Source organism: Aulonocara sp. 'chitande type north' Nkhata Bay, linkage group LG14 (assembly GCF_057382095.1).
Source record: "Aulonocara sp. 'chitande type north' Nkhata Bay isolate Kocher_YH1m ecotype deep benthic linkage group LG14, A_spYH_male_GT1.1, whole genome shotgun sequence".
Classification (NCBI taxonomy): Eukaryota; Metazoa; Chordata; class Actinopteri; order Cichliformes; family Cichlidae; genus Aulonocara; species Aulonocara sp. 'chitande type north' Nkhata Bay.
The window spans coordinates 14575090-14686491 of record NC_141357.1 but is presented as its reverse complement, the minus strand read 5'-3'; the positions used below and the strand labels follow the sequence as shown (position 1 = coordinate 14686491).

The window sequence follows — 111402 nt, the reverse complement described above, 5'->3', positions numbered from 1 at the left end:
GGCAAGTCAAATGACAAAGGACGCCACATTTTAAAAGGATGAGAACGCCCCCCCTCAAAAACCAAAAAACTTGAAAAGTGTGAAACTGTAGGAAAAGTGTCCAGTATGACTCTACAGGGGGAATCAATACTTGCCGTGTGAAGCTGCGTGTTTGTGAGAAAGTGTGTGTGTGTGTGTGTACAGTACTGAGCTCATCAGAAAAGTTTGTGTGGTTGATTTGGCGGAAGAGCCAATTGGCAAGTCTTAACTGGGCTACCATCCAGCTACTGGGCATGAGGTGAGGAGAGGGAATGGCTTCACTCCATCACCAGCTGAGTGTGTGCGTGTGTGCGCGTGACTAAATAGCCTCAGTCCATCAGAGAACCCATTCAGCAGTGAGCGAGCGTGTCAGGTCTGTTCCGCTCACTCCATCACCGCGTGCATGTGTGTGTTTGTGAGCAATACAGGAGTCATGGATATTGATGGAGTTGGGCGCTCAGTCTAATCTTTGCAGCAACACAAAGTACTCGGGTATCCACAGGAGAAATAAAACACGGTGCCCCCACCGACACACACTCAAGGAGGAAAGTGCAGGATTTATTCTTTGACTTTTACGTAGCCATAAAGATCACTTGAAATTATAACAAACCGGATTAAAAGAGTCAATATTCGGAGCCAGTCTAATAGCCAAACCAGGCTGTGAAATTTCAGTGTCGTTAAATTTAGTACCAACTTCGCAAACGTCCACGCGCGGGCAAACATGTGCACACGCGCCGTACACACACAATGCGAAGGTGGAAAAGCAATTACAAGCAGGAAGGTTGATTTTGATTTTAATTGGGAGCCCTCGCTGTGAGTTCCACCTGTTATTGTCGGTAGCCAGCAACCATAAATGTGGCGCTGTCAGTCCTGCATAACTCGTTCACTGAGTTTAATCGAAATTACTGTGGCCTAATCACCAGTTCCACCTCCAACTTTTTTTTTAATGAATTAGTTGACCAGTTTTAGTGTGAGATTAATGGTAGTATCACGAGTTTTAGTATGAGCATGGCTGAATATCGATACTTCACCGTTAAGCTAATATACAGCTAATATACAACAAAAATAGTTTAAGTGTTTCCACAGATAAACTGGAGGCTGCCAGCTTCATTTCATGTCCACTGTCCATATTTACATTAGCATCATCTTCCTCATCCTTGTCATTACCCTCCCCCCAAACTCACCACCTCTCTAACTGATGATTGATTCTAATAAAGGAGCGCGAGGTCATTATTATTCCTGCTAGCTCTACAGAACACACATACACACACGCGTTCACGCATTTTGGATAGTCGGAAATAGAAACAAAATGCACCCGAATGCAGTCACGCACTTAAAGACGGCGTGCTACATTACAGCCACCCCCCTTCGTCTTCATCTGCAATTCAAAGTAGGTCCAGCGTGCAAATGATGTGTGCTCAAAAAAATTCCCAATTAATTTTACTCAGTGTGTGTAAAATATGGGGCCACTGCACAAGTGTTCTGCGTTGAAAGAGTGGAGTTAAATTACTAGAAAGTGGGCTGATGATGCTGGCCTGCCACTGCATACCCCTGAGCGTATGGCAGTGTTAGCATTTCAAATTGAGTTACACGCTAAACAAGCAAAGCAGTGTGCGAGTGCTAACTCATCTGTTTATAGCAGGGCCTGCCTTGTTTGTTCTCTTTATGTCTGTGTGTGTTTGGGTACAGATGAGTGTGTATGTGTGTATCTGCTTCTGATTCTTTGTCTTAGTAATATGAAATCAAATTACATTCTTCTATATACGTGTGTGTGTGTATTAGAGAAAGTGTGTGGAGGTTTCTGTGTGTCCTTTTCTCTGTTCCCCTTTTTCAGGAGTTTGTCTATGGGGCTAAACACTCATCATGTAAATCAGTGAGCTATTAGGGGAGCTGGCTCCTCTTTCCTCTGCTTTCTTATGAAGATGAATAAGAACCAAGCCAGTGATAAAGGAGAGGAGAGGAAATGAAATGAACTCTGTGATTAAAGTGCTCTGCTATTTGGGCCTCTTGGTGCAGTATTCTTATCTTACGTGTGTGTGTATGTGTGTGTGTGCGTATTCACATAATTTGCATGCCTTTCAGCTCCAGCTTATTTTAATTTAGTAGTTTCAGTCATTTGGTTGTTTTTTCCCCCTTTTTTAAAGCTGACGTTTAAGTTGTGAAGACATCAGGCGTGAATCTTCATACATTGTGCCGTCATGCAAAAGTTCCTGCAAGTTGTGAAACCATTAAACTGCTATTCTGCAAGATCCATCATATATTGGCTTCAGAGAATGAACTTCACTTATATGAGGTTATACGTGACTTATGGTTATTGCAAATGTACAGTTTATCATATGCACGAGTGCACGTGCACATGCATGTATATGACTTTAATTGGCCTGAAGCACCCAGGCTTGTAATATTGCCCTATCTGTTTCATGCTGTCTAAATCTCTGTTCATATACTTTTATTTTTTTAAAGATAACTTCATTTGTATGTATGAGTTTAGTGGCAGGTGAATTAGTTTGGTGCTGCTTGCACATTGCAGCTCAGGTTGCCTGATTGCAGCATAATTACCATAAATCAAATTTACATTTGTCATGTAATTAAGTTCTCATTTTGGTATTGCCTAGTTAATTTTAGCGTCCACCATGAATAAAATTTATTGTCATACAGATTAATAATTGGAACGCACACTCGCGTGTTGGTCCCCTGAATGTGTCAGGGGAGTTATCATAATAATTGTGAGTGTAACTATTTAACAATTAAGATGCAGTATACAGTATCACTCCTCATTTTTCTTTATACAGCTCCACACTCCTTCATCAGTTTGTGTCGCACTTTCCACAGTTTCGCAACTTGCAGTCATTTGCTGCCGTTTGCAGCCAAGTGTGTGTAAGTTTTCCATACAAACTATGAGCAAGCAAGCAAAACAGTCATGTGGAGGTTATCAGTGCAGCACCGAATAACTCATTTCACATTAGCGACAGCCAGCAATCTCCTGAAACCACTCCTCACCAACTGGTCGGGGAATACACACTTTCCTGTAGCGACCAGCCGTTGCCTCTGCCTGGTCTCTAGGCCTGCGTGAGTGTGTCTTCAGCGTGTTAGGGAATGCACATTTTCCCAGTGGTTGCCAGATGGTCGCTAACTGGTCTCGAGGCCCGTGTGACTGAGGCCTTACTAAAAGTTAACATGAGCGTGTTGGTCGTGTCTCATTTGTATTGTTTTTGTTTTGTTTAATTGGCTTCAAAATTTGAGGAAAGAACAACAAACAAAGCACCTGTTATTGAAGCAGGCAATAAGATGATTAGATTGCCGTAACTGGCTATGGATGCATTCTGAGCTGTGAAATTATGAAGTCAGACAACCCGCAGCTCATTTGAATGTGACCTTTTGGGAAAGTGGGAGGAACATGGGGAGAACATGCAAACTCCACTCAGGGCAGATGGTGGATTCAAACCCTGCACATTCTCGCTGTGAGGGAGCAGTGCTAACCAGCTTGCCACTGCGCTGCCCTGATTCAAGCTCATTATTGTCATTTTTAATAATTATTGCTGCTATTTTTTATTTGTTTATTTATTTATTTTTTACATCAGCCGACCTTTGATAAAACCAGCTGTGGGGTCCTGAGGTGCACAGCACAATATTAGCAAAATATATTTGTGACTGTGACACCTCAAGATGCCACTAATAACCCACTCGCCTCCCTTGTCGGGTTCCTCGTAACATTTATTGAGGATGTTGCCTGAGTGCGTTTTTAATTGCATTTTAAGCACCGCTGCACTTGTAAAGATGCAAATGGCTGGATATCGTTTTTTTATGAGAGCGAACCGAGTGAAGGAAATGGCAAAAAAACAGAGAGTGAAGTTTTACCGCGCTACAGGCTATTCAGCCCGTTCTAGCATGTTGTGTGCAAGAACGACAGCATCATGAATTATTCAAAATGCCGTTGTGTGCTGCCTTACTGTCCTCTTGAGAGGAGAAAGGCATGGGGCTGTGGTCAGTGTGTCTATACATGCTTCATGTTTAGTGCTGCAAATGAAAGCTGAGCCATTCTTCGAAGACAGGAAGCCAAAACGCAAGATTTAGATGAAAACCATCTATCACTGTGCTTTAGAAAACTCAGCCCAAAGGAGCCGGATTTAAGTGTTTTCTGTGCATACTTGTGCATCTGTGCATCTTGACTAAATCAGTGCAGGAACATTTGACTTGGAGCAGGATGATGCATGCTATCAGAATGCTAAGCAGCACTTTTAAACAGTCTTAATGTTGCGAAGTTGTACAGCAATAAATTCAGTTTGACACTGTGCACTGCTTCCCTGGGCTAAGGCTGCCACTGATGATCAGGTATACGCAGACTTTGGGTGTAAATACTGATGCCCTCGCTTGCAAATGCAGGTTTCTTCTCCACTTTATCTCCCCTGCTCTGTCCATCTGTAGCAGAGGGAAGGGATATGGAGAGAGGACGATGAAAGAAAGTAACGAGAGAATTTGTGTAGAATGGGGGGGGGGGGAGGACAAAGGAAATTTAAAAAAAAGAAATCGAAGGAAACAAGTAAAGGAGAGGCCAACGCGAAGGGAAGCAAGGGGCGAAAGAACTGACAAGAGGATGAAAAGAAGAGTAGACAGAATCAGTAGATGAAGAGAGGAAGCGGGCAAGAGTTCAGTGGTGATAGAAATGGATAAAATATAGAGGTAAAGGAGATGTGAAAGTGCAGGGTTTGGACAGAAGTGTAAAAGAGAAATTGAAGATAAACAGCAGGAAAGATATGGAACAGGTGAGGGAAGTGTGAGGCGGTGAGATGACTAGACAACGGAGTATAAGAACAGTAAAGGTGAAGAGGAGAAATCTGTCACATCCACTTGAAGTTCATATCATGCTCCCGGTTTCTGGGTTAACCTAATCCACATCAGCTCGAAAACCTCCACAGCAACCTTCACATGTCTGTTGTCTTCAACTCATTTTTCCTTCTTTTTTTCCCTCTTTATTTTTGTCTCTCCACAAGACACGGCTTTGAGCTTCTTATCTAGCATGCTGAAACACTTTCAAACATCTTTCCAGTTGGTGCGAATGCTAAATTGGTCCCAATGGTTGCAGATGATCAAAAATATAAAAGATTCAAAGTTCTTAAAAAACTGCGGTTACATAGCCTGGAAGCTGCTGCGTTTGATGCTGATGTCTGTGCTCACATCACCGAGCAGTCTATATAATATTAATCCTGATAAGCTGCACAATGTAAAGGTAAGGAGCTGCGTGCACGTAGTGTAACTGTAGTGCCTGAATTCTTTGCACACACCTGCATGCAAACAGCCAGCAGTAAAGGTGTCACACAGTTTAGGCAGTTCAGAGGGGAGAATATGACATTAATATTCATATATAACTATTCTAGTACCACAGCAATACGGCACAGTTCTCCTTAAGGTCACAGCAAGCTCTTCAAAGCAAATGGATTTGTAAGTACTTTAACATATTTCATAAAGCTCTTTAAAAAGCCTGTTTGTGTGTGTGTGTGTGTGTGCGTGTGTGTGCACTCACGCAGTCCATATTGTCCTTTCTGAATAATAAAACCCTTTAACCGAGCCCCTCCCGTGTGGATATCTATAGAATACCTCATCTGAAACTGGAGAAACAGACATGCTCTACGCACATTTAAACTGCTGTGGGCTGCTGGCTTAACTCCCTTCCTTTGCTAGAGGCTCTTCCAGCACGGTCGCTCCCTTGTGTGTTAGCCCAGAACCTGGTGTGACAGTTTGGCCCCATGGTTACGTCCCCATAGCTGATATCCCCTAATAATCTTCCATTCAGCCATTAACTGGAAGCACGTGGCTGTCATGAATGTGTGCGCTTGTGGATCTGTGTGTGTGTGTGTGTGTAGCGATACAGATAAGAGGAATGACGTGTTGTGTGACGGCACGTAAGACTAATCACAAATATGCAGTATTCACAGATTTTAACTGGGATTTAAATTTTTTATATGACTGAAATATTGAAGCACCTCCACCTGCCTGCAGCATATATATTCTCCAACCTCTCCTCACCTCCTGTTCAAGGGTTTTTTTTGTTTTTTAAAAATTCTGGACAGGTCTTCAGATTTCTCTTTATATATCTCTTTAACCCCCCACCCCCACCCCATCTCCTTCCTCCTGTGCCTTCACTCTTCCCTGTCCTCTTTCTTCCCTCCATATCCCGTCTATCATTGCTGCCTTCCGTGACTTAAGTAATCTCTCTCTTTACTGTGTCCACCCATTCTCTCTCATCTTCTATCCATCATTTCAATCTATTCTCCTGCTGCAGCTTGTTTCATTCTCTCTGTTCCTATCAGCCCCCCTACCCGGCACCTTTTTTCTCCTCCTCTCTCCCTTGTCCATACATCTGTTGCCCTCTCTCTCTCTCTCTCTCACAAACACACACACCTTCTTTTTGTCTCTCTCCATCGCGCCCTCTCTCGCTGTCTGTTCTTCCATGAAATTAAAGCGCTCTAAGCTGCTGTTTAATCAGAGCCTGTTTGGGAAAGTGCTGCGATGACAGAAACCGTCCATCCCCAAGTGCTGTGTCTATGTATGCATGTGTGTGCTATATACTGTATGTGTGTGTGTGTGTGCGCGCACGCGTCTTCGTGAACATAATTCCAGATAATAAATAAAGATGAAAAGCAGAAGGATGCGTGTGTCTGAATTCCAGCCGGGTTTGTTTGGGTGAACGTGTATGTGTGGCGAAAGATATGTGCTAGATGGCCGTTAATCCATAAATAATCAGCATTAGCAGGTGGTGTAGCCTGATAAAGGGATGATTAACTAAAAATCAGGTAGTATGTTTACTGTGTGGGTTGAATAAATGATCAACAAAGCCAATTAAATACAGTTCCACAGTGCAAAACAGCAGTTAACAGTAGTTGACTGATTTACATGGATGATATGAGGAGGGGAAAAAAAAGAGGGGGGTCTGATACCACTGTTGACTGTTAATTGTAACCAGGAGGTAACCGGCACAGCTTAGCATGGCGATTGGTAGGCGGCAGCAGCTATCCACAAACAAAATCCTTACCACTTCTTCAAAGTGCAAAAAGGTTTGCAGGTTTTTTGGAACTTGCAGTTGTGCATTTTGCAACTTTTACTGCAATTAATTATAAGCAGTCAACGCATAAATAATGAACCTTGTCAGCCAAGAAATACTTCCACTATGCAGTTCTATCCTAAATTCAAAAAATGTTGTTTTTACAGTTTTGTTTCCTTATATCTTAAACTTACAGGGTAAAATGTGTAAAACAGTGGGGCCAAAGGCACTAGTAGGTGGATTTGGAGACTCTGAAGAGTGCCAGGATAGCTATTTCCCCCTGCTTTCAGTCTTTGCATTAATCTTAGCTAAAGCCTTCTGTGCTGTTGGCTCAGATAAACTGCAGGGATGGGTTAGGTGTGTATTCACATTGTGTTCATGCAAGTCTTTGCATTTCAAAAAAATATCTTTAAATGCATCTACAGTGGAGCGAATGTTCAAGAGCATTACAAAATGTGCAAAACCGGTAAAAAAATGGATGGGAACAAACAGCTGCATCAAACAGATAGACAATACATTAGTTACATGCTGTTGCTATGTGGACACAGCATATGGTCTGACCATAGTTATGCAAAGGGGCATACCTAGCCACCGAGGCGTGGAAGCAGGCGTACATGATCAACGTTTCTTGCTGGTCACCCACATCATCTGAGATTTATTTCTTTCCAAAACAGAGTTCTGCACCTTTCCTCTCAACGAAGCACTTTGCAAGACGGGACGAAATGAAACATTATCAACGTGATTACGACAAACACATTTTGGCAAACAAATGTCATGTCGTTTGTAATATATACGCAGCCCCCTTTCCCAGAACAATCTGTGTGTGCTTCCTGAGAGTGGTGAACACTCCCCTCCCCGGCCCGCAGTCAACACGCTCAGTGCATAAAATCACAATGATAGCTGTGATAGAGCCAACAGCCATTCTTCATCACTATGTTCCAATCAATCCGGGATGTGTTCCACACACGACCTGGAGATGGCAGTGGAGTTACAGCTCAGTGATGGACTGCTAGTACTGTGTGCGCGTGCTTATGCTCAGGTGTGTATTTGTGGCTGCAAAAAAATACGCTGGTGTGTGTGATAAAGAGAGAGAGAAGGTGCACAGGAGCGATCAAGAAGGAAAAAAAAAAAACACCAGTGAAAGGAATTTTACCTGTGCTCCCACGCACATTGTTTTACAGACATTGGAGGGGAAAAATTGTCTATTCTAAATCTTGTTCATGCCACCATTTGTCTCTATAATTCATGGCAGAACAATAGGCTGATGTGATCAAACAGTATCAGCTTGTTCCCTGGTTATTAAACGTCATGTCTGACCCAGATTTCCACACAGCAGTTACTGTCACACTCACTCTTTCCTCGAGTTGGATAGCTATAATAAAATTGAGTAACATAAAAAAGGAATGACACGCAATTTTATTTCGCTGTGGCTTTAACAAGGCAGCCAGTGTTACTGTCAAACCTTCTACTCAAACCAAAATGAGCAATTTATCATTGTCCAATAGGGGATTGTGGTTCACTCCATTCGTTCTACTGGCTTTCTAAGCACATTCTACCTGGTTGTCTTTGTTTTTTGCCTGCCTGCCTCCTGTTATCACCAGTTGCTTTTGATCTTTTTCAGCAGATGTGACTCTTGCTTTTTCCTGACATATCTCTTCTTTTACAGCCTTGCTTTCACTCATGCGGCTCACTTTGACTGCACAGTATCCATACTTTCTGTGCAGAAAACGTGCGAACGTGACCGTCTGAATATGTGACACACAGCCATCGGCTTTAAGCGGCTTCACGTGATAAAGAGCCACTCACGTGCGTTCCTTGGTGCTCTTCTCTTTTCTGTGCCTTCAGGTCCCGCACCTCATCCATCTCCCCCCCTCTCTTCCTCCTTTCCACACTCAACCTCTCAATTTCTCAGTTGGCCTTTGCGTCCAGCCCTCTGGCCTCTCTCCCCTCTGCCACGGCTCTCATTACCTCTCTGTGTCTTCCTCAATGACATCTAGTGACTAGCTATCAGATCTTGACACTTTGATACCCTCCTACTGCTCTGTTGTGCTCTTCTTGCTTTCACTCTTTGTCACTCACTCTGTCTCCTCCCCTTTTGTTCTTCCTTTCTAATTTCCTATCGATCTTTCAATCCATACATCCCATCACTGTATGTTGGTAAAGCTATGCAAGACAAATAGTCTTATCACCTGTTATGGTCACTGAATTTTCATGATTCTTAGATAGATACAGCACACTGGTCTAGAGCACGCATGCCACATACTTTACCATATTCATATTTCTGAGAGAGAGAGACAGTCATTTTCCCATGCACATGCACACACACACACTGCATGGACACTAATCACTCACCCACTGGGACCTTCAGCCGCAAGTCACAAGAGGATGAAGACCTCATTATATTCAATATACTGGACTCTCTTTATGATGTCAAGGATCTGCACATGTACTGTATTCCTGTCCATGCTTCTCATATCACTGTGGCCTATAGTGATGGTGCTAATCCTCTTCTGCTGCTCTTGCCTATCTGCCTCCTCCTCATCTAGCCCACGTCTCTTAGATTGGCATGTCCACCGAGTAAGTCTCTTTACAGCCGTGGCCTAAAAGGGGTTTTTTTCTCCCAGTGATGAGAACCTCAGAAAGAAGGAATATCATTATTTTCAGAAGGACCTGCTTTTGGATGTTCCACACAACTGTGAGAATAAATGATTGTTTCAGCCCTTGAAATAGCTCTTACCAGATGTTAACAATATCTTGGGTTTTAATGATGGAGCTGTGAGATGATGTGAGTTTTATCATAAAATGCAGGATCCTGTCTGCACTTTTGATTGGCTTTGTTTTAAAGTGCAAAATCTCTAAACGAATAGCATCATTGGCATGTGCAGTCAAATATATATATGAGTAAACAGTTACTTTAATACTTGTGTATTCACTGAGAATAACAGGCTGAAGAGTACTTCCCTGCAGAGAAATCCTGGCGTGTTACTGAGAGAATCTGTTGTAGAAAAAGAAGATCCTGAACCAGCTTGTTTGTGATCCCAAACCTTGAATTCCGACACTTCTACAACCTTTGCCTCAAGATTATGTTACTCATCCAGTTGTAAAAACACCTGTGAACATTCAATAGTAATAGTATTGAGTCCAACGCATTTCATAGTCCATGACAGAATATAATACATTCTGTGGACAGACGAGACAATAGTTGGACTTTTATAAAAGGTTTGAGTCCTGTTACATCTGATGACCTCCTGAAGTGACTTTGAATGTGGCATGGTTTAGTTAGTATTTCAGAAACTGCTACTGGGATTTTACCAACAGCTATCTCTGTGGTTTACAGACAATAGTCCGAAAATGAGTGAGTCCAGTGAGTGGCAGTTCTCCAAAGAGTTGCGAAACTGCTTTAACCCGATAGCAAGGCAACAGTAACTCAAATAACCACTTGTTACAATTGAGATATGCAGAACGGCATCTCAGAATGCACAAGTCTTGAAATATACATAGCACAGGAGCAGAAGACCACTCCTGTCAGCTAAAAACAGAAAACTGAGGCTTAAACTCACTCACCAAATCTGGAAATTAGCAAGAAATTGGAAAACTACTGCCTGGCCTGATGAGCCTTGATTTTTTCTGGGACATTTCGATGGCAGGGTCCAAAGTTTTTGTAAACAACATGAAATCATGGATTCATACTGCTTTGCATGAATGGTTGGTGTTGTAATGATCTGGGGGATATTTTTTGGGCATAATTTAGGCCACAGCCTACCTGACCGAGTCCATCCCTTTATCACCACAGTGTACCCATTGTCTGATTGCAGCATCCAGCAGAATAATTAATCATAGCACAAAGTTCATCTGAAATTTTTTCTCGAGTTCACCGCACTGTGGTGGAACTTTAAGACTCACATGATGGATGTGCAGGTGACAGATCTGTGTGATGCAGGTGTGTGATGCTGTCATGTCATGGACCCAAATCTCTGAGGAATGTTTCCAGCACCTTGCTGAATCTATGCTGCAACAAGCAAAAGATGATCCAACCGGGTTAGGAGGTTAGTTGAATCAATCTTGGTTGACTTAAGGTAATACACCCTATATTCTTTTCAGTTTTGAGACTGCTGCGCTGATTTGGTCAGACAATTTCAGGTCAGGATTGAGCGAGCATAAGGCTAAAGTTTTCTATACTGTAAATTTTTTAGTGAGGGGCAACACAGGGTCTTAGTTATTGAGGCCGACAGCGTCCGAGTGTTACAGCAAGAAAGTCCTACGGATGTTCTCCTGTGATCTGGTTTCCTCCCACAGTTCAAAAACATGCAGATCAGGTAAAATAGAAGATGTGCCTGGTGTTAATCCTATGATAGACTGGTGACCTTCTTTCCATTTGTGAATACAGGGATAGTCTTCATCCCTCTGTGACTCTGAATAGGAATAGGCAGGTATAGAAGATGAATGGATGAAAGCTGCCAAACACTTTTTCAAGGTTATTTAACAATTTCTCCATTATTTCATCAATATACTTGTAGGATTATCTACAAACCTCCTGTGCATGCCAGGAGCCCCACACAAAAAAGTGTGTGTTGGTTCTGGCTGGCTGGCTGACTACATTCTTTCTCTCCATGTTTCCAACCATAGCCAAACATTCAATATATATATCCAGCATGGGCCTGCTGAGGAAGGTTTAACCCAGCAGATGACATTCAGTACAGTGCCATAATCATTGCCTCCTAATGAATTAAATAGCCCTGACATTTCACAGCACAGTGCTTGTCCCTTTCCTGCAACTGCTCTGGTGTTGTAGCCCTCCTTGCATTCATTCTGTTGCTCTCTCATTACTTCTCTTGCATTGCTTTTCCATGTGCCTTTTGGCCTCTTGCTTTGTCCCCTTCTCTACCTGCTCCCTTCAGCTCTATGCACCTCACCCCCCCCCCCCACTCCTGCTTTCTCTTCCTCTCATCCGTCCACTCATCGGTATGCCACTGCACACCCTGCTGTCTGTGCCGGCAGAGCTGAGAGAGAACGGGAGAGGGAGGGAGTCACTGTTTAGCAGCCGAGACAGGATCCAGCTGGAGGGTCACGACCCTAAATGACCATCCCCTCACACACACACAAAGGCACGTGTACAATAAGTCATACACCCACACTTTCCTGATGGCAGGAGCAATAGGTCATATGCCAACAATGTAGGAAGAGGGAAACAGACAAAAGGAGGGAGTACAAGCAAACGAGAGAGAAAGGATTTAGGAATGAGGTGGAGGTGTGCTAAACCATAATTGTCCTGTGGTTTGGAAAAGGACGGCATGGTAGGATAAAGACGCAAGGAAAAAAGAAAAAGTAAAGGTGGAGGAATTGCTTGCTGTAGACGAGTCAAATATTTTCTATTGTCCTGGAATACAAATGAGGCTGGATGAATGCCTGGCTGTACTGTTACGGGCAAGAGCATCTCAAAGGCATATAATGATAATGACAATCAATAATACAGTTATTATTTTAAAAAGGCAGACGCATCACATGTAGAATTTCACTTTATTAATACAAGATTTTTCTGTTCTGATGCACAGTTGGTGCTGCTGATCCTTTATAGGCTACACATATATTACCTGTGGTATGTATGCTGTAATATGTACTCTATTTTTAAAGTTGCAAAAGCACTAAAACTCCGTGTTTTTAACCTGGCATTTAACCTTCTTGTTAGTAACATTGTAATGTTAGAACTCCATCAGGTTTGTATTTTACATGTAGCAATGTAATAAGTGGCTACATAGTGACTTATGTTTCTTGCTTACAAATAAGCACTCTTGCGGGGACACAAACTATATTCCTCACTTTGGTCTTACCAAATTCAACCCAGCACATTTATCTTATGGGCTAATGGGAAATTATTTTGCTTCTGATCTCTAATGCTTGTCAACATGAAATATTTAAACATCATCGTCTTTGGATTACTAAAGACAACTCCAAAGTCAGCTAAAAAAAATAAAAAAAAATAACGAGGGTTCAAAGCTCTAATCAGTGCTATAAAATTGTATCTTGATGCTTTAAGGATTTTAATTAGACGGGAATTCCCACTACCCATGATTATCAAAGCAATAGGGGAATTTGCTGCCTTTGAATCCAATGCTTATTCCCGGAACAAACAAAAGCACATACACACGGCCTAATTCATTTTTTTTTAAATATATCAAACGGGGAAAAAGTTAACCAAAACACAAACAAACACGGATATACGGAGCAAAAGCGCCTCCAGGAAACTCACCCGCCGTCAACCTATCGCGAGACAGGCGTAAGTTGCTATAGTAACCTAACAGAAACATTTCGACTACAGAAGAGAAGCGCTCCTGACGAAAACCTGCAATAAATGTCATGTAAATGTGACCTTTTGGCTTAACAACTAAAAAAAAAAGGTTGATAAATTATCAGAAGCAGATTACTCTAAAAAGAACCGCGGAGCGATTTGGGTAAGTTTCATATTCTCAGCAGCCTGTGAAGTTTAAGTTAGCCTGTTCTACAGTTACCGTCACATGCCACATGAGCTTCACGGTTACTGTCTTAATATTAAATAAACCGGTCTCACAGTAGACATTTTGTCTCGTAGGAAAAGCACAGGGGGGATTAAAAACATTAAGAGTTCCATTAATGACCCAGTAAGTTGTTCCGGTGAGCCAGCATGAAAAATACCAGAAGCTAATCTAATTAATGGGATTTAGTACACCTGCGCTTTTGCTGACACTACAAGAGAAAATGTGTGGTATGAACAAATGCATTACTGTGTGTGCGTGTGTGTGTCATCTTTACTATACGGCTCGGAGGAGACAGTAAATTTAGCTTCATCCAGTCAAATGTCTCTCTCTAGACCAGCTACTCTCTGTTAAACCCTTTGTAAAAACTGTCGCTGTCTAACATGAGCTTACAGGAGCATACGTCATACCCTCGTAATGGTGACTGGATTGTTCCCACCCCGCCTGCTGTCAAAATCCTATATGACTTCAACATTTTTTGCGAAGTGTTCAACACCTTTTTATTTATTTTTTATTATTATTATTACTATTATTATTATTGGTATTGAATTTACAGTCAAATCACATTTAACGTTAATTAATTTTGTCTGTCCGTGAACATATGTCATTGGTTTGTGGCAGATGTGGGATTCACTGAATACACTCCATACTCTGGAGGCAAATTGGATCATTGTGCTGGTGTGTCCTCAGTGGGCGTTTGATTTAACTCAGCTTCGTTATAGCTCCTTGCAGTTGCTCCCTTATTTACAAGAGGTCACTGCATGTTTTATCCATTCACATATCCATGCTTTTCCACTTATCCGGCTCAGGATTACAGGAGTAGGGGCTGGACCCTATCCCAGCTGTTAAAGAGTGAGAGGGAGGGTACACCCTAGACAGGTCGCCAGCCTGTCGCAGAACTAACACAGAGAGACAGACAACCATTCACACTCACATACATATTGACGCCTATGGTCAATTTAGAATCACCAGTTAACCTAACCCCACTAACTGCAGCCACAGTGAGGCAACAGTGCTAACCACTGTACATGTTTTATGTGGCAGATCTTTACACCCGATGTCCTTCCTGATGCAACCCTGAAGGGATTTGTGTCTCCTCCTGGCATTGAATCTTTTACAAATTTGCTTCAAGTGAAAAAGCAAAAAAAAAAACCCCCCAAAAACCCAAATCCCCAAAAACCATCTGTTCTGGGATAGGTGTGTTTGTGGCTTTTCATCAATGTTCTAATTTTACCCTATGGATATACGATTATGTTTTTAAAATTGCCTGTGAAATGTCAGTGTTTTCGCTAAGAGACTACCCACCTTGAACAAAATGGCTCGTCTAATGTTACTTTTTCTACCTACTGAGTTTCTAGCAGGTGTGGCTGTATTGCTTTTATCAAACCTGCCTTATCGGCTAATTTTCTTAGTCGTCTTTTACTGCCCCCAAACCATTTATCATCCATTTGGATCCGTCAGATGCAATTTAAATATACGTGATTGCTTGTTTTAACTTCCTATGCATCCCTGCTATTTTGCTCATTCCACCGTGGCAGTATTCATTTATGGCTGTGTGTGATTTAACTTGGGCCCTGCATGAGATCCAGTTTTATGCCATTACTGTGGGTTTTTATTGCAGCAGAGACTCTTTGTAAAAAGCACAGCGAAAGACTGGAGAAGAATACCTGAGCCACCAGAAAGAAGAGCCATGAATTTAAATGACTTTGTGGTGCTTCCTAACAACAAGGCCAAATCGGTCAAGCTCAATGCCAGGTAAGATGAGATAAGATCAATGATGTGATTTAAGGCATTCGGTAGAAGCCCATTATTGTTCCTTGGCTCCCATCCTATTTTCATCTGTAACCATTCAAATTCTATCCAGAGAATCGCTATTTCACAAAATGGACTTTCAAGCAAGGTAACTGTTGTGAGGTGGTGCCTGTGTTTCTTGGTAGACTCTATTCTTTTTTTTTTTTGCTCTGTTTTTTACTAATATTGCTCAATACTCCTACTCTAGTTTCTCATTTGCCAACCGGTAATTGAATAAATTACTTGAATAAATTAATGCCTGACTTGGTGATGCCCTGATCCAGTAACTAATTGATTGCATGTATTGATTATTCAGAGATCTGCTAGTGGTGAAAATAAATTGAAGTTATTGATGAAAGCCTTGCTCTCCAATCTGACGGAGGAGGCCCTTTGTATGATTGATTGTTGTTAATTGATTGCTTATATGTGGGTGTGTTTGTGTTAACATAGGAACTTGCAAGAATTGCAAATGGAGACCACGACTCTGGCCAGTGAGAGCAGGGAGATAGAGGAGAAACTGCAACGGCTAAAAGACAGCATCAGTAAAGAGAAGGCGGAAAGAGGGTGAGTATTAATGTTACAGTCTGTATCCTAGAAGAGCAGTGATTTGGAGAAATCGAAAAGTGAAAATGCAAGTGAGACGCCGGGGAAAACACAGGAGAGGTCGAGAGAGGGGGACGGAAGATAGTGTAGTGAATAAGCATGAGCTGTAGCACAAAACACAGAAGAGGGAATTTTGTTTTCCTGAATCAAGTTTCAGCTTACTGAAGAGAGACTTCTCCTTATGTTGTCTGTGGAGTATTTTCTTTACTTGACATAGGTTTTTTTCTGGGTGTTTTCAGCTGTTTAGATAAAGGTGAATAAATAAATAAATAACTATGGGAAACCACATGAACAACCTTCATTCATCATCCCATTTAGCAATTTAACACATTATTGTAACAAGTACTACGGCAGCCTGGTTCCATTCACATTTAGTCTTGAAAAGTCCTCTAGCCATATTATTAGGTACAAATATGGCCCACACTATTACGAATGTTGCAGAAGTAGTTGAGACTCGTAAAACTAGATAATGGTTTACAGTTTGGAATTGGAATGGGAATGCCACCCAGTGTGGTTTTCTGCAGCTGTATCCCATCTGCTTCAAGGTCCTATGTGTTATGTGTTCAGAGATGCTGTTCCGCATACTTTAGTTGTAACAAGTGGTTATTTGAGTTCATCCCATCAGATCAAAGCAGTCTAGTCATTCTGCTTGGACCTCTGACATCAACAAGGAATTTTTTCCCAGCGAACTGCTGCCAATTGGATATTTTCTCTTTTTTTGGACAATTCTTTGTAAACCCCGAAAATGGATGTGTGGGAAAATCCCAGTTACTTAAAGCATCTCTTTTCCTCATTCTCATGCTCAGTTTGAACTTCAACAGGTTGTCTTGACCATATCTACATGCTTAAATGATTAGATTGCATTATTTGCATTAACAAGTAGTTCAAAAGGTATACATAAAAAAAGAGGACTGAGTATTTTTCACATGCTATTATTTACTCATATAACTGAAAATATATTTTTTCTTTTCTTTCTAACAAAGTGACCAGTAGTACAACGAAACCTTGAGTAAAACACAGACAAAACATCAATAAAATCTCCTGTCAGCTATGTGGATGTGAAACAGCTATATATCAAAGATGGTGCTAAATTTATTTGGCGAAATAGCTTTCAGTACATAACTTAGGTGTATGTACTGAAAATGTTAGATGAGTTTGAATCTCAGTGACCTTGACCTAAAGCTTTTGGAATTGACACCATAGGTGTATCCACTAGTAGGCTGAGGGGTAGCACTGGTGGATGCCAGTATTTTATTTTTGGGATGGCAACTTTCTTAACTTATATTGGGTAAGATTTACAGAGTCAGGATGAGGGCACAAAGGGAATGCAGAGATTAGATAGTGAAATGGTTGGAGCATATGTGAAAAATGCACCAGTTCAACTCGACTGCATGTCATTCCCCTGCACTTTTTCCCACACTTGCTGTCTATCTCCACTGCCACTATGCAATAAAAGCAAAAGTGTAAAAATGTCAAAATGTCACAAGAAAGCATCCTGAAAAAATGGAAGAGGGAAACTAGAAAAAGGGGAATAAATATAGCAACTTCGTAGACACAGCAGGTGACTAATGGAGAGACATGAGGTAGTGCAAGAGGCAGAGAAGTTGCAGCAGCTGTAAAAGAGCAGGCAACACAGAAAGTAGAGACACTGAGTAATAGAGACAGATAGAGGTAGACACCAAATGAGAGAGTGGGAGGTCTGCGACTTCTCTAACTATAAAGGTCAAGAAAAGGTTGCCATGGAAGGAATAAAGAAGCAGTCAGGGAACTGAAAAAGCCAGTCATAGATGAAGTTAGCTCATGCCCATGCAAAAGGTCAGTGGAGCAACCTTTGCTGGTTCACATTCCCGACATCAGAGAGACGATGCACAAGACATAAGAATGAGCAACAGTAAAATGAAGGAGAAAAAAATACAGTGGGAACATTTTTGATGTTAAAATTAGCTTTGAAAGAGATAAATCACTGGCCATTAGCCCCATTTATATTTTCGCCTTACTTTGATTATAATCAAAGTCCTGATGTTGTCTGTCCTTGATGGATTTATCTTGATGGGATGTTGTTGAACCCATTATTTATGTAATATTTTTAGTTAGGTCTATATTTGTTTCCACCATGTCATTAACTGTCACAACTACTTAGATTAACTGAAAGTGGATATAGAGAGTCACTGGCAGCATATACAACGCTATTTGCACCCTTTCATTTCTTTCTATAAATAAGTTTCTTATATTCTTATTTAATTTTAATTGGACAGGGCAGTGAGAAAGTGGTAACAGTGAAAAAGAACTTTAGTGTCTCTGAAAATCACTCTTTAAAGAGATGGAAGCAGCTGCCTGCTAGTCAGAAATGCTAAGTTATTATCTGTCATGTTAAAAGAAAAAAAAAGAGCTCCAAAATATCAGGTTTATATAGATGATAATTAAATATATTTTGTTTGAGGTTTTTTGTTTATAGGGTTTAATTTTCAGTATTGGTTTACCAAAGTCACAGTCTCTCTTAAAAATGAGATGTAAGTGTACAGTTGTATTCCCATCGAAGGCAACTCAGATCTCGCTAGACACAGGAAATCACAATTTTTGGCTAAAAAGTCTTCCAACAAAGAAAGAGATAAAAGCAGAGTCAACATTGGTCTGGGCTTTTAAGATCGAGAGCCCTGTGAGCTGCTAAAAGGCTTCAGTTTGACTATTTTTGTTTTGCTTCACTTTGTTTTGGTGTGAGATTCTTCTCTAGTGCAACATCCATTGGTTCTGAATGTTGCATAATACCTTTAAACATTTAAAACCTAAATATTCTAGATTTTTTATTTACCAAAAATCCAGCTGAGTTTGGTTATAATGTTATTCATGTGTTCTTGACAACGAGACCTTTTTAGTCACACAAACACCTTTAAATTATATATACTGTACATACCTGGCTCATTATTGTGAGCCATTCCTACTTTTATGAACAGAAAATTAATTTATAGCCTGAAAACAAACACTGGATATTAATGAGATGTTCATTAATACCTCTCAGTTGTGTTACCGATGTATAGTTATGGAGAACCGTGTAATATTATTAGTATATTATACAGCTCAGGGAAAGCCCTAGTGAGAGCAAAATATGGATTTTATGCACTGAATCCTTTAAATAATATCCACTCAAAAACTATACACACACACACACATGTGAAAATACACTTAAAAAGCAGCAGAGCTAATTACACTATCAGTGATTAAGAGTATGGCGAGAGGCACTCATTTCTCATGATGGATTGCTATTGGTTTGATTCATACATCACCACCTGGAAGTGCAACGTGTTTATCGCTTCAGGAAAGGTGTTGCATGGTTTTTTTTTTTTGTTTTTTTTTTCTTACTGGAAGTCTAGGTCTAATTAAGAAGCTATCAGTATGGGAAGAGGGCCCTCTTGCCCAGGCTTTTCAAATGATAAGCACATAAACACAGTGTTTTCTGTCAGGCTGAAATACTGCAACATTTACCACTCCACCAGCCCTAGGATACAACAAGATGTGCGAGCGTCAGCTTGGGTGTGTTTCTGATACCTGGCCGGCTATAAATAATGTTATTCATGTGTTTCAACACTGTGGATTACAGACTTTTCTCTTTCTTTTATCCCTTTCTTTTTTCTTGGTTTTTTTTGTACTTTCTGGTTTGTGTTCCTTAATCAGACACACAACTGTGCCACAAAAATTCTGTTCAAGCTCTGTGCTTCTGACATATTACAGCATACTCTATAAGTAAGTTCAGAAAGATTTTTGATTTGTGTGTGAGCAAGCTGTAAAAAAGTACATGAAGTAAGAGGTTGTTTATTGTATGGGGAATAGTGTGAAGGTAGGAGAGCAACTGCTTGCCTAACTATAGTGTGAAAATGAATAGTTTATTCTGGGTGTCTTTGTTTAGAGGTATCTCATGATCTCTTTAAAAAACATAATATTCAGACATATTTTCTAATTTTAATTTAGATCGGAAGTAGTTAATTTTCAGAAAGACCACTGATGATTAGCAATTATTTGCAATGTGTTGTCCTTGTGCAGGGGTTCCATTAAGCAGTTTTCTCTGTGCTGACTCCTGTTGTTAGAGTAAAACACCTTTGTTCTGATCACCTTTGGCTTTTGTATACTGGAAACGATGGGAAGCAAGAACTCTGCCACTTAGGATCAGTTAGAAAGTTAATTTTCTTACCATATATTGGTCACAGAACCCAGGTTCCTTGATGCACTGTATAAGGTTGTCATGATACTAGCATTTCAAACTCAATAACGATACCTAAGAAAAGGCATTTTGATACTATGGAGAAAAAAAGTATCAAAAAAAAGTAGTAATAAAATAAAATAAAATAAATATAAATCCTGGCCCATGTAAATGTATTCACCTACAGGTCTGTTTGTTTTCTGTGCTTCTCATGACTTGGCACCATATTTCATTGCTGATCAAACAGAGTTAGTAAGGTAGACTCCCACTGTTTCTGTCCTGTGGCTGGTAGACTTTTCTGAGCTTCAGTCTGGGTTATAAGAGAAACATAACATTTTTTTAATAATAATGGATTGCATTTATATAGTGCTTTTCGGGACCCCTCAAAGCACTTTACAATACATTCAGTCACTCTCACATTCATACACTGGTGAAGGCAAACTACAGTTGTAGCCACAGCTGCCCTGGGGCAGACTGACAGAGGCGAGGCTGCCATATTGCGCCATCGGCCCCTCTGGCCAACACCAGTAGGCGGTAGGTGAAGTGTCTTGCCCAAGGACACAACGACCGAGACTGTCCGAGCCGGGGCTCGAACCGGCAACCTTCCGATTACAAGACGAACACCCAACTCTTGAGCCACGATCACCCCACAAGTATTTTTTAGACACTAATACTTGTGTCTGATAACATGTGCTGCCTAGCTGCCACATTAATGTTACCATTTCATTATTAACCGCTACCTTAATGTTAAATTAAGAGACGGGTAATCTGACTGTCAGGTGCTAATAGTTAAACGGCGAAAGTTAATGCTGTCTGTTAAATATTTCAATAGGAGCTTCACTGACCCCAATGAAATTCCTCCGACACTGTTTGTCAATGTTGTGAACATCACTACTTCAACTACTAGTGAGGGGAGTGGCTGTGTGCCTGCCTGTCTGCAGCACTGCTGTATATATTTGTGTTTCAGATGGAGGAGGCAAAGATGACACTGTTGGTATCAGTAGTAAATAGGTACCTAAGCCGATAGCAAGGTTTTTCATGGTAATTAGTATCTCTAGTGTGTAGTGTAGAGTTTTTTTGGTTTTTTTTGATGGGTGAAAAAACTATAAGCCGTCTGTTAGTCTGCAGTCTCGACAAGCAGAGGTTTGTAGAAGTTTTTGAAAAAACATTACTGTAGACTAACAGTCATTTAATAAGTGCCTTTATTGAGTACTACAGTGAAACACAGTCATTTCCCGCTCAGTTTTTATGATTGAACGTCACATTAATTTAACTTTATTTCCCTCCTACTTTTTCTCTGAAAGCTGTGTGCAATGATACAGCAGTGGCTTCGATGTGAGACCCAGCTTGACAATTTGAATCAATTAATTAGTGCACCTCTAATGAAAAAGATGAAATGGTTTCTCATTAGTTTGTCTCTCACTGACATAAAGCAGAACGCAGACAAAGATGGGTTTGGCTAATTTGTTTAATTAGTTGTTTTCAGGTATGATGTGAAGGTTACCCGAATTTTCCCAACTTCCTTCCTTACCTGTCTTTCCCCCCCCCCCTTTTTTTTCCACCAAAACATCCAAGTGTATCTTTGACAACACTTTATTATAGATATCAAGCTGTGATTTATTTGTAACTCTGTTTTTCTCTCTCTGTCTGTTAGATCGCAAAGCTCCAGGAGTAGATGAATTGTTCATCTTTGTCTCAGAGTCTTCCTACTCTCTCTCTCTCTTTCTCTTTCTCGCTTGCTCCCTTTTTCTCTCTTGTATGCACCCAGAGAATAGGCGAACAAATTCAGTTTGCTGAGAGGAGGTGTGGTATAATCAGTTTGTGAAGGGTACACAGGCGATAATAAAGCCAGAGCAGCAGCTTGGGGCAAACGTAGTACATCATTCTCTGTTGTGGCCTGCCCGAGCCACAGATTTAATGTAGCTTTGTCTTTAGGCCGTACGGCTCACAGACACAAGCTCTCATCTTATCTAAAAGTATGGTTGAGGTTTCTTTTTTCCGGTTTCCTCCGCTCTCTCTTTGCTCTGCTTCTCGCCCTATCTGCTGCCTATTCCATTATGTTGTCTCTCCGTCTTTTATCTCTTTTCTTTTTTGTTTCATTTGGCTCCCCAGTTTGTGTGATACGTACATGTGCATTGACCTCCTGACCTGATACTACTCATCCCGGGCTGAAATCCATTATTTCTTTCTTTTTCTCTCTCTCTGTTCTCTCATGTCACACAATTACTTTGGCATTGGACTTCAAAGAGAGTTTGCCCCACATGTATGTGTGTGCAAGAGGGGCACATATGTTGTCATTTCTCACTTTGGCTGAGATGGGTCAGATAAAGGTGATAGCTGGGTGTGTTTGAGTATATGTCAGTCTATTTTCCCCAGAATCATCTTAATTAAATTGAACTAACCCTAAATTTTACAGCTTAACCTAACCTTTATGACGTTCTTATCTTCAAACAACTCTGAAGGTATTTAGAAGAGTGAGGACTGGCCAAGCAACAAGCAAGCAAACAAACAATTAATCTGTTAGCTACAAGACTTGAGTTGGGTTGCTTCTGAAACTGTGTTATACTATTATTATTTTGAAGTGTGTTCTTCCAGGTTTAGTTCAGTTTCTCTGTGTGAATTAGATAGCTTTAGCTTTGCTCTCTCTCTCTCTCTCTCTCTCTCTCTCTCTCTCTCTCTCTCTCTCTCTCTCTCTCTCTCTCTCTCACACACACACACACACACACACACACACACACACTTGTTTCTCTCAGGTTGATTGTCCTGAAGGGGACACCCTGTCATCCTGCACTGACAGGGGTGTGCCTCAACTGTCTCCCTTAGCGACAGTCCAGTTGCCTAGGTGATGTCTTGAGGATGATTACCTGACGCCTACCCTCAGTGTCAGCACAGCACAGCAACGGCATCAGGGTTGCTGGCAACTCTTGCCATCACACGCACATATATTTTCAGACTCTGACTTCCTGTGCCTTGACAGGCTGCCAGCTCAATCCAAAATAAACTTCTTTCAAAGACAGCCTGACATCACAATAGCATAAATAGCATAAATAATTCAACAACATGAGCATGAATAACTCACATCTAAATGAGGATCCCTCTTTTCTTCACTTTCTCAAACTGACAGGCGTGTCCTGTTAGTGTGTGTATGTAAACTGTATCCACATGCTTATGTGCATCTGTATGAACACACGTGCTCATTTTTAATTTTGTATTTGCAACTGTGTCCATGCTTGTGTGCAAAAACTTGTAACCTTTCATGTTATGTGATCCCAGCATGTGAATTTTGCAACTAAAGGAGACAAGACAATAGATTTTGTTCACAGCACTGTGTATGGCGATGACATATATCGTAAGTTCATAAATGTTCATTTGTCTTACACTGCAGTTCTGAAATAGACATATCTGCCAGAGAATTGTAGGGAAGTCTGAGAGAGCCCTAGAAACACTACCCAACTGCTTTAAGAATGCTGGAACATGTTTAGTTTTACAGCCACTTTAGTATTGATACTAAGGAATATACAGATACCATGACCCTCTACTAAATTTGTGGAGGCAATGTCACATTTGCTTATAGCAGATGTGCACTTACTTATTGAAAATAAGGGACAGTGCCTTTACACAGGTAATAAATTAAGACTACTAATTTTTGGTGATAAGCAAGACAAATTCTACCTGTGGATAGACAAATGGCATTTTTTTCCTCAATGATTAAAACTGTGTATTCACTTTGTTTGAACAAAGAAAAACATCCCTGTTTAATTGTATGCACTTCCTCAGCCATTAATAGCTGCTAGCAGTCATAGCAGTGACTTCCTTGCTTTGTTATTTGTATATATGTTTGAACCACAATTTATTAGACTAAGTATTGATAAGAATAGCAAAGTTGCTCAGTTTCACTGTATGTAGCTAAGACACGCACCTGAGAAAAGGAGGAAAGTAGATTATTACACATGATAGAAAAATTACATGTATCTATAAACAGAAAAAATTATATCAATAAGAAACGCAGCCAACCACCAGCCAACCTTGCAAAATTACAACAGCCATAGAATCCTCTCTTATAGACCCAGAAACCTTCATACATACTGTGATTATCTCATCATCGCAGAAAGATGAACAGGCCCCCTGCCTAATCACAGATGAAGTGAAGCATCACAAGGCAATGGGTGGTGAAGACATTCTATTTTGTGGTCTATGGGAATGCACAAACCAGCTGGAGGATGTGCTAACAATCTTAACATCTCCCTGTGCAGGCTCACCCTTATGTCCACAGCTATCATTCAAGAATTCACTGGTGACGTGTCTGAATGATTACTACCCAATAGTACTGACTTCAGCTGTCATGAATTGCCTAAAGCGAGATAAAATCAAGCTCAGCTCCCTCCAGTTTGCATATGAACCTAACTGATCCCTAAAGAATGTAATCTGCACTCTACATCGTTTTGATTTTACCTGGACAGAAGGAAAAAGTATACACTTTGGGGGGAAAAAAGAAAAGAGAATCTACTTGGCTCCATGGGGTGAGAGAGTAGCTTGAGAATCTAACCTGGGGCTGCCATGTTATAGCCATTCACAAAAAAAGATGCAACAATGGCTTTACTTTCCACAACCTCTTCAACCCCCTCCCGTTACACAAGAGGTTTCACATTTTGAGATCCAGAACTTCCAACGCCAGAAACAGCTTTTTCCCGGAAGCTGTGAGCTGCAGCACCCAACAGACACTTTTATAAAAACTCTGTGCACCACACGCACAACTGCCTCATGCCCTCAACCCTTGGTCATGCGCACACACACACTCTCTCTCTCTCTCTCACTCTCACACACACACACACACACACTGAGAGGCACACAAAAATCCAAATGCACAGCTTCCCACAGTGTGACCTGATACACAGTGCCTGCAAGTAGCATCTGGTTAAGCCGCCTTCCCCAGCTTACTAGCGGAAGATGGCTGAAATAAGCTTATACACATAATGTAACATTTATTTATTCATGAATTCATTCATTAAACTTCCTTCTGTGCTGTAATATTGTAGGCAAATATCCTTTTGCATTTGACCAAATCATGCAATATAAAGCCAAGCATGAGGCATGAGCCACTACTTTCTCTTTCTCTCTAAAAATAAAAAAAGATTCTTAAAATATAAAATTTTTAAAATTGAATAAAACTAATCTGCAACTTCAGGTTTTATACCCTTTTCCGTATTTTGCTGACATTTTTTTCTACATTTCTTCTCATCTTAATGCCTGACAATATTATTAAATACTCACGCCCCATGGGGAAACTTCAACAGATTAAAATACATTAGCTTTGAGTGTTGTTACATCCAGCCTGCTGTTCACATCCACCTTGATAAAAATACAGGAATAGCAAGATGTGTCAGTTGTTTCTGTGAAATCGAATCAGGTATAATACAATCTGAGAACGGTGTTCAGACTTCTTTTAAAGTAAATTTGCACATGTAAAGATATCTGTGCATTCATTGTTACTTATTGGTATTTACTCTATGCTGCATGAACAGGTATACCGAATCCCCAAGACACTGCATAAGGGAATTTCTGTTGGATTTTACTTTTCAGCTGCAGACACAGATCTTGTGTAGAACAAATGTCATCAGAGTCTGTCTTTTTGGATATAAAGCATAAACAAGACAAATCAAGGATTCAGGCAGTTTTTTTCTGTCATTTTTGAGAAATCAGTGCTATGTAACTGTTGATGAGATATGCATGGTCAAATTAATAGGATTGTTTGATTTACAAAGAAAAATCGACCTCTCCCTCTGTTAAGACATTCACAAAGGATTAAATGGGCATCTGGAGAATGTGGTTCCATGACAAGCAATTCTCTCTCATATGGCTCCAAGAAAGACAAAGAGAGCAAGCTCCAAAAGGTACCGTCAAGATAAAAAATATATTTATATGTCTTTAATTTTCATTCTAATTTTTCCTATGTGAGTTAGAGTGACAGAATAAAACACATTTAACTCTTAAACATCATGCCACATTTGTTTGCATGCTAATTACAGCTGAAAACTAACATACAGTATAAGCATTATTGTCCAAAAGCTGTTTTTCAGTTTGTGACGTTAGGATTATGAATGTGTCTTGAATCCTGTTTTCATGTGTATTTGGGATGTACGCTAGATCTTTGGGCTGCAATGCAGATGTCTTTAAATCTAAAGCAGAAAAACAGTCTTCTCCAAATTTTAAAGCCACTTTTAATTGTTCAGCTGTAAAAGAGTGTGGTTGTGGAACACGTCTGGGGAAAAAAGAGATGCTAGAGGCAGTAACCATAATCTAGACTGATATTCCTAATACTAATGTGGAAACTTGGTTTCTGGACAAAGACACTGTGTTCAAGTCAGTTCTCAACAGCAGAGTAATGAGGTAACTTATTAATTTATTTGCTCACACATTATAAAATACAGCAATGTAAACACTAACGCTGCATACTACTGTATGAACATACAGTAGTTTATACCTACAAATACACACAAAACTGAACACTGCGTAGGATTGTTGGTAAACTGAGAGCTGATTTGTTTCTCTATGCTGCCTCAACAGCTGTCAGCAGGTAAACTGAAGATCCGAGTGCTGAAGGATGAAGAACTGACAGGTGAGAAGTTTACAGTCACAACTTGAGTTTCAGAAGTAAAATATCTGCACCAGGTAGGCTTGACATGCAGGCGTACTCTTGGCACTATATTGAACTTCCTTCTACCGTCCAATTGGACGTTAATATGCAAGAGCATTCTTCACAGTTAGTTCAGTACGAGGGATACTTGAAAAGGCAGGTACCAAACTCTGGAGTTTTTCCGTTAAACACTGATCTGTCTAACAAATGTTTAGCTTTGGCATACTTATGTTAAACATGATGGAAAGAAAATCATGAGGCGCAATAGTTAAATGTCTCTGCGTCATGTATTAATTATAAACAGCTAAGAAAACGTTTTAAAGGACTGTCTTTGGTGTGCACAATATGTTGTAACAGGCAATATAACCTTTGGTTTTGTTGTTACATTTCACAGCAGTGTGTGAACTAGTTGTACAAGCAGGCTAACTGCTTTAACAACTTTTTGCACCAATAACAGACGCACTTTTGATACTTGTGTAAAACTTTGCTGTACATGCTAAACTGTATCTCTCTGTGTTTTTCTGTTGGTCATGGTCGTCAGTTGCATAATATCCCTTAAATGTCAGGAATATTAAATTAAATACCCTTACCAAGAGTTAATAACAGTGCACTTGCTCTTTTTAGCCCCGCCTCAACCACCACCTCCACTTCCTACCCAGACGGCAAGAAAAAGCAGACTGAGGGGAACAGTATGTGGACAATGTGAAGTCAAGACTGCTGGAATAGTATGCACGCAAAAACTGTCACACCTGAACAAATGCAAACAACACTGTATGGCAAAAGTCACTTTAACTGTCATGGATGCAGGGTTTGTTTGGCTCTGTCACAAAGCAAAAATTGTGTGTTTGAAAGATCAGATTTTACTAATTGCCAAGTGATTTTGCCCTTTCTCATTGGATTCAGGTAAAGGTTTTGTGTGTTAATAAGGCAGGCACACACACACATACACACACACACACACACACACACACACACACACACACACACACACACACCAAACACTTACACGTGCAGCACTAGGAGCCAATTCACTTGATCTGTTTTCAAAGTTTAAATGTTGAATGTCATATTTTCAGTCCCCCCCCTTTCATTTTTCTTTGGAGTCCCCTCTTCTCACCCATATATCTTACTGCAGTTATTATATAGATTTGTTTCTCTTCTTCCTGCATCAGCTGTTAGCTCGTCTGTCATTCAGATGCTCATTTTCACCTGCTCACCTCCCTCTTTTGTCATTATGTGTTTACCCATCCTTCTTTCTTCCTCGTGTTTTCTCGTCACTCCTCCTTTTCAGTTTTTCCATCTGCCATATTCTGACCTGTTTCTCTCTTTCTTTCTGCACTCGCTTATTCATGTCTGTCTTTTTCTTTCTTCTGCCTTCCTCTCTCTCGCTGTGCCTCAACTGTCCAATCTGTTGGTCTATCTGTGTGTTTGTGTTTGCACTGATAACAGTTTAGTTGGATCCATTCATCGATACTTGAGACCTCTGAGGGCACCATTGTTTATTCTTTCTCGCTCTTCATCCACTGCTGCTCAGGAGGAGGGATGACGGCCTGAAACTGTATGTGTGAATAAGAGGGAGAAGGAGAGAAATGAAGCCGTCTGTGTGTGTGTGTGTGTGTGTGTGTGTGTGTGTGTGTGTGTGTGTGTGTGTGTGTGTGTGTGTGTGTGTGTGTGTGTGTAATGGACTGAGCTGAGTAATGCATGTTTGATGACCAGTTGCTCCCACCTCCTAAATCCTCAGCTCCCTGTGTAAATCCTATTCTGTGTTTCACTATGAAGCCAGCAGACTTTAGTATTGAATAAGTGATGCTTCTATGAGAACGAGAACAAGAACAATGATGGTAAGAGCGAGGGAGACTTAAAGAGGAATTGAAGGAGAGGCAGGGGTTGAACTGATTGAGCTGACATCTACAATTTTCCCCCCTTTTTGTTGTGGAATAACTTATTTAAGTGCAGCACACACAGTGTGTTAAAATATAATGTGATGTGATTTGCTTGATAGTGCGTTTGATGATGATGATGGCTCTGAACTGTCCAATGAAGGGCCGGATGCCCCCAGTGTCCCATAGTTATGGGCTTAATGGTTGTGCTTATGGTAGTCTGGGCAAGCACATAGGCTAAATGCATCCACAAATACACACAATACCCTCATGCGCACACACATTTTGGATAGCCCTCGTACCCTATAATGATGGCAATAATGGGAAGCGTTACAACTGTCTGTGCCATTCTGTCTGGAACTGCACTTATGCACACAAATGCTCACACACTCACATATGCACTCATAAACGCACAATCACACATCTGTCCTTTTTTCTTTCTTTTTAAAAAAAAAAAAAAATAAAAAATGACTCATTGTAATAAAAATGCTGAAATCTCATGTGCAACACACACTGCACACCTAGCCTCATGCTTTATTCCAGAGTCATCCAGGCAAAGAAGAAAAAAAAAAAAGCTACCTCATTTCTCCCTGTGTAGTAGGAAGAGTGCAGTGATATGCTGCTTGCAGTCTGATAGGGATGCCTAGTCCCAGAGGAGTGGTTGTAATTTATCCTCAGGCCTGAGAGGGGAAATGAGGCCCTGCTTTATGGGACCATTAAAGGGCAATGTCGCAGCTGCAGGTTTGCGTGTACACACACTCACACACATACTTCCATGTATGGATAAAAAAAGAAAAAAAAAAGAATGAACACACAGCATCACCCATAAAGACATTAATTACAGAAATACATAATATGTATCTAAATAAAATTTTTTTTTACTGGATTAATGTTTGAATCAGCTGGTATAAATTTACACTGTAAGGTTATTCATCCAGAAATCAGCATGGAACTGTGAATCATTGTGTTTGTTGTACTGCTTTATTTATTATAATTATCTATTATTCATCTATGAATAAACAGGTGTAGACATAGCAAATATGCAAGTGAGGAAGAAACAGAAAGCTTCCAAGTCATTAGATCGGGAACTGCATCACACTGTCACAAAATAAATAAATGAAATAGTTAAGTTCCTCCAAGGATAAAAAGAATTGGTAGTGTTTCTTGAAAGAGTGCACTAAACTACACTATTTTAAGTGATGGTGTTGGTAATAAAACCTTGATCTATTGAAAAAGAAACTTGCATGCATAGTGAAGGAAACCAAACACAGGCTAGTTGTTGCTTGACTGTTTGCTTTTTCTCCACCCTAGCCTCCGTGTCTCCATTGCACTTGCCCTTTCTTGTGTGCTCTGTCCAAAGCCTGTTTCCCAAACCTGCTGATGCAATGACTTTTTCCCACTAACAAGACCTGATTCTTACAGATAGAAATTATAATGACCTCCCTTAAGAGGCATTCACTCAACCACACTCACAACACACATGTGCCAAGCACAAATGCACCAATGTGCACACAGCTAGCACACACACAAACACACACACGTGCATCTTGCAGCACCACGCCAGTTTATAAGGAAAGGTTGAGGTTACATCTTTAGCAAAAGAGCGCTTTACCTACCAGTGCAACCACTTGCATGAATTAATATATATGCATACAGTACACAGACATGCACAGGCAGTGACCATTGTTTTTTAAACTGAAAGACATAGAAACACACTAAAGGTGGGTGTTTTTATATGCAGACAGACTGATGGCACTTGGTCTATGTGTTGCAGATGTGTGCTGAATGCACTGAAAACTACTGCGTTGGCTGTTTTGCCAGATTTCACCATAAGGGGGCACTGAAGTTCCATAAAATGATTCCCATTCAAGTGAGTGTTGTTTGCATATGTATCAAATCTATTTTCTCTGTGTCCAACTCTCTTTTTTTCTTTGTCTTCCACTTATGCTTTCAGTAATAAATGTTATGATCCTATTCTTCTTCAGCTTTACTCATTTTTGTCTTTTTCGTTTCTTAGATAGCTGATCATTATTATATCTTCATAACTATCTCTCATCTTTTTTGTCATTTCTCTTCTTCAGAACATCATACCAGTTTAGTATACACAAGAACACACACAAACAGTACACAGGGCTGGGCAATTACACGAATAAAATCATGAATTGACTTTCTAACTGACCCAATGTCACTTGAGTCAATATGTTCAATAAATGAATTTTCTCACACTAGCAGCTAACCTAGACTTATTGCTCTGAAGACTAATTTACTTGTGTTTAACATGAACAAGTCAGAACTTAACTTGCTAACAAACAGCTGACCATTCTTTGTTGCCATGCTTCTGTGTCCATTCTAACTGTGGTAGCTAGCAGCCAACCTGTTTCACTGACGCTGATCCCTCACCAATGAATGACAATGAGGAAAGTAAAACTTAGCTCAAATTTGGAGAAACAGAAACAGAGAGAGCAATCCAGCATGACCGGTTTTGGGTGAGGGGAAAAAAGACAAAGGCTACCTATAGGAGAGCGAAACAAAGTTTAACAATTAATGATTAAATCAGTTATGATGTATAAACACACATAGAATGAAAAGTATTGAGTGAACAAGAAAGTTTTTGTTTATCCTTTAAAGTCTAATCTATAATAAAAAATTACAGAGAGTGCCTGGTACTATGAAATCTTTAACAGAGCCGGATTAATCGAGGTTTTGTATGTGAGGAGAAGAGCTTTAAATTCATTCAATTTCATTTGTATAGCGCCAAATCACAACAAATCACCATTTATTTATGGCTGTCGTTTGTTTTATTCTATGTCAAGTACATCCCAGACTGCTTCAATAACGTTGAAACCGTGGCATCAGAAGTCCACGCTCTGGGTAGTTCCTAACTGGTGGTGCTCCATTGTGTGTTTGTCTATCAGATATGCTTTTAGTACATTGTTAGTGTGTTTGTGATCATTGTCAAACTGAAAAATGTAGCAGTTGAGATGGTTGATCAAAATCTGATCCTTTTCTGTGTTCATAATTCCACCGATTTTGTCAAGATCCACAACTCCACCAGTCTAAATACAGCACCAACCCATCACAGAGCCTCTGCTGTGTTTTACAGATGGCTGTAGACACTCACTGTTGTACCTCTCTCCTGACCTCCTCTGTACATATTCTGATGAAGACTTGAAGGATTTGAAGCTAAAATTTCAAATTTGCATTCATTACTCCATAAGACCTGGTGCCACTGGTCCAGTCCAGTTCTTGTGTAATTTGACATACTAAAGCCTTTTCTCCTTGTTTCCCCTCCTTAAGAATGGCTTCTTGAGAGCCACCCTTCCATTGAGATTATTTCTGATCAGGCTTTAGTCAACAACTGATGAATCTACTGAGGGATCAGGTCCATCCCTCAGGTCCTGTGTCAGGTCTTTGCTGGATTTTTTCCTATTTTCTCCAGGCATGACTTTCAGATACTGTTCATCAGCTAGGGATACCATTAAGCCACTTGTCCAGTTTGCTCAGGCACAGGGACTGGACCTGACCAAAGCAGTCAATCTATAAAGAAAAGCTTTGAAAGGTGTTCAGAAAGCCTGCAGAACTATTGCTCAAGACCACATTAAAATTTACAACAAAGTTTGGGTTCTTGCAAGAAAAATATAAAGAAACAGTTGGCTCAAGACTTTTAAAGAGCACTGCATCTTCACTCTTCAGAGATGATTTTCTATATATCAAGAGCTTAATTTTCAGGTTAAATAAGTGTTTAAAAAAACAGATTACTGAAGGCTACTCATAGATGTACAAAACACATTTCATGGCCCTACCACACTCTTTTAAAGACAGAAAACACTCCTCAACAGCAGTCAATTAAACAGTGCTAACAGCAGTCTTCAGTCAAAGACAGAAAGACAAGACAGCAGGTCAATGTCACAGTTTAATTACAGTAAGCCAATGCTGTTTGCACAGCAGAGGAAAGATTCTATAGATAATGTCTATTAATCTGAGTAGTTGTAAATACCAATTAAAAGTCATGTAGAACAATTGTTTATTAAGTCACAATATAAACAGAAGCAGACAGTGGATGTGCATAGGTACAACAGAGTAACACTATTATTTAACATATTGTCTAAAAGTTGTCCAAGACCTGAGATTAGATACTCAGACACAAGCCTGCACTTCTCAGACACCTTCAGTGTGTACTTTTGGAAATAGATAACAAGCATACAGATTATATTTTTTGTACTCATATAAACAAATGCTCACTGCAGTATACAATAGTTGAGACCACATGCAAATACACACTCACACGTAGACACACAAAGGCTTGTTTTTGTTAATCAGCAGCCTATTAAGCCAAATTAGTATGGAAAGCATATCTAAAAGGGAAAGCTAATTTATCCAAGGATGTACAGAATAATCAAAAGATACAATATGTCATATGGATATACGCTACTATTCTGTTTCTCGACAAGATGTGTTTCTATGGGTTTCAGCTCTAAGCGTTTTGTGTATTAACAATTAACAATTATTAACAAGCTGTCATGCACTGTTGCTCAGCTTATATGGATACCCTTTTTTGCTTTAATAGGGATGGGTATTGTTAGGATTTTATATCAATGCTCTTATTGATGCTCCATGCCATGTGATAGTGAAAAAGAGTGTTTGACACAGTGGTAAAAGTTTTTTTTTGTCTCAGCTTTATGTAAAGGAAGTGTTTGGTAGTCCACCTCCACCACCCAGAGCTGTGGTAATCACCCTGGAATTCAAAATATTAACAAACATAAATTATTTCAGGTCGCCACTGAATTCAAATTAAGCCAAGTTTATATGATCAAACCTAGTGGGGTTTGACCCCACACCCACCTTGATCTAGATCTGTCTGTCTGAAATGTCTGTTGTCTGAGATTGTAGCCAAGTTTACAAATTTGAAGATAGAACAAATGATGGCACAGCGTCTGCCTGCATTAAGACATTTCAATCAGCCTAAGAAGCCACTGTTACAACATGGACTTTTATTTGCTTTTTAGTTGCACAAGCTTTGATTGTGCTTTCATTTAGAAGGCTCAAAAAACAAAACAAAACATCTTTTAATCCACCTTGGTTTTCTCTACCAATATTTCACCCCTTTGCTATCTTTTGTATCAGCCCAAGAGGATGGGGTGCAGCTCCACATACACTTTCAACACTGAAGCCCCTCGCACCATTGAGCATTGGAATTTTTTTTAAACTTGGCAACAGCCCTCTGACACTCTTTGTTCCTTAGCTCATGTTCCCTTATGTAGTTGTTGAGAGAGGATTTGATTTTAGCATCTGACTACAGTCCACTGACGAAGCTTTGGCTACTGCTTGGAACTATTTGCATTTACAAAATTGCTAAAATCCATGCCAACTGTATTCCAAGGTTCATAACTACAGTTAGCTCCATATATATTTGGACTCTGACACAAGTTTTTTTTTTTAAACTTGTTTATTGAAACATATTCCAATTATAGTTATATATTGGATATGGACATGATTTTAGACTCTCAGCTTTCATTTGGGGTTACCTACATTCAAATTGGATGAAGGGATTAGGAGTTTCAGCTCCTTAACACGTTTTTAAAGGGTCCAAAAGTAATTGGACAATTGACTAAAAGGCTATTTCATGGGCAGTTGTGTGTATGATGATTTGATTTGAGGTGTGGTGCTTTTATCTGGAAGATGCAGTCAAAGGAGCTGAAAGCTATCCTTAAGCTGCAAAAACAAAACAAAACAAAAAACGATCTGAGAAATTGCTACAATATCAGGAGTGGCAAAATCTACAGTTTGGTACATCCTGAGAAAGAAAAAACGCACTGAGCACTCAGCAACGCAAAAAAGACCTGGAAAGAAGACAACAGTAATGGATGATCGCAGAATAATTCTGCAGGAGGTAGGCGTAGTGATATCCAAGTCTACCATAAAGAGAAGACTAAATGAAAGTAAATACAGAGGGTTCACTGTAATGTGCAAGCCACTCATAAGCCTCAAGAATAGAAAGACTAGGTTGAACTTTGCTAAAACACATCTTAAAAAAAGCCAGCACTGTTCAGGAAAAACATTCTTTGGACAGATGAAACCAAGATCAACCTCTACCAGTATGATGGTAAGAAAAAAGTATGGAGAAGGCGTGGAACAGCTCACATTCCAAAGCATCATCTGTAAAACATGGCGGAGGCAGTGCGATGGCCTGGTTGTGCATGGCTGCCAGTGGCACTGGGACACTAGTGTTTATTGATGACGTGACACAGGACAGAAGCTTCAGAGTCATACTGTCTGCTCAAATCCAGGCAAATGCAGTCAAATTGATGGGGAGGCATTTCATAATAGACATAATTGACAATGACCCAAAATATACAGTCAAAGCAACCCAGAAGTTTATTAAAGCAAAGAAGTAGAATATTCTTCAATGGCCAAGGTAGTCACCTGATCTTAATCTAATTGAGCATGCGTTTCACTTGTTGAAGACTAAACTTTGGACAGAAAGGCCAACAAACAAACAGCAACTGAAAGCCACTGCAGTGAAGGCCTGGCAGAGCATTTAAAAGTAGGAAACCCAACATGTGGTGATGTCCATGAGTTCAAGACTTCAGGCTGTCATTGCCAGCAAAGGGTTTTCAACCAAGTATTAGAAATAAACATTTTATTTACAGTTATTTAATTTGTCCAATTACTTTTGTTCCCCTGAAATGAAGGAACTGTGTTGTCTCTGTCCAAAATTGTATGGATGTAACTGTTCATCCTGTTAATCCTGTAAATCTTTCTAAATTTTCCAGTTCAACTTTGTTTTTACACCTGGCCTTTGAATATTCTGCCTTTTTGCTGTATCCAGGCAGAGCAAAAGCAAACATGATATCATGACACTGTCAGCTTAATCTTTTTTGGGCAATTTTCTGACAGTTACATTATTCTTCCACAGCATGTCGTTTATCCTGTCTTCCTTCTCTCACCCCAACCGGTCGCAGCAGATGGCCTCCCCTCCCTGAGCCTGGTTCTGCCGGAGGTTTCTTCCCGTTAAAAGGGAGTTTTTCCTTCCCACTGTCGCCAAAGTGCTTGCTCACAGGGGGTCATATGATTGTTGGGTTTTTCTCTGTACCTATGAAGTGCCTTGAGGCGACTTTTGTTGTGATTTGGCGCTATATAAATAAAATTGAATTGAATTGAATAAAAGAATTAACACATAAATAAACACTGTTTATACAGGCACTTTGGTACTGACCGGTCAGGTACCGACCCCACTTTATTTATGTTTCTTTGTACTTATCCTGTGTGCTACCTGACTTCTCATTGGCTGGAGACACTGATGTGTATACAGTAGCCACCACAGTGAAACAAAGCCATGGATACTGACAAAGAGAAAAACTGCACACACTGAAGTAGCTCTATGAAACCACACAAGACAACTGTCCATCTACATCTCCTCAGTGTTCATCTCTGTTTCTATCCTCACTTTAGTCCCTTGTAATGCAAAACTGTGTATTTTGGCAGGACATAAAGACTGAGGATTATACACATGCAGCTGACGCAGGCATATCTCTTTCTCTCTTCTGCTAATCCTGTTTTATTTGCCTTGGAAAGAATGAGGGAGGAAGAGAGACAAAAAGACAAAATGAATATTAAGTTCATCACTATGCTGTTTTGGGGCTTTCATCGGTGCCTCATCAGCTCCTGTGTCCAGCCGCACACACACACTCCCAAACGTGGTTCAATTAATGTTTGCAGAGCATTTTCAGTATTTGATTTAGCCTAACCTGTAGGGAGTACCAAATGAATATGGTATGCGATGATATATCAAGAAACTTAATAGCTAAGTTTAAGCTTTACAGCATTAATTATAATTGACAATAGTGTGCCTAATTTAGCAAATGTAAAGGTTATGAAAATGTTATATTCTCAGACTACCCTCACCCCCTCACTCTTTCTTTCTGATGCTTAGAAAACTTACAGCACTGTAAAACTTAGCAGAACTCTGGTGGTTTTAGAAACTAAAAACTATGGTTAAGTAATTGATTGATGCGACTGAGCGAGTTTACTTTTCATTGTTGTGCGCAAAGTCTTCCCTACATCACTTGTCTGTTTCCAAAGGGAAAGTTAAAATTACTCTCTTGACCTTAATAACATACTCTCTTGAAGGCAAGTTCAGTGATCCTGGTTTCACAGCTAAACAACATCCTGGAAAAATTATAGATGGTATTATCTCACTTACAATAAATGATACTATGTGTTGGACAGATTTTCCAAGTGAACGAGAATCTGTGTGCACAATTAAGAGCCAATATTAATGACGAAAACATCATGATTGTTTTACCATTTTAAGCCGTTGTGTAAACTTTAAACTGCATTATTTTTGATGTCAGATTTGAAGGATGGCTTTCAGAATCTTAACAGTTAAACCCAGTGTAGAAGAAAGCTTTGATAATCCCAAAAGACTGGCAAAAACACTTGAACAAAACTTTTCACCCTTAGATATGAGGATGAATTAACTTTAAAAAGTGTCTATGAATTCTTGACAGTGCATTATGATACGGTATGATGATGTGAGTGCATACTTTCGGACAGTTTCTCCTTGAAGGCATTTATTGTATTACAATTAGCTGTACAAACGAAAAGTGACAGAAGTTGTCTGAAGAAGGAAAAAAGAAGAAAGGAGAAGTTCAAAGCTGTACCCACTCTATGCAGTCTAGGGCTGTCCCAAATACCGTCTTTGAGGATTTGAGGCTTTAGTGATTGTCTGACAAAAATTCAAAGAGAAGACGGCTGCACTTACAGTTACATAACGACTTGCCATGGTTTATATTCTGACCTGTTAAACATTATTATTATGTAGATTGCAGTTTGAAATTGATTAAAGGGGTACAAGCACATATATGAGTTCATTTGAGGTCATTTGTGAACAACTTTTAGGAGGCCATCTTTGAAAGTTTTGGTGTTATTGCGAACCAAAGACAGAATTTGGATGCTTGACATTTTTTGACAACTTGCTTGTCAGTGCAGCTTATGTAAAATGAGAGCTAGTACAAAGATTAAAGGTAATGAATACAATTATCTGAAAAAGAGAGTTTGTCACAGAACTCCATGCAGTCCTGTGACAAACTAGACACTCCCCATTGTTCAGTAGTTTGTAGAACCACCTTTAGTTACAAGTTTACTTTCTCAGCCTCTCACATTGTTTTCGAGGAATATGGTCTGATTCTTTATTTTACAATGTTGCTTCGTTTATACACAGCTTTCTTAGTGTCCCACTACAACATTTTGACCAGGTTGAGGTCTGGACTTTGCCTGGGCATTTATAACACTTTATTTCATTTTAAATCATTCTGTTGTAGATCTCCTGTTGTGCTGGGGATACTTTCCTGTTTGATGCATGATTTTGGTGATATGATATTGTGACAATACTTCACTCACAAAGTATTGCAGTTTATCACCTGCAAACTTTATTTTATCCAGTAAGATAATAATCTCGCTTCAATTTTTTTTTTTTTGCTTCAGGCATTCCAACACTGTCACAAAAAACTGCCATAAATGTTTCCATAACACCGAGTCAGTCTGTCTTTGATTGAATGGGGTCAAGTTAGCAATTGCATGCAATTTGTTTCTGATAATGCAGCAATTAAGGGTGATAGATTTTTGAAAATCACTAATTTGTTGCTATCAAAAAGTGGTTGTAATAACCCTTAAGCTCTAAGCAACCATTTAGTCATCACAAGTTGTGATCGGTCGCAGGATGTGAAATGATTCAGTACAACCAAAAGGCAGCTGCTGTGTTTTTTTGTTGTGATAAACACAGGGAGGTTACCTTGCTATTTTTCTCGTGTTACATGAACTTTAACATTTAACATGCTAACTAAAGTCCGTAAAGTCTGAGCTGCATCTGAGATGCTCCTAGGTTGTTGGTTTTTTTTTGGAATTTTTTTTATAATTTTTGGGCTTTTTGGAGTTTCTCTGAGCATTGCATGGTCTGACCTTAGGGTGAATTTACTGGGACGTCCATTTGATTGTGACATTGTGTTACCTGAATGCTCTTGATTAGTAAAGTGCCAAAACCTCTGCCTTTATAGCTGTGCTCACACTTCATGGTGATCAATAGTCAAGTGCATTTATTAACATCACCTGGCTGCCATTTACTCTCTTAATTCTCATGAAAGCATCAGTGAACATTAGGAATATACTCCGTTTTTCACAGGACTCCACACATTTCTATGAAAACCTTTTCTTTCACATGATATTATTTTTTATTTTATTGGTGGTTTATATATTTATGCTAAAGAATCAGAATCAGAATCAGAATACTTTATTGATCCCTGGGGGAAATTATTTAAAGCGTATCGGATTAAGAAATTAATATATTGGGAGTTACCTTGTCAGTTACCTTGGCAAAGATCAAAGCTTTGAAGCATTTGTGTCAGCCAAAGGTTTGTATGGTTTTTAGATCATACGTTTCTAAAGGTTGCTACCAGATTCAGCTCATTGTCTCCATGCCGTCAAAATTTGGTATCAGAAGCACTTAGATAATCTTGATAACAACCACAGTTCATACCTGTAAATAAGGCTATCTGATTACCAGAAAGAGAACCAGAACAATTGCTTCAGCAGTTGCACTGTTTAAAATTTCTTGCGATGCAAAGATTGCAGTCAAAAAAAAAAAAGTGTCCCCAGGTTTGTTGGATTATGTTTCGAGACATTCGCTCTCACAAGATACTAAATTCAGCACTTAGAGTGTATCACCAAATTAGCTGGCCTTTGCTTCTATCACTGATGAGACCAGCGATATTTCAGACTGAGTGCATGTTTCTGTCTAGTTGGGCGAATGCAAATCCATTCATCTATACGACATTATTACACTGTGTTACTGTGGAAGACCAGATGTAGAATCCTTTACAGAACAAGAGGGTCTGACTAGGAACTCTATATCGTCGTACTTTTTGCTTTCAGGAGCTAGTGTTGCCAACAGAAACAAATCTTCTGCTAAAAAATGCCTGCTTTCATGGTGGCATAGTTGTGCATAGTTTATTGAGAGCCATCCTACCCACAATTAAAAAATGTATGAGTTAAAAGTCTTATGTCATCTCTATCTCTGTGTCTAGTAAATTGCCTGTGCCTTATCTGAATCTTGTAAGGCAGTGTGAATCTCTGAGGTTGCTACAGGTCTGGTTTCGAGGCTAGCAATAACAAAGTTACCATAATATACAGTACATGCTGCAAAACTTGTTCACGTGTCACCTGAATGACAGCAGCTCCACAAAAACAGGAAAATTGTAAAGTGAACTCGACGATGATGAAGTTGCTCATATGAGAGATCAGTTAAGCTGCTGTTTTAAACAGCTGTCTGTCACGTTTATAAGTGCTGCTGATTTTCTGCCACTTAATGCCACCAGATTCTTTTCTTTTCATATTTCCAGCTTGGTTACAATGTGAACTCTGGGAATTAATACACATATGTTCACGGCCCAGCTCTACTGCCAAGATAAAGACAGGAGAAAAAGGTTTAACTAAAATAACATACGATACATTGGGGCCTGACTTACTAAGTGGTACAAATTAGGATGAGGCTGTGTTCTTAAAAATGTGCCAGTGAGTACAGAGAACAGTACAGTGAGAACAGTTCTGTAAGTGATCTATGAACAGTGCACTAATTTATAAATAAAGACACAACCAGTTCATTTCAGTCGTGACCATCACCAGAATTGAAGTGTTGTCTGCTAACCAAAAAAATATGCTGTGCAGGATTTACAGATGTGTTTCAGATTAATTAGAGGCAGCTGAAGGTGTTTTTAATATAAAGGCAATTTTTTTTCTGTCTGAAATTGCTGGGAACTTTGCGTGTGGGATCCCTGCAGACATCTGTTCCCTGGATAAATCTTGTGGTTTCGATTACAGCAGAACTCAAAAAGAAGATCTGTGTTATTACAATCCCACCATTAAAAACCTGAAATCTGTATGTAACAGATGTAGAAAAAGACACCACATTAATTACATCAGATCCTGATCCATCCCTGTGTTAATAAAGGGGTGAGGGATGAACTGTTACATTGCCGGGTGCTTAAGTACATGTGTTATTCATTTTTTTCCAACAGGCTGTGTGGCAGTGTAGGTAATATGAAGCCGGTTTGTAACATTCAGACATTAATCTGTCACACTTCACGCCTGTCTGTCAATAAACTGCCAGTTTGAAGGGGAAAAAAGCAGTTGCTCTGGGTGTGAAGACTACTGGGAAAAGACAGATTGACACAAGACATTTTCAATGTGTGCTAATCTGTGTGAGAATGTGACTGAAAACCTGAAACACTGCAAATCACTCTGGTTACTGTAAAAGGTAAATTGGTTACTTGTAAAACAAGAAAAATCCTTGTATGTGTCTTGTATTGGGATTCTTGCACTCTAAAGCTGTGCTCTATTTCATCAAAATACCAATACTACTGAGGAGGAAGTAATATTTGGAGCTTGACCCTAAACATTTGGGGCAAGGGTGTAGTGAAACCTATATAACAGAGCCAAAGCTTGGGTCCAGTCACACAGGTCTGGAGACCAGTTGGCAAGCTCCTGGAAATTACCTACTGGACATTTTTCACTAGGGAAAGTGTGCTGGCAGTTTCTCTTAGCCCCAGTTACGCACGCCTTAGAGACCAGTAAGCAACCCCTGGCAAGCAGTGATTGGTCAGTGAAAAATGGGTATTCCCTGACTAGTTGTTGTCAGTGTAGGAAGTTACTTGCTGTTGCTAGCTAAAATTGGTTTCAAAAAGCTATATGGTGCTGCAACCTGCCTGTGATCACTTGGACCACTAGTGGATTGCAGCGTTTGCCTGAAGTTTATGGAAAATTTCGATTTTTCTGCAAACCCTTGCAAAGTACTCTCTAAGCAGCAACTATGAAAAGAGTGATGCAAACCAAAAATGGAGTATGTCTGCTTTCAGTTAAAGTTGGGCTTTTGGAAGTGTGTTGTTTGAGCAATAAGATAAATTTTTTTTTACCTTGAAGATGATGCCTTTTCTTTTATGATTTAGTTTTACTGCTCAGCTAGTAGTGAGTAAGTGAATAGTTGCATATTACAGGGTCCTGTTGCAGTCTGCTAGAAACCAAAGAAACCACTACAAGCTTTTTAGTGTAGCACCCTCTTTGTGACTGATTTCATCCAACGACAGCCTGCAAACTCCGGAAACCAGTCAACATGTGGTTGGGGAATACAGATTTTCCCCTGAGGATATATGCATCACATTTACAGCTTTGAGCGATACACCCACCCAATTACACACTTGTTCTGATATCGTCTCTGTCTCTGACTCCAAATAAATTAACATTCCTAGCAACAACTATCACAACCATGTTAGGTGCAAAATAAAACGTGTTTTTTTGTGTTTTTAAGTCGATACAATTCGCAGTAAATTGTATGCTGTGAACATTTTGTAAATTAAGTTTATGTGATTCACTTAATGACTCTCCTCCCAAAATCTTGTGTTCTACAAGCAAAACTCCAATGAATACATCTAAAATATGGCTTCCATAAAAATACCCATATCCATGCCCTTTAGTCACAAAATTGACACTGAGCTTCTTTAGTAAATACAGCAGCTTTGGTCTTGCACAGACCATTTGGCGCAGACCATTAGTAAATCTGGCCCTAGGTGTGCTTTCTGTCAAAATATGACTTTATCTCTTTATCTGGACTCACAATATTAGATACTACAGCAGAGTTAGTGGGAATATAGTTATTGAAAAGAGATTTAATCACCTAATTGTTTGTCCACATATAAACAAAAACAAATAAACAAAAAAAAACAGATTACAGAACAATTTGGTGCATAAACCATGGTCTTTTTGTAAGGAAAGTAAATCTTTCATCTTTCCAGTTCACACAGCTTTTGATAGAGCCGAAATACTCTTAGCCAGTTTCCTTTTTGTGTCACCCACTGACCAAAAAAATGGATATGCATTTTTTTTTTACAAAATGCTCTACATCAGGGGTCCTTGAGGGCTGGTGTCCTGCAACTTTTCCATGTGTCCCTGTTGCAACACCGCTGAATACAATTAGTAGGTCATTAGCAAGACTCTATAAAACTTGACTGCATGCTGAGGTGGCAATTCAGCCATTTGATTCATGTTACAGCAGCGCATAAGTGAATGAACATGGTGCAATAGAAGTACTTTAAGAAGTACATTTTTCCAAACACTTAAATTTACTTAAATTTACTCGAGTATGGTTAGGGGTTGCCACTTCATCATGCAGTCAAGTTCTATACTCATGCCAATGACCTACTAATTTTATTCAGGTGTGGTGCAACAGGGACACATGGAAAAGTTTCCTTACATCTTGTCAGTCTACCACCTTTTCTAAATTCCGAAAATGCAGCAAAACCATAGCTCACAAACGAAATTGCACATAATGAACACAGTTGAAATTTGTGGTTACATCTCCATTAAAAAAGTCAGTGATGAAAAATGTCAACAGAACGAGTGTGAGCAATATCTCCAATATGAGTTGTTGTCCATAATTGCCAGAAAAGATGATCAAAATGACTAAAACTCTTACGTAGCTTTAACAAAACTTTCAGTTCCTCAATGTTTTCTTGACTCCACATTTGTTGGTGTATTACTTAAGGACAAAATGTAAGTCTATAGTCTTCGCACCCTTGGTTAGTCATGGAATACAATATTGAATGAAGAGGTGACATACATTCCATGTTTCTAAAGCAAGATTCGTCAGGACCTTTGCCCCTGATTTGTGCCTGATACACAGAGCACCTAAACCCTATACCACCTTCTGGCTTTGCCAGCCACTGGGCTCCCTCCTGTGAGCACCATGCACAGATCTGGCTCCAGGGTGAGACCAATTTAACCCTGTCACAGGCAGGGTAGTCATGTTCCTTACTTATTGTTTAATCATAGGGGTGTTTCTGATTTGTTTCACGCTGGATCCCAGGTTATTACATTCACTGCCTCAAACGGAGCATTTTGGCCATCGCCATCTTGTTTTGGCTGTGACATCAGTGGAAATACTATGATGTCCACTAATCTCAGTGGACAAGCATTTCATTTCAATTTAAAGCCTATATATTCTTTTTTTCTATAATCCTAAATGTAGTAGTGAAGACACATTTTTGACCAAACATGGTGAATAAACATAGCGAGAGTGAGCCAGTGTATTTAAAATAGACTTTTTTAGTCCATCTTTACAACATTGTAGTTTCTCTAAAGCAGTCCAATATCAACAATATCTACCACCACATAGTTGAGCAGCCTAGCACCAAGTCAGACGATCTTTTTTTATTTCCTTAAGAATTCTCCTTCATATCTTTCTTTGACCTGATAGTATTTCCACTGATGTCACAGCAAAAACAAGATAGCAATGGCCACAATGCTCAGTTTGAGGCTCCATGTCCTTCTCCAGTCTATACATGTCGCCCTTTCTGCCCAGGCTCTTTGTGGATTAATTTACATAAAATAAAGATGCACACATTAACTATATAAAATGGAGTTCATTGTTGTGACTTTCAAGGTTATGCCAGTGATGTAAGTATGAGCACTTAAAATGATTAGGTTGTAACCTCTAAATGGGGTTCGTGGCAGTTGTCGAAAGAGCCCTCATCTCATTGACTTTTTGTCATTACTGTGTATCAAATTTGTTCAACACCTTTTTCATTTCTGGAAAATTTGTCACTCTGTTGTCTGCAGTTTGACTTTTAGGACATTCATTGTAAAGAAAGTACAACCTTTATTTATTAATAAATTTCTGTTCATTGTTATTGCTGATCAACATTTCTTATCTTTGTGATAATAGCATTGTTGAAGAGTCTACCTCTGCACTCCTGTGGCTTTTTTACAACAAAATGCACAGCTTTGCCTCTGATCTTGTTTTTCCCGCAAGTGGGATCGAGCTATTTATAAACAAACATTTCAGAGAAATGCAGGTTAGCTAAACATACTTTCATAGGATTGCCTTGTGCAGAAATTAATAACCTTGACATTTACTTTTAATTTATAAATACACAGCAAAATCTCCAGTGTTAATTTAACACTGGAGATTTTGCTGTGTACCTCTTTTATGATTTTATGCTATAGCTTATGTATCAATTCGTCCCCATTTGTCCTAATGCAGTATTTTTTTTCATCTGCTATATTATTTGCAGTATTTAGTTTCTATCATTTTTATGAGTAACAACATAGTGATCTAGTCTCACATGCTATGGCCTTCTGTTACAGACAGACTTACAGACCCGTGTGAGCACTCGAGATGTTGTCAACAGCTTCAAGAAACAGACTGACCCTAGCTCCGACTATAGCACTAGTCCTAATCCCAATCCTGGTACTACCCCCAGTTCCAGACAGCAAAATGAGAGTCCAGAAAAAAGAACAGAAGCTGAGGAAAATCCTGACTGCGGCAAGGTAAGTAATAACTACCATTTAATACTTATTGATATATAAATATTCAGTGTTTATGAAGTCTTCTAAACTACTCAGTTAGTTGTACACATGATCAAAGTGGAGATGCATTGACTTGTTTAATACGTTAAATATTGTACAGTATGCATGTGCTTAACTGTGCTAAGCACTGTGCTAAACAAACCAATATACAGCATTAAAGACTTGAACTGCTACGGCAGTCCATTGAGTAATTTTGCTTACTTGAGTTTTTGATGACAAAAAATTAAGCAGAGCTTAAATGGATGTTGAAATGTTGCAGTAAGATGAGCTATGACACTTACAAAAATGTAATATTGGACTAGATAACAAGGCCAGGGCTTTAAAACGAGAAGTATAAGAAAAGCCATGTTTTCTTTAAAACAAAGCTTCTGTCTTTCACACATAATTTTTGAGGTTTGTCATTTTTATTCATTATTTATTTAATTAGGGAATAATAAAAACTAATTAAATTATACTAAACGTGTTTTCCATCCATTTTATTTAAAGAAAATCTAAATATGAGATTAAATGATATTCTTAATAATGGGGCTTTGCCAATTGTTATACCAACAATTATTTATTTACTTTTTACGTATGTAAAAAAATTTCAAATGGTCATTGATTACTGAATACATTTTCTTCTCTACTGCAGTTAACCGGCTGTGAAAATTTAATTCAGACATACCAGACAAGCCTTAACACTGTTAAATTTTACCCCTGCACACTGTGAGTCAATTGAAAAGACTTCAAACAAACTCTAATTGACGCTATATCCACAGGCTGTATCTACAGGCAGGCTGGTGAACTGCATGCACCTTTGGACTAAAAAATGCCCTCCAGCTGTGTAGGTCTGGCAAGAACAGTTAGATTGACATTTCAGACTTTTTATACCACCGAGCTCAGTTGACCTTATTCAAACAGCAGTCATTTTGAACAGCTGGGGTCAGAAGGTACTGAGGAAATGTCTTTGAATGTCAAACTAGTGTTCAACTTATATGTTAAAACTTCATATACAGGCATTAAATTTTCACCAGTCTGAGCAGCAACAGACATAGAAACCTCCCTGCTTAACACATAACTTAATATGTTTTTAATTCTGGTAATAGGCTGAATATTTAAAATTGATGTGTCATTTTTATTAAAAGGAACTCAACATTTGACCCTCAAGGTGTAAATTTACTCTCCTGAAACTCATCTAGGCTGTTATAAACACATATTTTCATTGTTTGAAAAATCCTGAATTTATAATCCTCATTTTGACCTATGAAAGACACCATTACTTTGTGCGTGCAGTGCACTTAGGGTAAATTAATGGCACTCCAGAGCGATCATTACAAGGTCGCCATTATAAATTATGAAAAAGAAATGTCACATTGTGCTGCTTTTGATTGTGATTACCAGTCCAAAGGAAAGAAGAGGGTTGATTTTAGTCTCCACAGCTTTCTTGTCAATAGGAAGAGGAGAAAGAAGCAGGAAAGTCCTGGTGGAGTAAGGCTTGTTGTATTTGATGCATTAGTTTAGTTAAAGCCATAAAGATGTGATAACCAAAACCAAGTGTGCCTAAAATGCACTTTGATAAGGAGTCTAAATGCTGTCAGAGAGCAAGTAAAGGTCAGTTAATTTGTGTAGTTCTATGAAAGCTAATTTCCATTACTGAAAAGAAAAGAAAAAACAAAACTCAGAATTGAAAAAAAATAACAACATGAAAATGTTGACTTATGGATTTTTTTTTCAGTGGTGGAAACAAGTTTTGATACATCCAACACACAGGGTGCTTTACACAGGCATAGAAAGGAGTACGGCGACACGTTTAACTATCCTTGCTGAAGTACCACGACCACAATTTATGGACACCTGCAGTTGTTCCGGTGTTGTGTTCAATAACAGAAGAAGAAGGAAACAAAAACAAAACACCAGCCCACTGTAATCTCCAACTAGCTACACAGTTTTGCCTCATTAATCTCTTTTATGTGACATCCCTCTGGTGATAAATACATGAACACGATAGCCTTTCATGCTGTACTGTTTAGGCCCAAATCGGCTTGATGTTTGATGGCCTGCAGTGACGTGAAAAATTAAACCTAACGTAATGAGCCTGCTTTGAAAAGGAGTAGAAAGTGCAAATATTTGTTTAAAAATGGGTATAGTACAGATACCTTAAAATTCTACTTAACTACAGTAGTGAAGTATTTGTACTTGTTACTTCCCACCTCTGTTTTCCACTAAGCAGCAAACTGTTCATTATGGTGGTCGCTTTGTCTGAAAGTGAACCAACAGTCAGCAGGAACCTGACAACCAACAGTGTCACCAGCTCAGCAAAAAAGTGCATGTTGTTCTTCAGCTAAGAGTGATGCAGCTACTTAGCTGGATACAGACATAGTGGATGAAGGTAGACAGTGGCCAGGCGAAGTGTGTGAGTCAATATTATGGATTGTGTTTGTGTGTGAAAACAACACTGACTTGGATTAAAAAGTCAGACAGCTGCCTCGTCCCTTCTATCATAGTTGTCATTTTAATGCACATCTCTGATAATGGCAGTTAAGCTTTCCTGCTCAGTTAGGTTGTGCTTGGGCATAAATAGAGGTTCTTGGAGACATTACATGTTTGTCTTCCTAGAGGATCCAGAGACTGTGACCAAGACTGGTACAAATATTTGACATCATTACCCAGAATGCAGTATGATTTAAAAACAGCAACAACTGCAACAAAATAAAAACGACGGCTGCCTTTGTGTGCAAAATTTATTAAACATTTTATCCCCGCCAAAAGACAGCTACTGTTTATTTTTTTTAATATCACATCTAAGGGGCTGGTTGTAGGCTGCAATTGTATTAACTACTCATTAAATGATCCACTAAATTGTAAGCTAATGTCCAAATCCCCCCCCCCCCGCCCCATTTCAGATGTAAATATAAGTATCTCTTAATAGAAAAAATAAGAGCACTCATTAAACAATTTTTATGCTTATAGTTCAGTGCAGCCATTTCGCATAAGAGCATAAGAATAGAAAGAATGGCAATAAAAAATAATAACACACATCAAGGAAACAGTTAATACCCACTTAAACAAGGACACAAACACGGTGTCAGGCTTGCTTTCAGCACCACAAAGCTATTCAGAAAAGATGGAAGTGAATGAAAATCTCCAACAGATTAAACAAAAATAACCACACATTTTTTCCAAGCAAAACCATGGCAACACCTTCAGTAATGATTTTTTTCTTTGTTTTAACTATGTTTATTACATTTTTTCCCCGAAACATTAGGCCATTTACAAAAATAAAGTAGAAATAAAATATTCCAACATCAGTGACGATTAAAAAAAGATAAGTTAAGCAAGACTCAATAAAACATAATAAAACAAAAACAGTCCCTTAAGCCCAGTCCCACTCCCACTCACTACCAGACAAGAACTATACTGGAATCAATAATTTCTGAGGCAGGAGAAAAACTAAAAACAGTCAAATATACGTACTGTATGCGAATGAATAAATAAATGTTACATCACCAACACAGAAAAGAGTACAGTTATTCAGCTATAAAAAGTTAGATAGATTTAACTCATGAATTTGACAATACTTACACAGAAATTTACATTTGTAGAAAACAAACATATAAACCCAACAAAGACAGCAATCTATTATGAATGTAGTGCCTGAAATCAGACCAGCATTTGTCAAAAAGATGTCTTTTTCTTTGGAGATTAAATGAAGCGACATGGAGATGAAGGTGGGATCTGAACTTTTTCATAAGAGAGAAATACAAATATTGCCAGCAGTCATGGCTGGTTTGATATACTGTGCCTGGTTTCTTTTGACAGGGGGGGACATCAGATATGTCCTCTAAAAGGGCTAATCTAGGTGAAGAGGGTATCTCACATCTGACAGTCCTGTATATCCTCTCTTATTGAGCACCAGTAATCTTTTAGTTTATTGCGTGTCTAAAACATGTGGATAAAGCCATCTGTTTCTTTTTTACACCTAGAGCAAAGATCAGAAGTTGATTCAGGAATGATAAGTTGAACATGTTGCATCTTACCAGCACAAAAGCTGCTGTGTCAGGGAAATCAGAGCTACACAGGAAATAAGATTTCATGGCAGAGAACAAAAACAAAAGCAAAAAAATATCTACCAACTCATCTATGGGAGTTTAAGCAGATTTGTTTTGTTTGGTTTCCAACTGCCGAACGCTTACTGACTTTTGTTAGTCACTGTGATATGTGTGTACAACAATCATTGTTCTTTTACCTCAAATGAACTTTACTATGAGGAACAGTTTCTATTTTCAGCCTTATTTCAGTTGACTTTATATTTAGAGGTCTAATATAAAGATAGATAAAGAGTTCCTGTTGCCACTAAAATGATGCATCAACAAGGGTATTGCCAAGGTTACAGCCACGCTCGTACATATGCATATTTTAGGTTTTGCTTGTCTTTGCCTTTAGAATATGAATACAGGTCAGTTCCTGCAGCACACAAAAACTCATTAACTGACCCCCTTCATTAAATTGCAGTCATCAAAAAAACCTGAAAGGTTTAGCACCATCATTCTGATTATATTTGCTATGTTAGGATATCAGAAAAACAGTTTTTTGTGAGTAGTATTTGATTTGTGCTAACACTAACACTAACCTTTATCAGTAGGAGTCTTATCATGCACAAGGGTGCTTCTTACCCTTACATCACACTGTTTGCCATCAATCCCTGTAAGTACACTGATGAAACAACTCTTCTATTGCAGATGTTAGTTAGGAGTCATGGAGAGGAGAAAAAGGTGGGAATTACTGAAGATGATAACAAAGGATTTCTACCCTCACTCCTTAAAGGAGAGTACAATGAGGAGGAGTCTGCAAGATCTTTCCAGGAGGCGCTCAAATTATGGAGGGGGAAGAATGATGGAGTCTGGATACCTGCCAGACCAGGTACACTAAATTGAACTGATTAAATTTACCCAGTGTTTTGACACTAATGATAATGAGAACATAATATTTATCTTTTATTGTTTGTTTGTTTTTCAATTTCAAAGCAGTTTTTGTTTGTAATTCACAGTCTTGGAATGGCTGCCACTGACTAGCACTCTCACCTTTCAGCAAGGTCGTCTCTGGTTCCTTTCTGTGTGGAGTTAGTATATGCTCCCTGTACCTGTGGATTTACTTTGGGTGTATCAGCTTCCACCCAAGGTCCGAATGCTTGTTAGACTAATGTTAGGTCAACTGGTGACTGTAAATTCAAAAAGTGGTATTTTGACTTGGACAGACTGCAGTGACTCTCAAACAGACTGTTAAAACTCTGTTGTACCAGAGGATAGGTGATCTGCTGGAGGGCATTTGAGTTGGTTTGCACTGGACCATACCCTGTATCTATTCTATTTCTTCTTCTCTAGTACGACCTCCTCACTTTCCACTCTTGTCAATCTATTGCTGGGCTCGAATACTGTGCTGAAAGTTAGTTGAGGATTGAAAAGTAGCAAACTTCATTTCTGCATTAATTTAAAAGCCAGAGTGCTCTTTAAATGTGCTTAAATGCTAAAGAAAATTATGGGTTTTTTTTTATCATGAAAAGTGGTTGTTTGAAGATTAATGCCATGTTCATCCTATCTGCCTTCACTGCTGAGCTTGTGTGTGTGTGTGTGTGTGTGTGTGTGTGTGTGTGTGTGTGTGTGTGTGTGTGTGTGTGTGTGTGTGTGTGTGAACATGGAAGCATATGATGTTTGGTGCTTGATGGAAAAAAGTTGAGACCAGCTCAGTTTTGATTTGTCATCTGTCACACCCATGGCACACCATCTGTCGGTATCAAACTTCCAGCCTCCATTCCGTCGCAGTGACTTGTAGCTAGTTGCTCCTGCAACACACACTTCCTGCAGTGGAGTGGAATAGAATGTATGTGGAGCACTGTATAGCTTCACTACCAAGCTGCAGTGTCTAACTACGGCTATCAGATTAATGTATACACTTACATTTGTATTCAGCTTTTACCAACAAATATATTTTTTTCTCAGCTCTTTCTCTTTGCATTTTCACCTACTTCTCAGTTTTCCTGCTTTCCCTCTCCCTGTATCTGCTCTGATCTGGTCTTACAGAAAGTGCTTACCACTGCAGTAGGAGGGTAATCCATGGCTGTTGCATATTGAGATAATGAGAGGAGTGTTAGGGGTGCCCTACTCCACACCACAGCACTAATCGCCTCAGCTTTGTGTATGCGTATGTGTACACGCGCAAGTGTTCCAGGCAATTTTGTGTCTTTTCGCAGATATTGTGTATCTGCATCTGCAATAATGTTTGTGCGCTCAGGTTTATGCGGGTGTGTATTATTAGCACTATTATTCCAGGTTCTGTATATGTGTCTAGGTGTTTGTGCTTTTTATTAGACCTCCTATTTTCTCTGCTTTACTGCGTGAACAGACTCTGCTCCTCTCTCCTTTCGCTCTGCTCTGCAAATTGCTACTAGCCCCTCCAGCCCTAATTATTTCTGTCAGGCCAATGGCACCCAGGCCCAATTTAAAGCTTCCACTGAGGACTGCCAAAGTGTCTGGAGTACAATCATAACATGTCTCCTTCTTATTTCTATCTTTTATTTTCTCTCATGCGCTCACTATGTTCCTTTAGTATTTCATACATCTTTTTTCTTATTCCCACAGGGCTCTCTCCTGTCTGTTTGTGTTTTGGCACTTTTGGCATGGTGACAAGGTGTTTTCTCACTTTTTGAGGGGAGTGTGTTGAGAAGCTGCCGGATTATGTTTTCCTGCTACCTATTCTACCTTTCTGAATCTTTTTTCCTTTGGGGCATTTTTTTCCACCTCTTACATCTTAACTTTATTTTTGTTTGATGTCCCTCTCCCCATTTCCCTCCAGTATCAGTGTCAGCTATGGCGACCCAGACTGCCCTCCCTCCAGACAGAGAAGCTGAAGGACAAAGAAGAGGAGGGGGGGGAGAGAGGGTTCCTGTCAAGGTGAAGTTCACAAAAAACAGCCTTACCTACATGGACAGATTGCTGCTCAAGAAGCACCGGAGGTACAGATAGAAATGTGCATGCATCACACATATAGTTAATATTCAAAACCATGTTGAGGCTTCTGTCATGAGCTTCAGGCAGTAGGTTCAGTGGAAAGTTATGCTTCTCCCCTGTTCGTTATTCCTTGCAAATGTTTTATTGTTAAGAATGATTAAGAGCTTTAAAAGCAGTATCAGCTCAAAGTTTTGGTTTTGATTTATTTATGTTATCGTATATTTGGCAACAACTTTTAATGCTATAACCAACTGCTGTGACTTTTCCTTAAATAATGGCTAAATAAATTATAAATTTATTTAGAGTATAAATTTTATAACTAAGCTACTTGGTACATGTGCTGCCTATGATACCTATGGTACCGACGTATCATTGTCACCAGATAGATGTCTCACATGTATCTGATGACATCTCTGTTACGCAGATACAACCACACGATCGAGTTTTTACGTCAACTTGTCCTTGTAGCATCATATACACCCTTAGTTTCTTGCTGCCTCCAGTAAGGGGTCAGAGGTATACCACGCTGTGCACAAACACACACATACATAGATTTGTTATGATACTTTTTGTTACCACGGAACTTGTTTCTCTTGCTTCTCTGTGGTCTTCATAACCAGCCGATATCAGTCACCAGTGTATAAAGCAGTTTCTTACTACTTATTGTGCAGTACACCGCCTGCAGGCTTGGCTTCAGCAGGTCCCATTATTACAGCCTTTATTTAACCAGCTTCTTTTTGGGCTGAGTAGTCCACTGGAGAGCAGGTCAGGGATGAGGCAAGAAGAGTGCAGTTTCGGGCCCTCCGACTGCCTGAGCAGGAACGCTCTAAGTCCCCAGCTGTAGCAGCCTTTAACTGTGGAATAGACCAGAGAGCCAATCTAGAGTGCAATAAGCCTGCAGCGGTGATGGTGGCAGAGCTTAATGGAGAGACAAAGAGACTGGCTGGTAGAAAGAAAGTCGAGGTTGAATTTTAACAAGCTTCAATAATAATGGGAAAAAGACTGAAGGAAGGAAGGAGTTTAGTGGTGGAAAGAGCTTTAAAGAATTCACTAGAAGTGCTCAGCTATATTAGAGTCATAACTCTACCATCTTGGTAGATTTGTGCATGGCCTGCAGGTTACAGAAAGCAAGCTTGTGACCGGGGGGGTGTGTCAGTTTGATTTCCTGAGCTGGCTAGGCGGTGTGGTCAGGGTAAGTGAATGCTCGTTCTTCCATCAGCTGCCAGAGTCAAAGTATCTGTGATCAAAGCACTGAACCCTGAAATAAAAGTCTGCACAGACTTATATAGAACTGACATCTGAACTGACCCTCACCTGCATTTACTGGCTGGTTTAACTGTGCTAGATGATTGCAAAATTTAAGACCTGAGCCTGGCTTGATGTAAGATTTATTGCAATCCCAAAAAGTAGCTTTAAAGCACTTTTACATTGTCAAAGTACAAAAGAAAAAGAAATATTTCATACACCATATTATCTTTATGCACCATCAGGCAGTTTGGTCCAGGCTTTCTTATTTTGTATAATTTAAAATAGGGTGATAATGACAAAACCATTAGATTATTAGTTCATACATAAAAAAAGAGAAAATCATTTTTAGAGATCATCTGCAGGAACACTTTATCAGGGCTGGTCACTGCTGATCACTTGGTTGAAGGCTTTCTCCTCTATCTTTATTTTTTTTTTTTTACTGCTCTCTAGCGAAAGCTTAAATGTGCAAACAGCCTAAGGCTAGTAAGTGAGGCTACATCATGTGAAGTACTGTACTGTTTGCAAGAAGAAGAGAGCTAGCTTGCTCCATGGAGGACTAAGGAGAGGCAAACAGTGTTCAGGATTAAATAAAGTAATCTACAAAGTCTGCCGCACATTTCCTGCAGTGGGAAGTTGGGGTATTAGTGTGTGTTTTTTCCTTTTTTAAAAAAAATCAGAATGCAGCAGGCTGATTTCACAAAACATAAGGGAATAGTGTGTTGGACATATGTAGGTATGCATCTGTCAATCATTCAGCAACAGAATGAGGTGATAAAGGGAAAGAGGAAAACATGACACTTAATAAGTTACTTAAATTGTTACTTAAATTACTTTTTCTGGCTGGGGTCTATCCTTATTCACTGTTCTAAATATGATTTCTGTGTTTTCAGAACACCAGTTGAAATATACCCATCATCTCAGGCCGTCTCTGCAGATCAAAAATGTCTGCCTGCTACAACCGCTGAGGAGACTCCAAGCAGTATTAATGGTAATAAACATGCTAATATGTAACTGCATAAAGAAGTACATCTGTAAGCCTATGAACATCTTTTGACAAACAAATGAGGGACACAATCATACTATGTTCAGAATTGTGTATTTTCTGCTGTACACATCACTTTTCTGAAATACATCCCAGAACCAGGCTCTCTACCAAACAAATAAACAGCTCAGGACTGAGTAGTTTGACAGATAACACAAGTGCAAATCTACACACACTCCAAACACACACTTATACAGAAACACACAATGGCAAAATCTTTCCCTCTCAATGGGTCAGACGTATCAGTACCTGCCCATCCAACTGTGGCACTGTGACGGGTAATCACTGGCTGTGATTGTGTGGGCAGAGGGCTGTTAGAGGTGGCTCAAGCCTGACAGGGTAAGGAATGGGGTGAGGGGGAAGTCAGCCTGTAGTGTGGAGCACACGATCTGGAGCTCATCAGTCAGTACTAGTGTCCTGACTTTTTGCCCCCAGCTGAGGCTGAAAGGAGACATATACCAAGATTAACTCTCCCCTTCCAAACCTCTGGACTCGGAGGCTGTCAACTGCCTCTCATCATATCAATCAAGATTCACTCTAAACCTGACCTGGTTAGGATCTGCTAGTCCTTGCTTTCCCCCCTTTCCGAATAGCTGTCTATCTCAAATCTTTCTTCAGTCAAAATTTCCTGTGTTTACAGCAGTAATGATTGATAAGAAAAAGTGACTCAAATTCTCTTTAAATGTGTTTAATAACAAGAGTGCATTTCAGAAATAAATATGTCAGCATCTCTCTGCTGTGCCCACATAGTGATTCTTACAACAACGTACATTCTTACTATCAAAATAACCCAGAACAATTTATTTTGAAGGAGAACCTGATTGCACACCTTATTTGTTGCTAGACAGGAACTGCCCTTACTTTATAATGCTTAGAAAGCTATTAGAGGACCAGGTCAGGTCTTGGTGTTTATGACCCTGAGAGTTTAGTTGTTTATTTTAAAGGGGATTACACCACTGTATCCAAGTGGTTTTAACTGTGGCTACAAATTGTCTATTTGACAATGCCCTGCCCTTGAATAAACTTCCCAAACAGAAGGTTTCTTAACCTCCTTTATCCCAGAGCTCACTTTTTTGTGCTTTTTTAATCAAAAATGAAGCCAAATAGTTGATAATTTTCATATAAAAGAATAGCATTGACTGCATATCCCTTTATTGAATGTATGAAATCATAATAAACCAATACAAACTCAGTTATGCCTCAACAAAACTGCACATTAAAGCCAAAGACCTTCTAGAAACATGTCTGGCAGCCTTTTAGCCATCTTGATATGATTCTAGGACTTTTGAAACAGCGTATATACATTTTACTTTAGATAAGCTTTAACCCGTTCACGCATAGTGGTCACTACAGTGGACAGCTATTCAAAGGCTGTTCTTGTATTTGTGTCAGTGTTGATAGTAAACATGCACAAAAACCACTACATCTGACACTGATGTATCACTCCATACCCTGCCGCCCACTCAAAATGTATGTTGTCCACCTAAGTGGACATGTAAAAAACTCTTTGAAAAGTCCATGTTTAAAAAATGAAGTTCAAAAATCATTTTTGTTCATGCCTAAAGATGAATAAAAAGTCCTAATTGAGGTTGCCATAATTCACGCATGAAAGGGTTAATTTCAGTGGTCGTTTCGACCACAAGTATTTTGTAGCCTTTGCCCAAAATGACGTTTTAAAAAGCTTTTTCTTCCTGAATGTCTTTGCCCTCAGATTTCAATTGAATGCCATGTAAATGTTAGTCAACTGGAGTTATTGATGTGAAAATACATGCACTTATTTTACAGGACTGTTCTTATGTAAACTTTATTTTGTTTTGATGCGCTGTTGTAGGAAATGATACAGAGCTTTCAAGATCTACACTTACATATTGATAGACTTAGATTTGCACATTTATTTACAGCTCTTACCTGCTTGTAATAGAGAGTCAAACAACTCATTATTCCTTCATCATTTCCATACTCTCAAATCAGTGAAGTGCTAATTATATTCTAACTCCTTTTATAATATAAAACAGTTATTAAAATAATAAAACAGTTATTCATACTACAGCTTTCATTTCTCTACTCACAATTTAATAATTAATACTTTGTTTCGGTTATATGCAGATGTGAGGAAGACAGCAGTGTTTTTTCTCCTTTTCTTTTTGGGAAATGTCGAGCTGTTTAGCAGCTGATAAACTATTCCTTCCACCTGCTTCAAACTTTTCTAATGCATGCAAATTACAACAGGTTGCAGAATCTCTCCTCCTCTCCTGTCTTTGAATATAAAAGGGAGGGCATTGTGTGTGTCCATGAATAATAAAAGCTGTTTTCTGGCGGCATGTTGGGAGCGCCCCCTTCTTTTAAATTCTCATTTTCGTGAGCTGTCAAACCCATGTGGTGATGTGATAGAAGAATTGTTAGTGAGGGAGAGAAGAAGAAGGCAGAACAGCATCATTAGCAAGAGTGAAAGAATGGCAAATTAACTGATAGGAAAGGAAATTTCATGTATATTCATGTGCCAATTGTGTTGGTCATGATAGGATAACAGTATAACATGGTATACTGTTTTGTATGTTGCATAAATAGCCATATAAACGGTAATAGCTTGTAAATATTTGCTTGACATTAAAACCTGTCCCAGAGATAGTAGACTATTACAAATGTCTGGTGTAATTTTTTGAATGGGAAAGTAGTTTCCTTAGCAGTGAGAGCATTACTCAGCTCCTGCTGTGTCAGCAACATAGGAAGACCTAAGTGTTCACCTGTATCACTGGGGCCTCCTTTACATGTAGGAAGAGATTAGAAATGAAATGCTGGTATCATGTTATCATGGCACGTTCATCAACACGTTGCTGATGATACTTCTTCATGCCTATGGCTATATGTTTATGGTTGTAGCCATTCTGCCAAAATCAGACAGTCAGATACTTTCTGCTCTTTGCAGTTGACAGAAAGAACACTTTGTATCCATCATTAGTCATTCTCTAGCTCACTTGCATGACTGCCAAAGCCAAACTTTAGGAGACAAGCTAACTGCCAAAAACTGAGAGTTAACCTGGGAGTTGAGTTTTGGCCTGGTCTGTAACCGATGCTTAAGACAATCTGTACATTTAATAGTAAATTCTCTGTCAGTGCAAATGATGAATAATAAATGGCTTGCACTTTAAGTGACTAGAAATCTACTAGTACAGAAAAAAATCACCTTTTATATTTATGTTCATCTAGAAGTAGCTTTATAAGTAAAAAGTATAAGCTGTAACAAAGCAGAAAGAAAAGCAACTGATTCTTCAGGTCACACCATCAACAACATATCAGAAAGCACGGCTCTGTCTCTTTTTGTTTTCTTTTGATTGTGTGTGTGTGCGTAGCTGAGGAGGAGGATTTTCGCCACTACTGTGCATCACTGTTTGCTGTCCCTGTCAGCATGGGTGGACCTGAGCCACAGGTTACTACACCTGAGTCATGCCTCCGCATTGAAGTCCTGGATGAGGTGAGAATAACTGGAGTATTTTATTTTAAAGGATTACACCTCAGTGACCACATGTCTACACATGACAAACAAGGAAAAATAAAGACAAAAACTTAACACCTGTGCACATGACTTTACAACACTAACATATTTGTTCTTTCTCTTTTTTTCCCGTCTAAATCATGTGTCACAACACTGATCTCATTTGTTGTCCACAGACAAGCAGAGACAGGAGGGGACTCAGTGCTGCTGAAAAGAAGGCAGACAACAGCCCAGAGTAAGGCTCAAAGAAAAAAAAGAAAATGTAACATTCTACAGGAACCATCATCACTAAATAATAGTTGTTTAAGCTTACTAATTATTTTGTAAATGTTATTGGTCGGTTAGTTATCAACTTGTTGTAAATGTTTATTAAATACATTGTAGTACAGAAGCATTGTTTGGATGGCTAAAAATGAAAATGTTGTGGAAGCTGATAGAAGTCATCAAAGATTGTGACAGTAAAGGTCGTTACACATCTACTGTAGCGCGTTTTGCGAAAAAACAACACGAAATTCTGAATTTTCTGGAGCCGAGCTTACCTTGTAACGTGTATCAGAGTTTTTACAGCAAATTCGTCCTCAGAAAACACACGGAAAGAAAATGAAACCAACATCAAGCGATGATGAGCTGGTCCTGATGTTTCTAAACTAGAAAAGGAAGAAAAAGAGATACTGGGGTCATACAATTCTCAGGAGAAGGCAGCAGCGGGCAGAATTTCATGGTTTGATCCAGGAGTTGAAGCTGTATCACTGCTGCATTCAAGATTTTCAGGATGTCAGTGGTGCAGTTTGAACTCTTGTTAGTTAGAGTTGTGTGCAGGTCTGAGGGAGAGAAAGCATTTAAGAGAGCCGATTGACCTGGAGCATGTCCAGCTGTGTGTCTGAGGTAAAATAGTATATTTTTTACTTCTATATTATTCTATATGCAGTACTGTTGTGTGTTTTAAAGTCAAATGCAGTAGTCTGATTGTTCAGATCTGATTGTTTTGATCAGAAAAATACAAAAAACGGAAATGGTACAGATTCGTCAAGTGAATTTATGTGCTTGCTGTGAACAGCTGCATTTAACGCATGAAATATTTATTTCATGAAATATTTTTACAGATTTTACACGTCTGGTGTGTAAAGGCCTTAACTGTTAATTTACTAGCAGGAATATCATTACACAACATGTAACAGGAAACACTGGAGCAAAGTCAATTAAGGTTTTTGCAAAAATGTTAATTATTTAATTATTAAAACATATGAGTGCTGTTTGTGTCTCTCTGATTGACTTTTAAAAATGGACATAGATTCACAAATTTTCTCTATTCATCACTCAGGGTCCATACTGTTCAGTGGATTTCACAGAAAGGAAACTCGGTGGTGCCCAAAACAGCCCTACTAAATGATGGATCCTTAAGAGTCGGCCCTTCTTCGCCTGTTGCACCACTACAGTCCAGACTAGTTCAGAAGCTCAAACCATCTAAGCCTCAGACATCACAAGCTGGGCCCTCGATTAAATGTGAGCTCTCTATTTTGCAGCGAAAGAGTAAATGACATGCTTTTTTAATCTGTATCAGACTGTAGAAGCCAGCAAGTTTTCTTTTAGATGTAGGTCACTTTTACATTAATATTTCTCACTTTATTCAGTTCTGACACACATACATAGACATACATAGAAAGGAAAGCATAGTACATCTGCAATTCCCCAGGTATTAGGCAGTAGGGGATTGCAGTGACACTCTGTTGTGTTGAAATGTGGCTGTGAAGGCAGAGAAAAAAAGGACATCTGTTTCAAAACTGCACTGAGGTTTTTCACAGCCTCCTGTATATTCCCTCATATTGTCATATGCGTGGCCCGCTGCTGTCTGTGATACTCTTTCTCTCTCTGCAAACCCTCTCCACACATTCCCTGCGCTCCTGGATGTGGACAGGGTCTCTCTTGTTAAAATCTTTGTCCATGTCAGCCAAAAGCCTGTGCAGATTATTGGAATTCTGTTTTCTCAGGTGTTTCTTTGTTTGTATATGTCCATTAATGCTGCAGTTCAGACTTGTGCAATTTGGAAGTGGTGCATAAATATTAATACACTGATCTAGTAAAGTAAGGAGACTGGAGCTCTGCATTCAAGCATAGTGATGCTGTTCTGTCTGAAAATCCTGAACAACAACCTTTTTTTCTTTAAGCCATGCTTATGAAACATTATCTGAACTCATGCTTACAAAAGCAACCAATGCACTGAATGTTATTTGTATCTTTTACACAGCACATCTATCTAAAAACAAGCTGTCAACATGCCCCACTGCTGAGAATCCAACAGTTTCAGAGTCGTCAATCAAGACATCACCTGCAAAGTCACCTCGCCAATCTCCCCAATCAACAGCTGACTGTGGAGCACCACAACATATCTCCTTGTTACCACATTCCCAGCTTAAAGCTCCCAAATCTTCAGCTGATGTTTCAGTTACGACTAGTAGCAGGTCGCCAATCTCAGATGAGCATCTCTCCCCTCCTCCATCCATATCATTTCCCCTTAGGTCTACTTTCACAGTTTCATCATCCAGCTCTACTGACTCAACCTTATTGCCCAAAGTGAACCATCCGGCCCCATTAGAGAAATGCTCGGACTCAGCTCTCTTGCCAGATCAACCCCAATCTTCCCGGTTATTTGTAGAGCCTATTTCCTCCCCAAAGATTTGTGAATCACCAAGAAGCAATCTGATGTCCCCAAAGGAATCCCAGTATTTCTTATGTGACCCAGAATCTCTTCTATCAGATAATCAACTCCAGTTGCCTTTGTCCCCTAAGACTACAAGTGCACACTCACCAGCAAAATACTTGGAACCAGCTCAATCACAAATAAGTGCTGTGGCTTCAGAAACCCTGTCAAAGTTATCTCTATTTGATGCGACCCCTCCAGATGAACACTCTACATATAGGTCAACTCAAACATTTGAGGACGCTCCAGTTATTAGGTCTGTTGAAACAGAGTCAACTCAGTCACAGGATACAAATTATATCCCATCATCATCTCTCTTAAAAGTCACCCAAAATAACGTTCTTCCTGTTAAAGTGGATGAAGAAGAGAGGTTATCAGTAGGTAAGTGAAGTGCAGTAATGTGCCCACTCTGGTATTTATCTTTGTGTGTGCCTGTGGGCGTACTGATGGTGATGAGCAACAATTAGACCCAATATTTACTTTGTTTTTGTAATGAAAGTCTTGTTAATGGGTGCTAAATTAACTATTTATTAAGAGTGGTTTGTCTTAAACTGCTTTTGTGTGATTACATTACATTGTTAGAAATCTTTGTTACAAATAGATGGACTCACAATGTGACTGATAAAAGCTTCTTTGTTACTGTCAAAGACAAAACAGTTGGTGAAAACAGTCTTTGTGTGGTTTCAGCTCATCTTCAGTTCTCTCACATGCTTATCATGTCATGTCACTTTTGTTTTTATTCTTGCAGCTATAAATTAACTTGGCAAACTACTCCGCGGTGATCTGTCTGGCTTTAACTACAGATCTACTCTAGATTCACTCTAACAAAATGCAGATGAGATGAGAGATTTAATTGTTACCTTATCTTGTGAAGAAGAATTGCCAATTTACACCTCATACAATTAACAGCTCTTAGATCATATGATATGACATTTCCACCTCAGCTTTAATGGCCAAGGAGGGTTTGGTACAAGGTCACTCGCTAACAAGGTTGAAAAGCAGAGGTAAAGGGCATGCGTAACAAATACTTTCCAAATAACCGGGTAATAGAGGTTAGAAACTGTTTCGAGCAAGTAATAATTACATAGTCTGATATTTCTGTTAGTAGTTTAAAGTCTGCCTGAATGCAAAGGCAAATACATCTCTATATGCCCTACTTCCTAAATATTCTTTCCACTGCATAGCTACAATTTGTACATAGAGAATACTTCTATTATGAAGTCTATTTCTCATAAATTGATTTGATACATTTTGCATTTCAAGGCATTTGCTGAGATTTCTCGAGACCAGACAATAATGTCTGGGGAGTCAAATTTGGATCACAAATAGGAGAAAGAAAATAGGAGAAAGAAATGTCCATGTTTATGGATGGGGAAGCACAGGTCTTTGCAGTAAAGTGATTCCTAATAGAACACTTTGTCATGCCACAGTTTGAACACAATTCTCACTGGTCAGGCAGTTTATATGAATAAACTGCTTGTGGATCTTAGCAGTAATGGCTTTCTTTTATTCCACTGGGCTGTCAAAGCCAATTTAGATCCAGCCATAAAAAGTGTTCTTTTTCTTTTTATTAGTATTGATTAATGTTTAGTTTTTAAGTAAATACCTGACATAAAGCTAGAACAGACAGGAAGGTAATTACGCAGCAGAGAATTGCCCTTCCCTCTTAGAGTACTTTCAGTGAACTTCATAGTTAATGTCATGCATCTCAATGTGTACAGATGTATGCCCAAAACAAATGGTTGGAAAGATAGGAACAGACTTTATTTGCTGTGTACATTTATATGAATATCACTAAACATTTAGTACTACTACTAGCCAATTAACTCTTGTAACTGAACAATCAAAGATTTGTGCTCAAAGGAGTATTTTGAGCTGTGTGGTAGTATTTACACAGCTCAAAAGTAAAGTATTTATTTGAGTTTTTTCCTTACTCTTTTTGTTTGGGTCTATTTGCGTACACATTACGGTCCCAGTCCTGAATGTGTATGTAATGGTTATGGTTTGCTAAGTGCAGTTTTATTCAGAAAAAAACATTACTAAAAGACTTTGAATTTGACTAAAGTCTGGGCTGTAAGTTCATAATGGCTTGTTCTGTCAGATCTGTTCCTGGTATTACTTTTAGTTTTCACACCTGCCTGTTCATCCATCTCCTCTGTGCTTTCCTCTTGGATCCTTCTGCCACTTACTGTAGCTTCTCAGCTGGTGTAACTCTAAAAGCTTGCTTCTTCAGCTTATTAAAGCTTTAAGGCCCTTTCATATGAAACATGATAAAGGCACCCTTGTGTTCTGAGACCCATTCTTTTCTATGGTTTGCACCATACATAGCCAAGTTTCCTGCTGCATGGAACAAAGTACAGTTCAAGTGCACCAGCTGGGCACATGTGCATGCCGTTGTCACCGCAACATAGCGTGACATACGTTCATGTGGCCCATAGAAATGCAAAATTAATGTATACGTAAAGACTATGAGTGCTCTTAAAAATGACATATTACAACCAGAATGCAGCAGCCAGAGCAGTGCCATGTGAAAGGGCTGTTGTAGTTTTCATTGCATCATAGAGATGAAAATCCTGCTGCTGTGGTTTGAGTCATAATAAACAGTTTTTAGTCCAACATTGTTTGGATGACAATAATTCTGTAATAATAATAATAATAATAATAATGCCATAGCATTTTAGATCAAAGTCAACAATCATAGTCTATGAAACAACAAACAACTTATTGTAATCATAACTTAAAATAAACCTTTCATTCTCTAAACATGTATTCCTGGATTTTCGCCTGAAGACAGTGGCGATGATATGTCCAGTGATAGCCTGGGTCTGGATCCACTTGAAGAAGATACTTCAGATGAAGATTCACAGATGCAAGGGCGTTTAATGAGAGGGAGCTCCAGAGAAGAGAATCCTGCCATATCTCATCTAGAAGATTCCTTTGTTCCTGCAGAGACAGAAACAACAAAAGACATGCAGACTGATAAGTCAGAAGAGCTGCCAGAACTATCCATGGTAACATATTACTGTATTCCCAGTTGCTTTTGGTTCTTGAAAGAGGGAGCCTTGGATTACAGAGCTGTCATTGCATTATTTTCTCTGAATCAGTCTTCTCCTAATGAAGGAATATTATGCAAATTGCAAATGGCTGAACTTCGTAAGTGGCTGCCAAATTGACAATCAGGAACGAATACAAAAGAGATTTGTCTTTATTGCTGGTGTAACTTGAACCTTAACCTATTAACTTTTTAACCATTCTATTTGCGACCATTGTTTCTGTGTGACTCATTTAAATTGTCCAATAATGACCTTAACTGAGACATTTTTCAGCCACAATATTAAGTGAGAAGTTTTTGATGCAGAGGTGCATATCTCTCATTTTAGCCGCACAGAGATTTTTACTGCACAAAATGAGTAATCTTGTATGACCTCCTTTGCTTCGCATAAGTGGTTCATTGCTGACAAATAACTGATTGAATTAACAAATGAGTCATTCTAGTCATCCACTGAACTTTATCTGGGAAATATCTTGAAGCTGAGTAATAAAACTTTTTGAAGTTCATTACACTAGACATAATCACTGCACTGAATGAGAAGGCTTCAGCGACATACAGTTAGAGTTTCTTATTGTAGCTGACCTGATCTATTAGATAACATTTGTATCACACTAATTACTTTACATTATTCATCTATAGCTCAGAGACATCTAAAGCTGTGGTGTTAAAGGTGCAAACCATTGAGGGAAGAAAAGAGTAACAGAGTGGATTAAAAAGGCAGTGCTTGAATGGTCCCAAATGACTTATCAGCCATTTAATGGTATGAATCCTTTATACTGTGACAGAGGAATGAAAAAAAATAAGGAGGGTAGTGCTTTATTAAAAAGCTGGAATAAAATGAGGCTCATGATTGTAAAGGTGGTGGTTATCTGTGGCCTCTGGACCTGAATCAAACTGCTCATAAAATGATTAGATGGTATTTCTGTCTTTTTCTCACTCCCTCTCTCTGGACCCACCTCTTTGGTCCTCTGTGTATGTTTTTCTCTCTGTCTCTTTCCTTTGTTCAATCTTTTTCTTTCCTTCTGCCCTTTTCTTTTCTTTTAACTTTACTAACAGTTGGCTAGTTTTATAGTTCAGGCAGCTAGTCATCATCCTTCTTATTATGAGGAGCTATTGGTCTGCACAAAGAGATCTCAAGGTTTTTTTTCTTCCTTTTTGCAGCACACTATCATTGTATTTGGTCTCTTGCTGTTTCTTTGTGTTGTGTTGCCTCTCCTTTCTTTTACCCCGTCTTCCTCTTGTCATTCTCCATCCTTGCTCATTTCTTGCTCTGTGTGGCACTATTCCCACATGCCTTTCTTTCTATACTCTCCCAGCCCATCTGCAATGTCTTGCAAGGCTAGCATGCTAATGCATCAGATCTAATCTTATCTAAACAGAGCTTCCACATTTTCTTCTGTCTCACAGGACGACACTTGCAAAGGGACGACAGCGAACCCACCACACTATTGTGAGATGCTCTCGCCAGCTCCAAGGGTTAATTAAAAATCAATTCATCAAGTTTGGATGAGAGAGGGAACAGTAGCTAGCTCATTTATATGTATTTGCACATTCTAAACAGAAAAATACAAATTTAACATGCTTACCTAGCTTGAAGTTAAATTAATATTGTTTGCTCTCTTGTTTTATCTTTTTGGACTGATTCAGGAAGGACTGTATTCACAGATAGTTTTAAGAGCAAGCTTTTATTTTGTATTCCACTGTACGTTACTCTCTTTCCATGTCTCTGCGTGTATCAACTTACTATCTCATCCTAACATGACCTGTTTTTTCTCACTGTTTTCATTTTGTCATTCCCCTTTTTACTGCTTCCCCCCTTCCTCCTTCCATCCCCCCTTCTCCTGTGTTCCTCCATCTGTTTGTGTATACCCTCAGGTAATGCACAACCAGAGTGCTGGGTCTGGATCAGAGCATTTCTGTGATCTGCATGGGTTTTCGCCTCTAGGTTTGGATATGATTGCCGGTCAACCAGAGACACCAGAACATGCACACTGTGACCCACTTCACACATGCCAGTCTCCACTGCGTGATTCAGACCCAACAGGTAGGTTAAAAAGGGAAAGTCTTTTAATGTGTATGAATAGTGTGCTTGAGATTTTATGCTTCAATTTCTTCAATTGCCATCCTGTTTTTCCTTTAAACGACATCAGAAAGTGTGGTTGCTGCTATTGTGCTTCATGAGATTAGATTGTGAAGATTACCTCTGTGTCCAGCTTTTGCCTGGAGATACTTTCCAATTTGCGAGCGTTATTCATGTCACTAAGGCCTCATAATAGGATTTAGAACAAATATGTAAAAATGTAGAGCTTACAAGACACACGAAAATGAGTTTTAAACCCAGAGGAGTGCTGGCTGCTTGGTGAAAAACGAGAGATTGGGGACAACACTGATAATTTACTGCTGGTGGGTCCAAAGGGAGCTTTCCTGTGATGCCGTTTTGTTTTGTGTTGTATGTGAGTGTGTGCAAGCCTTTGCTTTCAAATGCTTTGTAACCTCTGTGCTTCTTTCTACCTATATTTAGCTCCTCACTTTTCTTAACTTTAGGAAAACACAGGCTCACGCCTAATTCTACCTGCCTAAAATGTCGATATTTCATCACAAAAGACTCACAAGTCACAAAGTAGTAATAAAGCCTGCATCCTTGACACATCACAGAAATTTTACTTTAGTTTAAGAGGAACTTTAAAACACAGAAAGCTAAAAAAGGTTACGTATTGTGATAATGTTACATCCAAATGAAATTAAAGTGTATGATCCTGTTCAAATACACACATCAGCCACAATATTAAAACTACTGACAAGTGAAGTGATCATCTCTTGTATTTTTTGACAATGTATTTTCCTGCTGGGGTACTATGGAACTGGGTATTTATGTAGTTGTTACTGTAACATGTATCCCACCCACCTTAGAACTGTTGGGCCCCTCACAATGACATCAATACACACCGGCATTGGCCTCCAGCAGGACAATGTGGCTCATCACACTAGAAAAACTCTCCCATAATCACTCAAGGAACACAGTGAAATGGTCATGGCATTGATTCATCAGATTCTACACCAACAGAGGTAACAAACCACAACCCAGAGGAACCAAATTATCGTCTGCCAGTGTAATGATGCAAGACTCTGTAGGATACCCCAAGACCTCCCCTTAACAGGACAGAGGTGTTTTGGTGGAACCAAGACAATCTACTGAGTATTAATCAGGTGGTTTTAATATTGTGGCTAACTAGTTATGGTTGCATAGTCATGGTATGCAGTAAGGTTTGTATGTAATAGTATATTACTTATTACCTATCGCTGTCATTTGCCTTTGGGAGACGATGTGGACTTTTATCTCCTGCTTTTGGTGTTTATTTCTTGTTTGTTACACCTTCCCTTCTGTAACAAAATGGCTTTAAGAATGTTGCACATTAACTGCAGGTGGTAGACCATGCTGTAGCCACTGAGAAAACTGCCTTCTGAGCGTAGCATTAATGTTCTATTTGTGATTGCAAAATGGACATTTGAAATGCTTCAAAACTAATAATTTGTAAATTGGATATGTGTTTATGCCCCTCGCACTGAACATCATAACATATGGAAGTCTAGCAGCCACATACAGTACTTGAATGCCATTTATCAAATCACATAGTTCTTAGTATAGCGTTAAATGAATAGGGTTGACGGTGAGAGACTCCCACAAGGGCACCGCTAGCCTCCTCGCACCATGCAGCCAACCTCTCGTCAAATCCCGCTCTGTCTCTGCCACCATCGTTAAACCTCCAAAGTTAATGAGAGAGAAAGGTTAGAAAGGAGGAATATCACCTTGACAACACTTCACACTCATTTATGTCCTTCCATCCCTCCATCTGTCTATTCTGTTTTTATCTTCTTTCCTTTTTTTCGTTGGCAAGACTGCAATCCAACAGGTTTTATATGTCTGCTGCTCTACAGTTTCACCCTGCTGTCCCTTTTTCCGTACTCCCTGTCACCTCATCAGTCAGAAAATTAGGTTGTTAGTGTGCAGTTTCTGTCAAAATGTGCATCGAGTCCAACAAAAGGAAAGACAGAGAGAGTCAGGCAGGCAAATAGGAAGGATAATGACCCACACACATATGCGCGCACACACGCACGCACACCACACATGTAGAATGGTCCCTTTAAATCTATGTGTGTTTTCCAAACTAGCTTCAGCCTTTTCCATTTTCTTTCGAGATGACAAACTGTTATGCGACTGCTCGCCCTTTCCCTCTTATTTATTTTCAGCTGATTTTGAGTAGTAAGTATGTTCTCCAGTCAGTAGTATTAATCAATTAATTAATTAGCTGACCACAGGAGAGAGAGCTGAAAACAGCAGTAATTGCATTGCAGCTGTCAGGACTGGTTGAGCAGCTTGTTAAGCAATATTTGTTTAGTACAGTTTCTGCTGATAAATAGACAAATGGATTATTTTATCAAATTAATTTACTTGAATTAATCTATATAAGTCACTTAGGCTAATAGATTATGTTATCTCCTTACAGCCGTGTGTGTGTGTTTCTTTTTACCTTGTTTTGTCAGCTCTGTTAACTTGAATGAGTATTTAAATCTGCAGAAGCCTTTGAAGGGGCTCATTCGTGTGTATGTGACAATATTTGTGGAATAACATCTCATAAAAATCCTAAAATTGATTCAGCATCCTTTTGTTATTATGAACTACTATTAAGTACCTTTGAAATACCACATTTTATGAACTATTGATGATTACAGTGATTTGTATACTTAACAAATACAGTGTAAAATAGTTTTACTTTAATTATCAAGCAAAAATGAAATAAATATTTGTATTTTGTTTTGTCATCTTGCAAGTTTTATAGTCTGCTGCATTCATATTCAGTCATAGCCAAAATGTTTTTCCATGTGGTAGTGCTGTAGAAAGGTCACAAACTAGACTTAGATAGCGAAGAAAATCCATTGCAGTTTCCAATTGCCTGCTATATGTCCAACTGATAGCAGCGTGACAGTGAATGATCTGTCTCTTTGTATTTTGTACATTTTGGATCCAGATATTCTGAGTCCTTTTTAAAAGCATGTAAAGGACAATATCAGAATGTGAAAGTGTGAGATGATATATTTTTTTAAAGAGCAACTGCAAGAGAACAAGAAGTATGCATTTTTATGAATCCAATATGCAGGGAGTGCAGAATTATTAGGCAAGTTGTATTTTTGAGGAATAATGTTATTATTGAACAACAACCATGTTCTCAGTGAACCCAAAAAACTCATTAATATCAAAGCTGAATGTTTTTGGAAGTAGTTTTTAGTTTTAGCTATTTTAGGGGGATATCTGTGTGTGCAGGTGACTATTACTGTGCATAATTATTAGGCAACTTAACAAAAAACAAATATATACCCATTTCAATTATTTATTTTCACCAGTGAAACCAATATAACATCTCCACATTCACAAATATACATTTCTGACATTCAAAAACAAAACAAAAACAAATCAGCGACCAATATAGCCACCTTTCTTTGCAAGGACACTCAAAAGCCTGCCATCCATGGATTCTGTCAGTGTTTTGATCTGTTCACCATCAACATTGCGTGCAGCAGCAGCCACAGCCTCCCAGACACTGTTCAGAGAGGTGTACTGTTTTCCCTCCTTGTAAATCTCACATTTGATGATGGACCACAGGTTCTCAATGGGGTTCAGATCAGGTGAACAAGGTGGCCATGTCATTAGTTTTTCTTCTTTTATACCCTTTCTTGCCAGCCACGCTGTGGAGTACTTGGACGCGTGTGATGGAGCATTGTCCTGCATGAAAATCATGTTTTTCTTGAAGGATGCAGACTTCTTCCTGTACCACTGCTTGAAGAAGGTGTCTTCCAGAAACTGGCAGTAGGACTGGGAGTTGAGCTCGACTCCATCCTCAACCCAAAAAGGCCCCACAAGCTCATCTTTGATGATACCAGCCCAAACCAGTACTCCACCTCCACCTTGCTGGCGTCTGAGTCGGACTGGAGTTCTCTGCCCTTTACCAATCCAGCCACGGGCCCATCAAGACTCACTCTCATTTCATCAGTCCATAAAACCTTAGAAAAACCAGTCTTGAGATATTTCTTGGCCCAGTCTTGACGTTTCAGCTTGTGTGTCTTGTTCAGTGGTGGTCGTCTTTCAGCCTTTCTTACCTTGGCCATGTCTCTGAGTATTGCACACCTTGTGCTTTTGGGCACTCCAGTGATGTTGCAGCTCTGAAATATGGCCAAACTGGTGGCAAGTGGCATCTTGGCAACTGCACGCTTGACTTTTCTCAGTTCATGGGCAGTTATTTTGCGGCTTGGTTTTTCCACATGCTTCTTGCGACCCTGTTGACTATTTTGAATGAAACGCTTGATTGTTCGATGATCAAGCTTCAGAAGCTGCTGCATCCCTCTGCAAGATATCTCACTATTTTTGACTTTTCTGAGCCTGTCAAGTCCTTCTTTTGACCCATTTTGCCAAAGGAAAGGACGTTGCCTAATAATTATGCACACCTGATATAGGGTGTTGATGTCATTAGACCACACCCCTTCTCATTACAGAGATGCACATCACCTAATATGCTTAATTGGTAGTAGGCTTTCGAGCCTATACAGCTTGGAGTAAGACAACATGCATGAAGAGGATGATGTGGGCAAAATACTCATTTGCCTAATAATTCTGCACTCCCTGTATGCATGGCTGTTCTGGGTGAGGTGTGCTATGACCCGTCTTTAACTTTTCCTTTAACTCATTTAGGGTTACAAAGTTATGGGTTAAGCAGCAGCTTCAGAGCTTTAAATGAGGAACACCTGGTTTTCGGTGTGATGAAGGACAACCACAGGCAGCCAACTGGAATTCAGATTCACTCATCCAGGACAGGAGAAGTATCAGCAGATGAACTGGGAACATCTGGTGAGTGGAAGTGTATTTGCGCTGTCATGAGTGCTTGTGAGTATTTTGTTTGTGTCTATGTGAAGATTTTCAGGTACACAGAGTTCTTTGTGCTTTTTATTTATTTACACACACAGAATTCTATTGTGGACACAATTAATACACTATATCTCTGCATATAGAAACACTATTTCAATGTTTGTGCTGGTTGTGAACAGACATATTATCCACTTATACTGAGCACGTACACATGCAGGACTGTGGGTTGATCCAGGAATACATCCTTTCATACAGATACACGAAACAGTGCATTAATCTCTTTATGCTGATGCATATTTGCACACATAGAAACCTGAAAGACCAGAGAGTAAATTGTTTTATTCAGTGAGATTTCTAATTCCCTCTCGGTGTTGATCAGTTCTCTGTATTATTTTGCCTAACTCACTTCTTTCCATGTTGTCAAAGTATTTAAACCTGCTTTCATAAGTCTTTTTTAAAATTAATCTTATCCAAGAGTTCCAACTCTTGAGGCCCACATAAGCTACACTCAATTAATAGTCTTGTCAGATTGAATGCTTAAACTTAAGTTGGAGGAGTACGTTAGTTAAAAACAATAAATAAAAACAACTTTGAAACATATTTAACTATTCTATCAAAATGAGTGTGCAACATTTTTTCTGTATTTTTAATTCACAAGGGAACCTAAGCACTGATGTTTCGGCAAGTTCCCTCTCAGAGTGCTTCCTTGTGCTGTTTTGTCAGTGTGCCGCTCCAATGTGCTGTCTGACAGCACACAGAAGAAGGCTTCTCGCCAAAACATCTGTGCTTTGGCTCCCTTGTGCCATTAATTAATGTTTTAAAATAGCATTGTGCCCCTGAGCATGTTTGTAAGTGGGGAACTCTTTTTAAAGTTCACAGCATTTGGTTTCCTTTTTTCCCCTCCATACTTTACTGTAGTGTGTTCCATACAGCAGTTATACCTACAGTACAATTATAATAATATATCACATGAAAAAGATGCATATGTTAGGTATTACATCTCAATTTGTCTTAAGGCTATTAACATATCCCACATACAGTCCATGCAGAATGGAATTATTCAAATCTGACCTTCCAAAGGAACGCTTGAGTGATATCAAAGAGTCTTCTTCATTTTACACTTCATACATTTTAAATCTGGCACAGAGATTTATCAGTAGCAGAAATCTAAATATGTGTGCGCCATCTCCTTAAAATTGAAATAAATCGAGTCTAGAGGTATGTGTGTGTCCACATGCGTTAGAAGCACTCCCCTGCATGCATCATTCTTCCCATGCTGCTTAGTTTGACAGTGCAGGTGGTTGTGAAGCACTAAGTGGAGGTTCTGTGCCAGTTGAAAGACAGAGGCAGGCACTGAGAGTGGGTGGAGGGAGGGCTAGGTGAGGAGACAATGGAAGATTGAAAGACTGAAAGATTTAACACTGAAGCTGAAACTGGTTAGACAGCACGCAGCATGAGGAATCAGTGTGCTGCAGCCACACATACACACCCACACTATCATAGCTTCTCAGTGGGGGCCTCAATGTAATTTACTGTGAGCAGGTGGAGATGGATGTTCAATCTGATTCAATTTGATGTGGCTCACACAGGAGTGGGATGAGACACCACTCATTCCACTGACAGTTGTGATCGACCCTTTTTTCTTGAATCCTGAGCAACATACCATCTTCTTCTTACCTTCTCCATTCTTCCTCTACACCTGTTCTTATCTACTTCTTACACTCACTCTCTCTGTAGCTGTTTTCAGAAAATACCTTTTACTGTACAGCCTCATGATCATCATTCCATCCTTCCTTATTCACAGCTTATGCGTTTCTCTACCTATTTCCCTGTTTGGCTTTTATTCCATATCTGCTTTCAGGCTATCTACCAAGTATGCATTAACTATTTCGCACTGTCCGTTGCCAAACCTCTCATTCCTTGTCCCCTCCTTTTTCTCACTGTTTCTTTATTCCCACAGTGGACTCAGAATTCTCGCCAGTATTTTGTCCATTGTCCCAAGCAGCCAGAGAGATCATGGAGATCTGTAATGTGGACCAGATGGGCTGTGAGGACCCTGACCTGGAGATAGACACAACTGCACATGCTCTGAGCAGCCTGGAGCAGGAGCTAAGACTCATGGTCAAGAGCGCAGACCAAAAACCTTCATGTATGCAATCACATATACATGATATAGCTATCTGTGATCAGTATATTATTTTACAGATCATGATCATAGAAAATAATACAGTAAGTGTTTGAATGAATTATGAATTACAAGAGTGATTTAAACCATTAATTCTTAACCTTTCTTAAATATTCCATCCCAAGCAGGCACTCCAGGTACTGGTACAGAACACAGTGGAAGTCAGGATGAATGCAGTAATCCCGCTTCCAAACGGTTTGTAACACACATCCTTAAATTTGATTACCCTCATGCCTTTCAATTGTATTTGTGCGAGGATCACATCAAGGATGAGCTTATCATAAAGAGGGTATATGTTTTTGTTGTTAGTTGACCTAGAAATGCTTAGGCAGTTGTTCAAATGTCCATTTGATGTTGATATCCTGAAAGGCAAATGTGAGTTTCTCCAGTGTGCGAATCAAACAGTGAAGTGTCGTACCTTCCCGTTTTCATACTGTGTGTCTGTGTCTTTTCACCATGGCCACCTTAGAATCTCACCCCTTACACTTTCTCACACACCACTACCAATCCAGTGGCCACGACAGGGGGTAATCCCTCTTTTTTTTTGGTACTGCATCAATGCCTCTCGCTGTCGGATATGTGGAGTGTGTAATGGATCGTTAGCAGCAGAACGACTTTAGCTTTGACAGCATGTTGGGTATCCAGCCTTAATGTGCTGCTTAATGTGAGTATGCATGTGAAAAGAAAGAGGAAGTGTGTCAGTGTGGTTTTGTATATCAGAAACTGACTCTGAGTGTGTGTGCCTGTGCATTATTGATGTTTTTTTGTGTCTGTGGAGCGGGCATAATCTGCGCTAGAGGCCTTGTGCTGAGCGGAGCACTGTGAATATCACTTTGAGACGTGTAATAAACGGATTAACGCATACTACAGTGAGAGCTCCCAAAACAGCTCCTTACATCCTAAAACATACACAAACACACACTTAGGATGGACTTAATCTGGCTACTTTGGTTCAGCTTCACAGGTATCATGTTGTTTTTGTTTTTTATAGGCAGCTCTTGTGCTTCCACCCTCACCTGGTTTTCCTCCTAATATGCAGATTGGACTCTTGTGACATTGTCCAATTTATTGAGTATGCAGAAACACTGGATTTTCATGATGACAGGATCTTGTCATGCAGTTAGTTGACACAGCTGTAACATTATTGTTTTATTAGGTACAGTGTGTTTTGCCAGTTCAACTCAGCAAGTTTTTTTTTTTTTGTATAGGGTCAATGAACCGTCTTCATGAGATGCTGTTCTTTCAGACCCCGTTGACTTCAGAGTAAATGTATGTAAATGGATTTCAGCTGTAATGTAGATTCTGCTGCAAAACATATTGAATAATGGTATAATCAGGAAAACTTGAGTGCATTTTTGCATATAAAATATGCATTTGTTTTAGTGAATATTCCAGTAATAGTATACAGTATGTACACTCCAAGGTACACCCACACAACACAATAGCGAATGCTGTCACAGCATATTATGGGCGGTCTGTGTGCATAGACAACTATTTATCATCTGCGCTGCTTTTACTCAGCTGTCTCTGGTTGCTTGGCAGACGTGCACCACAGTTGGTGGATTGTGAGAACTGAATATCTGCTTTTGCTTTATTAGTAGTTACACTATATGAGTCCAAACCAAAAAACTACTTCACGTTTTGCAGCTGTATGAGGATCCAGCAGCATGTACGAGTCATGCTCGTCTTTGAGAGCAGCTTTAGGTTGTGAAACAGTCTGTGTTAGTGCTGTGCCATATCATAGCCATGAGAATACCAGTATGCATTTTGGCACGATATAAAAGTGTCATATGGTAATATCTTTGATATAGCGACACCTTACATTTATGTTCCCTCGTGTGCACTACAATGAAACAAACCCATATGTGTCTAAGAGCAAGAGCAGGGTGTGCGCCTCTGATGACAATATACTGCATAAAAAGGGAGCTACATAAAAAGAACCACTGACAAAACACAGTGCTTTGCAAAACATGCATGAAATATAATAATTTTTGATAACTGTTGAGTACAATCAGGCTATGAAAGCACTCTAACGGAGATACTAGCAGTTGGTGAAGTGCGACCCAAAAGTAAACAACTGAGAGTCACTGTAGCCCTCGATAGCTGTGCTTCATATGACAGGAAGAGCTAAAGGTGAAAGGAAATTACTGGTGGGTTACATGGTTATAAAGGAGGGCTTAAGTGGTTAAAAGCTCGACCCAAGATGTTTTGGTAGCTCTCGTGACTTTAATAGCAACGCCATAAACGACACTGGGACAGCTCTGTCTTATCGTGGCGACTCCCTTTATTGCCAAACTGCAACATACAATACACACGGCACAACCACCAGAGGGTGCTGCATGAACCCTTGAGTTAGTCCTTACCATAACATCCCCCTTTCTGAGTACATTATAACCATAATGTTTCCTTTGCTAATCCACATTTATGTCAACACTACATTCACTGCAACTTAACTTGTAGCTGAATATTTCAATGCTGTTACGTTAACTTTTATTCTGTAACGGACATTTATTGTTTCCACTTTATAACAATTATTTTATTTAACTGTGTGAACTTATCCAACTATGAAGGTGGGGTAGACTTCCCAATCCTTCCGCTGAGTGAGGGGATTATTCTGCCCCTGGCTGGTCACTCAGGTGCTCGAGAGTACCTACTACCTACTTCAAAGTCTTTAAGGTACCTCGGTGGGTTTCTGTCTCTGGTGGGATATCTTTTCTCAGTAATCCGGTCATTCGGTGGTGTAAGACACTGCTGTGCCTGGTTCGAAACCGGGCTGCTGCTGTCTTCTGGTATGACAGGGATCTGCTGTTCTGTCGGTTCCGTCTTGGTCTCTTTTAGTGTGATGAGATGGCTCCTGTTTCGACGTAGAAGTCCTCTCGGGGTCTCAACAAGGTAAGAACGCGGTGTCTCTGCTCTGCCTGATATAGTTCCATTTGTTTTCATGTCTGTTATCCAGACTTGATCTCCTGGGTGTAGTCCTGTGAGGTCTTGTGCTCTGTGTCTGTTGTTGAACCATTTCCACTGTTTTTCTCTCTCCTTCCCTTCTCTCTCTCTCAGTTTAGTGATGTTTGTCCAGCCTGGGTTGAGGCAGGATGGAAGTATGGGAACTGTGGTACGAAGTTTCCTCCCCATCAGAAGCTCTGCAGGGCTATGTCCATTGGCAAGTGGTGTGGCGCGATATGCCATGAGAGCAAGATATGGGTCTCCTTCTTTCTGTAGAAGGCTCTTTACTGTTCTCACTGCTCTTTCAGCCTCACCATTGCTCTGAGGGAATCTCGGGCTGGAAGTGGTGTGGGCAAAGCCCCACCCTGAAGCAAACTTTTGGAAATGTTCTGAGGAGAATTGTGGACCGTTATCCGACCTTAACTCTGTTGGAATGCCGTGGCGTGCGAATATGGACTTTAAGTGGTCAATCACTGCTGCTGATGTGGTAGAGGACAGCTTAGCTATTTCTATGTATCGTGAGAAATAGTCCACTGCAACCAAATACTGGCTGTTACTCCACTCACTGTAGGAAACTCAGTTGGCATGAGTGTTTCTCTGGGTTGCTGTCTCACCTTTGCACACGTCTCACATTCTGCTACCAGCTGTTGTAGTTGAGAGCTCAGTCCTGGCCACCATACCGACTGCTTGGCTCGTTCCCTGGACTTTACAATGCCCTGGTGACCTGTGTGCAGTCGTGTCAAAACATCTTTTTGTAATATTTTTGGGATAACTATACGCATACCTTTTAGGAGAAGTTCATCTTCAACAGTCAGGTCCCCTGCATGCTGGTGGTATGGGAAACATGGACCTGGTATTTTGAGTTTGTCCGGCCAGCCATTCTTGCAGTAGAGTTTGATTTGTTTTAGTGTTTCGTCTTTGTCTTGCTGCTCTCTTATTTGTTGTAGTCTCTCCTCTGTTGCAGGAAGACCTGAAATCACCTGATGTGCATACAGGTTCATTTCGTCTCTTAATGTCTCGTCACAAACAGTTTTTTCTGGTGCTCTGGACAGCACGTCTGCAGTTGCGATGTGTTTGCCTGGGACATGTGAGATGGTGAAAGAGTACCGCATTAATCTCATTCTCAGTCTTTGTACTCGTGGTGGCAGTTCGTCTAAGTTCTTGGAGCCCAAAAGTGGTACTAAAGGCTTGTGATCTGTCTCAACATGGAACTCAATGCCTATAAGAAAATCAGAGAATCGCTCACATGCCCAGGTTATGGCTAACGCTTCCTTCTCTATTTGAGCGTACCTCTGTTCCGTGGGGGTTAATGCTCTTGAAGCGAAGGCCACTGGTTTGGTTGCGTCATCCTCTTGTTTCTGAAGTAGCACCGCTCCTAGTCCATAGGAGGATGCATCAGCTGATACTGTTGTTTGTGCTTTGGGGTTGTAGAGTGCCAAGTTCGGTGGTTCACTCAGTTCTGCCTTAATGTTGTCAAATGCTGTTTGTTGAGCCTCACTCCAACACCACATGTTTTTGGTACTGAGTAGTTCTCTCAACGGCTGTGTTTTCTCTGCTAAGTGGGGAAGGTACTTGCCTAGATGATTAACCATTCCTAGGAATCGTCTCACTCCACCCACATCCGTGGGCGCTTCCATGTTGCTGACTGCTTTCACTTTCTCCGGGTCTGCTTTGACTCCTGCAGCATCGATGATCTGTCCGAGGAACTTGATTGAGGTCTTTGCAAACTCACACTTCTCACTTTTCAATGTCACCCCAGCTTTTGTGAGCCGTTCCAGGACTGCGATCAGTCTCTTGTCGTGCTGGATTTGTGTGTCAGCATAAACCAGAATGTCATCCATCTGGCAGACGACTCCTTCCAGCCCCTCTAAAAGCTGAGACATTCGTTTTTGGAAGTGTTCGGGGGCCGAAGATATGCCAAAACAAAGTCTATTAAAACAGAACCTTCCGAATGGCGTGATGAAGGTTGTGAGAAGAGCTGACTGTTTGGACAAAGGTATTTGCCAAAACCCTGAGTTAGCGTCGAGTTTTGAGAACAACTTTGCGCCCTCTAGCTGTCCTAGGGTGTGCTCAACTGATGGCAACATGTGTCTTTCTCTTTTCACAGAATTATTTAGTTTGGTCAAGTCCACGCACACACGCACTTCATCTCTGTTTGGTTTAGGTACTGGAACCATTCCTGCACACCAGTCGGTAGGCTGCTCTACTCTGGAGATTACACCTAACTCTTCCATCCGAGCAAGCTCTCTTTTGACTTTGGGTAACAGGGGAAGCGGGACTCTTCTTGGAGTTGACAGGGCAAACGGTTTGGCGTCTGCTTTAAGCTCAATTTTGTATTCCCCCGCCATCCGGCCTAACCCACTGAATAGTGTTGGAAACTGCTGCTTCACTGTTTCTACTGAAGTGAGTGACACAGTTTCTATTCTAGCCACTAACCCGAGTGCTACGCTCGCTATGCGGCTTAGTAATCCTTGTGTCAGGTCTGCTACTACATACACAGGCTGTACTGTAGCTTTGCTTGGAGTGCTCAAGTTAGCAGTAAATTTCCCTCTAACTGTTAATGGAGACATTCCCACCCCATATAGTTTCAGATCTGTGGGTTGCAGCTGCGGTTTTTGTGCTAGAGTGTTGTACTCTTTTTCAGGCAAGACGGTTACGTCCGCTCCTGTATCAATTTTTAGCCAGCAGTCTGCATTGTTAACTTTTACTTTAGTCAACCACGCATCCTCTGTTCTATCTGAGGCTACCGTTCCCAGAAATGCTATTTCTCTTTCTTCTCTGTTACCACCCGCTGCACGTATTTCTCCCACTGCCCCAGACCTACATACTCTTGCGTAGTGACCTTTCTTTTTGCACTGATTGCAGAGTACCTCTCTGGCTGGGCACTGGTGTTTGCTGTGAAAGGGTGTCTTTCCACATCGGTTGCATTGGCTTTTCACATTCCTCTCCGTGGTTTGTGGTACAGTCTTTCGTGGTTTGAAGTGTTTCGTTTTTGCTTTAACGATGTCCACGTTGCAAAGATTCTCCTGCTTGAAGTTGTTTTTAAGAAGATCCTGTTGTTTCTTAACAAGTTCACTTTGGCGAATCCGTATCACTGCTTTTTCTAATGTGAGCTCCGCATCCATTTGTAGTTGCTCCGAGAGTCTCTTGTCTCTTATTCCAACAACGAGTCTGTCTCTTATCATTTCACTGTGCAGCGCCCCGTAGCCACAATGCTCAGCCAAGGCATATAGGGATGTAATAAACCCGTCTGCAGTCTCTCCTGCTTCTTGCTGCCTTTGGTTGAACTTTGCACGTTCAAAGATAACATTTCTTCTGACTACAAAGTGTGCCTCGAGTTTGTCTTTGAGAGTGTGGTACTCACTCGCCTCCTCTTCGGTCAGGTTCAACGAGGTGATCACGTCTTCAGCTTCATCGCCCATTGTATATATCAGAGTGTTAACCTGGTTTTCGTCCGATTGTAGCTCGAGTCCGGATGCTATCCTGAACCTGTCGAAGCGTCGGATCCATTTCGGCCACTCTTCCGGCTTTGAAAAATCAAACTTCGACGGCGGTGATACTTGAAAGGCTGCTGGTGCGGCCGCCATGTTGCTAGTCGCGAGATGCTAGTTAGCGCTTCTTGCTAATTTGTTAGCTTAGCTCTTACTGTGGCTGTTATTGCAACCTTGCAGGGCGAGTTCTCTCCGGTGAGGAAGTTTCCGTGTTCCGTTATGTTCTTCTTCTCTCCCGAGCACTTCTGACACCATGTTTTGGTAGCTCTCGTGACTTTAATAGCAACGCCATAAACGACACTGGGACAGCTCTGTCTTATCGTGGCGACTCCCTTTATTGCCAAACTGCAACATACAATACACACGGCACAACCACCAGAGGGTGCTACATGAACCCTTGAGTTAGTCCTTACCATAACACAAGATACAACATCCCAGGCAATGTTCCCTCTAAGCTGCGCGCGTGCGCAATTGCGCACTGCTGGCACGGTCTCTGCGCACAGAAAATCTGCGTTGCGCGCAAAAAAAATCTAACCTGAATTGCAATTAAAATTAAAACTTTAACAATTCTGTTTTGCAGTGTTAGTCAGTAAGTGACTGGCTGCTGGGATTAGAACGATGCCACCTTATCCCATAGTGCAGCCAATGATGCGATTCACAATCGTATATACGCAGCTAATCAACGTCATTGACAGGCTATGACAGCGTCCTTATGCACGCCAATGACAACGTGTACAACCATTGGAGATGTGAGCAGGACAGACGGAACAATTGACGGAAAAAGTGTGGACTTTATACCAGTTTTTAAATTGTGTTGACAGGCCACGTAAAACCAGAGTTATCATAAAAAAATATATGCAATGTTTGTTTTTGCTGAATACTATCGTTGTTTATATTTACTTCGGGAAGAAACGGTTAAACGGCGTTTTATAAGGAAAACGCTCGAAGGCGCTCTCCGCCTGGGCGGGGGGAGGGCGGGGGAGTGACGGCGGTGTTTTGAGATGTGAGAGATTTGCGACGTTTAGTATGGGCAGAAATCTGTGCCATCAGAAACTGAATTTGAATAAGTTAAATTTGAATTTGAATTGCTCAGATTGAATCTGAATTGTAACTTGAATAAATGCTTTTAAAAACTGAATATGAATTAGCCTAATTTGAAATTCAATTTATTGGTTTGAAAATGATCATCACTAAACTGAAATTGAATTTTATAGTTTGAAAATGAATTCATTTGCTTTGAAACCGTATTTTATCCTTTAAAAATTTAGCTCTTGAATAATTTCAGATTCACTTCTCACCATTCAGTTTCAGTTCTACAATTGACCCTGTGCACGAGAAAATGCTAACTTCCTGGTTTGAGACCGGATGTGGGGTTGTACATTTCCGGTAGCTTTACTTTGCGGTCAATCGCTACTGCAAAGATATACTCCAAAATCATGTCCAAAACTCGAAAACGGAAAGATCATGTTAAGTTACAAAGAGCAGAAGGTGGGAACACTCACCACTGTTGTGTCACAAAAAATCTAATGATCACTTTTGACGTTTAAAGAGTTTAGATCGATCAGTTGTTTACATCACTCAACACAAGCAGAACTGCATCACTGCAGCAGAAGACACATTTCACATTCAGAAGCACATCTCTGTATAGTGACTGGTCTTATGATTTAAACAGGCAAATGTTCAGCATTCAAACTACAGGTGAAGAATAGTCAAACCAGATGTTTCCCCCATTATGTTGATATCAGCTAGTCAAGTACACACCTACACAGCATGTTAACAAACCGTGAAAAAAGCCACACAAAAAATGAATGATTGCTGGTAAGGGTTTCTATACATTAGTATTTACGAAGAGTATGTTGTGACTTACCTTAAAAATTACAGTGGTCCCTCGCTAATAACGCGGTTCACCTTTCACCTCGCTGTTTCGCAGATTTTTTAGTGCAAGTTTGCATGCTTATTTTTTTTTTACGTCACATTGTGTCCTGCGTCCTGATCGCTGCAGACGATCTCCTCCGTGACGTCTCTCATGTACAGTACAGAATCGCTGCATCGATCGCTAGCAGTGTGACTCTGAAGTGCAGTACTGTATGTCCACAATGTCCAGGAAACGTTTTGCACCGTCAAAAAATTAAATTGGCTACTTGATTTCACCTATCGCTGGTTATTTTTAGAACATAACACCCGCGATGAACGAGGGACAGCTGAGAAATATAACATTTGAATCCCTTTTCTCTTTTGCCCTGAGGTGCAGGGAAAAAATATCAACAAGTCGATGAACATCATTTACAGATATATTGGGTAAATGCCCAAGACATCTATAGAAATGTAAATCGCCGCTTGATTCATTCATTTGCTTAACTTGTTTTGGACCATAAACCAGGCACGAATAGGACAACGGAAACAAAGCTCCCCACAGGAGTTTCCGCACCGGAAGTAGCATATCCTAACGTGCACACAGTCAATTCAATTTTAGTTCTAAAATTCAGTTTTTTGGGACTTACATCCGGTTCTGGTTCAAGAGTAATCAAGTGCAGATTAATAGAACTACGTTTTACTAGCGGGCCGAAAGTGTTACTGACGGGAATCTACAGCGTCTTGAGCTGAATTAAGACTTCAGAAGTCAATTGTCATGTGGAATGACCAGCGGATAAACTCTCAGGTTGGTAATAAATGTATTACATGTATAAGAACAAGATCATGTTAACAAATGATAGCCGTACAGTAACTTTTATGCTTATTGTAGCTGTTAGCTAAAAACGCTAATTTAGCGTAGTTTGCCCTGAATTCAGCTTTGACAAACAAATATGATCGACTGTTTCTAGTAGAATTCCAAAGTTGTCATCTTGTACCCTCTCAGAGTACCCCCTCTGTATGCTTGCAGAGACCCCTACAGTAGGGAAACATGCAAAACGGTGTCCAAACCTTTGTATTTCAGCTTTATTTATGTCTTACACAGCATCCCAACTCTTTAGCTAACTTAATAACTTTAGCTAAAGTGAATAGTTAGTCTAATTCATTAGTGCAGCATTACTGGATCATCTCTGTTTGAAGTGATATAATATGATATACAACTATCACTGAAACAGCAAACTTTGTAAATAAACAAACAACACTTCTCATTCTCTAAACGTTTGGCCACAGCTGTAGATTACACTATCAGTGCTTGTTCACTCTTGACAATAATTACATTTCTAAATTTACTTTGTGCATTTACAGGTAAACAATATCTAATATTTTATCTAAATGACTGCTTTGTCTTTGAAAAGGTGAAGAGCCTGAGGCCGGTGACAGTCCAGTTCTACTCTAAGTACATCCTTACGGTGGCTCACAGGACAAGGCCACATTCCTGTCCTGCCAGAAGAGAAGAGAAACTTCAGAGTCTTCATGCAGTTCAACCACACCTGTCATATTCCATATGACAGGGGTCTCAAACTCCAGTCCTCAAGGGCCAGTGTCATGCAACTTTTCCATGTGTCCCTGGTGCAACACACCTGAATACAATTAGTAGGTCATTAGCAAGAGTATAGAACTTGACTGCATGCTGAGGTGGCAACCCCTGATCCTACTCAAGTAAATTTAAGTAAATGTATGTATTTGGAAACACATACTTCTAAAAATACTTTTATTGCACCATGTTCATTCACTCATGAGCTGCTGTAACATGAATCAAATGGCTGAATTGCCAACTCAACATGCAGTCAAGTTCTATAGTCTTCCTAATGACCTACTTGGTGTGTTGCAACAGGGACACATGGAAAGGTTGCAGGACAGCGGACCTCGAGGACTGGAGTTTGAGACCCCTGCCGTATGGTGTTCATGCAGTTTTCTACTCAACAGTTACAGCATGTCTGACTGCCTGTTCAGCATATGCAAAAATATATGATGAGTTTAAGCATGTGATGACAAAGGTCTTCCATTATGGTGTTTGTCATCACATGTCACAGACATCTAGATGATCATTTGGAATAACCAAGAAACTAAAAACTTGTTACTTCATCTTTTGCCTTTATTATTATTATTATTATTATTATTATTTTACATTTTTAGGCATTAGGTTTATTTGTAGTAGTCCTTTCCAACTTCTTTCCCTCTTCCATGTTACTGTGTCAGCTTGTCAGCATCTATTTGGGGTTGGGAGTGGAACAGAAAGTCAGGAAATCCAAAGTGCCATTAAAACCAGGAGAGGTTCTTATATTTCAGAAGAAGGGATTAATTCAAAAGAAATTACCTCAATGCCATATTTTATTTAGGAACCCTAGAGAGCACTTTGCAAAATAACACATTCTTATAATTTCACCCTCAGATAAGCCAAGCTACAACTGTCAGGGAAGGTGATGTAGGTACAGAGCATGTGAGAGTGGTTAAGTTTGTCTCTTGTCTAGATGAAGGCACAAGAGGGATCAATGGCAAGGTGTAGAGATTCAGTGTCTTCAGTCTTCAGTGGACACTCCATTTCTGGCACAAAACACCTGTAAAAGATGGTCGATTTAGGAGGTGACCCGACAACTTCAGCCTGTCAAACATAGCAATGGAGCAGTATGTTAAAAAAAAAAAAAAAAAAGTTAAGCATGCACTCAGTACCCTAAGAATTATTATGGTAGTTAAACACAGTGACAGTCACATATCATATCACTTCAAACAGATGTGATCCAGTATTGCTGCACTAATGAATTACACTAACTATTCACTTTAGCTAAAGTTATTAAGTTAGCTAAAGAGTTGGGATGCTGTGTAAGACATAAATAAAGCTGAAATACAAAGGTTTGGACATCGTTTTGCATGTTTCCCTACTGTAGGGGTCTCTGCAAGCATACAGGGCTCTGACAGGGTACAAGATGACAACTTTGGAATTCTACTAGAAACAGTCGATCATATTTGTTGTCAAAGCTGAATTCAGGGCAAACTACGCTAAATTAGCGTTTTGAGCTAACAGCTACAATAAGCATAAAAGTTACTGTACGGCTATCATTTGTTAACATGACGCTTGTTCTTATACATGTAATACATTTATTACCAACCTGAGAGTTTATCCGCTGGTCATTCCACATGACGAATGACTTCTGAAGTCTTAATTCAGCTCAAGACGCTGTAGATTCCCGTCAGTAACACTTTCGGTCCGCTAGTAAAACGTAGTTCTATTAATCTGCACTTGAACCAGAACCGGATGTAAGTCCCAAAAAACTGAATTTTGGAACTAAAACTGAATGGTGAGAAGTGAATCTGAAATTATTCGAGAGCTAAATTTTTAAAGGATAAAATACAGTTTCAAAGCAAATGAATTCATTTTCAAACTATAAAATTCAATTTCAGTTTAGTGATGATCATTTTCAAACCAATAAATTTAATTTCAAATTTAACTTATTCAAATTCAGTTCCTGATGGCACAGATTTCTGCCCATAGTTTAGCACAAATCTTATGTAGTTAGTGTGTAGTGTAGTCAATAGTTTTGTTGTGTGTGTCAGAACAATGAGGCGACTGCTGAATGTTACAGGTGTTACAGGAGTGATACATCTCCTGTTGTCAGGTCTGCAGGTGTTGTTCTCCTTTATCTCATAGTGGACAGAAATTATTTTTTGGAGTGGCACAAATAATCAGGTGTGGCATCAAATTTGATGCAGAACACCTGATTGTTCTGTAAATAGTTTGAAATTTTTATTTAAAAAAACGCCTTGGCTGCATTTTTAGGTAAACAGCTGCAAAAAACGTTGTTGTTTGCAAAACTCAGTTACTTTTTTGAAGAAGTAACTAAATAATCAATTGCGCAACATTGGTCATTATATACTGTATTTTGCAGTCAGAGTTACAGGACTCTCTCCCAGACCACAGACTCATACTCATAATAGTCAGAGCTTTATAAAAAAAAAATGAAAGAAAGTTGTTTTTTCAAAATTGGAGTTCAAGTTATTTTTACTTCCAATAGTGTTACCATACTACACAGGTCATGAACAAGATTTTCTTTAAATGCCATTGTAAGTGGGCTAAAGCAGCTAATTAAAAGTAGTCTAACATAAATGTAAATGCTGTAATTTGATTATTTTAATTAACCATGTAACTTGGATGGATTCGATGCTGGCGTGACCACAGTGCACACATCTGCTGTTGCTCACAGTGGTTCAAGGGATCACTCAGGGAGTTTGTGCATTCGCTCAGACACATGAAAAATTAGAGGGAACATCGATCCCAGGTAGAAAATATTTTTCAGTTTTGTTATGTGACAATACTGCACAGCCTCTACTAGAGTTACAAAGTTGTTGTAAAACTAAAGTGTGAAGCACATTTTTGTATAATTCATACAGCTTAATGGCTGTTTTTCTCTAATTCTACACAGGGTCAAAAGTATATAAACAGGCTCAAATATATACATATATCCAAAGTTTCAATGATCTTACTGTTGATGTGAAGTAGAAGAATTTAGGTGTCATCCTCCTTCCTCATTATTCCATTCTCTTTGTGGAATGTACCAGTGCCACTGATGAAAAACAGCACCCAAACATGCTTGACAACTGGTACAGTGTTCTTTGGTTTGAAAACTTCATCTTTACTCCTCCAAACATACCTCTTGCTATTATGGTGAAATAGCTCAAATGTTATCTTGTCTGACCATAAAATTTTTCTCCAGAAGAAATTTTGTGATGCTGGTGTTCCAGTTCATGGCAGGCTTGAGCCTTGTGGTGATTTCTGGACTTTTCTGGAACATACAAATCCATTTCCTGTCATTCAAGTGACTTCTTCCAAGTGTTGGCAAAATTATGAAACATCTGAATGACTTGTATTTACGCAAGTGCTGTACAGTCAAAGATATCATAATTATTACTCAAACTTTTTAGAGAAAACAGTACCTAGGCTACTTTTGCGCTTACATTTAACTGATGCTGTAACTGGATATAATGCTATGTCACAACTATTTTGCTATATTATTCGAAGTTTGAAGTTAGCTAATACAATAAAATCAAGAACACTGCACATGCTGGCTGAGATGGCATCAATAGAGTGACTCGTTCTTATTTGGAGGTGGGCGGTGTTTTTTATGACTCCCAAGGTAATTTGGTGTCGTCGTAGCTGAATACAGGCGGGAAACGCTTCTCCTAAATGCCTGAAGCAAAAAAAAGGAAGAGTGTACGGACAGTTGGAGGGGTTAATTGTATCACTTTAGTATGAGTGTTTAAAAAAATGGCCAGCAACTTCTTGATTGGTGGATTTTGTCTTGCAGAGGCGGGGTCACTGCTGAACAAGAAGAGGAGGAAGAAGATGAGGAGGAGGTGAAGAGAGATCGACAGAGTGTCCTCTTGCTACCCTGACGGACACATGTGCGTGACAGTCATGCAAGCGAAATCCCACAGTGGATGCATTTTTAAATTGTGTTCATTACACTTAAAGGTTGGTGTAGACACCCTTAAACGCATAAGTCTAAACTTTTCTGCAATAATATGAAAAAATATAAATGTAATGCTTGTTGAGCAATGAATAAATGCTGTTTGATTTATTGTTTGTCTCTTTTTGTATGCCCTTGTTTGCCATACACCATGTTTATGTTAGTTCTTATACTGAACAGCAGCTGTGAGATGCATTCCTGTGGATGGATTAGCTAAAGGTACAAAAACAATGCGACTGGCAACAGAAGGGGAGCTGACATGAAGATAAATGGTGACTTTGGCTTTATTCTCAGCAGGAGTCTTCTTGGATCCCTTTGATGGCGTGTTTGTCAGAGTGTGTGCGTGTGCTGTCTGAGATGTGCATTAAAGGACCGACATTGAGGGACAGTTTGCTGCGGTGCCAATTTTACCTGCAGGGGTTAGGAAGAACATTTTTCTCTGTTGTCATCACTTTGTTTCTTAATAAGGTTAGGGTGGCACTAGATCAGGTCAGACTGTCTGCACATGGACACACACAGAGAAGACTCCTGCAGGTGATAAATAATGTCTGTAAGGCAGGGAATAAGGAACTGTGTCAATGCCCACTGCTGCCATGTTTCTGCATGTGTGTGCAGGAGTGGGAGAAGATAAACACGAGTTGCTGGAACTGGTTTGTTGTCTCCATGGTGAATGTGTACATGTGCCGTTGGTGTTTGTTAGTATGTATGTTTGTGTTTTTCTGCAGCTCTGCTGTTTTCTATTATTCCCCACAGCCAGTCCCAATCTATCACGACTGCCACTGTCCTCAGCTGAGTTCACAACCCACCATTGACTACTTCATCTCCAGCCGATATTTGTGTGAGGTTCAAACAAGGACAAACAGGTAGATACAGCAGAAGATCACGCCTGTATAATACTACCAAATACATTCTGTAACTGAGAAGCAGAATGTCAGTCGATGTTAAAGCTTTTTTTAGCCTGCTGTATGAGCTTGTAGAAATGTTATGGAGGACACGCATGGCCAAAACCCTGATGATTGGTGGCTTGATGCCAGATGCTGGATTACAATTTTCTGTATCCCCGACTAAAAATAGGCGTAATACAGCAAAATGTTAACCAAAGTTGTTTGTTCTAATATTTAGAACACTCAACACTTCTGTTTCATACACGAGTGGAGCAGGTTATCCATTTGAGCGTGGGATTTTTGACAAGCAGTCAGACTGTGTGGATAATCACAACCATCAGAGTTCATTATGTGCAGCGGAGTGGTTTGCCTGCCTAGCTCTGTGTTTCCAAAAGAAAGGGTGGGCAGTCAGCATCTCTGGAAGCAGGCTGTAGGTAGCTTAGCCCAGCGGAGGAGTTATTTTATTTTCCTTTTAATTGTGTTTGCAAGATGTACGTTTGAATGAATGCACACACCTAGTGAGATCTATAGCCGCTGTGGATAGATGCTAACTTTGATGGCATTTAGGATGAAGGGTAATTTTTGCACTGCATGTTATTTTGTGTGTGTGTGTGTGTGTGTGTGTGTGTGTGTGTGTGTGTGTGTGTGCAAATGCGTTTCTCTGTGCACACGGCTCTAGTCTTAACTCCAGTCACTATGGAGGGATATAGGGCTATTTTATTTGTCCTGACGTTAATCGCTGGGAGCAGACAGCAAAAGCCCTGTAATCCAACAGCAATCACCGCAAGGCTGATTGATAGCACAGGGACAGAGAGAGAAAGACAGAGAGACCAAGAGATAGACAAGGAGAGAGAGGTGAAAAGGTAGATCTTTGTTATTGTGTCCTTCACTGAGTTTATCACTTACTGTTTAGGAGAGGAAAATAACAGAGACATAAATCTGATGGATATCGAACTGCTAGGCTGGGTTTAAACAACTCTGAGATCTCTGCACTCCTTTCCTCTCGATCCTCTTTCTCTTCCTCCTCTCCCTCGCACACAGACACACACATGCATGCAAACAGGAAGACGAAAAAGAGAGCTGACCTTTGTAAGATTTGGAGTTGTGTGTGATGTTGATGCTGTCAGAAAGACAGTGAAACTGGAGGAGTTGACATTTAACTCCACTATATTAACTGACCCTTCTCAGGAACTGGAGTTCAGACTGGGTGCATTACAAAAAACAGGAATACCAAAATGCCAGAATATGAAAGTAACTCATCATTTAAATAATTCTTAGGGGTAAATTCACAAGTTTTGTTTTTTCTCTTGTTTTCACGTTGACTTCTGATACATTATTTTAATACTAATTTCAATCTTTAGCTCTAACCCAAAAAACAGTTGAAACTGGTCACTGGTTCAGCTACAGCTCTCCCTCCCCGTCTTTAACTGTCTCTTCTTCTTCTTTAAGTGTACATGTTTTTGTTGTTTTAGTGGCTATTTTCATTGGGTTGTACCGTGGAAGAATTTTGATCCGCTTCCAGATATCTTCCTCGCTTGTCTTCTGATGAAAACCCACTCCAATTTCCTCACCCAGAATGCCCTGAAAAGATTTTCTTGTTTACAGAGTCTCACAAGTCGCCTTTATTGTGCCACGAAGGATGGCAGCTGCATACGCAAGCAACATTTTGAGTCCACAAAGAAACTGAGAAATGGGCAAAATTGCAGAAAAGGCACTAATATTTAAGAGTGTTATTTACTCTACTCATTCGCCACTTTTTATGAAGTGTTAGTGGACGCATTTGTAATATTAAATGCTGACGTATGTAGTCTTTAATTTCTTTTTAATTGTTCTGTGGTCATCTAGATTGGGGTTGGGAAGAGTCAGCAAGGAAGGATGAAAAAGAAGTATACAATCAGGGAAATGACAGTTAGGAAGAAAAAAAAAATTTGAATGTGTTCAGCGTTTAAAGTTTTTAAAAAGCTATTGACAATAAATTAGTTATATTGATAAAATAAACTTGCCCTATTGCCAAAATGTCATGGGCAGACAAAATGCTGTTAGCAGTGGTAGTGAAGAATTGCCTCGAAGTAGCGCATTGGCATGTAAACAAATTAAGGTGATACTTGTCTGTGTTTACCACTTAGGATGTTGCAGCTAAATAGCCAATTAAAGGACTAGTGACATTACCAGTGTTCCCTGAATGTTATTTTGAACAGTCATTGAACAAACTAATAAGGAGGCGTGAGCCCAGATTTAAAAGTGAGATAAGAGTAAACTGGTGTGAGCCACACGTGCAGCCCTTTGGTGTCACGGATGCTACTTTTGTACAAAATGAGACGTTTGGCAGATTAAAGCAAAAAACAGCAGAAACTGATATATTAAGGTGTTGGCTCACCACCAGAGCTGCTACCAAAACTGCTTCGTTGCACATTGACATTGATTGTCTGAAACTCTACTGCAGGGAAGAAAGCACCCTCTAAATGATAGTCCATCATCTGGTGTTTTGATGATTGTAGTGGAGAGTGCTGTCAAACACATCAGTCGAAAATCTCCTGTAGGTGTAGAGGATTATGCATTTAGAGGAGGCCTCTCCATTTTGCTGAAAGCCTTAAAGGTGTCAAACTGACAGAATATCCTCTGAGATTAGTTTCTTAATCTGTACCTGAAATGGTGTCTCTCCTATCTGATCTTGAGAATATGTGTTGGAGAGTTACATCAGACTTACCGAAGATAGATGGCTAGGCACGGTGAATTTTTATAAAGATGCCCTTCCTCGTGAGAATAAACTTAGGGACTGGGCGACAGGATGGCAGCAACACATCCTTACCATCTATGAGGTTTTGTTCCATAAAATTTATGATCCCAGAAGAAACTTAGAAGGGTCTTCAGCAATCTTGTCTGAAAGCATCCAAATTGGTGCCAGGACCCATGTTTCCCAACAATGCAGCGTATTTGTATGAGTCCTCTTCACTTCACCCCTCAGTGGATTTAATGTGGATGATTAGTGACTAGATTAAAGGAAGACAAAAAAAACAAAAGCATGTTACTGTGGTTATAAAACACTCCTACATTACGTAATATTAAAATAACAGTATGACTATATCCTGTTAACCCCCAGGTCTGGCACTGTGTCTGTGTATGTATGTATTGATGCAGAGAGTGCTTAACCACCACGGTCACCTTTGACCCCCCCGAAAAAAGAAATGAAGCGCACTCATTTATATTTCAAGTATGCTGTGTAGCTTGCAGCTGTATGAACAAGCAGCTTGTTTTACTTTTGTGCTTGTCAGGCCGTAGGCATATTTGCCATCTAATCCTGTCCTATGTTGTTGGTTGCAGTCGTGCCACCTCATTACAGGTGAAGGAGAATATGTGTTGTCATTGTGAAACATAAAAAATGCCTCATAGCTTGTAAGTTGTATCGATGGCTGTATGTGCCTACGCTATTAGTCCCGGGCTGTGAATGGATGTCACATAGCACAGGTATGGAATAACTTTGCAGGCAAATAGCAGAATATAATAAATCTTGTTTATGCTCATATTTTCTTTAACCCAAACCCTGCTTCTTCTTTGGATAGTGTTATTATTTCTCCGTGGCCATGTCCTCACATGTCGCCCAGCTTTAACTTAGTTGTGCCTTGATATAACTTTCAAGGTTATGGGCCTCATCTATACTTAAATGACCCCATATGCTAGAGATGGAAGTACAGTGTGCCCTGGACAAAAGGTTCAGCCAGAGGAAGTTATAATGGAGGGGAGGAGAGAGGGAGATGAAGTGAGAAAATATAAAGAACAGAGGGGTTGAGAAGGTAGAGGATAGAAATTAAGGAAAGGTCAACAGAGGACATGAAAGAAATGGGGGTTGCAGTAGGAGGGAGAGGGCCATCCAGTTTGATAAGGAAATGTATTTTCAACTCTTCTCTTCCTCCCTCTGTCTGTCTCTAGCTCCGCCTGGCCCTTGTCTTCTTACACTTATTCCATCACTCCATGAACAGCCATTTCTCCCTAACTACTGCCAGTCAGACCTCCCCACCCATCGCCATGGTTTCTTCTTCCATCTCTCCCTCCTTTATTTCTCTTTTCCTTAGGCTGGTTTCTATTGCTTCCACTTGTTTTCCCACATCATCTTTCTTTTTTACTTTTAATCCTTCCATTTGTCCCCCCCCTAGTTCGGTGGCAGTCTCCCGGTGCAGTGGTTGAGCCACAGGGACCCGCTGACAAATCGATACATCACTGTAATTGTGTGGATGCTTTAAGCATCCACACTATTGAGTTCCTGTTTCTCTTTATTCTTTATTATTATTATTCTTCAAGTTGCTTCCGTACACTTTTCGCCGTAGAACTACTTCCACAATTTTCAGCCGATTTTCACCGTTCAAATTTTAAACTATTCTGCTATTTTTGCTCTTTCCGGCTATGACTTTTGCTATTTTTTGCTATTATACTTTTTAAAATATTAAGCTTTTTTCCTTTAATTTGTCCCATTGAAATGAATGGGAAACTTCAGCAATTCTGCTAAAATTTGCTTGTTTTTGAAACTTAACTACTTCCTCATACTTTCACCTAGAACAACCATTCAAATTTTAAAATGTTCACAAATTATTGGGCTATTCAGGTATGATTCAGCTTTTTCAAATCTTTTACTGTTTTACTTTTATGCCTCTTAAAGTTTTGAGTTGCAAAATTGTGATTTTTCACAAAATACATGTGTTGTTATGGTTGCTATGCTCTTGGCTTCCAGTGTGCCACTGAAGGTTTTGCAATTTTCACTTCATGTCCGAACAACTTCCTGCTACTTGCTCAATTTTCACTCAACTTCCACAAATTATACATCAAAACGTAGGTATTTTTGCTGGCTTTCAGAAAATGTCACCATCATTGTTGTGGGATTTATAGAATTTTGGCAAATCTCCTCAGACTAACACAAGGTCAGAAAACTCTCCATATAAAGTCAATGGAGAGTTTGTTCAAAATCACCGCTGCATTTCTGTAATGAGAGGCATATTCGAATCGTCATATCTCCTTAACGAAGCAAAGTTAAGACATGAGGCTTGTCCCGGTATATCTTCAGACACTCGTGACGCTCACAATTCAAGAATTATTTTCTCACCTATTACCGTTCTGAAATGAGTTGGACTTGTTTGAGGGTAGGAAATTTGTCCTTCGCTCAGATTTCTTCAGATTTCAAACTGTGGAAATGAACCACTTTTTTCTCTCGTCATAACTTTTTGTTGGATTTCCACAGAGACCTGAAAATTTCCATGATTGTTCACCAAACCCTGCTGTCTCTTACGGTGAAAGAATGATATCGATACTCCAAATAGATTTAGAGTTAGAAAGCGTTGTTTGAGGGCAAGTCAAGGCAGTTTTTGCTTCGCTCTACTCAGTTATGGTGCATTAGAAGTCAAATATCTTTAATAATTCATATTTTAATGATAAATTGTAAACACTGGAAGATTCCCCCATCTCTTCTGAACAAAACGGTGTAAGAATGACCGCTCTAGCCCCTACGGTTAGGAAATTATTTTCATTTGTTTGAGGGGAGTCGTCACTATGAGAAATAGGCTGCAATAATCCTGTGCCTCTCTGTGCTGCGTGTGTAAAAAGAGGCACATGTTTTGGCGGGAAAAAGTACACAGGCTCTCTGATTGGTGGATTCAAATTCAGCAGCTCCCAGGCTGACCTAGAAACTTACTTCTCTCTCCCTGTGCATTTTTTTGCTGATTTTTTCATTTAACAAGTATATTTGAGGGACCCTCAGCATGTTCAGCATTTTTTCAGCTGTCCATTTTGCTTTTCCAATTTTTCTGTTTAACTTATTACTATTGTGCTAAATAATACTATTTCTGCTATTTTATAAGATTTGTGCCTAATATAGTATTTCTGCTAAATTACAATATTTCTGCTTTTTATACTATTTGTGCTAAAACATAGTATTTCTACTAAATGTAGTATTTATGCTTAATCATACTATTTCTGCTTTTTATGGGATTTGTGCCTAATATAGTATTTCTGCTTTTTATAGGATTTTTGCTCAAACATAGTATTTCTACTAAATGTAGTGTTTATGCTTAATCATCCTATTTCTGCTTTTTATAGGATTTGTGCTTAATATAGTATTTCTGCTAAATTATAGTATTTCTGCTTTTTATAGTATTTGTGCTAAAACATAGTATTTCTACTAAATGTAGTATTTATGCTTAATCATAGTATTTCTATATATTTCTGCCAGGTCCCCAGGCAGCCAATCCTCTGTGAGGACTGAGAAATTCAAATTTTCAAATCAGGGCCTGCACGGCTTCCCAGCCAATCATATATGTGTCCTGAGGCATTCAAATTTGCATATTGGGGCCTTCATGGCTTCTAAGCCAGCCAATCATATCTGAGGGCTGAGGAATTCAAATCCACAAATCAGGGCCTGCACAGCTTCCCAGCCAGCCAATCATGTATGTGGGCTCCAGGTATTCAAATTTGCATATTGGGGAATTCGTGGCTTCTAAGTCAACAAGTCATCCATGTCATATATCTCTAAAGATTTATATTTTAATGATAAATTGTCAACACTTGAAGATTCCCCCATCTCTTCTGAACAAAACGGTGTAAGAATGACCGCTCTAGCCCCTATGGTTAGGAAATTATGGTCATTTGTTTGAGGGGAATCCTCACTATGTGAAATAAACTGAAAGAAGCAGGTCTATGTCTCTGTGCTGCGTGTGTAAAAAGATGCACCTGTTTTGGCGGGAAAACGTAAACAGCCTCTCTGATTGGTGGATTCAAATTCAGCAGCTCCCAGGCTGACCTAGAAACTTAGTCCTCTCTCCCTGTGTGTGTGTGTGTGTGTGTGTGTGTGTGTGTGTGTGTGTGTGTTTAGTGGGAGAGAGAGGACCCTGCCCTTATTTGACAGCATGTCATTGTAGGATTTAAATTGAACATAGTTAGACTGGTTGACTGGATTAGAGCCTGTGTTTGTGTGTCCCTCTGTGCATTTGTGTTTCAATAAGTTATTACTATTCTGCTAAATCATAGTATTTCTGGTACTTTTCGGTACTTGTGCTAAATACAGTATTTCTGCTAAATCATACTATTTCTGCTTTTCATAGGATTTGTGCTTAATATAGTATTTCTGCTAAATTATAGTTTTTCTTCTTTTTATAATATTTGTGCTAAAACATAGTATTTCTACTAAATGTAGTATTTATGCTTAATAATAGTATTTCTATATATTTCTGCCAGGTCCCCAGGCAGCCAATCCTCTGTGAGGACTGAGACATTCAAATTTTCAAATCAGGGCCTGCACAGTTTCCCAGCCAATCAAATAAGTGTCCTGAGGCATTCAAATTTGCATATTGGGGCCTTCGTGGCTTCTAAGCCAGCCAATCATATCTGAGGGCTGAGGAATTCAAATCCACAAATCAGGGCCTGCACGGCTTCCCAGCCAGCCAATCACATATGTGGTCTCAGGCATTCAAATTTGCATATTGGGGAATTCGTGGCTTCTAAGTCAACAAGTCATCCATGTCATATATCTCTAAAAATTCATATTTTAATATTAAATTGTCAACACTTGAAGATTCCCCCATCTCTTCTGAACAAAACGGTGTAAGAATGACCGTTCTAGCCCCTACGGTTAGGAAATTACGGTCATTTGTTTGAGGGGAGTCGTCACTATGAGAAATAGACTGCAAAAATCCTGTGTCTCTCTGTGCTGCTGCGTGTGTAAACAGATGCACCTGTTTTGGTGGGGAAAAGTGCACAGCCTCTCTGATTGGTGGATTCAAATTCACCAGCTCCCAGGCTGACCTAGAAACTTACTTCTCTCTCCCTGTGTGTGTGTGTGTGTGTGTGTGTGTGTGTGTGTGTGTGTGTGTGTGTGTGTGTGTGTGTGTGTGTGTGACAGAGAGAGAGAGAGAGAAAGGCTTTTAATGGGATGATCTCATTCTAAGATTTAAATTCAATATATTTAGACTGGTTGACTGAATTGGATCTTGTGTGTGGGTCTCTCTGTGCATGTGTGTTTCCTCATGTGTACATATTTGTGATTGTGTGGCTGTAATAAATGTTTTTGCAGATTTTTGTCATTTAACAAGTATATTTGAGGGACCCTCAGCATGTTCAGCATTTTTTCAGCTGTCCATTTTGCTTTTCCAATTTTTCTGTTTAACTTATTACTATTGTGCTAAATAATACTATTTCTGCTATTTTATAAGATTTGTGCTTAATATACTATTTCTGCTTTTCATAGTATTTGTGCTTAATATAGTATTTCTGCTAAATTTAGTATTTCTGATTAATTATAGTTTTTCTACTAAATCATAGTACAGTATTTCTGCTTTTTATGGGATTTGTGCTAAAACAAAGTATTTCTACTAAATGTAGTATTTGTGCTTAATCATACCATTTCTGCTTTTTATAGGATTTGTGCTTAATATGGTATTTCTGCTAAATTATAGTATTTCTGCCAAATTATAATATTTGTGCTAAAACATAGTCTCAATTTAAAATTACAATATTCATAGTTCATCACAGTGTCTCTGGTAAATCACAATATTTCTGCTCTGTTGTACTATTTTTCTAAATCATAGTGTTTCTGTAATGTTTAAGTATTTTTGGCTAAATATATTCTTTCTGTTATCTTATACTATTTCTCCTAAATTCTTGTATTTTTGAGAAGTTATCATGTTTCTGGTAAGTTACAATATTTCTGCTAAATTCTGCTATGCTATTGTATTTCTGCCAAGTATTATGTTTCCTCTAAGATATTGCAGTTCTGCTAAGTTATTCCATTTTAGCAAACTTCTTTTGCTTCTGCAAAGTTTTTACAATTTCTGCAACTTTTCAGCTTTTTCAGCTACTTTTTGCATACAGCTTCAGCTTTAAGCATCCACACTGCATTTTCGCAGGAAATGCAAATTTTTCTAGTTAATTCTGCCGACCCTCAAAGTGTTTAACGAGCAGTTCCAACCCCCTCCTCCCTTCTCTCCTCCGCCTTGCACGTGGGTTTTGGTGCAGTCCAGTTCAGTGGTTAATGGTGAGGAGGCATCCATGTGCAGCGAAGTGCTGCCACTGTTAGGTGAGGGACAGGAGATGATACAGTTGAAATGTGTGGGTTTGGAGGATGAAGGCAGATTGAAGGTGTTTGGGGTTAATCTGAGAAGCTCTCTGGGTGAAGGATTGGTCCAGCTGGTTAATTAGAATGGGTAAAGGGTAGATGTAAAATGTGTGGCCTTGAGAGAAAAGAACCATGTGCCAGACAAAAGTTAGAAATGTATGTGTGTGTGAGTGCTTGTGTGCAAACTGTCTGTATGTGCTGTTAGTTACAGCTTTTCTTTGACTCAACATCACTCAGTTCTGTCTTCAGCCTGGTCCTGCGCTAGAAAAAAGGGGTGCTCGCCCATCACAGATGGTGGGAATCACATTAAGCAAAAGTGAAACAAAGGAATTGATGTTCAGAAAGATTCCATTAGCAGAGTATTGGCAGGAGGATCTTTAAAAAAATATCAGATGTAAGTAAGGTGAAATGATAATGAAGTAAAGACCAAGTTCAAGGTCAAGTTCAAGTTCAAATTTTATTCGCCACATGCAGGTTGCCCTGCAGTGAAATGAACCCGCCCCCCGACCTTACACACACAACGAAGACATCACATGGGGATACAAGTCAGAGAACGGTTGCATCACAGAAAAACCACTGAAATGTACACTACTATGGGAAAAGTACAAGAGGAAAAAAAGAGACCTCTACTCATGCTGGGCTACAGGAGGACAGCATGAGAACAGGAAACAAAAAAAACTCCTCTGCACAGAAAGCACATAAATGTCCACAGTACAACATTATAGAGCACGTGACCAGCAACAGGGTTGGGTAGGGGATAAGGAGTAATCCCAGGCAACACAGCGGCCATCCTGCCACTGCGCCGACTCTCCAGCGCGGGCCCAGACCCGCCTCGTGTTCCCAGGAGGCAACAAGCAACAAGACCAGAGGGCAGAAAGACAACTACACTCTCTCACTACTTCATTAGGTACACCGGGTTGGACCCAGTTTTGCCTTCAGAAACGCTTGAATTCTTTGTGCAACACATTCAACAAGGTGCTGAAAACATTCCTTGGAGACCCTCAGAGATGTTGGTATATTAACATATTATTAACAGATTAACATAATAGCCTCGTGTTGATGAAGATTTTTTATTTCATCATTGTCGAGGCCATTTGAGTACAGTGAACTCTTTGTCATGTTCAAGAAACCAGTCTGAGATGATCTGAGCTTTGTGACATTTGCACGCTATCCTGTTGGAGGCAGCCATCACTTCAGCAGGTCATCTTGACCGCGTCTAAAGTAGAGTTTAGAGTTTTCTGCCATGTGATTGGCTGAATAGCTATTTACGTTAATGAGCAGGTATACCTAATGAAGAGGACGGTGAGTGTATGTTAAGAGAGTACAGAAGGCCAGAGAGCAAAGGAGAGATGAGGTGATACTGGGTGATATAATGTGTTTATGAGCCCGGGCTTGGTTTTTGTGTGTGTATGTGGTGAGTATGGGAGATATTATGGATAGTGAATCATTAATATCAGCAGCATAAGACACTAATGAATAACACGGGGATATATTGCTTCTCTCTCCTCCTCTCTCTTACTCTCTCTCTCCTGCAGTGGATTTGTTTCTTCTGGCTTTAATGAGAAACACCTGTTAGAGCTCCTCGTTAGGCATCCCTTGCTCAGACCCCATTAGACTAGTTTCTCTCTGCAAAGTCTGTCTGTGTACGTGTATGTGTGTTAATGTAAGCTGATAAATTATAATGCATTCATTTATAAAATGATCCAGTTTTGAGGATGACATTGCCAAGTGTAGAATACAAAAGGTAAAAAAGTTTTAGTTTATAATGTTAAATTAAAAATGTCAAGAGGAAAAAAGGGGGATGTGCATATGCATGAGATTTTGCAGTAGAGGAAGGTTTAAGTGTATTTGCTGTTGTTTTTATTTATGTGAGAGGGGAAATGGGAAATGTATCGGCGTTTTAATGCATGTAATTGCTTTCCCTACATGTACAGCTGTGTATTTAAACAGTGATTATATTTTCCAGCAGTGCTGGGGATTAAAGTTTGAAATTCAGCAATTATACCACAGTTATGAATTCAAAGAACATTATGTTGCTTTGCTATTTTGAGTGAAGCTTCAAGTTTGATGGAGGGTTTAGTTTAGCCTCTGCATTAAGTGGACAGGCTGATTTTACCTTGGCAACAGGACTAGATGTGTGGGGAGACAGGTTCCACAAAAACAAGAGAGAATGTGGACTCCTGGTGTCAAGTCCAATGCAGACATTACCTGTATTGAAAAGACATTTCACTCCTATCCAGACTGTGTAGGACATGACTTTCAGGCTTTTTCACGTCTCCAAGAGAATGCAGGACACCTTCTATGTGCCACTCATTCGTCCAATATTTGGTTAAATGAATAACTACTATGTTCAGCAAATAAATAAATATTTCACCCAATCAAAACACAATAAGAATATTCTGCAGAATGGGAAATGCTTACATTTCAGCCATTGTACCTCTGTAGAACAATGATGATGATGTTCCTTTCAGCTCTGCAGCCTGGTCAAGTATCATTGTCTCCACACTCACACAGAAATATCAACATGCATCCTTTTTATTAGATTTATAAAGCTGCAGATATGCCTCATTGTGTTCAATCAGACTCTCATTCTTTGTGGAAATGGGTACATGTGCAGAAGCTTAAGTTCCACTGCCACAATTATCCACGAATGGATGTGAGATTGACTAACAAGGGTCTGTTATGCACAGCTGCGGCTATTTTTAGCATATGTTCAACTAATTCATCATGTGTACCTGTAAGCCATCACAGTGGTGTCTCATCATCATTACTAAATGTCAAAAAGATGATTAGTCTGTAGCGCTCATATTGGAAAAAGAGAAGTAATGGCTTAAATGTTAATAAAAAGCATGAGAACATCCATCCATCCATGTTCCTAACTGCTTATCCAAGTCAGGGTTGTGGGGTGGGGGCAGTAGAGCCCTTCAAAAATAATAACAGAATCATTGAAATTGGCAACAACAACCACCTAAGGTATTACTTTTTCAATGAGAAATTTGTAATGGGTAATTGCTTCATTCTTTCCAAGTCACTGTTTGTGTTATTATGAGTGTGTCAAGACTGAAACAGTGGGGTGTGTGACAGACTGATATATTGGGTATGATGTTCCATATCCCTCCCAAAGCCAGTTGGGTTCATTAACTTCAGCGTGATGATGCTGCTGAATGCTGGTCTGTATGACACAAACAAGAGCTGTAGCATATTACCAAAGAAAATGGTCCTTTCTGGGGAAACTGGTATTACCAGTGTTGAGTGTTGTATATGAAAGATGGGACTTATGGTCTGAAAAGTTAAATATAAGCATTCATTTCTTTAAAAATGCATTATTTCTAATAGCAAGTGGGGCAAGAAGCTGAAGAAATCAGATTGTGTAAAAGTCTATAGGAATATGACCCTTGGTTTAGTTGTTTTGTGACATCAGTTAACAATTTCCTGATGAGCTTATGGTCTCAGTTGCTAGTTTGAATTCTTAGGCAGGGTTCACAGGAGCACGTCTGAGGCTTCAGCAGCCTTGCTTCTCATTAATTTTAAACAGAGCCTGTTGCTGAACTAAATTATGGATCGACTGCTTTGCTTGCGCTGAAAATCAAGAGGAATTAAACTTCTGAGCACCTAGTCAAATCATGTTTATTCAGATGGTCTAGCACGGCTGTTGGCCAGTGAAATCCTGTTATGTGAATATTCTTGGAGGAGGGGGATCAAACTCATTTAATGTCATGTGCCACATGCAGCCCATTTTGATTTTAAACGTGCTGGACTAGTGAAACTCCTCTCTCTGTCAGTGTAAAGAAGTTTAGTGACATATTTAAAATCCCTGAGATATGTTAATACTGACTAGCTTGCATTGTGGTGATTGGTTATTATTGCTACGACAGTCGTGCCAGCAAAGATGGTGCCAAAGAAGCAACACATGTTCCGCCTCAATCCTACCTTACTGAATATAATGTTCTTTTAAAAAAACATTATCCTTTTAATTTATTAATGTACATAGTATAAGGTAGGCTTACCCTCAATATTGTATGAGCCTATTGTGTGATGTCCAATACATTACATCTGATTTCAAAATACCAAGATGGTGATGACCAGATCCACATTGGAAGTCTTCATTGACCTGAGTGCGATGCCATGTTGGCCATGTCCATCTCTGATAAAAATGACAACACTGAGGGTTGTGTAATATAATCAGACACAATACTGATATGATGGATTCAGTTGTATTTTTTCCATTTTATTTTATTTTCCGATTTGCTTTTTTTTAAAAAGACAAAAAAAACAACAACATTTCTCAGTTTTCCTGTTGTTCTTCACACCATTTCACTTGTTGTTGTTTTTTTTTTACCAGTTATCCCAAAATCATGTATTTTAATCTTCATTTGGTCTTTAGTCCCTCAGATTCCTTCATTTGTGGCCTTTAAAAAATGTGTTCTCTTGCATTGCTTCACTGTTATGGTCCAGATTTGTCTCCAATTGCTCGTTTTGCCTTTCTGACTCTTTCCTAGTCCATACCCACAAACACACACACACACATTCCTCTAGTCTGCCACTTAGAATTATGTGTGTGTGAGACTGCCAATGAGGTGATTAATGACTTGTTTGTTTGTCGTTCTTACTATATCCATTCCTTTCATCTTAATTAAAGATATAGCTGCTGATTTGGCAGGACCCACCCGTGTAGTGCTGTTTATACAGCTGATACTTACAATACAGTCTATGCTGTTCACTGTTCAGCTGAAATTCTACAGTAATTTGATGATTTGATGTTTTGCAACTCACTTTTTAATGATTACTTTTGTGTAGTTCAGACCTTCCCAGAGTTTTAACAAAGCTCCCTGTGAATATACATCGTCTCTCTGTGTGCAGAGTAGCGTTTGTGATAGTTCACATGAGTATTTGTGTACCTGTATGTGTTTGTTGCCTTTATTATCTTTCCTTGATATTCTTGCAGATGTTTTAGCATAGTTGGATCCACCTGGATTTGACAAACTTTCAGGAAACTTTTGGGAGATTTTGAAGAAGAAGAAACTAAAAATGTCGTTGAAATCTAAACCATAAAGAAATCTCTGCTGTATCCAAAATATAAAAGTGACACTGAATATTTAAGGCCATTTTGATTTTTGATTTTGATTTTGTCATTTATGATGCTTCTCAGAAAAACGTGCATATTATAGTTGGTCAAATTCATTGTAGCATAATCATTACAAAAGCCTTAGAAATGGGTCAGTGAGCTGACTGTTGTGTGCATGGTGCTAATGCATCTAAAAAGAAAAGAAAAGTTTACGATACAGAAATGTCCAACTTCTGAGAAATATGTATGTTTATTTAAACACCTGATACTTAGTTGGGACTCCTTTACCTCAGCTTACCTGTATCATTGTGGTGTAGCATGGCAGTGATCAAGTGATCAGCTTGTGGCATTGCTGATGTGTTACTGAAGCATAGCAAGCTTTAAGAGCAGCTTACCTCTCGGTAATACCCCATAGATTCTATTTGAGGTTCAGGTTAGGTTAGGTGAGTTGGCTGGCCGATCAGTCAGCAAACTGCTTGAATGCAGTTTTGAGACTGTGGGTAGGCGTGAAGTTCCTTTTGGAAAAGGAAACCAGCAACTCCATAGAGCTTGTCAGCAGATAGAAACATGAAGTGCTTTGACATCTCGTGTTTGAAGGCTGCGTTGACTCGGACAGTGCACCAACCATCACCAATACCAGCAAAAAAACTTCATGCTGAATTTCTCTTTGGATTCTCCACAGACCGGACTTTAATTTCCAAATACACTTTGGACCACTGAGAAACAGCTATTCTTCTCTTTAGCCCAGGTAAGATGCATCTGACAGTGGTTCAAGAGTGCTTTGATATTAGGAATGAATTCCCTTTCCTGAAGATGTCTCTGTGTAGTAGCTCTTGATACACTGACACCAGCTTCAGTTCACTCTTTATGAAGTTCTCTCAAGTTCTTCACTTTACTTTTCTTGATGATCCTCCAAAGGCAGTCATGCCTGTTGCTTCTACACCTTTTTCTAATGAACATCTTCCTTCCAGTCAGCTCTCTAGTAATACACTTAAATACAACATGTCAGCTAACTGCCAACCTTTTCAGTAGAAGTGGGCGAATTAATCTAAATATTCGTACCAACGCTGCCATTGGTATGTGACTGGATTGATACTTTGTTTTTATCCTCCAAGTTCAGTATGTGGCCCACTGAATTAAGGTTAAATCAGTTTCGTTTAGTTTTAGTATACCTCAAACATCCACTATGAAAAATGTACTTATTGTTTTGGTTGTCACTTTTTAAAACTTTTTAATAGACGATAGTCGTAGCCCTAAACAACATAAGTTGACCCAAAGTCTTAACTAATTTAGAAGTGATTAAAATGTGTTCAGAATTTGGCATTTGTATGAGATTAATCTTGTAAATTATGACACACTGCTCTCCCATGCATAAGCTCCCTTTATAAGCATGCAGATATTGGATACTGGCGCTATATTTACTTGGTATCGAATCTCTATCCAAAATTGGCAGTATTGCACACAACTGCTTTTTACCTTCTGTGTCGAGGGCGTCGATTATTGTCATTTGTAAAACCTGCCAGATCAAAAGTCTTCGCCATAATTTTAGTTGAGTGTGCCAAAGCCCACCAAGAGACACTGTTTGAATGTAAAATACTAGATTTCTGATTTTCACAAGCTATAAACTATAATCAAAACAGTTCAACATCTAAACCTAAACATGGGTTGAAATATTTTGCTTTCTGTCCAATTAATACAAAACATATGAAAGTTAATCTTTGTGAATGAAATTAAGAACAAAGTAAGATTTATTTATTTATTTTTTTTACTTTTTTACATGTACTAGTATTTTGGTGAAATCTGGGGCAAAGTTTACAGTCATGGTATTCATTGCAGCATTCACCAAAAAGTTCTGAAGGACGCATTTTGTATTTACCGCTGCTGAAGAGAAACGTTGAGACGGGCTTGAGAATGACCTTTTATTTTCCATCATGTTTTAGTACAAGTCTCAGCTGTTTTGAAATACTCCTGTTTGCTTTGTACATTTGCACGCACCGCTTCCTTTTAATGTAATTTCAACTTTCCCTTCATGTTGTTATGAAACATTCAGCTCCATTCAGTGGGTGTGATAGTTCAGAGAGAATACAGGAAGTAGTGTGCCCTTAATGTAGCAAGGCAGACAGAGAGAGGTGGTGGAGGTAGTGAATGGGTATGCAGTGTATCTGATGTTCTTGCAGAAGTTTTGTTTGCTGGATTCCCAGATATTGGAGAGGGTGAAAATTTGAAATCCTGCCGCTGAATTGCTTTGTTTGGCCCTTTTGGCATGCTAACAGGCACAAAAACATTCACACCTTTGGTTCTTTTACTTAAAATGCTTTGTTTGGGCCTTTAGAAACACACAGAGAACATGTAGTCCATGTAGGACAAGCAAGCCCCTCGCTAGCTGATTTTAACTAACCGATGAACCACCATACCCAAAAACTTCAAAACACAGGAGTAAAAATGAACCCCATGGCAGTAATGCAACTGTGTTTTAAACAGAACACAGTGTTTCTGTCTCCCTGACTGAACTATACTTAAACATAAAAAGACTTTTTGTGTTTTTCTACGAGCTTGTATGCAAGCTGCTGGGTCCCCATGTGGGAAGACCATGTGGAACTCAGTGTGTGTGTGTGTATACAAGCGTGTTTGGTGCAGCGCTGTGTTAAGGCTAAACACACTTAAGGCTAAGCAATCAGTGAGTAAAGTTTCCCCGCCGCTGTCATTAAAGCTCCACATAAAAGCTTAAGCTGCTTTTATCCTTCCAAGGAAGAAAGGGAGAATGTCAGCACATAATTAAATTAGATGAAAGGAGGGGAATTAGAGGCTTCCTCCTCTTTAAACACAAACGACTTAATCAGAACCTTGGGCTAAATGAGAGACAGACGGCTACATGATCACGGGGAGGATAAACATCCATCTCCTTGTCTACATCGTTTTTGCTGTTTCACTTTTCTTCCCCCGCCCTGTCTTTATTATCTCTCTTACCTGCTGTATATGTAACAGAGGCAAACGTACAGAACATTTGCCGGTCGACATCTCTGGATTTTGCTTCCTCTCACTGCATTCTGTAACCGCCATCCCTGTGTTCGTACAATCGGTTCAGCTGTTTGTTCTAAAGCATACATATGGATTCTTTGCATCTTCCACTTTTTCTTTCTCATCCCACAAATTCTACTCTGCTGCAGTGTTTTCAAATTCATTTTGAAGAAAAAAAAAATTGACCTTGAATTCTCCATCCACAGCATGCAGAATTTCAAGAGTAAGAAGCTGTTGGACCCTGATGTATAAGCCCTTATTGATTTTGGAATATGAATTTCATCATACTAGACATTGATTTGTTTCAGAGAATGGCAGTTTATTTTGTGTGATGCTTATAACCACTGATTGAAGGACAGGATGATGCAATGGAGTGCATCAGAGTTTAAAAAAAGAAGCTTCAGTGAATTTGTTTGTTAGACTGAGCTCTGCCTTTAATGTCTGCCAAGGCTTTCACTCTGAAATGAGATCCACTGACACTAATTGATGCTAATGAAGTTATCAGGAGGAAAGTCTTATATTTTGCATGGTGGTACCATCTGTAAACTCTAAGTATTTAACAGACAGAGGAATTGCAATGCAAATTAGTATTTGCAGGACTACCAGCTTTTAACATATAGTATTTCTGTGTTTTAGTTAGCTACAGTTGTGGTCAGAAGTTTACATCCACTCATCATGGGCATGATCATCGCAATAATAAATGTTTTAATGAGTTCTTTGAACTGTTCTTTTTCCAGGGTGGAATGATTGTACAGCATTCATCTTTAATGGAAAAACAAACAAACATGAATTGGATGCAGCCTGTTGCTTTTACAGTATAATACTTGTAATAAAAGTACAGTAACAGGAATTAGTGACTGAGTAGCCCGGAGCGTTTCTCTTGATTTCTTTAGTCAGGGTAAATTCATTCACCTGCACAGATTAGCTAAACGAACCCTGACAGCCGAGTGATAATAGTTGGTTAAATGTTCCTTAGTAAGTTTCACCTTGACCAGGTGTTTTTGGTAGCCGTCAAGAAGCTTTTCACAAATACGTTCTGGCTGGATATTAGACCGATCATGTTGGGAGAATTAGTAGAGTTCATTTAAATTAGTTAGTTTCCTGCCATGGATCTGACGGAGTAAAGGTCGGGGCTTTTGGATGGCCACTCCAGAAGCTCAATATTAGCCTGTCTTATCTATTCCAAAACCAGTTTTGATATGTTTTTCAAGTCATTGTTCTGTTGGAACAACTGTTTCAAGTATCAACAACCTACCTTTTCTTTTTTTTGAAATAGATAAGATGCCAGAAGATACCAGACCAAAGCCCCCCCCCCCCCCCCCCCCCCCCCCCCTTTAAATCCTTATGCACACGGCCAGCCTATTTTCATTCCCATTATTTTGTCAGATCCGCTAGCGTGCCTTATTTACTCACAAGGTGTCCTTTGTTTTCAGTGCACCCTGACGCTCTGGTTTATAGCTTTCCTTAGATGGGTCTGTCACTCCTGGCTCATGCTTTGTCAACATGCAGGGTTACTGTTGGAAAGGGGTATTTTTCAGTCGACCTAAACCTCACCAGTGGAAGCAACAAAATATGAAAACAAAGTGAAAAGTGCAAACACACAAAGGACTCCCCAACCTGCTAACACTGATATGTTTTTTAGATCTCTAAAACAGAACCTTTTTTCTCGGCTGTGAGAGTGCATCAAGGAGCACCGGCAAAGGACGGCTTTTGCGTAATGGGGAGATTCAGGTACCATCTAACAAAAATCAGGAACAGTACAAAAAAGCTGTCCAGCCAGACAGAGCAGGCAAAATGGAGGAAAAGCTGATATGGCTCCCATTTAAAGAAAAAAAGGATGTGTAAAGAGAGTGGGGAGAAGGGGTTTGAGTTTCCCGTGACTCTTATTTCTCCTTAACTACACACCTGCAAAGTTCTGTGCCTGTTTTTCAGTGGGTGTCCCAAAGAACATTTATTTATTGAGGCAGGCTCACTCAATGAAAACGACAGCCACACTAGCAGCTGGTAAACAGAGTCAGCTTTGGTGGGGAGAGTGACTCTTTTATTTTCCAGGATTGTCTTGCTTTACAGTATTCCTCTTCATTTTGCCTTAATTGGTGATCTGTTATTATTTATTTCATTTTTAAACATGTTTTTTACTATTTCCCTGATTACGTCCCTAAACCGGAGTAAGATAACCTTTATTAGTCCCACACGTGGGAAATTTGTTTTGTCACAGCAGGAAGTGGACAGTGCAAAAGTTATGAGGCAAAAATTAGAATACAATAAGAATAAATACAGTACACAACTGTACAGAATAGAATAAAATAAAATACTATATACAGTAGAATAAAATAAAATAAATATACAATAAGATAAAAATAGAATACAAATACAAATACTATATACAACTGAGTAAAAATACAAACCGGAGTGAGAACTTATTTGTCTGGGTTTACCTCGTGTGTGTGTGAGGGTGCATGTATATGTGTTTCAGGGTAAAGAGCGCTTGTCCCACCAACTTTATTACAGACCTCAGGAAAGCCATGAAAGTGCTAATTAGCAGTACACAGAGAAGTGGTCCCAGCGGCCAATCGAATCTGCTTTTGAAACCGTTTCCCCCTGAGATACCATGGAAACAGGGTGACTCAGTAACTAAGGTGATGAGATATGATATCATCTATAAGGGTTCCACATCAGTGCAATTTTCTTTTATGTCAAATCAGATGAAAGAAAGGTTGTTTTTTTTTTCAATGTTGTGATGTGAACATATTCTCTCCTGTGTGTCTTTTTTTGTGACGATTTTTGGCGGTTCTTGTTTTTTTCATGTGCCCATTAATATTTTCAAAGGGGAGATGTTCAGGAAGGAGTTCATAGATTGAGGCAGGTTCATTCGGAGTGCATGTTGTAAATGAGCTTTTGTTTTCCACAGACACAGATACCAGCAGACAGTTTCTCACAGTTGTCTGTACACTAACGCTGTCCACACGGTACCTTCCTTGCTTGCAGACTTGCTGATACACACAGAGGGGAAAAAAAGAAAAAAAAAAGAGAGGAGTGCGCTGGTTGAAATTCGTGATACAGATTTACAGGGAGATGAGTTTTGCAACTTATTTGGACATCGCAGCAGGAAACCACACTGTGGCGTATCTTCTTCGTGGGGGTGATAATACTATATACACAAAACCAAATCAAAGTAAATGAAATGGCTGATATATGGAGAATGAGCGGACAGGCGAGAAGGACATGCAAAGAAGATGACGGCATCCTCTCTATCTGAACTTTGAATGTGCGTATGTGTGCACCCATTTGTGCATGTGTGTGTCTGTGTGGGTGAGGCTTTGCTGTAGCATTTGTGGAATCAGGGAAGAGATCATTTCTGAACATAGGTTCGGGAGTACAGCTTCAATTTATCTATTATTCATCTGCTGATCTATCTATCCCCCATCACTATTACAAAGGTCAAGCTGTCCTCACATGTGCTGTCTGCACTCCCCAAACAGAAGCTCATCAATAAGTGTTAAAGGATAGCTCAATATTGTGCTGAAAACATTCTGTTCTACAGGCTGTTGAGCCACTGACCGAGGTGGCAAGACAAAATTAACTGTTCTTTTAGGAGACAGAACAGGAACTAATATCAGAGGGGTTGTAATGTAATGACTAATGACAACATTTCACCCTTTTTTCCAACACGTTTTAATTATCTCAGTGTCCTAGAAAAGCCCTGAAGTACCCATTTAAAACACAGCCATGAATGTTTAACCACGCAGATATTGACACTTGTAAATGACAGTAAATCACAACCCCTCTTTCTAATTGGACTGGCATTTTGTTCAGGTATCTGAAGATTGAACCTGGGGTCATTGTTTTTTACATCTGACAGAGAGTGGATTTATTATTCTCAGAAGATACAAATAAAGATCTTAGTAGATCTATGCAGCGCACTGCCGTGAGAATTAATAGATCTCAGAGGAACGGAAATGCAGGCCTCACAAATCTCAACAAAAACAAAAGAATGGAACTATTTGTTGCTTTGAGGTTGTACTTGATCTCCATTTTTAACCTAGTCTAGCTAATGTTTTAGTACACAGTAATATTACAGAGCTGCAAAGCAAAACAGACCGGATTGCAACATATCATGATTTTGTGACACTGGTCTTTTATTGTTTTATGTATACGGGCTGCCTCATCTTGCTGCAGATGCATGAATGCCTGAAAAACTGTAAAATCTTATTACTTCGAAAGTACTCATCAGAATATTTAGCATTAGCTGACAATGACAAGTGGTGGAGGAACTTTGCACAACTGTTCCTTTAGTAAAAGTTGTAATACCACAGTAATAAAACGCCTCACTACACGTACAAAATTGCACGTGTAGTGAGGTAAAGACCCGCAACCCTGAATTAAATAAGCGGAAGAAAATGGATGGATGGATATTAAATTGAATCAGTTACAGTAATACATCATATAAAATCATGTTTTTGTAATGTGTATGTGCTCAAGGCTGTTCTTGCTAAAGTGCTAATGAAGTCTCATCACACAACACTCTAACTCTTCTACGTCAAGGTAGCCAAGGTGGTCAATAAGAAGAAAAAACTTAACTGTTAAGATCATAAATCAGATGAATCATAACAGTGATAAGTCAAAATTGATGTCAGAGCAGTAAAAATAGAGTCAGGAGCAGCCAATCTCTTGCCAAAGAACACAGGTTTATTTAAAGTGTGCATGTGTAAACAGACAGGAAAAAAACATGGGGCAGAAGGACCCAAATTTCGCTTGATAGGAAGCCAAGTAATAATGTATTAATAGTATGCACAGCAGCATGCCATATGAAACATGCTGTTTTAATAGAATACTACTACTAGAATAATACTACCAATACTACTTCTAGTTTACGCAATCAGTCATGGACAGAAAGGTCTTTTATTTCTTCTTTTATCTGACGTGAGTGAATAAAAGAAATCACAGTTGTACGTTTCTGCACACAAACGTTTATGAAATAATAAAAGTCATGGGGAAACTGAGCGTAAATCTTCCTGCACTAGCTCCTATGGGCAGTCTTGTTGAGAAGCTCCACCCTCACAAACACACTATGGGCATGTCAATTTCTCGATAAGACACGCTCAATAGTAAAATTGTTTGAAGAAGGATACAGTTAGCAACATAAGAGAAATTGATCAAATGAGGCGGGAAGAAAACAGTGTTATCTGAGAAACTGTCAATGGTAATGCATGCACAAAGGATGTAAGCATGAGGCAAGAGAAATGTGCTTACACTGAGCTGAAAAATAGATGACTGCGGTGAAGAAGTGGAAAAAAAATGAGAATTAAGCAAGAACGATACAGCATGGAAACAACATCAACAGACTGATTTTCACTAGCAGAAACTGCGTTGCCTTAACTATTCAGGCATTCCAAAAGCATCAGAGACTTTGTACATAAATACATTTGGACAAATTTGTTTTTGTTAGAGGTGCACATTGTGGTCCAAGTGTATCAACTCAACACAATGAGAGCACCCATTACTTAAACATCAATCTTTTTTATTTAACCCCATGTTTTATCAGATGTTTTGTGAAAACAATATCAGAACCAGAACATTTTAACGTGTTTAAACAATGTGTTAAAAAGTTAAGAAGTAATTTCAAATATAAAAGGAAGAAATGATCAAGAAAAAAATATTGTGATTGGCTGCTAGATAATGCTACTGCTAATAGTTTCTGTTGTTGATTATTAATAAGGCTACAGTAGATCAAATATACTACTATTCCCTATACTATATATTTGGTTACTGCCATCTCAAGGGCTTAAGTTTAATGAATGAAATGAATCTTTAACCAGTGGCTTACTGGTTGTGTCCTGTCATTGTATGCATTGAAATTTGCTTACAGTCTTGATGCCAGCAGCTGGGAACAATGAGACAGTCAGTAGATCATCATGAAGTGGCTGCAAAACAGTGTTACACCTAGCAAAAATGGCAATGAAGCTGAAACAAACCAGTGGATGTAACCTGTTTGTAATGCTGCAGGCCCAACTCAGATTATATGTACAGGCAGCTGGACAGGTTTTAAATGAGTATATTAGAAACAAAATGGGAATAGCCACAGTTACAGTAACATATGCTATAAAAATTACTCACACTCATGTCAATATGAACGCTTGTACAGTCCCCAAGCATATTCAGCCTTGTTTTCCCATAGATTTTGTAATGTGCTTCACTCATTATGGCCGAGGAATGACTGTGCAGCATCTATCGTTAATGACTTTAAAAACACAAGAACTGGGTGCAAAAGTTTGTATTTATTTTGGATTTTATGCCCAAACTTCTGACCACTACTGTTGTTGTTTGTTTGTGATTAACACCTCTAACTAAGCGCCATCCCACTGAGTGGCAAATACGTCTCCATTATAGTGTGATATTAGACAGAAATTGTCAGGGTCCTGGGTCTGAGCGACCCAGGATCCCTGAGCAGTTATGAATTATATTATTAGTATTATTATATGTATTTTGGTGTTGCTTCCCTTCTCTGTGCTTGTGTGTGTGTATATATATATATGTGTGTGTGGCTGAGCACCTGTTTATAGGCGGCGTCAGGCCTGGAGGGTGTGGTCCTGCAAGGGGACTGGCCACACCCGAAGCCACACACCTGCTGCTGATCAGGCCTCGTCGGGGGAGCTACTTAAGAGAGTCTTGGAGCTCCCACCGACGCGGGATCATTCCATGAGACTCCACGTTAGTCTTCTGCTTAGTTAAAGTCTGAGTGTATGCCTACTGGAATTAAGTGTCTTGACGGCTGCCTCTGTCATTTTCCCCTCAGGAGGAGCGTGGAACATCGGAGGGCAGCAGGCACGGGGTGTGTGTG

General features: G+C 39.5%; 1 protein-coding gene across 7 annotated transcripts; it reads left to right on the top strand.

Moving 5' to 3' along the window:
- Positions 1-13357: 13357 nt before the first annotated feature.
- On the top strand, positions 13358-86609 carry zbbx (zinc finger, B-box domain containing). Of its 7 annotated transcripts, none has more exons than XM_086261104.1 (22): positions 13358-13506; positions 15188-15321; positions 15808-15921; positions 25941-26043; positions 26717-26768; positions 27411-27511; positions 30441-30536; positions 44858-45040; positions 49798-49978; positions 51908-52067; positions 54201-54298; positions 57703-57824; positions 58022-58080; positions 59167-59348; positions 60091-60924; positions 63334-63554; positions 65003-65071; positions 65471-65639; positions 70338-70493; positions 72472-72660; positions 72825-72891; positions 86342-86609. In XM_086261104.1, exons 2-22 carry the CDS (start codon positions 15257-15259, stop codon positions 86427-86429), a joined length of 3309 nt encoding a protein of 1102 aa, XP_086117230.1. In that variant the 5' UTR covers positions 13358-13506; positions 15188-15256; the 3' UTR covers positions 86430-86609. The 7 variants fall into 7 exon arrangements, 6 of the variants coding, with proteins under 6 accessions (XP_086117230.1, XP_086117229.1, XP_086117232.1 ...); XM_086261103.1 differs by having other exon boundaries at positions 72822-72891; XM_086261106.1 differs by lacking the exon at positions 30441-30536 and having other exon boundaries at positions 72822-72891.
- Positions 86610-111402: the final 24793 nt, after the last annotated feature.

Coding starts and splice junctions, on each gene's coding strand:
- zbbx (XM_086261103.1), top strand. CDS start 15,257: ATGAATTTAAATGACTTTGTGGTGCTTCCTAACAACAAGGCCAAATCG. Junction 15,322..15,807: donor TCGGTCAAGCTCAATGCCAG/GTAAGATGAGAT, acceptor GTGTTAACATAG/GAACTTGCAAGAATTGCAAA. Junction 27,512..30,440: donor AAGTCAAGACTGCTGGAATA/GTATGCACGCAA, acceptor TATGTGTTGCAG/ATGTGTGCTGAATGCACTGA.